Source organism: Rana temporaria, chromosome 1, assembly GCF_905171775.1.
Source record: "Rana temporaria chromosome 1, aRanTem1.1, whole genome shotgun sequence".
Taxonomy (NCBI): domain Eukaryota; kingdom Metazoa; phylum Chordata; class Amphibia; order Anura; family Ranidae; genus Rana; species Rana temporaria.
In genome coordinates this window covers 329,053,652-329,197,830 of record NC_053489.1, presented here as the reverse complement: position 1 = coordinate 329,197,830, position 144,179 = coordinate 329,053,652, and positions in this window count along the sequence as shown.

The following is a 144,179-nucleotide window of genomic DNA, read 5'->3' as shown; positions in this document are numbered from 1 at the left end:
GAGCCATTAACTCATTACAAAATAACAGAGACATTACTATCAAAATGACAGATAAGGGTGGTAATGTGGTGGTAATGGACACCTGCAAAAAAGACATCCAAAAATGAGCCACACGATGATAGAGGGCCCACCCACCATGGTGACAAGGGGCACCCCAAGTAACTAAGCCAAAGCCCCACAGGCGAAGATAACCAAGAACACACAAAATAATTAAATATAATCGATATATAGATAGATAATTTTGTAAAAAAAATTTACAACAAGATATCAATACTAAACAGACAATGAGTTTCCAAAAACAATTTTTGAGGTTTGAGCTCAAATAGTATGGACCAATACAGACTAGCTCAATAAACAGAGCCCATCTATATTCCAATAGAGGTTCAAATTATACATATGCTTGATATTCAAAGAGCAAGAAAAAGGGGGAAGGGGGGTGGGAAAGGGATATAAAGGACAAGGGGGAACAAAGAAGGGAAATAGCGGGGGGGAAGCAGAACCTAAATTCAAAATGAAATTCACAAAATGCATAGATCCGTGGAGCCACAACTGTGTACACTGTATACAAGAATACTTATGTAAATATCCTATCATAGGTCACGCAAGGAAAACCAAACCAGATCTAGAAGAATAACATAACAGCATATTAACACTAATAGTCTAATAAATAGGCCATTGGGGTAGTTAGACACAGCAAGAAATGGAAAAACTAGTGACTTTTGTAATCAGTTACTGATGGCAATTCGTCATAATGATATAGTAACTGAGACATTATAAAAATGGTTTGTATGATTGAGCTTCATTCAGGCCTGGGGTATGGCGGGCATTAAGTCTCTCTATCCAGAGAGTTTCTTTTTGAAGGACCTGTTTATCCCAGTCACCACCTCGTGTGTCCATAGGAATGACAGCGAGAGCGATGAAGGAGATAATTGATCTGTGTTTGTCGCGGATGAAGCTTTCGGGCTGGGACCACACCCGATGAGGTCGTTTCCTCAGAGGACCCTCACCTCGGAGAGGAGGGTTTTTAATTACCGGCTGGCCAGAGTCTGGAGGGTTGTCGAGAATGCATTCGGGAAAATGGCCAGCCGGTTCCGCCTGTTCCTGACAGCCATCCACATGGCGGAATATAAACCATAGTATTTTGCTGCTGCATACTGCACAATTTTCTGCGCAGACATTCAGTTTCCTACCTTTCAAACCTTGGGCCTGAGGCCGGACATTCTGAAACCATGACTGGCCTGGACACTGGCCGTTCTGGCATGCCCCCCAGAACTGCTCGAAATGTACGTCAAAAATATTACAAGTAAACAGTACTTCACGGGTAGGGAGGCCATCGCTATGCCAGTGCATATTAAATTTTTTACAGACCAAAAAAATAAACACCAAATTTGATCTTTGAAAAAACAGTTCTGTCATTCTTGCTTGTGTTTCTTTTATCTGTCTCCCTGGTTCTCCTAATGCACTTGTAGTGTCAAATGTATTTCTCTATTTTAGTAAATAACCACAATAGTCACAGTAATCACTCACTTTTACTAAATGTACAAACTGGTATTGAGCATAGAAAGAAGAAGCTACACAAATGTTTATATTTTTTGGGGGTTTTATTCTGTGCACAACTTGTGCGTTGAACAGGCATGTTTAAAACAAGCAAATATCTACAAACAATGGAACTTACAAAGTTCAACCTTATTAGAAACACATGAGATGGGATGATGTCACCCCGGAACGAGCCAAAATTTGAAGATGCCACATTTTGTTGGGCAAAATGGGCATTTATATCCTGATCCCATGCCAAATGTCTACATGTGCTATCTGCCATCATGGGGGATCAATGGATGTGTTTTGGGGGTGCAAACCCTTCCTCTCACCTACTTGAGTAGCGAGGAAGGAGTTGCACCCACAAAGCACAGACATAGATATCCTGTGATGGCAGATAGCACATGTTGACACACTGTGTGCATCTTCAAATGTTGGCTTGTGGATTATCCAATGCAAATTTGGGCGCTGAACACAACATAGAAAAATGGTGGTGTGGTGGTGGTTGGGGGGGTGGGGTCAGTCTACTATTCACCCCATCATGTCAATGATGTTTTTATATTTTTGTTCAATAACATTCATCCTATTCCTCATAATGTCCATTTCACTACTGCATTCCATTATTTCTTGTATCACAATTTTTGCACTAGCACTGGAGAAAGGAGTAATAGTAGTTGCTGTGACACCACCATGTTCATCTTCTTAAATTAAACAAAAAGGGTTTATTAGAAATATGCAGGCCTACATCTCTTTACCTGAAGCTGTGGTGACAGACACTGACCTGTTGTGCTGATAATCTCCACCTCCCATTCTTCCACCTCTCCTTCTTCCACACCTCCTTCTTCCACACCTCCTTCTTCAACCTCTCCTTCTTCAACCTCTCCTTCTTCAACATGCTGAGGTTGGTGGTGTTTTGCATGTCTGTGCTTCCTTGCCTCTTCCGAATGATGTCCTTCCAGTCTTCTATCCCCTAATAAAATGAAACAAAAGGTATACTCAGCACACAGATATTGGAGGGCAGAAATAGAAAACATTGCTTGGAAGTGGGGTACAATTGTCTGTTTTGGATCATTCCTAAAATCATCACGTTTTTTTTTCGGAGTTTCCCCAAGCTGGAATACTGACATTTTTTAACAAAGTGACACACATGGAGGCACCCCAAAGTATCCTTTGTGTGAGACCCTAAAAAGGTTGTTTTGGTGGGCCACACAGGTGCTCCTGAGTACAGATGTGTAACCAGCTGCTTAGTATCCTCTCCTTTACACTGAATGAATCAGGTTTGCATTTCATATTCTAGTAAGTTCGAACAAACACATCATCTTGAGAACAATGTTTATAAACGTTGATTTACGCCAAATAGGCATGACCACGTGTGGTTGTCCTGAATCTGCTGAAAACTTTGGATTTTGGAGGAACGATGTTTACTACGAACGTAAAAATACTACACTTTGGCCACTAACCTGAAAGTTTCCATGTTCAAAAGTTCAACCAGGCCAACCAAGCACATGGAGAAAAACATGCCAAAATGTAATAAAGAAATTTACAATAAACACATGAAAAATACGTACTTTTGTCAATAATATTCCTGATCTTCCTATACTGCTCTGGCTCCTGAAATTTCAGGTCAGACCACCTTTTACGGAGCTGCTCCTTGGATCTCCTGACCCCAAATTTATGGTAAAGACTCTTCGCCACTTTGTCCATTATTTGGGCCTTCCTCAGATTAGGGGTGTGGTATGGCCCATGATCCCCATCGTAATCTTTTTTTTTAATTCAATACTTTTTTTTATTGTTTCCATACATATATAGCAGAGAAAGAAAAAATACAAATCCATATTCTATACTCAGTGCATTATATGTGCATACAAAAAATTAGTTGCATAGGTTAAAAATTTCCTTCAATCCCATTCCCAACCCTCCCTCCCTCCCTCCCTCCTATCTTACTTTTAAAGTGCATACACGTTTTTTGGTTCTGTTCTTTTCCTTAACTTATTCTTTACCTATCTTTCCCTAACTAAAGTGAGCGGCCTATTTTACATAACCAGTGCTCCCATATTGCATTAAATTTTTTGATGTTACCACGTCTGATCCATGTTCCCCTTTCCTTCCCAATTGTGCTGTTCATTACGTTAAACCATTCCTCTACTGTGGGTGGATTTTGTGCTTGCCATTTTAGTGCGATCAATTTCCTCGCCTGAAACAGGCATCTTATAACTGCTACTAATATATCCCTCTGCCCCATTCTCTCTTCGATGCATCCTAATAGACAAACCCTGGCTTCAAGTTCCAGAGTGGTTCCAAAGGTTGCATTTATAATGTCCAGAATCTTAGCCCAATATCTATGCAGTTTTGGGCATTTCCACATCATGTGGATGAGGTCCCCTGTATTTTGACATCTGGGACATTTGTCATCTGACTTCCATCCAAATCCATATAATTTCTTGGGGGTATAGTAGACCCTGTGGAGGAGAAACAAATGAGAAACCCGTTGTGAGGGGGCTAATGAAACCACTGTCCCTAGTTCCAGTATCCTGTCCCATTGGTCATTTGTTATGAGTCCAATATCCTCCTCCCACCTCTGTTTATTCTTGCTCAGCTTCTCTTTTCCTATTAACTGATCGCTGATCCGTTCGTACAATTCTGAGATAAGACCTTTCAAGACCCCCGTCTTGATTAGTCTTTGGAGATGCGTGAGCTTTTGCCATCTTACCGGCTGTAATTTAAATTGGGCTTGTAGTGCGTGTCTAACCTGCAAATAGGCAAAAAACATAGAATTTGGGATGCCATATTCCCGACTTAGCTCTGAGAAGGGTTTTAATGTGCAGTCTGTATAGAGTTGTGCCACTCTGGTTATCCCACGTTTATCCCATTCTTTTAATTTTCCCATGGCCAAAATTTCTTTTAAGTTATTATTTTCCCATAGTGGGGAGTATTCTGTTAATCCTTTATAGCCCAAGGCAAGTTTTCCCACTTGCCATATTCTTACCATCATCTTTACTGTTGGACTTTTTACCGAGAAAGAGTTGGCCTCTAAGGTCTCTATTACCGATCTATGAGGAGACCCTCTTAGTATCATTTTCCCACTTGCATTACCTCCCCCCTCTATGCTACACCCCCCCAAATGCTGCAACTGCGCCGCCAAAAAATAGCTATACGGATGCGGGACCGATAGCCCTCCTCTATCTGTTGGCAGTTGCAGTGTTCGGAGACTGATCCTTGCCTTTCCCTTTTTCCAGATTAGGGTCCTAAAGAGGATCTCTATCTTTTTAAACCATCGGTTATCAATCCACACTGGGGAGTTGTGAAGTATATACAGCAATTGTGGCATCCAGATCATTTTAATAAGGTTGCTACGTCCGGCCACCGACAGTGGCAAGTGTCCCCATACATCCGCTTTGCGTTTAAGTTTGCCCAAAAGTGGCACTAAATTATTATTTATAAATTGTTCTGGGTTACGTGTTACCACGATGCCCAAATACTCCATCTTCTCCCCAATTTTTAATTGCGGGATTCCTATCCCATCCATATTGCTTACCGGATCCACTGGTAAGAGTGTTGATTTTTCCCAGTTTATCACTAGGCCGGAGAATCGTCCAAACGCTTCTACTGTTTGAACTGCGGTTTTAAGGGAGGTTGTAGAGTTGCCCAAGAAAAGGAGGATATCGTCCGCATACAGCGCGACTTTTTCCTCCTCTGCTCCTCTCTGGAACCCCTGTATTTCCTGTCTAGCTCTAATAGCAGTCGCCAAGGGCTCAATTGCCAAGGCGAAAAGGAGAGGGGACAATGGACATCCCTGTCTCGTTCCCTTCTCCAATTCAAACGACTGTGAAACTTCATTATTTATTTTTATTTTAGCCTTTGGGGAATTATACAGTAGCTTTATCCATTTAATAAAGGATGGACCAAACCCAAACTTCTCCAGAGTGTACCAGAGATAGTCCCACTCCAGACTATCAAAGGCCTTGGTGGCATCTAATGATAGGATAGATCTATCTCCCGCATTCTCCGTAGGGGTCTGTAGGTTTAGGTACAGCCTTCTTATGTTTATACTTGTGGACCGATTTGGAATAAATCCAGACTGGTCTGGGTGTATTAATTTCTGAATGAATTTGTTTATTCTCGTTGCCAGTACCTTAGCCAAGATTTTTACATCTGAGCAAAGCAAAGATATCGGTCTATAAGATGATGTATCTAGTTGATCCTTTCCTTCCTTCTGGAGCACTATAATAATTGCTTCTAGCATTGAGGTGGGTAGCCTTCCTCCTTCTATCGCCCAGTTCAGCGTTTTTAGCAATTCCGGGAGCAGCACCTCACCATATTGTTTATAAATCTCTGCTGGTAGGCCATCCGGCCCTGGGGACTTTTGATTAGAAAGTCCTTTAACTGCCTGTTGTAATTCCAGTAATGTAATTGGGGATTCCATAACATTTCTATCCTCCTCTGATAGAACTGGGGTTCCTATTTCTCTAAAGAATTCTTCCATTTGCACTTTAGCTTCCCCCTTTTTTGATCTATATAGATCTTTATAATATACTGCAAACGTGTCCACTATTACCGATGTTTCAGATGATATCCCACCTCCTACCGTCCTAACTGCAGGAACGTTAGAGGGCGCCGTATTAGTTTTCGCTAGAAGGGCCAGAGTATGGCCCACACTTTCACCTTCAGAAAAAGCACTCTGCTCCTGGAATAGGCGCTTATTTTCAACTTTCTTGTTGATCACCAACTTATATTCCTGTTGCTTCTCCAACCATAACCGTTGTTTAGTCGGTGTTGGATTTTCCACATATTGCTTTTCTGCCTCTAGAACCTCTCCCCTGATTTTCTCCTCCCATTCCCTAGAGTTCCTCTTGATCTTAGTTACCTGCTGGATCAATATACCCCTAAGGAACTCCTTTAGGGCATCCCACACCACTCCCTCTGGTGCCGTCCCTGTGTTGAAATCCAGGAATTCCCTTAATTTGATACTAATTTCTTCTGGTTTCCCTATCACTTCTAGCCAGAAGGGACTTATTTTCCAATTGCTTGGAGGACATTTTTTCCCTGTACTCAGTGATAGCACCAGAGGAGAGTGATCAGAAACCCATCTTGGGTAGTAGGATATCTTACTAACTGCCTGTAGACTTGCACAGTTTCCCAGGGCCATGTCTATTCTTGATAATGTAGAATATGTACTTGAAAAGCAGGAGTACTGCCGCACATCTGGATATTTCACCCTCCAGATGTCCCACCACCCAACCTCTTTCAAAAATTGACTTAGATGCCCTTCTCCTTCCCCTGGGCTCCGTGTCCCCGGTGGAAATCTATCTATTGTTCTATTTAACACATTATTTAAATCTCCAACCACTAATACCGGAATATTTACCTTGTTTACCACAAATTCTGTTAATTTATACAAAACCTCCATCTTAAAGGGAGGAGGTATATAAATATTAGCCAATACATATGGTACCTTTTCTATCAAACAGTGCAAAAAAATATAGCGACCCAGTTCATCTATTCTAGACTCTATACAAGCAAATGATACGCCTGTTTTTACCATTATGCTCACTCCTCTAGAGTAAGAAGAGTGGACAGAATGGTACTGGCTTTGATATTTTTTTTTATTGACCAATTTTAACTTTGTTTCTTTAGTCAGATGGGTCTCTTGAATACATATTACCTCCACCCCATACCCCTCCAGAGTAGTGAAAATTGCGGCTTTTTTCACTGGGTCCCCCATCCCCCGCACATTCCAGGAGCCTATATTTATTATTTTAGGTCTCATACCCATCCAGGCATATCATACAGAAAAAAACCTTTAACATCATATATAAGAAAAAAAAAAAAGGAAGAAAGAAAAAAGAAAATTTGTATACAATTTTTGAATATACCTAGGGAAAAAAAGCATTTAAATGTACCTTCAAGTACCTTTCCTTCTCTTGTGCTTAATAAGTGATACGTGATACTTGTGCTTTGATATAATTTTGCCCCCCCCCTCCCCCCTTGCCTATCTAGGCCAACCCTTAGGGCTATACATGTGACCTCTTCCTTCCATCCTTCCCTTACATTACCCTTATCACCCATATCTGTCGTGGTCCCGCGCGAACACCTCCCCAACACTCGCTCCAAAAAAAAAAAAAATTGTGTATACATATATAAATATATATATATATATATATATATATATATATATATATATATATATATATATATATATATATATATATATATATACATATATATATAAGAAGAGAAAAATGTGTATATAAAAAAAAAAAAAAAAAAATAATTCCCCCCCTCACCCCCCGCAAGTAGTGGGTTTCTTATTTCTTATTTAATGTGCACACATATTAATGTGTGAATATAAATATATATTCATTTTCTTCCCCCCCAGCTTCCCCCTACCCCATTATATGTCTATCCATATCCTAACTTCTATTTTTAGTATTAATTTTTAATATGTGTTTAAAGTGCATTTGCTTTTCTATTCCTTTCCTCCTTGGTATTTCAAAAAATAATTCCTTCTTATTCCAAAACCCCCCCCAAAAAAAAAAAAAAAGACAAAAAAAAAAAAAAGAAAAAATCCCCAACCCCCCCCCCCCCCCAAAAAAAAAAAAAACCCGACCCCCCCCCCCTCCCCCTCATTGCATTCCCAGTTTATAACCCTTATTCAGTCTACTCCATGATATCCAGTCAATCAGCACATAGTTTCCTGTGCTTTATTCTGTTCCAGCCACTGTGCTGCTTTTCCTGGTGTATCGAAAAATTGGGGCCCTTCTACAGTCATTATTCTTAGACGTGCTGGATACAATAGCGCATATTTGATTTTGTTCTTTAACAGGTTACGTTTGATAGGCGTAAACTCCGCCCTACGTTTACTAAGTTCTGGAGAAAAATCTGGAAATAATGAAATCCTTGAACCATTGTAAAATATGTCTCCTTTTTCTCTTGCTTTTTGCAATGCTGCTGTTTTATCAGTAAAATTAAGAAACTTCAAAAGTAGGGGCCGAGGGTGTCCATCCCTGAGGTGTGCTCTGAACGGGACTCTATGGGCCCTTTCTATTGCAAAAAGTGGTGAAAAGGCATCTTCCCCAAAAATTTCTCCGAACCACTTCTCAAAGAACCCTATGGGGTCAGTACCCTCACTGTGTTCCGGGAGGCCCACCACCTGAATATTGTTTCTGCGTAGCCTGTTTTCGATTTCATCAAGTTTAGATGCCTGCCATCCATTTTGTTACTTTAATTCTTGCATCTGTTGTTTTAATGTATACACCTCATCCTCTACTTGGCTCACTCTCTCTTCCACTGATGTTATCCTTTGTACAGTCTTTTGCAGTTCCTGGCCCATTATTACTAATTCTCCCTTTATTTCTTTTATCTGATCAGTCAAGTTATTCAGTGACCCCCTACATGCGTTTATGGTGCTTAATATCTCCTTCAATGTTGGCTCTTCCTCCCGCCTGGGGTCATCTACTATATTTGCTGAGGAGACTTCTACAAAAGTTTTTGCTGATGCCATTGCACCCCCCCCCCTTGGGGCTCCACCACCAGGTTTTTTTTTATTTTGGGAACTGATGAACCTTGCCCACCACTTTTCCTATCTGTTGCTGTCCCTATTTGATTTTTAACCTGTATTTGTGGGTGCTGAGCCGCTTTTCCAGGTGACTTTACCAAAGTATGTGAAGACTGTTCCAATTTAGCTGCCGCCACCGCTGCAGCCACCTGCGCTGCTTTCTCCTTATCTTTAGCAGCACGTGTTATTTGAGGGCACCCACTCTCCTGGTTAGACTGTCCCTCTTTTGTGGTTGCTGCCATTCTTCAGAGAGATGGGGCCAAAAAAAAAAGGAAAAGAACGTTTTTTTTTTCTTTAATAGTGCACCTGGTATACCAATCTGCTCAAGAATAATCACCAACGGTCACCAGTCAATGCTCAGTATACCTTCAAACAAAATACTTTAGTAGCTCTTATTTTAGGCTGTTTCTGCTACTGCTACTGTGCTTACACAAATTCCCTCCAGTCCCGTGCACTGTTGCCTGCTACTTCATGTAGCTTTTTTGAGAGCCATCAACAGGAGAAAGAAAGTGAGAGAGGCACAAGTATCAGCTCAGCAATAGCATTAACACTCCATTGACATTTCAATTCCAGTTAGCATTTATTTTACAGTCCGTTACTCACGTGACCTGTCCAAAGAGAAGTGAAAGTCCCGGTGTCCTGGAATATTTATATTGGATCTGATAGGGACAGAGCAGAGCGGGGGAGAAATCTGGATTTTAATACCTTTGTGCTTTCAATAAAAAGTACTTTTACAAACTGAAGCCAAAAAAAAATAAGAAAGAAAGATCAGGCAAATATTTCAACAGCTGTGTTTTTTTTTTTCCCCTCCTCCACTCAGAGCACAGAGCACACTATCAGCGCTCAGCTGGTTCAGCAAAATACAGTGAGACAAGGGGACATGCACAGCTGCTCCCTGGCTGTACACTCACTCACTCACTCCTCCGTCCAGACACGCTATGCTGTGCAGTGTAGGATCACTGCTATTATTGGTGAGGAGAAAGAGTCTCTGTGCAGAGGGGGGGAGACTAGTGCGGAGCTGCTAGAGTCACTTGATATCCCAGCAGAGAATGCAGAGGATACAAACAGGATTCCCCTCAGACGCCGCACGAAGGAGGGGAGACCCAGCTGGGTTCCGACGGCTCCACGACTCCTCGGCTCCACAATGTCAGCAGCTGCTGCTGTAGGAAGGCATTGGAGTAGGTAAGATTTAGCCGTCCACTGTGCTATCCTGTGCGGTGTAGGATGCACGCTGCTCGGGCATTGAAAGGAGGACTCCCACGCAGAGGGGGAGGGGGGGGCTGGAGCGAGGCAGCTCGAGCTCACATGGACATCTCACTCCTCACACACTCACACCTTGCACATCCGGTCACGCCCCCCAAATTCTACCCACGTGCACCCACCACGTGGGTACCTACCCATCGTAATCTTTCCTCCGCAGTATGTCCACCATCTCCACCATCTCATCAAGTGACATATTCGTGGCTTTGTATCGTCTGGGCCTGGATCGGGACGTTCCCGCCTCCAGGCTTTCCTTGTCAGTACGGGATATACCACGCTCATGTGACACCGCCTTATTGTCGTTTCCCACTGAGAAGGGGCGTGGAATAGAGGAAAAAGTCTGTCATGGGCGGGCTAAGAGGGCAGCGTTTCACGCATTCGCTGGATATATAATGAGAACCACGTGACTACATTGGGTACGCGGAGTAAGGACGAGCGGAAGTGCCGAACGACTGAAACTAAGGTAAAATTGAAAATGGGCAGCAGTGGCCTATATATACTTGAGTCATGATATCAAGGCAGGGATGCCGGGTTTATGTTGATTGGACCCTTGACTAAATTAATCTTGGGGCCCCCCCATGCAATTTTGCTCTCCATCTGCTCTGAGACATATACAATATATATCTGCGAGACTCAAAAAACGATTATTTTGCTGTGTATCAGATTAGGCAATGATTGTGATTGTTGGACAGAGATGATTAAACAGTGTATCATCTCGTCAATGCAGAGGGGCATAACATACACATGAATGCTCTCATTACTTTTGCATATGAATGCCACAAATTTATTTAGATGTAAACACAGGGTCTGCAGGTAAATCATCATTACACAACAATGGTGCAGAGCTGGGCCGCGTTTAGTGGCAAGACTGTGATAAGATTAGGACAATTTAAGCTGACCTAGTGTTTATATGTCTTTTGTTTGATCTTCTAGCAATTATTATGGATAAATTGAGACAACCGGATAACATGATGAGGTTCATTGTCAAATACAGAGAAATGAGAAACCTTTCTGATATAAAGAACAAGCATTATCACAACAGCGTTGTAAGAAAGGCAACAATTGAGCAATTAGCCATTTATATGCAGACATGGATCCCAGAGGCAGATTCCACCATGATAAACAACAAAATAAATAACCTGAGGAATGCTTATAAGAAGCAATGTAAAGAGGTCCACGCTTCGCGGAGATCAGGAGCAGCAGCAGATAAAGTGGTACTACCAACAACTCAGTTTTCTGGACGATCAGATAGAAGCCAGAGAATCACTTTCCAGTCTTCCCTCCACCCTTCCCTCCACTGTTCCCTCCAGCGTTCCTTCCACCGTTCCACCCACCCCTGCAGAGGGTGCCGAGGAGCAGGCTGAGCTCAAAGAGCCAGATCTGAACATCTTCAGTCAGGTATAGTAGTTTACAACATATTTCTTGGCATGAAATTATTGTTGGTTTAACAAGATTTAAACGGTAAAAAAAGGCGTTGCTAGATATTAGTGTGACAGGGATGCCAACTGCAGGGGTCAGAAAGAGAGTCTGTTCAATTTTGATAATAACATTCTAATTGCAACAGTCATGAGCTTTAAAATGTGTGTGATTGATGAAGCAATTTTTATACACAGGAAGAGCTCAGCCAAGAGGAGGAGGCTCCGGAATGTGGCAGCCAGGAGGAGGAAGGGGTGATGGCAGCCATGAGGAGGCTGGGCCAAGTGGCAGTCAGCAGGTGCCCAGGCCCAGTGGGAGCACTGAATCACAGGTGCCTCCCCTCCAGATGAGACCAAAAAGACCAAAGCGCATGTCCCAGTTGGAGGAGGAGTCTCTGCAGGTTATCAGGGGCGCAGCTGCCATCATGAGGGCCCCCCTCAACCCTGTAGAGGGCTACAGCTGCTACCTGGCAGACCAACTGCAGAAAATGGAGGGGGGACAACGGGCCCTGGCTAAAGACATTTTTGCCACTGTGATTCAGAAGGGAAGAAGGGACCTGCTGACTGAGACCACACACCTCAGTGACCTGGTCCATCCTCCTCCTCCTGCTGCCACATTCCAACCACCAGCACCACAGCCTGCAAGGGGGCATGGAGGGAGCCGTGGAATGAACGCTGCAAGGAGCCGTGAAAGGAAGGCTTCAAGGAAGACCAGAAAGTGATTCCCTGGCTTCAAGCTGATCTGCCAGAAAACAGAGGTTGTTGTTGGAGTACCACAGCTTGGGGTCATGTATGACATCTGCTGCTGCTCCTGATTTCAGTGATTTGGGGACCAGATTGTGATCCCAATTAGAGGGACACCTCAGGTTATTTATTTTGTTGTTTATCATGGTGGAATCTGCCTTTGGGTTCCAAAGTCTGCATATATTTTCCTGATTGTTCAATTGTTGCCCTTCAACTTTATTTTTTTGGACCAGAATAAATGGAGATTTAATTTAAGTTAAATACTTGTCTATGTGTTTTTCTGGGGAATATCCATAAAACATTTCAGAAATACAATGTGTAATTAACAAAGGACTCAACCTCCTTGGGGGGGGGGAGAATGTTGTTGTAATAACTTGATAAAAAAAAAAAATATATCACCTGAAAAAAAAGAAAGTCAAAACCAAAAAAAATAAACATTATTCATGAGATAACAAGCAAAAATTAAAATAAGTCAGTATGTGAGAACTCTGTCTAAATAACATCAGCAAAACAACTTCTTTATTCTAGCATTAGAACAAAGAAAAAAATGTGCTGCATTAAATGATACAAGATTTTTAAAAAGAGCGCTCCCGTGTCCTAATTTAGTCTGAGCATGCATGGATTTTTAACCGATGGACGTGCCCACAGACGGTCGTTTTTTTCTATCGTTTTTTTAACCATCAGATAATTTTAAAACAAGTTCCTAGTTTTTTCACCGATGGATAACAAACCGATGGGTCCCACACACGATCAGTTTGTCTGATGAAAACGGTCCATCAGACTGTCAAGCAGTTGATGTGTCTGCGCATTTACGGCCAATGAGCCGTTGATCAGCCCCTTAGCCTCACCTGGCCTGCTAGTAGATCTCAACTAGCACACCTGCTATCTAATTAAGCAGGAAGCCATTTTTGGCGCCAAAATCATCTATTTAGCCAGTCCAAACAGGATGGCTTACTGAGCGATGCCATGCCTGTTAATGGGAGATTCTGGTAAGCACTTTAGAGATGATATGAATGGAGGGGAAATTCTATTCATGTGTTGCTTATTTATTTTATTGGACTTTCTATATGTTGCATAGATCATTCTGAACTAAACTACTGAGGACCATTTTGAGATGTTGCAATGAAATTTCAGCAAAATGGACTAGCTTGCTGGCTAATTTTTTCACTTTAATTTCCGGGGTGTCTTTGAATTCAGCCCTCTGTAGGTGGATAATTTTCATTTCCATCAAATGATGTGCCATCCTTTTATTCTTAACATATTACCCAGTCCATATCAGTATAGATATCCAGCATGAGATTTGTGCCCGTTGAGATCTGATATGTTTTCAAAGTGTTCCTTAAATTTTTTTGAGCAATATATATATATATATATATATATATATATATATATATATATATATATATATATATATATATATATATATACATAGGTGCATCTCATAAAGTTAGAGTATCTTCAAAAAGTTAATTTATTTTAGTAATTCAATTCAAAAAGTGAAACTTTATATTATATATTGATGGGTTTTATTATATACTGTATAGATGTATTACACACAGAACAATATATTTCAAGCGTTTCTTTCTTTTAATTTTGATGATTATAGCTTATAGCTAGTGATAACCCAAAATTCAGTATCTCAGAAAATTTGAATATTACATAAGATCAATAAAAGAAAATGATTTTTAATACAGAAATGTTCATGTACAGTATAGTATGCACTCAATACTTGGCCAGGGCTCCTTTTGCATCAATTACTGCATCAATGCGGTGTGGCATGGAGGCGATCAGCCTGTGGCACGGCTGAGGTGGTATGGAAGCCCATGTTGCTTTGATAGTGGCCTTCAGCTCGTCTGCACTGTTGGGTCTGGAGTGTCTCATCTTTCGCTTAACAATACCCCACAGATTCTCTATGAGGTTTAGATCAGGCAAGTTTGCTGGCCAATCAAGCACAGTGACACCATGATCATTAAACCAGGTATTAGTACTTTTGGCAGTGTGGGCAGGTACCAAGACCTGCTGGAAAATGAAAGCAGCATCTCCATAAAACTGATCATCAGAGGGAAGCATGAAGTGCTCTAGAATTTCCTGCTAGAGGTCTGCGCTGACTTTGGACTTGATAAAACACAGTGGCCAGGGGCGAACTGACAACTCATGGGGCCCCTGGGCAATAGAAGATTATGGGGCCCCTGGGCTTACAGATGGCCACCATGCCAGGAGGCAGTGCAGAGGCGGGGCAGCTAAAATCTCGGGATTTTCACATCAAAAGCATGTTGGTTTCGGACATATCAAGGACAGATGTAAAAAAAAACATAGATTTTTACATACTGTCCCCGGTTTTACTGAGCCTGGCATCCCTGATGGGGCCCCCTAGTGGCATGGGGCCCTCGGGCAGTGCCTGAGTGACTCAATGGTCAGTCCGCCCCTGACAGTGGCCCAACACCAGCAGATCACATGGCTTCCCAAATCATCACAGACTATTAAAAATGTTGCATTTCATTTGGAAATCAAGGTCCCAGCGTTTGGAGGGGAGTGGAGAGGCACCAAATCCAAGTTGCATGAGGTCTAGTGTGAAGTTTCCACAGTCAGTGATAATTTGGGGAGCCATGTCATCTGCTGGTGTTGATCCACTGTGCTTTATCAAGCCCAAAGTCAGTGCAGCCCTCTAGCTGGAAATTCTATAGCACTTCATGCTTCCCTCTGCTTTATGGATATGCTGTCCACACTGCCAAAAGTACCAATACCTGGTTTCAGAGGTGTAACTATAACCTTCTGTGCCCCAGTGCAAGAAACCATGAAGAGCCCCTGACCCATAGTATGATGGGGATATTGTGAAAGGATGGGGGGCAGTGTGGCGGGGCAGTATGATGGGGTATTTTGACATGAGGGGGGAAGCGTGACCAAAGAAGGGTATCTGGAAATTGTGACCAGAGGGGGGAGTGTGATCAGAGGGGCACTGTGAAAGAAGAAGGGCAGTGTAATAAGAAGGGGCAGTACGATGGGGGCAGTGTGGCAGGAGGGGGCAGTATGACAGGGGGGCATAATGACAGGGTCAATGTGACAGGAAAAGGATACCTGGAAAGTATGACAGGTGGAGGACAGTGTAATGAGGGAGCACAGTGAAACGAGGGGGGCTGTGTAACAAGAGGGGGGCAGTATGACTGGGGTAGTGTGACAGGAGGGGGGTAAATATGACAGATGGGGCAGTGTGACAAGGGGACAGAATAATGGTGGGGCAGTGTTTACAGGAGGGGGTAGTATGACAGGAGGGTATTGTGCCAAAGGGGCAGTGTGACAGGGGACAGTGTGACAGGTGGGGGGCCAGTGTGACAGGTGGGGGGCCAGTGTCACAGGTGACAGATGGGGGCCAGTGTCACAGGTGGCAGGTGGGGGGCCAGTGTCACAGGTGACAGGTGGGGGTCAGTGTCACAGGTGACAGGCGAGGGCCAGTGTCACAGATGACAGGTGGGGGGGCAGTGTCACTGTCTAAATGTCTAAATGCAAGAAGCAGCAGCCCTTGTACATGCTTCCTTGTGATATCTGCAGTATGTCCCTCCAGCCAGCACAGTTCACTTCCTGTGTGTCAGTGTATACAATGGAGAGGGGAGGGGCCTCTGACCTGAGTGGGTATCGGCAAGAGTGTACAAGCAGAGTGAAAAACTTGTGCACTGAAACTAGTGCCTGCTCGGGTCAGAGGCCCCTCACCTCTCCATTGTATACACTGACACTCGGGAAGTGAACTGTGCACGCTGGAAGGACATCCCCGTGGATATCACATAGCTGCTGATCACCCCCTTCCGGCCACTTCCCCTGTATAGTTAGATGCCAGCCGGATGTTCCCGAATGAGGTGCAGCATCTTGGGGCCCCCACACTGGCAGAATGCCAGGGCCCAGTCGACTGCTGCAACCATGGTAATTCTAAACCACTGTCTGGTTTAATGAGCATGGTACCACTGTGCTTGATTTGCCAGCAAACTCGCCTGACCTAAACCTCATAGAGAATCTGTGGGGTATTGTCAAGAGGAAGATGAGACACACCAGATCCAACCATTCAGACGAGCTGAAGGCCACTATTAAAGCAACCTGGGCTTCCATAACACCTCAGCAGTGCCACAGGCTGATCGCCTCAATGCCACGCCACATTAATGCAGAAATTCATGCATAAGGAGCCCAACCAAGTATTGAGTGCATACTATACTGTACGTGGACATACTTTTTACTAAGCCAACATTTCTGTATTAATTTTTTATTTTTATTGGTCTTATGTAATATTCACATTTTCTGAGATACTGAATTTTGAAATGTCGCTAGCTATAAGCTATAATCATCAAAATTAAAAGAAATAAATGCTTGAAATATATCACTCTGTGTAAAATATATGTGTTTCACTTTTTAAATTGAATTACACAATAAACTAAATGGGTTGTAAAGCTAGTGCATTGTTGGTTCACTTACCCTTTCCTTCGATTTCCCTTCTAATTTTTTTTTTCTTTGTCTGAATTTCTCACTTCCTGTTCCTCCTCAGTAAGCTGTGGATGATGGGGGCAAGCTTACTGAGGAGGAACAGGAAGTGAGAGATTCAGACAAAGAAAAAAAAAATTAGAAGGGAAATTGAAGGAAAAGGCTAGTTAATCAACAATGCACTCTCTTAAATGAACCTATTTAGAAAATAAAAAATAAACCTTTATAACCCCTTTAACTTTTTGATGATATTCAAATTTTATGAGATGCACCTGTATATTATAGTCCATGTCCACAGTACATCAGTCCATGTGAGATAACTCAACTTATGTTGGGGTTTTGGAGTAGTCAGACATATCAAGGGGTGTATTAGTGTGTGGAATGAGCCATAGCATTACAAAAGGGTCCATCCCTTCAGATAAAAACCCACTGGATTCATCTTTCAATTTAAAATCAATTGTCTAGACCAAAGCTTTGAAAACAAGAGGTACTTTTACAGCTTAGGCATTACTAACATTTCTAGATGTTCCTTTTAACATAGCAAATCTTCACTTTTTGAATTCAGGTCCCAATATGTTAATATGTCTATTTTAATGTGAATCCTAGGGAATGCATATGTAAAGTACATTGTCCATTAGTTCAAGTAACTGGTAATGTGCTCAAAGACAGCTATCACCAACAACCTCATGGTCTTTTAGGGTGACTAGAAAATGCATAGTTTCATATTATGGCATTACTATATCTACTGCTTCACATAGGCTTTTGTCACTGATAATGTAAAATGCCATAAAATCATTGGTTTTCCAAAATAATGGATAGATCACACTGCTGAAGTAGACTGTCCACAGCTTGTCACAGGTTAATCAACAGAAAATTAACAAGGTATTCCAAAACATTTGATTGCATTTATCCCATCCCATAAGCCTCAAGCGTTGATGTCTACATGTGTGGCCTAGATATTAGATTATTTCTCAAACATACCCGAAGATTGGCTGAATGGAAAACTGCCATCTAGTGTCTTAGGGCACCTTTAGATTACATATTATGTATATGGTATTTTACACCTAAACATGTAAGGATTATTTGAAATTTTTAATGATTTGTGTGGGCATATTTACAGTAAAAATAATTTTGAAAATGGCTCCCTGCAATAGATACACAGAAGGAAAATTTGAAGTTTAGTCTAAGTGCCGGTTCACACTACCGCGACTTGGGATCCGACTTGTGTCGCCCCAAGTCGCGCGACATGAGAAATTCAATTGAAGTGAATGAGAGTCGTCTTAATGTACACTACTGAAGTCGCATCCGACTTCAGAAAAGGTTCCTGTACTACTTCAAGGCGATTTCTAGGCAACTTGTAGGCAACTTGTACCAATGGAAGTTGCCTCCAAAGTTGAATCACTGTCTTAACTAAAGCAACTTTACAGGAAGAGAAAATAGTTTACACAGGCAAACCCCCCCCCCCCTCCTCCCACAGAGCTGATTATTCTGAAATTGGCCACAGCCAAAGTCGCCTGTCCTGGAGGCAACTTTAGTTCCTGTTGTAAGTTGCTCCAAGTCGCGCTGAAGTTGCCTGAAGTTGCCTTGCAAAGTCGCGCTCTAAGTCGGGTTGCCCCTGTGTGAACCGGCTTTAAGTCACTAGGAAGATATAAATGTAGCTTTTAATATTGCTGCACTGTAATGTTAGATAATAATACTCTGTGAAATATTCCTTACCAGATGTAAATAATACTGTAATTAGAAATATATTTACTTAAATGAGAATATATTTAAACCATTGAGTGTTTTTCAGCAACATACCATTGCTAGGTGCCCAATTGGGGTTACTGTAAATATTTTTGTCAGTTGAATAGGTCTGGCCATTGTTTTATCTTATCAAATCCCTCATGGGTTATAAACAGCAGCCTTATTTCAATCTTCCAATCAGGCTGCACTCAATATACATTTGATGGGTATGGTGACCAATTAGGGTATGCTTTATACTGTTGAGAAAAGAGAGGGGGATATAATGAATGCTTACTAAGCCGTGCTTTATCTGTCCTGGGACACACATGTACTCAGTATGACTAGACTTAAGCTGAGAGGTAAACTAACTAAATCCATACTTGTACTGCACATTTTTTTTGTAAATATGGTTTTGTGCGCAATTTGGAAATATTTGTAACCCACTGTACTTATACTGTAGATTGCGTAAATGCTGTTTAGTGTGTAATTTGTATATATTATGAAACCCTATCAATAAACATATTTTTCAGTTTGAACTACCTCTTTTGCAAAATAATCCTCCAATTTAGCTGTGTATATGTAAAAACGATTCCATAGTGATTGGAGTATATTCAAGCCTTGATCTAGCTATTTTTTATTTTATTTTTTATAAATTACACACAGTTGTTTTTTTTTTCTCTCTGCAAGGAGAGAGGGGAAGAATACAATGTATCTCTGCCCTCCATTCACAGAGAAGAAAACACAGGGGCTGTCTTCACAGTGACTGATCACTGTGATAGACAATCAGAGGAGTTCCAGGAATCAATCTTTAGTACAGGGCCTGGGCTCTCGCTGAGACCCCGGTCTCTGTGCTGAGAGTGCACTGTGCGGCGCGTTTCCAGCACAAAGACAGTTACACAAGTATGAGGCCCCATGGAAAAAAGCCTAGTCCAGTGAGGATGCATATGTGCGTACTGTCGATGTAAAGAGGTTATTATTAACCTAGTTATTAACCTAGTTATTATTTTATTAACCATTTTTCATTTAAGAGTTATACAAATAATTATAAAAATCTTTAACTCAATTAATTAAATGATGTTAAATTATCAGAAAAAAGCATGGTTCACCAAAAATATGTTTATTTTTAATATTATAGATGATGCTGAAATGATTTGATGGCAGGAAAATTGTGTAGGAGTTAATTTTCTATGATTAGACATAGTTGGACTCCTGAGATAACAAATCAGCTTAAACATGATTGCCTGATTATCAAAGATTTACTGTAGGAATGGAAGCTTATTCTGCATGTTTTCTCTGTATCTATTATCTATTAATCATGTTACCTATGCCCATTTAATATTTCTTTCTATCCTTTTTCTTTCAAATTAATTCAAAACATTCATATCCTTTAATATTAATTTTCTTGTAATACATACATTCAGTTCCTGCTTTAATATTTTATTATTTGGTTGCATAATTTCTTGTTTTTGTATTTATTTTTTTTATTTGTATTTTTTTATAAGAAAATGTACTTTGTTTCTTATGACACTCTATGTCCTCATTAATTTTTCTTTTGTTATATGACTGTAAAAAACACATTTTAAAATACCCCTAGATCCTTATTAACCATGTCTTCTCATCTCAAAATGTAATTTCTAAAAAAAAAAAAAACACTTAAGCCCTGTACACACGATCGGTCCATCCGATGAAAACGGTCTGATGGACCGTTTTCATCGGTTAACCGATGAAGCTGACTGATGGTCAGTCGTGCCTACACACCATCAGTTAAAAAAATGATCGTGTTAGAACGCAGTGACGTAAAACACAACGACGTGCTGAAAAAAACAAAGTTCAATGCTTCCAAGCATGCGTCGACTTGATTCTGAGCATGAGTGGATTTTTAACTGATGGACGTGCCTACCACCGATCGTTTTTTTTCTATCGGTTAGGTATCCATCGGTTAAATTTAAAACAAGATTGCTTTTTTTTAACCTATGGATAAATAACCGATGGGGCCCACACACGATCGGTTTGGTCCGATGAAAACGGTCCATCAGACCATTCTCATCAGTTTGACCGATTGTGTGTACGCGGCATAAGACGTTCCACGAGGGTAAGTGAAAGGTTTTGTGTTTTAGAACTTAATCACAGAATGTCCCCACTGCAGGTGACCATTAATAAAGAGTGGCCATTAATGGACAAAAGTTACTCATAGCCATCGCTTGGGCAAGGATCAAGACAATTTAGGGCTACCATATTATGTGAAAATCTGAAGACTACGTTAATATTCAAATACATTTTCCATTTTTTTTTTAATCTCTGTGCAACTTGGCTGATACTTCTGGCTGAAGGTGTTGCCTGAATATGATAGTCAGCTTGACAGGGTGCCCCCAGTGATATGGTATATTGTGGTTTTGCAGAGCCTTTGTTTCTGACAGTAGAGTCTTGCATTTCTGCATTGTGTACTGAGAAAGGTCTGCAAAAATTTGTATGGGAGCATATTGTATTATATAAACTGATCCTTGATATGGTAGAAATGCACCCGCATCAATACTTCCCTAGGGACCAGTAAGTGGTGGATCCTTTCTATCATTACTTCAGAGTCTGGAGCACACAGCAGGAAAGATGAGCTCACAGGTATACTGGTGTAGTTGAGCTGGCTGCACAGACTCTGGGACGCCACAGATTTTTACGTTATTTCTCTGTGAACAGTCCTCAAGGTCCACTATTTGGCCCTAAGCCAAGCCACTTCATCAAATTGTTCATTATGGGCATCAACCAGTGAGTTCTGGGAAGAAGAAAACTCCCCCATATTCTTCTCAAAGTGATCTCCCAGCTCCCCCAGATCAGTTTTAAAGGATTTAATACAGGTCATCACGTCAGAGTGTAGGGAGCCGAAAAAGGACACTAACATATCTTTCATGGTTGTGTCGATTATAGGCTGGTTAGTGGTAGGAAAAGTACTGATGGGGTCAATCAGCTCTCTGATGTCATCCAGATTAAGGTGCCCTTTAGCAGAATCTGCAGGGGGAGAGTCTGCCTCCAGCCATGGATTGGGCTTAGCAAGGCTGTTGGAGAGAGGAGTGGAGATGCTGGGTGATTTCCGTTGTGAGCCTGCATGTGATCCAGTGCTTTGTGAAGTTGTGGGAGAGCCGCTGGCTGCAGCCGGCACCATCTTGGGCCTGCCAAGGCTCTGTGTCCTGGAAGAAATGTGGCAGTTTTTTAGGCTGGTAAGCCTCCTTGCATTTCCTGGCTATACCTAGAGGTTGGGGGGTCCTCCAGGAGGGTGCTGGTGTCGGTGGTGGTAGACTCGCCTTGGGAGTTGCTAGTACCAGGTTTAGAGCAGAGCTCTTCTCCTAGGCTGCCAAGTTTTCAGTGCGGTAACCACGCCCCCCCCCCCCCCCAATATGACCTTTTTTAGCCTAACAGATATCTTGGTTGAAATGGATGAGGCATTGTGATTTATTATGAAAGCACTCATGGACAAATTATTCATCATCATAACCATGTATTGTCTATAGATAATAAAATAATACACATTTATAGATATACTTTTTTACATTTACTGCATTTAGGAAGTTTAACTATTAACATCATAACAAACTCATAAGAAAAATGCAAGCTATGTTTTCCATCTTCTCCTCCTTGTGGGAACTATTGTAAGTTATTTGTTTATTTATTTAACTTTTTTGAAATTGAGGGCTTCAATATAGAAGTGTTAACATCCAAATTTTTCTGGATCTGTAGAAATTCAAACACACAAAAAATTTAATTTCCCCTGAGTTGTATCAGCTTTTAGACAGATTGATTTGAGGTCACTTTGAAATTACTACAAATCTTGGCTGTCACACACACTGATGCTAAAGAAAAGGTTTATGTGGCAAACAGAAGCAGCCTATAAATTATTAACAATATATTGTCTCAGGTGGTAAACAGAATGAATGCAAAAAAAAATGTTCTGAGGAGAGCAGCTTCAAGTCTGTGCACCTTTAGTTATACATGTGCCAAGTTAGTAAAAATACATTTGAATTCACTTGTTAAGACAAATATATATATATATATATATATATATATATATATATATATATATATATTTCCTTTACCATATTCATATTATAATAACTACTAAAAAAAAAAAAAAAAAAAAAAACATTTCATTTTGTATTAGAATAACAATAGCTCGTGAATATTTCATGTTTTCTCTTGCACTTAGCAGATAGAGCTGTATGCAAGTGTTATGTTCTGTGAAGGTTTAGATAGCAGCTATTACGGCATTAAGAGATCTGAATGAAAAAAAGAAAAAAATATTTGAGACAGCGCCCTCCCTGTTAGGAATTGATTTACTAATTGAAATGTGACTGTTTACTTTGGAAAGGAAATTGCACCTTGCTTGGAAAATTTCCTTAGTAGTTAGTAAATGAGGTGAGGTTCTGCTGACTTCCATCATCCTATAACATGCAAGAAAAAAAAAGTTTTCTATTTTAATTGCACATGATTGTCAATTCAATGGAAAGTGAAATTTCACTGCATTCACCAACCTCTGGGGAAAATTCCCTTGCAGAGTGCAACTCCCTTGCAAAGTGAATAGCCTATTTAACTTTAGTAAATCAACCCCGGAATGTAGACAGTAACATCCTAATTAGTCATCTAAGAGAGACATCCACAATGAGAAAAAGCAGTACAGTACTGTTTTTTTGTATTGGGTTTGTAGGCTGAGAATCATTGATGCAGATTGAAAAATGTCCACAACTGGTTAAAAAATACTATACAAATTTTAGAAAATATTTAAAAGATCAGTTTATACATGTGTAATAGTTAAGAATGTAAAATGTAACTGACCAAGAACCACTACAATATTCCTTTAACCACTTAACCCCCGGACCATTTTGCTAGTCAAAGACCGGGCCACTTTTTGCAATTCGACACTGCATCGTTTTAACTGACAATTGCGCGGTGGTGCGACGTGGCTCCCAAACAAAATGTACGTCCTTTTTTCCCCACAAATAGAGATTTCTTTTGGTGGTATTTGATCACCTCTGCATTTTTTTTTTGCGCTATAAACAAAAATAGTGCGAGAATTTTGAAAAAAATTCTATATTTTTTACTTTTTGCTATAATTAATATCCCCCAAAAACATTTTTTTTTCCTCAGTTTAGGCCCATACATATTCTTCTACATATTTTTGGTAAAAAAAAATCGCAATAAGCTTTTATTGATCAGTATGCACAAAAGTTATAGCGTCTACAAAATAGGGGATAGTTTTATGGCATTTTTATTAATATTTTTTGTTTTACTAGTAATGGCGGCAATCATGACTGCGACATTATGGCAGACACATCGGACACTTTGGCACATTTTTGGGACCATTGTCATTTTTACAGCAATCAGTGCTATAAAAATGCACTGATTACTGTGTAAATGTGACTGGCAGTAAAGGGATTAACCACTAGGTGGCACTGTAGGGGTTAAGTGTACCCTAGGGATTGCTTCTTACTGTAGGGGGATGGGCTGTGTGTGACAAGACAGTGAAAAAATGGGCTGTTTTGTTCCCCTGTCTTCCCCTTAGAGAGCCGACTTTCTCTGAGGACAGCTGCCGCCTACCATCCTCCTATACCTCTCCTCCTTTAAAGGACTGGTTATTACCACATATTAGAATATGGACTAAAGAACTGTGACTGTTTTTTTAGATCTGTGCTCTTTCCATATCTATTTACATTTGTTATGCACTAGTCTTTTGCGCTGACAGTTTATCTTATTGTTTTTATTGTGACAAGACAGTGATCACCGCTTCCGATTACAGGAAGCTGTGATCACTGTCATTGTCACTAGGCAGAGCGGGGAGATGCTTGTTTACATCAGCATCTCCCCATTCTTCCTCACCGTGAGACGATCGTGGGTATCCCCGCGGCGATCAAGTCTGTGGGACTCGCGGTCGGGCTCACGGAGCTTGCGGCGCGCATGCGTCTACAATGCCGCTTCCTTAAAGGGGACGTACAGGTACGTCCTTTTGCCCAGGAGTGCCATTCTGTCGACATATAAGTGTGTGCGGCGGTCAGCAAGTGGTTAAAATACCTTCATATAAGGCTCCACTCACACCTAGGTGATCTGAATCTCAGGCGGATTCCACAATCGTGGCAAAACGTGGGACACATTTGCAATGCCATTATTCCTCAATGGCACCCCAAATGTGGAGCGATTTTGCTGCGATTGTCAGGAAGAAAATAATTATGTACCCACCTCTCTTGGGTAAAGACAATAGACATGGAAAGAAGGATCATCTGGGGAGTTTTTCAATAGTTGGTTGAAGTTATCAGATGCTTGGTGATGGAGCCAATAGGCCCATATGTGAGTGAATTTGAAAGGGGTACTGTGGGCTATAAAGAGCTCATTCATTTCTGTGACTTTATGAATACATAAGGCCATTAGGTGTATGCTCTTTATAAGTGGATGTTTTGTGCAGTCAGCCATGAAGTTGTGTGTAGGGGTATTGGAACAAAGGTATTTCAAAGCTTGACCCAGGCTTTTGTTCTGGTTAACTGGCAAACCCAGTAGTAGCGCAATACATCAGGGAGTCCAATCCTTTCCTTCAGTTTGGGTAGAGTTAAGAGTTCTTAGCTTATTCAGGGGCATTTGGATCCCCACAGGAAGATAGTGAAAGCTTTTCTGTAGGAGGAGAAAAACGCTTGGGGCAAATTGATTGTGACTGCCTCAGTAAGTAAAGCAGTCATAGTGGGATATTAATTTTTAATATGGCTACTCTGCCGAACCAGGAAAATAGACATTTATTCCAAGTCTCTAAGTCCCATTGTAAGTCTCTGAGAATAGGGTTTAATAGGCATGTGGGGAGCTGAATATCTAGGTACAGAATGGTATCAGATTTCCATACAAATTGAAAATTGGATTGACAGTAGTCCACGGTTTCTCGAGGTAGGGAAATGTTCAAAGCGTAAGATTTTGAGTAGTTGATCTGGAGGTAATAAATAGTGTTGAAATGAGCAAAGTCTCTAAGGAGGCCTGGGATTGTAATTTGAGGGTTGATGTAAATTTAGGGTCTTAATAATATTGTCCCTGGCTTCTCTGCCAGGGATAACCCAACCTGGCCCTTTGTTATAAGAGAGGAAATAAGTGGAAGCAAGTTGTTTGCTACATTCTTTGCAAAGAGTTTGAGGTCAGCATTATGGAGTGAGATGGGTCAATAGTTAACTACAAGTGATGGGTCCTTTCCCAGTTTCGGTATCACTGTAATGTACACATCTAAGAGACTATGTGAGTGAAGGTTATGGATGGTTAAGGAATTGTAAGCGGCATTATAGGTTTAGGGCAATACTGATGCAGAAAGTCCATCATGAGCCCTAGATCTGGGGGCTATTGTGTCTCCGATTGTGGAGATAAACTGTGGAGTGCCATGTAAGAATGGATAAACTGACTCACAATGTGTTCATTGGACACTAGTGAGCAGGCATTTCGGATATTGTGCACTGACATGGCTGCCCTTTTGTATTGCAGTGCCCTAGCTAGGAGTTTTCAACACTTATTTCCTTGTCAAAAGAACAGTTCCTGTTTTGAGCACAAATTTCCATTTCATGGCTTTACTGAGTTCTTCAAGGAGTAACAATCTGGTTTGGAGTAGCTCTTGGAGGGTTTGGGTGGCGTTAAACTTTGTATGCACTTAATCAGGGGTTTTTATTTGGGCAAGCCATTCTGTAAGGTGGGCTGGATACCCCTTCTTTTTTTTTGGCTGTCATGGTGATCAATATCTCCATTTGTGTGCATCCCATTGTAAGGCCCCATACACACGGGAGGATTTATCCGCGGATACGGTCCAGCGGACCGTTTCCGCTAGGCATGTGCAAAAGGGAAAATTTTGTTTCGTTTCGTTTTAATTCGTTATTTAATTAATTTCGTTAAGTTAGGTTCGTTACATGTGTTAAATTCGTTTTCGGAACTCGTTCGTTTTCGACCGAATTTCAAAAAATCCGGTCGAATTCGAAAATATTTCGACCGTTTTCGAAATTCGTTTTCGACCGAATTTCGAAAAATCAAATAGTCTCTTTTCGAATATAATTTCGAAATTCGATCGGAATTCGAAAAAAAAAAAAAAAAAATTTGAATTCCAAATCGAAAACCTGCGGACGAAATTCGATCGGAATGCAAAAAAAAATATATTTTTTTTTTTTTTTCGAATTCCAAATCGAAAACCCGCAGACGAAATTGGATCGGAATTCGAAAAAAAAAAAAAAATCGAATTCCGATCGAATTACGTCCGCGGTTTTCGTTCGTTCGTTCGGATTCGGTAAATTCATTTATATTGCAATTCGGGAATTCGTATGCATCCGAATGTCCGAATAATGAAAAATTCGTCCGAATTTCGATTCGGAACGAAACGAAATGCACATGCCTAGTTTCCGCGGATAAATCCTCTCGAGGATTTCAGCAGATTTTAATGCGATGGAGTGTACTCACCATCGCATTGAAATCCGCGCCGAAATCCTCTGGCGATGACGTGTCGCGCCGTCGCCGCGATTATAACGCGGCGACGTGCGCGACGCTGTCATATAAGGAATTCCACGCATGCCTCGAATCATTACGACGCATGCGGGGGATCCCTTCGGACGGATGGATCCGGTGAGTCTATACAGACCAGCGGATCCATCCGTTGGGATGGATTCCAGCAGATGGATTTGTTTGGCATGTCAGCAAATATTCGATCTGCTGGAATCCATCCCAGGGGAGAAATATCCGCGGAAACAGATCCGCTGAAGTGTACACACCATAGGATCTATCCGCTGAAACCCATTTGCTGGGATTTTTCAGCGGATGGATTCTATCGTGTGTACGGGGCCTAAGAGGGTGTGGATCTATGGGGTGTTATTTTTGAGAAAGTATATGTGGAGAAGTGTGCAAAGTTCAGCCACCCTAGTTTGATCGACTAGTCTAGGCGCCAAACATTAAAATGAGCTTGGCAGTCAGAAAATTACAGTGTTAGTGTGATTGGATGATGTATACCAGGCATGGGGTACTGAAAAAAATGTGTAGTCATGCTCACCCGGATGGAGGGTCTGCCAAGTATAATGGAGAAGGTTTTGAAGTTGAAGCTTATTGGTTCTCAGGACCTTGTAAGTAAGAAGAGGTTTCAGTTGAGGAGTCAAGCAGGGGATTAAGAGGCAGGTTAAAATCTCCTGAAATGAGGATGCCCATTTGAAAAGATGTTAGTAGATTCAACATTGTGTTAAAAAAGGCTACTTGCTTAACATTTGTGTTATATATGTTTGCTAAAGTGGTGGGTTTGTCTCCAAGGTTTCCTTGATTTTAAGTTTCCTGAGAAACTGATAACATCCTTCTTTGTCAACTAAGGAATCGGTTACTTGCATAGGGATATGTTTAGAAATAAGGATAGAAAACAAAAAGAGTACCCTCTAGTGCAGTGATTCTCAACCTTTCCAGTGCTGTGATCCCTTGATAACATTTCCCAAGTTGTGGGGACCTCTAACAGTAAAATTATTTTCATAGCGTGAGTTGTCAGCACCCAAGGCAAGACAAGTAATTTGCGCCCCTAACCCATTGACATTTAGCGCTCCCTGAGTCCCTTCCACTTGTACATTATTAAAACCCCTTATGGTACATTTTAGGATGTACCACTCTTTCTCTTTGTTCTCCTTTCTTTCCCTTGTATCTCTCTCTATCCTAATTTCTTGTTTCTCCCATCCCTCTCTCTAGCTGTCTTTCTTGTTCTTTCTCTAACTCAAATTCTTTATCTCCCTTTTTCTTTGTTCCTCCCCCTCTTTTCCTTTCCCTTCCATGTATTCTCTACATTTATTCCTTCTCTTACTCCTTGGTGGGGGGAGTTGGGATGAGTGTCAGTGCTGGGGGGATTTCTACTGATCAGCCAACTTAGGTGCTCTTGATCAAGGTCATCTGCTGATCTGAGAAATGTAGTGGCAACTATAATCACAGGCAGTGTTACTCACTGTGTCTCCGACTTTGTGGTGTCTCACAGCAGTGCCACCTATGCCGAAATCTCCTGCAGCCCCTCCCACTTCACATCCTCACCAGTCAGCTGACCTCTAGTCTCTCCCCCCACCCATGCCGTGAACTGAATGGGTGGCTGCGAAGAGGAGTGGGCGGCCGCAGGCTCCAGGAACAGCCCTGCTGGGCGGCTGTGGAAAGGCTGTGAGAGCAATGCAGGCTTCAGGAACATCCCAGGATTCGGTGACCCCTGGCAAATTGTAATTTGACCCCCGAGGGGGTCCCGACCCTAGGTTGAGAACCACTGCTCTAGTGGGACTTTAACCACTTCAACCCTGGAGGATTTGGCATGCCTAATGACTGGGCCATTTTTTGCAATTCGGCACTGCGTCGCTTTAACTGACAATTGCGTGGTCGTGCGACATTGCACCCACACAAATTTATTTTTATTTTTTTTAAAACAAAGGCAATATTTTTTACTTTTTGCTATAATAAATATCTTCAAAAAATATATAAAAATATATGAAAAAAACATGTCTTTCTCAGTTTAGGCTGATATATATTCTTCTACATATTTTTGGTAAAAAAAAATCGCAACAAACGTATATGGATTGCTTGCACAGAAGTTATAGCATCTACAAAATAGGGGATAGATTTATGGAATTTTTATTAATATTTTTTTTTTTACTAGTAATGGTGGTTAACCTGCGATTTTTGTTGTGACTGTGACATTATGGTGGAAACATTGCACACTTTTGATGCTATTTAGGGACCATTGTCATTTATACAGTGATCAGTGCTATAAAAATGCACGATTACTGTGTAAATGACACTGGCAGTGAAGGGGTCAACCACTAGGGGGCAAGGAAGGGGTTAAGTGTGTCCTAGGGAGTGATTCTAACTTTGGGGGGCTGGGCTACGAGTGACATGACAATGATCACTGCTCCCGATGACAGGGAGCAGTAGATCACTGTCCTGTCACTAGGCAGAACAGGGAAATGCCTTGTTTACATATGCATCTCCCTGCTCTGCAGCTCCGTGACACGATCGCGGGACACTGGCAGACATCGAGTCCGCGGATCCCGCAGGCACGGTCAAGGAGCTCGCAGCAGGGGCATGCACACGCTTGGCGGCAATTTCAAAGCAACTTACAGGTACGTTGCTTTGCGCAGCCATGCAATTCTGCCGACGTATATCTACTGGAGGCGGTCGGCAAGTGGTTAAAGGGCAATGACTCTGAAAGAAAGTATACAAATGAATTAAAAAAGTATTATTTTTTATTTATACAAACATCTAAAAGACACAGCGTAATTTGTATCAAAAAAAGATACACAACTAGATAGAAGATATATAGCATATTGCTCATCATGAACTCAGAACCACTAATGTAAATCACTTCTGTACTAGTGTATAGAGTGATACCCAAGGGTATAAGGTATAAGGGTATCACTCTACACTAGTACAGAAGTGTTTTAAATTTGTGATTTTGGTTTCATGATGAACAAGATTCTATATATCTTCTATCTAGTTGTGTATCTTTTTTTACACAACTTACGCTTTGTATTTTAGGAAGCCCTACTAGAGGGTACTCTTTTTGTTTTGTGTTCTACATTAGGGATTTTGGCAATTTCTCCCATACCCCATTATAATTTAACTATCTCCTTTCAGAAATAAGGATAGAAGGTAGTGTTGGTACTATCTAGTGATTTTCTACTGTACAGAGAAGAGTAAGGCCTCGTACACACGGCCGGTTTTCTCGGCAGAATCCATCAAGAAACTTGGTGGGAGAGATTTTTTGCAGAGGAAACCTGTCGTGTGTACATTTTTCATTGAGGAAACTGTCGAGGAACTCGACGAGCCAAAAAAAAAGCAAGTTCTCTATTTGCTCGACGGGAGTCTCAAATTGGCTCGACAAATTCCTTGTCGGGCTGGTTTCCGACGAGAAACTCGAGCGTGTGTATGCTAAGAAACCCGCGCATGCTCAGAATAAAGTATGAGACGAGAGCGCAACTTCAGTAAAAGTATCGTTCGTCATGGAGATAGCACATTCGTCATGCTGCCAACATTATTGCATTGTTTAAATGCTGCGCATTTCAAACATCTTTAGAATGGGACAACAATGAACAATAATTTTCTTCTTTTGCTGCTGATATTCACACAGATTAGTGACAAGTTTTTTTAACCTTTTTCATGCTGATCTCATGAATATTTTTGAATATTTTCTCTCTGCCGTTTTTGTTTGCTTTATTTCAAATCCAGTTCTTCATTTAAGATTATTATTTCATTATTATTTATAGTCATATCCATGTTTTTTTTCTGTCAAGTTACCACCATTCTAACCTTCTTGTTTGGTCTTATCTGATCTGTCCCTTTATAATTAGACCTTTTGTATTCTTTGTAAAGGTAACCTGCCTTCTCACAAGCGACATTTTTGTTTGGAGGAAAAACACATAGACAAGTATGAACTGTAAACCAAAAAAGACCATTTATTTAGGTCAAGAATAAAAAGAAATAAATCAATATAATAAATTAAAGGCAGCACTCAATAACCTGCTGCCATTTGTGCACTTGACTGTGGAGACTAAAATTGGGACATTGAGAGGATCATACAGGAAGGAGCAGGTCAGTCAGATGTGCCAAGGTTGTGATCCTACAGCAGACTGCCTTCTGTCACACCACCTGGAAGCAAGGGAATCACTTCCTGCTCTTCCTGACAGCCTTCCTTGCAGCCTACACCGCAGCCTGCTCTGCAGCCTTCTCTGCAGCCTTCTCTGCCTGGCTGGAGGCGGTGCCACTGGAGTTGTATTTGTGTCAGGAGGAGGAGAATAAGGTGGAGGAGGAGGAGGAGGAGAATAAGGTGGAGGAGGAGGAGGAGGAGAATAAGGTGGAGGAGGAGGAGAATAAGGTGGAGGAGGAGGAGAAGGAGGAGAATAAGGTGGAGGAGGAGGAGGAGAATAAGGTGGAGGAGGAGGAGAATAAGGAGGAGAAGAAGTATGAGAAGAAGAAGTAGGAGGAGGAGGACGAGGAAGAGGAGGAGAAGTATGAGAAGAAGTATGAGAAGAAGTATGAGAAGAAGAAGTAGGAGGAGGAGGATGGGGAGCTTGGTAATTAGCTGGTGGGGGAGGATGGCCATGGGAACAAATGACTGTGTCCTCAGTTAGTAGGCCCCTCACCCCCTTATTCAGCAGACTGATAAGCAGGGGCTCAAATAAGAGGCGCTGCTCCTCGCTCATTTGGCCCATTTTGGCCATCACAAGGCTGCCATAGCTCTCCTCTGTGGTGGTAGGCTGCTGGAGGGAGGTGTGGCCTGTGCTGCCTCACCCACCCTCATATCCCTCCTGGCCCTTCTAGTTTGGAGGCGGATGGGAGGCACCTGGCACCTTGTGCTGCTACTGGGCCCTGCCACCTCCTCAAAGACACTTGGCCCTGCCACCTCCTCTGTGCCACTCACCCTGGCCTCCTCTTGCCTGGCACTTTCCTGACCCTCCTCCTGGGTGATGTCCACCTGTGTATAAAAAAGGGACAGTTTGAATGTTGTGTTTAAAATTCACACACAATTTCCAGCTCAAAATGTTTTTCAAGAAATTGAAAAGCCAATCATTCTGACCCCAGCATTTTGCATTATTTTCTCCCAAACTTTTGTGGCCACTACTGACTAATGATATGGAAAACACATTTAGCTAAAACCTTCTTCTTTTTTAACATATTAACATCTATTTTGCAGCATTTAAACCCCACAAATTGGCACATTTAAAGTACTATACCGGGCTCCAGGCAGGCAAATCCGGCTGTTGCTCCAGGATGGAAGGCTCCTCTTGATCCTGAGAGGGCTCACCTTCAGAAGGAGGATCAGGTTGGCTGGAGGGAAGGCTAGAGGGAAGGCTGGACCTTCTTCTTGTTGTCTGTCTCCTGGGTTGTCTGGGGGGAAGGCTGGAAAGTGACTCCCTTGCTTCCAGGTGGTCATCCAGAGAGGACAGTCTGCTGTAGTACCACAACGATGGTACATATACCTGCCCTGCTCCTGCTCCAGACCTCATAGAATCCAGGACCTTGTTGCATTCCTTCCTGTATGAGCCTCTCAATGTCCCAATTCTAGTTTGCAGCTGCTCAGCTGTAACCTGGGACCCCACCTGTCTGCGCACAAATGGGAGCAGGCTATTGAGTGCTGCCTTTCTTTGTTCTTTGTTTCTGGACCTAGGGTCTTTTGTGGCCCAAAGAACAGGCAGCTCTCTCCATTTGTCTATGACGACTTCCAGGGAATCCCTTTTGTTGAAACGATTCATGTTTTCTGCCAGACAAAAACAAAGAAAATAACAATAATGTCAATCACAGTCTAGAAACATGATTAAGTACTCGATGTTTCCCCGCCCCTTCTCTTTCGTCGCGCAAACGACAAGGAGGAATTAGCTGACCAGGTGTTGGATAATCGGTCAAGTGCATGAGGAAACGATGACCAGGTGTGTGTAATGAGGCCTAGATCATCATTTTGGGGTGAAACGTTCTAGAAGCACTACGATCGTGTTTTGTCATGAATTCAAACAATGATTTTCATCATGCAAAAAAACGACGTGTTTCCAAACTTCATCCTAAAAAACGACATTGCCCACACACCATATTTTTATCAAAATGCTTTAGCAAAGCGTGGTTACATACAACACGTACGACGGCACTATAAAGGGCCATTTCCATGCCAGATCTTGGCTGAATAAAATCTAAGTTCTGTTTATTGTAGCTTTCTCCTAGGTTATCACCATATCTAGCCCACAAACTCATCCACTGATCACTAATACCGTTAAAAAGGTAGTTACGTACCGTCATATGATACGATCGTTACTTCCGCGTTCTTCCACAGACTGTGAACGCTGCTTTCACTCACGTGGTATCCCTTTATACACACACATGCATGACGCTCCGCATGTTTCCCCACCCCTGACATTCTGTTTATTCCTTTCCCCACCCCTTCTCTCTCGTTTGCTGATCATGGAGGACATGCAGACTCTGCCATCGCCACAGGAGCCAGGCCAGGCAGAAGCTGACATCTCAAGACCCACCAGGAGAAGAAGGAGATATAAGACCTCCAACATGTCACTTCACGAGATGGTTGAGATGGTCACCATCTTAAAGGCTGAAGACTATGACGGGAAGCATGGCCCGTACAGATTCCCAAACAAGATGAAGGCTGAAATAATGGAGAAGGTAGTGAGGAGTCTCCACAGAAATTTTTATGGTCAGAGGATCAAAAGAACAGATCAGAAAAAGATGGTCGGACCTTAAATTACGTGAGCCGGACCAAATGAGGAGGATCAAAAGAGTGATTAGAAAAAGTAAGTAATTTTCATGTGTAATAATTTTTTGTCTTTGTTTTTTGCGCCATGTGCTTTTTATTTCAGGTTGTACTGTATGTATTTTATGTTTGTGGGCCCAATAATTGGTCTTAAAAGTCGTCGTTCATTCGGAACGACGACTCCTATGACCAAATATTGTGCCCACAAACATGAAAGTTGCGACATTTTTTTTTTTATGTGAGATCAATTGTGGAATTAATGTAGATGTGTTCTTAACTAGATTTTAATACTCAAAAATAAGACACTATACAGTAAAAGGAGAGTCTGCTCAGCAGTTGGTGACACATGTGGACTCAGTTGCACAATTGTTGGCCACAAGAACAACCTATTTAGGGGTTCACACAGAGGTGAGGTGATCCAGTGGATACTTGGTTTGCTTCCATGTAAAAAACTAGACCAAAGGTACAACTAATTTTAGTGATCTTTGGGAATGCCTACAATCCTGTGTTCTGCTTAGAGGGGTTGTTAAAACCAACAATAGTCCCACAAATTGTTAAAATAATGATTCATATTCCTCTTTCAGGCCTCTAATCTTTTTAAATCATGTTTACCTTTTCTTCAATTTCGTAGGGCGTAATGAAGCTACAACATAGGAGCAGCAAGACAACACCCAAGCCACACCCCTGCGGGATGTTGATGAAGATGAGCCTTCCACAACATCCGGTAAAGTATCATATACCACAGCTTCAGGTAATCTAGATGTAGGTCTGCATAATTTTAATACATGGTTGTGTCCCACATTTCAGGAGCTGTTTGACACTTACAGTGCCCAGCTGATGAGTGCTGATGTGCTGATGTGTTGTTCTGCAGGTCAGAGATAGAAGAAATTCATCTTGCTACCAGGGAAATTAGAGAGAGAACCAGAAGGGTGGAACAAAAGTTGAAAAATATGATTGATGTTCTGGGGAGGGATTGATTTTTTTTGTTTTAAATGTTTTTTTTTTTATTTGGTTTGCATGTTTTTCATTTCAACATTTATGTCTCCCAAAAATTACAAACATGATTTTATTTGTAAATGAAACAAAAAAAAACAGATTTTGTGTTATTTTAATAAAAAAAAACACAAAAACAGATTTGATTTGTAAATGAAAAAAACAAAAGAAAACAGATTTGGTGTTATTTTAATAAAAAAAAACACAAAACCAGATTTGATTTGTAAATGAAAAAAAAAGGATTTTGTGTTATTTTAATAACAAACAAACCAAAAAAACACAAAACCAGATTTAATTTGTAAATGAAAAACAAACAAACAAAAAAAAAAAGATTTTGTGTTATTTTAATAAAAAAAAAAAAAAAAAACAGATGTTATGTGAAAATGTAGAAATACAAAAAAAATGTATAACCTTCTTGTATATATGTTACAAAATAAAAATATTTGGATACTCAAAAAAGTGTGTCGTGTTTTTCTGAGGCCGGGTACTCACGACCAAACATGTATGGTGAAAGCGGTCCGTCGGACCGTTTTCACCATACATGTCTGCCAGAGGGCTTCTGTACGATGGTTGTACACACCATCGTACAGAAGTCCGCGCGTAAACAATACGCGGGGCGTGTCCGCGGTGTCGCCGCGTCGATGACGCGGTGTCGCCGCGACAATGACGCGGCGACGTGGGCGGCCCGCCTTTAAAATGCTTCCACGCATGCGTCGAAGTCATTCGACGCATGCGAGGGACGGCGGGCGCCTGGACATGTACGGTAGGTCTGTACTGACGACCGTACATGTCCGAGCGGGCAGAATTCCAGCGGACTGTTTTAAAACAAGTCCAGGAATATTTGTCTGCTGGGAAAAGGCCCGGCGGGCAAATGTTTGCTGGAATTCGGCCCGCTCGCGCCCACACACGAGCAAACATGTCTGCTGAAACTGGCCTGCGGGCCAGTTTCAGCAGACATGTTTGCTCGTGAGTATGGGGCCTTAAAGAACCTATAACTTTACATGTGTTTACTTTTGGTGTTACCTGGGAAATGGTTGATAGTTGACAATGAAAATACACTTGACACTACATGTAGTACACTAGGAAAAATGAGGAGGCAGCTAAAATAAACACAAGCGAGACATTTAAATTTTTGGGTACACAGATTTTTACTTGGTTTTGTTCAAAAATTAAGCCAAATTGGCTTGCTAGGGAATGGCCCCCCTACCCATAAAGTAGTCCAGATATTGATCCCGGACTACACGGGCACTTTGGGGAGGCAAGCCAGTACGGGCAGGTTCGAGGCTTGGCAAGGATAGATCCGGATTGTTAAGTCCAGCCCCGGGCCCAACCGTGGCCATATAGGTCGGAGATTGTGTCCGCAAAAAATTATGCAAAATGCAGCATGCAAAGATTAGATAGTTCCACTTGTACTCCGCCATATGGATGGATGTCAGAAAAAGGCGGAACCGGCTGGCCATTATCCCGAAGGCGTTCTCCACCACCCTTCGGGCTCTGGCAAGCCGGTAATTGAACACCCTCCTCTCACACCCTCTGGGGTGAGGGTGCACTGGGGGAATGGCCTCATAAGATGGGGTCCCAGGCCAAAGGCTTCATCAGCCAAAAAGACGAAGGGGAGTCCTTCCACATTCTCAGCATCCGGTGGCAATGCTAGATCATCGTCTTGGAGTCGATCCGCGAACTCCGTCTGCCTGAAGGCTCCCCCATCCGACATCCAGCCGTTCTTACCCACATCAACAGGGCCGGATTTCCCACAAGGCCACCCGAGGCCAGGCCTCGGGGCGGCAGTGGTGAAGGGGCGGCGCCGCTTCTGCGGCGACTTTTTGGCTTTCGCGCCCCCCCCCCGCCGCCGAGTACTTTCCCCCCTCTCTTTACAGTAACATTTCACAGCGCCGCTCCGGGACTCCTTTGCTCCAGCCTGTCCCTCTGGAGCGGCGCTGTGTCTGTGTGTGAGTGCAGGGGGGGGCGGGGGATGGGAGCATCGAGAGGTCAGCTGACCTCCTGGTCGGCGGGGACACCAAGCACCCAGCGCTGAGGAGATCCCAGATGTCTGAGATGGTCAAAGATGCAGAGGTAAGGAGGAGAATGGATCCTCCCTCTCTACATCGAGCTGTGTGTGGGGGGGGGGGTTGAGGTGTGTTCTACATCGAGCTGTGTGTGGGGGGGAAGGTTGAGGTGTATTCTACATCGAGCTGTGTGTGGAGGGGGGGGTGGGGATTGAGGTGAGTTCTACATCGAGCTGTGTGTGGGGGGGGGGGGGGTGAGGTGAGTTCTACATCGAGCTGTGGGGGGGGGAGGTGAGTTCTACATCGAGCTGTGTGGGGGGGGGGGGGGAGGTAAGTTCTACATCGAGCTGTGTGTGGGGGTGAGGTGAGTAGTGCTGGAAATCATAGGAGTCAGGTAGGTCAGTGTGTGTGTGTAAGGAAGCACTCCGCTGGCTGGGGACAGTGACACCTGAGATGTAAGGAAGCACTCCGCTGGGGACATTGACAACTGAGATGTAAGGAAGCACTCCGCTGGGGACAGTGACACCTGAGATGTAAGGAAGCACTCCGCTGGGGACAGTGACACCTGAGGTGTAAGGAAGCACTCCGCTGGGGACAGGGACACCTGAGATGTAAGGAAGCACTCCGCTGGGGACAGTGACACCTGAGATGTAAGGAAGCACTCCGCTGGGGACATTGACACCTGAGATGTAAGGAAACACTCCGCTGGGGACAGGGACACCTGAGATGTAAGGAAGCACTCCGCTGGGGACAGTGACACCTGAGATGTAAGGAAGCACTCCGCTGGGGACAGTGACACCTGAGATGTAAGGAGGCACTCCGCTGGGGACAGTGACACCTGAGATGTAAGGAAGCACTCCACTGGGGACAGTGACACCTGAGATGTAAGGAAACACTCCGCTGGGGACAGTGACACCTGAGATGTAAGGAAGCACTCCGCTGGGGACAGGGACACATGAGATGTAAGGAAGCACTCCGCTGGGGACAGTGACACCTGAGATGTAAGGAAACACTCCGCTGGAGACAGGGACACCTGAAATGTAAGGAAGCACTCCGCTGGGGACAGGGACACCTGAGATGTAAGGAAACACTCTGCTGGGGACATTGACACCTGAGATGTAAGGAAGCACTCCGCTGGGGACAGTGACACCTGAGATGTAAGGAAGCACTCCGCTGGGGACAGTGACACCTGAGATGTAAGGAAGCACTCCGCTGGGGACAGTGACACCTGAGATGTAAGGAGGCACTCCGCTGGGGACAGGGACACCTGAGATGTAAGGAAGCACTCCGCTGGGGACAGTGACACCTGAGCTGTAAGGAGGCACTCTGCTGGCTGGGGACAGGGACACCTGAGATGTAAGGAAACACTCCGCTGGGGACAGGGACACCTGAGATGTAAGGAAACACTCTGCTGGGGACAGTGACACCTGAGATGTAAGGAAACACTCCGCTGGGGACAGTGACACCTGAGATGTAAGGAAGCACTCCGCTGGGGACAGTGACACCTGAGATGTAAGGAAGCACTCCGCTGGGGACAGGGACACCTGAGATGTAAGGAAGCACTGCGCTGGGGACAGGGACACCTGAGATGTAAGGAAGCACTCCGCTGGGGACAGTGACACCTGAGCTGTAACGAGGCACTCCGCTGGCTGGGGACAGGGACACCTGAGATGTAAGGAAGCACTCCGCTGGGGACAGTGACACCTGAGATGTAAGGAAGCACTCCGCTGGGGACAGTGACACCTGAGATGTAAGGAAGCACTCCGCTGGGGACAGGGACACCTGAGATGTAAGGAAGCACTCCGCTGGGGACAGTGGCACTTGAGATGTAAGGAGGCACTCCGCTGGCTGGGGACAGGGACACCTGAGATGTAAGGAAGCACTCCGCTGGGGACAGTGACACCTGAGATGTAAGGAAGCACTCCGCTGGGGACAGGGACACCTGAGATGTAAGGAAGCACTCCGCTGGGGACAGAGACACCTGAGATGTAAGGAAGCACTCCGCTGGGGACAGTGACACCTGAGGTGTAAGGAAACACTCCGCTGGGAACAGTGACACCTGAGATGTAAGGAGGCACTCCGCTGGGGACAGTGACACCTGAGATGTAAGGAAGCACTCCGCTGGGGACAGTGACACCTGAGATGTAAGGAGGCACTCCGCTGGGGACAGGGACACCTGAGATGTAAGGAAGCACTCCGCTGGGGACAGTGACACCTGAGATGTAAGGAAGCACTCCGCTGGGGACAGTGACACCTGAGGTGTAAGGAAACACTCTGCTGGGGACAGTGACACCTGAGATGTAAGGAGGCACTCCGCTGGGGACAGGGACACCTGAGATGTAAGGAAACACTCTGCTGGGGAAATTGACACCTGAGATGTAAGGAAGCACTCCGCTGGGGACAGTGACACCTGAGATGTAAGGAAGCACTCCGCTGGGGACAGTGACACCGGAGCTGTAAGGAGGCACTCCGCTGGGGACAGGGACACATGAGATGTAAGGAAGCACTCCGCTGGGGACAGTGACACCTGAGCTGTAAGGAAGCACTCCGCTGGGGACAGTGACACCTGAGATGTAAGGAAGCACTCCGCTGGGGACAGGGACACCTGAGATGTAAGGAAGCACTCCGCTGGGGACAGTGACACCTGAGATGTAAGGAGGCACTCCGCTGGCTGGGGACAGGGACACCTGAGCTGTAAGGAGGCACTCCGCTGGCTGGGGACAGGGACACCTGAGATGTAAGGAAGCACTCCGCTGGGGACAGGGACACCTGAGATGTAAGGAAACACTCTGCTGGGGACAGTGACACCTGAGGTGTAAGGAAGCACTCCGCTGGGGACAGTGACACCTGAGATGTAAGGAAGCACTCCGCTGGGGACAGTGACACCTGAGATGTAAGGAAACACTCCGCTGGGGACAGTGACACCTGAGATGTAAGGAAGCACTCCGCTGGGGACAGGGACACCTGAGATGTAAGGAAGCACTGCGCTGGGGACAGGGACACCTGAGATGTAAGGAAGCACTCCGCTGGGGACAGTGACACCTGAGCTGTAACGAGGCACTCCGCTGGCTGGGGACAGGGACACCTGAGATGTAAGGAAGCACTCCGCTGGGGACAGTGACACCTGAGATGTAAGGAAGCACTCCGCTGGGGACAGAGACACCTGAGATGTAAGGAAGCACTCCGCTGGGGACAGTGACACCTGAGGTGTAAGGAAACACTCCGCTGGGAACAGTGACACCTGAGATGTAAGGAGGCACTCCGCTGGGGACAGTGACACCTGAGATGTAAGGAAGCACTCCGCTGGGGACAGTGACACCTGAGGTGTAAGGAAACACCCTGCTGGGGACAGTGACACCTGAGATGTAAGGAGGCACTCCGCTGGGGACAGGGACACCTGAGATGTAAGGAAGCACTCCGCTGGGGACAGTGACACCTGAGATGTAAGGAAGCACTCCGCTGGGGACAGTGACACCTGAGGTGTAAGGAAACACTCTGCTGGGGACAGTGACACCTGAGATGTAAGGAGGCACTCCGCTGGGGACAGGGACACCTGAGATGTAAGGAAACACTCTGCTGGGGAAATTGACACCTGAGATGTAAGGAAGCACTCCGCTGGGGACAGTGACACCTGAGATGTAAGGAAGCACTCCGCTGGGGACAGAGACACCTGAGATGTAAGGAAGCACTCCGCTGGGGACAGTGACACCTGAGGTGTAAGGAAACACTCCGCTGGGAACAGTGACACCTGAGATGTAAGGAGGCACTCCGCTGGGGACAGTGACACCTGAGATGTAAGGAAGCACTCCGCTGGGGACAGTGACACTTGAGGTGTAAGGAAACACCCTGCTGGGGACAGTGACACCTGAGATGTAAGGAGGCACTCCGCTGGGGACAGGGACACCTGAGATGTAAGGAAGCACTCCGCTGGGGACAGTGACACCTGAGATGTAAGGAAGCACTCCGCTGGGGACAGTGACACCTGAGGTGTAAGGAAACACTCTGCTGGGGACAGTGACACCTGAGATGTAAGGAGGCACTCCGCTGGGGACAGGGACACCTGAGATGTAAGGAAACACTCTGCTGGGGAAATTGACACCTGAGATGTAAGGAAGCACTCCGCTGGGGACAGTGACACCTGAGATGTAAGGAAGCACTCCGCTGGGGACAGTGACACCGGAGCTGTAAGGAGGCACTCCGCTGGGGACAGGGACACATGAGATGTAAGGAAGCACTCCGCTGGGGACAGTGACACCTGAGCTGTAAGGAAGCACTCCGCTGGGGACAGTGACACCTGAGATGTAAGGAGGCACTCCGCTGGCTGGGGACAGGGACACCTGAGCTGTAAGGAGGCACTCCGCTGGCTGGGGACAGGGACACCTGAGATGTAAGGAAGCACTCCGCTGGGGACAGGGACACCTGAGATGTAAGGAAACACTCTGCTGGGGACAGTGACACCTGAGATGTAAGGAAACACTCCGCTGGGGACAGGGACACCTGAGATGTAAGGAGGCACTCCGCTGGCTGGGGACAGTGACACCTGAGATGTAAGGAAACACTCCGCTGGGGACAGTGACACCTGAGATGTAAGGAAGCACTCCGCTGGGGACAGTGACACCTGAGATGTAAGGAAGCACTCCGCTGGGGACAGGGACACCTGAGATGTAAGGAAGCACTGCGCTGGGGACAGGGACACCTGAGATGTAAGGAAGCACTCCGCTGGGGACAGTGACACCTGAGCTGTAACGAGGCACTCCGCTGGCTGGGGACAGGGACACCTGAGATGTAAGGAAGCACTCCGCTGGGGACAGTGACACCTGAGATGTAAGGAAGCACTCCGCTGGGGACAGTGACACCTGAGATGTAAGGAAGCACTCCGCTGGGGACAGGGACACCTGAGATGTAAGGAAGCACTCCGCTGGGGACAGTGGCACTTGAGATGTAAGGAGGCACTCCGCTGGCTGGGGACAGGGACACCTGAGATGTAAGGAAGCACTCCGCTGGGGACAGTGACACCTGAGATGTAAGGGAGCACTCCGCTGGGGACAGAGACACCTGAGATGTAAGGAAGCACTCCGCTGGGGACAGGGACACCTGAGATGTAAGGAGGCACTCCGCTGGGGACAGGGACACCTGAGATGTAAGGAAGCACTCCGCTGGGGACAGTGACACCTGAGATGTAAGGAAGCACTCCGCTGGGGACAGTGACACCTGAGGTGTAAGGAAACACTCTGCTGGGGACAGTGACACCTGAGATGTAAGGAGGCACTCCGCTGGGGACAGGGACACCTGAGATGTAAGGAAACACTCTGCTGGGGAAATTGACACCTGAGATGTAAGGAAGCACTCCGCTGGGGACAGTGACACCGGAGCTGTAAGGAGGCACTCCGCTGGGGACAGGGACACATGAGATGTAAGGAAGCACTCCGCTGGGGACAGTGACACCTGAGCTGTAAGGAAGCACTCCGCTGGGGACAGTGACACCTGAGATGTAAGGAGGCACTCCGCTGGCTGGGGACAGGGACACCTGAGATGTAAGGAAGCACTCCGCTGGGGACAGTGACACCTGAGATGTAAGGAAGCACTCCGCTGGGGACAGTGACACCTGAGATGTAAGGAAGCACTCTGCTGGGGACAGGGACACCTGAGATGTAAGGAAGCACTCCGCTGGGGACAGTGACACCTGAGGTGTAAGGAAACACTCCGCTGGGGACAGCAACACCTGAGATGTAAGGAGGCACTCCGCTGGGGACAGTGACACCTGAGATGTAAGGAAGCACTCCGCTGGGGACAGTGACACCTGAGATGTAAGGAGGCACTCCGCTGGGGACAGTGACACCTGAGATGTAAGGAAGCACTCCGCTGGGGACAGTGACACCTGAGGTGTAAGGAAACACTCCGCTGGGGACAGTGACACTTGAGATGTAAGGAGGCACTCCGCTGGGGACAGTGACACCTGAGATGTAAGGAAGCACTCCGCTGGGGACAGTGACACCTGAGGTGTAAGGAAACACTCCGCTGGGGACAGTGACACTTGAGATGTAAGGAAGCACTCCGCTGGGGACAGTGACACCTGAGATGTAAGGAGGCACTCCGCTGGCTGGGGACAGGGACACCTGAGATGTAAGGAAGCACTCCGCTGGGGACAGGGACACCTGAGATGTAAGGAAGCACTCCGCTGGCTGGGGACAGTGACACCTGAGATGTAAGGAAGCACTCCGCTGGGGACAGGTACACCTGAGATGTAAGGAAGCACTCCGCTGGGGACAGGGACACCTGAGATGTAAGGAAGCACTCCGCTGGGGACAGTGACACCTGAGATGTAAGGAGGCACTCCGCTGGCTGGGGACAGGGACACCTGAGATGTAAGGAAGCACTCCGCTGGGGACAGTGACACCTGAGATGTAAGGAAGCACTCCGCTGGGGACAGTGACACCTGAGATGTAAGGAGGCACTCCGCTGGGGACAGGGACACCTGAGATGTAAGGAGGCACTCCGCTGGGGACAGTGACACCTGAGATGTAAGGAAGCACTCCGCTGGGGACAGTGACACCTGAGATGTAAGGAAATACTCCGCTGGGGACAGGGACACCTGAGATGTAAGGAAGCACTCCGCTGGGGACAGTGACACCTGAGGTGTAAGGAAACACTCCGCTGGGGACAGTGACACCTGAGATGTAAGGAGGCACTCCGCTGGGGACAGGGACACCTGAGATGTAAGGAGGCACTCCGCTGGGGACAGGGACACCTGAGATGTAAGGAAGCACTCCGCTGGGGACAGTGACACCTGAGATGTAAGGAAGCACTCCGCTGGGGACAGTGACACCTGAGGTGTAAGGAAACACTCCGCTGGGGACAGTGACACCTGAGATGTAAGGAGGCACTCCGCTGGGGACAGTGACACCTGAGATGTAAGGAAGCACTCCGCTGGGGACAGGGACACCTGAGATGTAAGGAAGCACTCTGCTGGCTGGGGACAGTGACACCTGAGATGTAAGGAAGCACTCTGCTGGCTGGGGACAGTGACACCTGAGATGTAAGGAAGCACTCCGCTGGCTGGGGACAGTGACATCAGGGCTCCCACTCATTCTGCATTATGGTGAGTTGAACTATTAATTTTATATTACATTGTAATAATAGATGAGTCTGTGATGGGGGATCTTTTATGGGGGGCTTTGTGATGGATGACCTTAAATTCTCCACATAACATTGCAAGCAGGTTATACAAAGACATAATAATCATTCTAACATTAATTTTAAAGAGAATTTTACACCAAAAAAACTAAGCCACAATTAGCACATTCATCACCCCCTCTGATGGACCATTTACCAATTTTTTTTGGGGGGGGGCTAGATGAGTTTGGGAGTACAAGAAAAAAAATATATTGGTGAACCTAGACTTTAATACACATTTTGGAGGGGGGGCTAGATGAGTTTGGGAGTTCAAGAAAAAAATATATATATATTGGTGAACCTAGACTTTAATACACATTTTGGAGGGGGGGTAGATGAGTTTGGGAGTACAAGAAAAAAATATATATTGGTAAACCTAGACTTTAAAACACATTTTGGAGGGGGGGCTAGATGAGTTTGGGAGTTCAATAAAAAAAAATATATTGGCGAACCTAGACTTTACTACACATTTTTTTTTGGGGGGGGGGAAGCATTACAATGGATATAACACAAAACATTGGGAAGTAACTAGGCTAGGTGTGTTTCTGCCCAGGATAGCATGCTGGGGAGGTAAGTGAAGGGAAATATGCATGTAGGCCAAAAAAGGAACATCAATAAGAGCTTATAGCATGCATGGGGGCAAAGGGGACATTCACAGCACATTATAATAATGGTAATTAGGGAAGGAGGAAATAATTAAAATACATTAGCATACATTAAATACATAAAATGTGATATTAAAGGAGAAAACTTACCCTCATATAGTCATCCTGCAGAACCTGGATAATGGCAGAGCAGGTATCAAGAATGATGAGGCCCAGAGCCTGGGGGGAGATGCCCGTCGTGAACTTTAAGTCCTGAAGGCTTCTCCCAGTTGCCAGATAACGTAAGGTGGCAACTACCCTCTGCTCAGCACTGATGGCTTCCCGCATAACGGTGTCCTGCCTGGTGATATATGGCGACACCAAAGCCAACAGGTGCTGAAATACGGGATCAGACATCCTCAGAAAATTCCTGTAGTCATCAGGATTATTTTCCTGGATCTCCCGCAGCAGAGGCATGTGAGAAAATTGGTTCTTACGGAGCAACCAATTCTTGGTCCATGAACGCCTCCTCACCCTGTTCATGGACTGGTCTAGGTCTAAAACAAGCAGACCTACACCAAACTTTTGCATAGCACGAAGTCGCGTACGACGAGAAGGTGCCTGCAACATGGCTAGAAACGAACGGCAAATCAGAACGCACTAAACAGACCGCACTGAAGAACAGCAAGTCCTATGAAGAACGACCTGAAAATCAGAGACAAGCGGACAGAAACGCAATGTAAAACAAATACGACCTGACCGCAAGTCCTGATAGACAAGATACAAACCCACAAGCACAAACTGAACGACAGAAATCGATCTGAAAGCACGAAGACTGAAAAGCGCGAATCGCCACTCACCAAATTTTAACTAACACGCGGAAACATGAGATTAGCAAAAGCAGCCCCAAGGGTGGCGCCAAAGGATTCAAACTTCCCCTTTATAGTGCCGTCGTACGTGGTGAACGTCACCGCATTTGAGAACGAGGAGATTTTGTCTGTTACGTGTGTACGCAAAGCAAGCTTGTCTAGTTCCTCGACAAGCCTAACAAGGAACTCGACGAGGAAAACTATGTGTTTCGCCCGACGAGTAACTCGGTCGTGTATACGCGGCCTAAGATACATGTGAGGCAAAAATATCCAAAAGTTGTGTCACAGAATGATATTTTGATTGTTACAAGTTCAAGAGTAGGGATGAGTAGAGTGATTTGGGGAAAATTACCAGTTTTCCCTTTACCAAAAATTGTGCTTCAATTTAACCACAGCACTGCTGAAACTTGTATGTAATACAAAACCTGAAAAAATGCAAAACTTTTTGACTTATACCAACATAAAATAATATCAAAGTCAAATCCTCTTGACCAAACATGGGGGAACCAAATTGTTATGTAGGGTTATATTTATGAAGCAAGGAATGTGATATTTACTAGACATGTCCGGTATTTTCGTTATCGTTTTCACAAACAAAAACAAACGTGCAGAATCCAAAATCAGAAAGATCCAACATAAAAAAATGCTTTATTTTCGTTGCTACAACAGTTCGATATAGATAGGAGATTCGACATCCTGCTGACAATAGCAATCTGTGTCTATCGAACCTGTGGTGGAATGTGCCTAACCTTAACTCTATTAGTCCAAGATTATTCTACATAGACAGGAAAGATTTGACATAGAGAGAAAAGATTCAACATTATAGAGACAGTGTTGGGGTAGACCATTTGACATGAACAACGAAGATTCAACGAAGCAGTGAAAAACATACAAACGTTGAATCTGTCATTGAAGGCGTCTGTCAAAAGTCCTAAGAAGATTCGACGGAGCAGCTAAACTGTACGACGACGCAATCATACATTTCCGGTCAAATGCTCGGCCCATAAGCTATAGAAGAATTTGAATGTTGGTTGACTAGTAATAATAATTTATAAATATAATTACTACTGGTCATACAACATTAGAATTCTTCTATAACTTGTAGGCGGAACATTCGACCCGAAATGTACGATTGCAGAGTCGTATAGTTTAGCTGCTCCGTCGAATCTTCTTAGAACATTCGACAGACACCATAAGCCTTCAATGACAGATTCAACCTTCATTAATTCGGATTTTCGGACTAATGCATTTTTTAATGAAACAAGATAAATAAAAACTAATTTAGGGAGTATATAAATAAATGTATTTTTCGGACGAAAATGAAATTCTGAAACAAAATATTTCAGTGTGCACATGTAAATATTACCAAACATTCATTACAGTTGTGACCTTCTGTTGCATATGTTTTACATTTTAGTGAAAGTTTGATAAGTGATGTCACATAAATTGCTTTATAAATATTACTCTTAATATTTTAAAAATATATATGTTTTTCTCAGGGATAGAAGCAGAGTGTGTTCTTTTATTTTCTGATATTTCTGTACGGCTGTTTAAAAACAGATACAACTGAGTTATGTGCAGAGGCTGAATAAATTGTTGCCATAAAACAAATTCCCAGAGGTGCAAACATAGATTTGTGGCAGATACTCAACTGACATTTTCAAGCTGAAAATAAGATATGAATTAATATTTGTTCCCCTGATTCTGATTATTGAAATAAATGAGAGAAATGGCAGCACTAAATGCCAATGTTCTACAGGTGTTCTTGTACGTGAGTGATCAAAATAATAAATGTCATGCCTCTGTCTTGCCTTAGCATCAAATATATAAGAACACTAAAACCAAATGCCTTACGATATAAACATTATTTCCTATCTAGGATAAAAATAACAAGAACAAATAGAATTGAGATTATAAAATCTGCTAAACAAGGGCATTTTCAAAGCTATAGCAAGTGTTTATGATTGTAATAGGAAAACTGGGCTTTGAATCAAATAGAAGTCTTTTAGCTGTGTCAGTTTCCTTTACCTGCTTCTTAGGAAAAACAATTAGTTTATATGGCTGTGGATATAGTGATTTTCTCCAGGCCAAGGCTTAGACTGCATCACATGGGTTAGTTCTGAAAAATGTCACGTACCAAGACAAAGTTTAATAGGATGAAATCATTGAGACTGAACAGGAACAGGAGAAAAATATACAAAAGTAAACAATAATGCAGGGTATTTTATAATTAAAGATGGTTTCTAGACATACTGTATATCTTTTGTTACTTTTCTTTTGCTAAACTCTTCTTACTTCTTTTAGAGTTTAATATTTTATCTGATACAATACTAACATTGTTTGTATTGTATTGTTTTGATTGCACATATATTTAATAGATATAGATATCATCATCTATATACCGTAGCTTAGTATGCTTAAAGGGGTTGTAAAGGTACATTTTTTTTCCTAAATAGCTTCCTTTACCTTAGTGCAGTCCTCCTCATCCTTCAATTTTGCTTTTAAATGTCCTTATTTCTTCTGAGAAATCCTCACTTCCTGTTCTCCTGTCTGCAACTCCACACAGTAATGCAAGGCTTTCTCCCTGGTGTTTAGTGTTGTGCTCGCCCCCTCCCCTGGACTACAGGAGAGTCAGGACACTCTCTACGTTGCAGATAGAGAAAGGAGCTGTGTGTTAGTGGGTGTCCTGACTCTCCTGTAGTCCAAGGGAGGGGCGAGCATGACACTCCACACCAGGGAGAAAGCCTTGCATTACTGTGTGGAGTTACAAACAGAAGAACAGGAAGTGAGGATTTCTCAGTAGAAATAAGGACATTTAAAAGCAAAATCGAAGGATGAAGTAATTGAAGGAGGACTGCACTAAGGTAAAGGAAACTATTTAGGAAAGAAATTGTACCTTTACAACCCCTTTAAAGCCCAACTCCAGCCAAAACTTTTTTTTTTGCTGGACTGTGGAACGGTTAGGTTATATAATGAGTTTATATGGCTGCCTTTAATTTCATTGTAGAGATTTCCCCTAACTTTGTGTCTTATAGGCTTCTCTCTGTGACTCCAGTCAAGAAAACAGGGATCAAAGGTCACTGGAACAGGGATGTACATGCAGTGATAAAAGTCTTACAGAAGTTGTAATAATTTCCTAATATACCAGAAAATGTGTTGTTGTTGCTGCTGTCTCTGACCCCACTGGAGAGATCAAAGTCCCCTGAAGATGTCCGGTATGACAAAACTAGTCTGACAGGACTTTGACTGTGACATTATTTTGTTAATGCACTTTAACTCCTCCCATTTCCGGTATGTCATTTGGGACCAATTTATTATTGTGATCGATGGGGGCCCTGGCAACATTATTCGAAAAGGATTCAGTGCTTGATTAAATTGCATCAGCTGTCTAATGCCTGAGTGAAATGATGACATCTATACTTATGGCTGCCTGGTGACCTTTTTGTGTGGTTTTATCCACAAGCACTACTTGACCACAGCATTGCACGGTCAAACTATCTGGCAAAGAGATAGTGTTTGCTTGTGGTGCTAGAGCACGTCTGTCACATACCTTGTGGCAGAGATTGAGGGAGGCCTGGGTGTAGAGGGAGGTCTCTCATACAGCCCTAGCTCTAATACCACTGATGTTATAACAGTGGCCATGAGAGCGAGGTATGAGTGCCTGTAAGATGTTCCGTCAGCTGTGGCAGTGGGTAGCAGATACGTCACCAGATACGGGTCACATCGCTGGCGCTTCAGATGGCAGCAGAGACAGCAGACCCCAGATTGGCAGACAACAGGTGCGGAAGAACTGGCAGCACTCAGCAGGAACCAGGTAGCATGCAGAGAGGGACATGGGGATAACTGGTGTAAGGGCAGACGAGCCAGGTCAGCAACAGATGGTCAGATACAGGCATAAACAGCCAGCAGAGAACGGTCAAGATACAGGCAAAGTCAGCGATGTAGAATAAGTCAGATGAACAGATACAGGGACACAGGTAATAGCTGTAGATCAGACATCAATAGCTAATAGAACTGCTGTAGTTTGAATAGTCCCATTGGCACCAACAGTAGCGACAGGTGTACTTATCTGCGTATGGTTATGCACAGGAAAAACGTCATCTGTACTTTGGCTAGTGCCTTCCTGACAACTGCACTCTGCCTAGTGGATTGTTAGCACTTGATTTTGGCTGAACACATGGACTATGCATTTTTTTCACTATTTTTTCACCATCGCATTTTTTATATAAAGTATTTTGTCTTTATTATCACTAAAATATCACTACTGTTAAATGAGATAGTGCAAATGTTTTTTTACGTCAGACTTTTTCAACCAGGGTACCTTGAGATTTATTCTGAGGTGCCATAACAAAGTGCCTAAAAATTCCCCAAGCATCGTATACAAGCCGGCGTGTGGATAAAACCTGCCATTTAGTTACACAAAGCCATAGGTTTTCATTCTGCACCATTACAACCTTCTAGCTTCCGGCATCATATTGACCAATGACATCATTAGTTAATATGGAGGATGTCAGTTGCCTGCCCCTCTCCATCAGTTTTAGGGTCACATTAGCTGAGTGATGGAGAAAGATTGAGGGAGAAGAGAAACATTGGAATACTAGTCAGTACCAGATTGCAAAAGTGTATTTGCTTTGGAAGAATTAACCACCTCTAATGTCTTATTTGGAATTGTGGATGTTGCTGCATTAAAGCGGTTGTAAACCTGCAAGGAAAAAGCCATAATGAGCTAGTATGCACCGCATATTAGCTCATTATGAAATACTTACCTGGGAACGAGGTAGGGAACTTACCTGGTCCACGCCGAGCCGAGCGTGTCTTCCGGGTATCGCCGCTCCAACACTGTGATTGGCTGGAGCGGCGATTTCCTTTGCGGCATGTGCCGCTGCAATCAGCGGCGCATTGTGAGGGGAATATCTCCTAAACCGTACAGGTTTACTAGATATTCTTTATACCTACAGGTAAGCCTTATTATAGGCTTACCTGTAGGCAAAAGTCAAAAAAGTGGGTTTACAACCACTTTAACTAAAACTATTAGAATAGTTTTTACATTATAGAATGGGGTGCCTTGAGACTGTCCATAATTTTTAAAGAGTGCCGTGAGATTGTCCAAAATCTTTAAAGGGTGCTTTGACTGAAAAAAGCTTAAGAAGCACTTTTTTATTGTTCAAATTTGTTATTGAATATATTTCAAAGTAAACAAGCAATACACATGACAAGGTCAGATCAGGAAAACAAACCAAATAACAGGTTATTATGAGAAGCACTGTTTTATTTTTATTTATTTTTAATAATACATATACATATATATTGTTCATTTTATGTAACATGGAATTTATATATGGTGGAGCAATTATTGCACAACATTGCATTTTTACATATTTTTGCATTTTGATTAATATGGTGGTTTAATCATTCACAATCTTTTTTGGTTGACTTTTAACCGCTTGTCAACCGCACGCCGTCAAATGACGGCGGGCGGAAGACTCCATTGTTCTGACAGGATGTCATATGACGTCCTGTCATTTAAAGCCACTAGGGGGCGCGCACGCACCGCTGGCGGGGGGGGCGCGCGCACATCACGGGCGGTGCGCACACCTGTCGCGTTACTGGGAACACAATGCGCGTGCCCAGTAATTGAGCAGGACTGTGGATCTCTGTGTGTAAATACAGAGATCCACGTCCTGTCAGGGAGAGGAGACCGATGCTGTGTCCCTTGTACATAGGGACACAGATCGGTCACCTCCCCCAGTCAGCCCCCTCCCCCTACAGTTAGAACACTCACTAGGCTACACATTTAACCCCTTCCCCGCCCCCTAGTGTTTAACCCCTTCCCTGCCAGTCACATTTATACAGTAATCAATGCATATTTATAGCACTGTTCACTGTATAAATGTGAATGGTCCCAAAAATGTGTCAAAAGTGTCCGATGTGTCCGCTAGAATGTCGCAGTCCTGAAAAAAATCGCAGATCGCCGCCATTCCTAGTAAAAAAAAAACAACATAATTATGTCCCCTATTTTGTAGGCAATATAACTTTTGCGCAAACCAGTCACTGTACGGTTATTGCGATTTTTTTTTTTTTTTACCAAAAATATGTAGAAGAATACGTATCAGCCTAAACTGAGATAAAAAGTTTTTTTTTTTTTAAATGGGATATTTATTATAGCAAAAAGTAAAAAAATATTAGTACATCATCCGTGTACATACTTCTTTTAAATTCATCTTCTCCTTTTTAGTTCAATAATTGTTATTGAAAGTTGTCAATGGTACATTAAAAAAGATGTGTATTGACTGTCATATATCCAAACATAGTCATATACGATACTTCAAGTAATTAAAAATATACAAATATAAACATAACCAATGTATATAGGCCTTAGACCAAATCATGTATACTAAATGTTGGGTGAATGGAATTACCAGAGTTCCCAAGGCGCCCTATCTAGGAACAAACTGCGCCCTGAGGGAGGGGCATCCTACTCCCCCTTAACTTTTATTGTTAGCCTTTGCTGTTGAAATAATCTAACATTGTGTCATCTTACTATTATTTAGAGTATACAAAGCCCAGTGTTGAGGACAGCAATTCACCAAGAGCGTTCCATTTTTATAGCATATAAACTCAATAGGTAGGGGGAGTAACATATAACTGTAAACAGGGAAAGGAAATAAAAGGGGGTAGAAGAGCCTATAAGGGGGCTCATTTACTCAGGATGGTTGTCAAAGTCTTTGTACATAACTGCTTTAGTTTGCATTTGTATCGCTATACAAGTTACTCACTCACTCACTCACTCACACACTTTAGCTCAGGATTCAAGATTAATCGCCTCAAATCATTTGGTTGGTTCGATAATATTTTATATTGACTTGTGGGATTTATACCAATCTAACCAAGGTTGCCAATTGTGGAGAAATTTTACATGTTTCCCAGATACAAAAGCCAGCATGCTCTTGTACGTATGTATAATGAGTAGAAAGGGTGTGTATAACATCATTTACCTCTGGTGGCTTTGGTGATTTCCATACTCTGAGAAGGGTTAATTTGGCCTCCAGGAATAAATGAGTGGTGTAATGTCTCAATGGTGGTGGTACATCTTCTATACCTACATTGAGTAAGGCTAAGGATGGAGAAAGCTGTATTGCTAACCCTGTTACTTGGCGGAAGATTGCAAAAATCTTGGTCCAGAATTTAGCTAGCTTACTACATGACCATAATATGTGGTAGATATTACCCACTTATGAACAATTCCTCCTGCATAGTGGAGAATAGATGCTAAGGAGCTAAACTTATCAATTCTGTACGGTGTCAGATACCATCTTTGAGTGATTTTGTGTGAGAGTTCCCAAAGGTTTGTGCATTTTGTGGTGGAGTACTTATATTGAAGGGCTTTGCACCATTGATTATTTGAAAAGGTAGCGGAAAGATTCCTCTTCCAGTCCAGCATAGATTTAGTTTTCTCAAGATTAGATTTATCATGGAGGAAACTATAGAATAAGGAAATGCCTCCTTTTCGGCACTCAGGTGAAGTAAAATAGGTTTTGATTTTCCAGTATAGTTCATATGTTGTGCCATGTTTGCCTTTTAAATATGATTGAATGCGGGCATAATTAAAGTATTCTGAGGGAGGCAACCCATATACCTCTCAGAGGGACATAAATAGCTTCATATTGGAGCCCATATATATGTCCTGTATCCATTTTATTCCCTTTTTTTGCCATTGATCCATGTTTAATTCAGGGATCAGTAAAGGTAACACGGACAGAGGTATTGGTAGGGGAGATCTAGGTGACGAGAGAGTTTGGTGAGTTACTAAAGATTTCCAAGATTGCAGAGTTGCTAACACTGGAAGAGGGAGATCTTTGGGTAGAGATTTAAGATGTGGGAAGGCTAATGCATATTCAAGTATATTGCCACCCGGGACGAGTGTTTGTTCAATTTCCCCCAAAGTGAGGTAGGTGGGTCAGGAATCCAGCCCCTGAATTGTGCCAGAATGGCTGCCATGTGGTAGTCTGCTAGCACTGTTAATCCTAGTCTCCCAGCTTTCCTTGTTTTACTTAGCTTCACAAATGCACTCCTTGCTTTTTTACCCTCCCATAGGAACCTAGATAGCATTAATTGCATATTTATAAAAAAAATATTGTGTACTGGTAGAGCAATTGAGGCAAAAGTTGCATTTTGAATACTGCTAAACAGATTCCTGACCATGACAGAATATGTTTACTTAGGGTATAAAGTCCTGTTCATATCTTATTTTTAAAGGCAAATAGTTAGCTTTAAAGAGTTGCTCAGGGTAGGGGGGGGGGGGGTAAGGGTTATCCCTAGGTACGAGATTCCAGAATCATTCCAAGCATATGGGTATCTATTTTGTAAATAGCTTTTCTCCTGCAGAGAGATTCCTAGGTCAAGGATGTAGGACTTGGTATTGTTTACCTTGTAGTATGATGCTATACCATAACTGTTCAACAGACATGAGACATGTTCCAGGGAAGACACCATCCATGAATATTTGGATTTTGTCTAAATCTAGTGGCAAGGGGTTCTATTAACAAGTTGAATATCAGCGGCTACAGTGGACATCCTTGATGAGTGATGTTTGTGATTTCGAAAGGTTTGGATAGCATACCTGCTGTATATACTCGGGCCGATGGAGAGGTATAAATGGCTAATATTTCAGAAACCATATGCCCTGTAAAGCCGAACCTTTCCAGCACTTTGGTTAAGTATTGCCAGTGTACCTTGTCGAACGTCTTCTCTGCATCCAAAGCCATGAGCAGAGAAGGCGTCTGCATTTTCCTTGCAAAGTGGATTATATTGATAAGTCGCCTAGTGGCATCTGATGTTTGCCTACCTTTCGTAAATCCGGACTGGTCAAGGTCTATTGATGTAGGTAATATTTCCACCATTCATAATGCTAGCATTTTAGCATATATTTTCAAATCATTATTCAATAATGAGAAAGGCCCAAAAATGTTGAGGTACATCCGGTGTCTTACCTGGTTTATGCAATGTCACTATTAGTGCTTCCAACATTTCAGCAGGGAAGGAAGCAGAGGCAGCCGCAGTATCATATACCTTGTGGAGATGTGGCCTTAATATTAGTTTGAAATTTGTATAATATCCTCCTGTTAATCCATCAGGACCAGGAGATTTGTTTTTAGGTAATGTATTTATGACCTTTAGAATTTCTGGTAACGTAAAAGGTGGAATTAGCTCAGAGAGCTGTGTTGGGGAAAGTTGAGGTAGTTTGATCTCTGCTAGAAAATGTTCTATGTTGTGGTGGATAATTGAGGGGTCGCGTTGTCATGTTTTAAATTATAGAGAGATGCAGAATCAGCAATTTTTGGTGGGTCAATTTCTTTCCTATTGGTTGTGGGATTGATCAAATGTGGGATTCTGGTTTTGAAGCGTTGCCCTTGTAATTTAAGCGCTAATGCTTTCCCTGCCTTGTTGCCAGTGGAGTAAAATGACAATTTCAATCTTCCCTCTTTTTGTTCATAGTTTTGTAGAAGGATGAGTCTAAGTTTGTGCCTCAAGTTTAGCAATTGTGCATGGAGGAGAGGTGTAGAATTTGCCTTGTTTTGGGTCTTTTGTAAACTAATTTCTGATAGTAGGACATTAGTCTGCCCCTGCCTCAGCTTTTTAAGTCTAACACCTTGTTGAATGAATATACCGCATATGTATGCCTTATGGGCATTCCACAACATAAATGGGTTTACTGTAGAAGACTTGATCTGAAAGTATTTAGTGAGATGTTCCTCCAAATACATTTTGGTAGTCAGGTTTTGTATGATTTGAGCGTTAGATCGCCACACATAGGCATTATTGGCTGGGTACTTGTCCCCAATCTCAATAAGGACAGAAGCATGGTCAGACCATGTTATGGTATTGATTTTGAGTTTCAACATTTTTGAAGGAGACACCTGTCCATTAAGTACAGATCAATTCTGCTATATGTACAATGTCTATGGGAATAAAAGGAGTAATCTCTCTCGTTTGCGTGCATACAACAGCAGGCATAAAACAGATTATGTGCTCATAGGAAGGATGTCAAGGACAAAGGTCTTTTGGAAGACGTAGAGTCCATTTTTGGGTCGGGGGTAATGTTGAAGTCCCTGCATATCAATAATGATCCTTGTTGCATCTTTCGTATCTTTTTCATTAGTCCATTTAAGAAATTAACCTGACGTGTATTGGGGACATAAACATTAACCAGCGTTTATCTAGTGGCATTAATGTCACATAGTAAGATGATAAAGTGTCCATTGGGGTCAGACAGCTCTTGGTGTAGTTGGAGGGAAATTTAGTCTTTATATTAGAGGTAAAGTAGTGCTGGAACCCCTTGTATGAGCATTTAGGGGGTGTTTATTTGTTAAAGTGCGTCTCTTAGGCCTCGTACACACGACCGAACATGTCTGCTGAAACTGGTCTGCGGACCAGTTTCCGCGGACATGTTCGGTCGTCTATACGGCCGACCGGACCGGATTCCCGGCCTAGCGGACAGGTTTCCAGCGGACAAATGTTTCTTAGCATGCTAAGAAACATGTCCGCTGGAACCATGTCTGTCGGACATGTCCGATGGTTAGTACAACTCATCGGACATGTCCGCTAGGCCGAAAGCCCTCGAATGCGTCGAAGTGATTCGACGCATGCATGGAAGCATTGACCTTCCAGGGTCGCGCACGTCGCCGCGTCATCGTCTCGGCCACGTCGCGACCACGTCACTGCATTTGCTGTCCGCGGGGATTTTGGTCTGATGGTGTGTACACACATCAGACCAAAATCCGGCAGCGGACATGTCCAATGAAAACGGTCCGGCGGACCGTTTTCATCGGACCGTCCGACCGTGTGTACAAGGCCTTAGACACATAGAATGTCAGAGAGACATTTCAGCTTCTTTCCAGAGGGAAGATCGTTTTGGCTGGATGGTTTAATCTGTGTGCATTTATGGAGAGTATTCTAAACGGCACTGGCAAAATTCAATATGGTGCTTAATATCAAACAGTGAGTGTACTTACATGTTATCAGGATAGAAAGCATACAGATCGAGGTATGTTCATGAGGTCCCGAAGCGATGATATCCACTGCAGCAATTCGTCTTGGAAGTTTGCATGTTGAGTTATAGGTTATAATTCCTGAGTAGGGGGTGTAACAATAACAGTTTCTGAAAAGTTAACAAGTAAAGAGAAAATAAACAATGACAAGTTAAAATAGGGGTATTCATAACCCAAGTGCAGATCATGTCTGCTCAGGTAAATGGGGATTGTTTCCCAGGTAAAGCTCCATTTGACGGGGCCTATGGAGAAGGTTGCCTGTTTGGGCGACATAGCAGTTAGGGTACAAAATCATGGGGACTATTAGGTATCACTCACTTGCTGCCACTCCAGTGGGATCCTGCTAGAGCTGCTGGCAGATGGGGATGAAGGTGGTTCGTTAGGAAGAATCTTTCAGGCTTTGAGAAGCCGGAACCCTTTGTTGGGAGAGGTAGTTACATGCGTAGCACCTACCTTGGTTACGATCAATTTGGTTGGGAAACCCCATTTATAGCCAATGTTATGGTTTCTCAATACTTTGGTGATACTTTCAGGTTTTTGCGGAGTTGTAATGTATAAGTCTACATAAAACTGGAGATCAGAGTATTCAGTAGTGCGGTGCCCCCTTTACCTGTAATTTTCATCAGGCAATCTTTTGATTGGTAAAAATGTATGCAGAGAAGAACATCCCTAGAGACACGTTCTGGTTTGAAGGTGGGCTTCCGGATGCAATGAATTCTATCAATAGAGATTTCCATAGGGGGAGGTCTGGCATAAGGGTGGACAGTAGTGTGGTGACATAAGGCCGCAATTCCGCAAAAACCTGGAATACCTCTTATTTTTATATTATTTCTTCTTGATCTATCTTCTAAATCTGCCAGTTTTGCATTAATCCAATCTTGTTCTTCTTCTACAGTGTCATGGGCATCAATCAAATCATTGATTGTTGTTGCATATTCCCCCATTTTTACTTATATATGGTCCACACTATCTCCCACAGCCGTGAGTTCAGAGCTGAATTGCCTCATGCATGCCATCATGTCTGTATGAATGGTACTTCTCAGAGAAATGAGCATGTCTTTGAGTGTTGTGTCAAGGACAGGCTGATTCACTGTGGGGAAAGCTGTACTGGAGTGAGGGATCTCTCTGGTGTCTTCCTGTGTATCTGTGTGTGATCTCACCCCATGCTGCTGCAACACTGATTCCTCCATTCTGCTCCTTGCCTTAGCTGGGCTAATTTGTAGTCAACTCTTTAGGGTGTGCAGTGGTCTGTTTCTTTTTTTCTTTTTTCTTTTTGGTTATTAGCTGGGCTTCTGCCAAGAGGGGTAGAGGCTTGTGAATCCCCTAGAGATCGCTGGGCATTATGATAAGCACTGTCATTGTGCTTTACTGGCAATCTGGAGGCTGAGATGGGGTAGATGAAGAGCCGGCGCCACTTTGCCCATGCGGCCGCGGCGGCTGTGTAAAGTACGCCATCAGTTTCCTGGTCCTGTGCTCGTCTCTCCTTCTCCTGGACATACTGCCAGGTGTTAGGGGAGCTGGATCACCTGTGTGGAGTAATGCTCTGCCACCCTGTGTCTCTGTGTGCCACTGTGTTATCCCGTTAGGTGCAGGAGTTCCGAGACTACACTGCCATCTAGCTCGAGGTCACACCAGGCCCCCTAATCTTCTCCTTTTTGATATCCCTTAATTTTGGAATTAGGCAAAAAGGCAAAAATGTATAATGACAGAGGGCAACCCTGTATTGTACATTTACCTAGTGGAAAATAATCAGAAGAGCACCCAAGAAGCTTGATGCGGGTATGGGGATTATGGTAGAGGGTCTTGAATCCGTGTACAAACTTGCAACTCAAACCAAATTTAGCTAGAATGCTATCCATATATGGCCACATTACACTGTCAAACGCCTTATGTATGTCCAGGCCTAAGATCAGAACTCTGCCAGAAAAAAAGGTTGGTGTCTTGGATAATGTTGGAGGCTAGGCAGATATTGACCATTATCTGTCTGGACTGGATAAAGTCTGTTTTTTTCGAGGCTATTGGTGATGAATTAAAAGGTGTAACATGGTCTGCTAAAAGCCAACCTAAACAATTTAAGTCTTTTATTAAGGACTGATATCGACCTGTAATTTTGTGGGAGATTATGATCTTTATTTGGTTTTGGAATAAGTGTCATATTAGCATCTCATCAGGGAGTTTGTTGCCTTGGAGGATATCATTAAAAAAGACTAGACAGCTTATAGGCAAGAATTCAGGCAATTTTTTTTATCAGCTGACAAATAAAATACCATTAGTTCAACAATCATCAACATATATGAAACCAGCAAACATAATAGAAGAATAGTACAGGTGAAGGGCTAAATGTGGCGAGGCGATAACAACCTTGGCCCATAAAACTGAGAGTCTGCTTCCTAGGGCAGAGAAAACTAACCAGAGGGGAAGAAGAATTTAGACTTGCGCCTGTCACCACTGGGTGACCTGTAAACAAACGGTAAACAGACATGTAGAACCCACAGACCTGTGGGTCTGACTAGAACCAATTAAAAGGTTGAAAAATAATGATGTGAACAGTCCAATGGAGAAGCACTGAAAACCAAAGGCCTTCCAGGAGGGAAGAAAGAGATCAAGTAAGTTCATGTGGAGCTCCTATACGGGTGACAGACGATGGTGTGAGCGTGTGAGCTTGTGACGTGGTGGGGGGGCTCCCCATTTGAATGTTTCCAGTGGCGCGAGACGCCAAGCTTAGCTGAACCATCAGATCCTGGTCTGGGCAGGGAACCAAGTATTGTACCGCACCTGTACCGCACGTAATCATCGGCAGCCGGTTAGCCTGCTGTGCGGTGTCCCGGCTACCGGGTTCTGGCTCCCGGTCCCCCGTTCTTCCCGACGGTCCGGTAGTGTATGGTTCGGGATCGTGTGCGGCTGCAGACGAAGGGACTGTGGTTGTCTTGGCCGGCTGTACCGCATGTCCTCCTGCTTGGATCTTCGGATCGATAGCTGCTGTCCCATATTCTGAGAAGAGCGGTGATCCATCCCTGTGTGCTCTGTGCTGCTGAGGGGCTGCAGGGCTGTGACCAGATACGGGGCTATCCTGATTATTGCCGCAAACAACAGGCATGCGAGCAGAGTGCAGTGGATTCTGGTGAGACCAGTAGTATATGTACACTGCGGGGATTGTTATATGCACCCCCTCCAAGTTATTGAGCCAAGAAGCAGTGAGTGAGCAGTGGATTTTCGCCTCCTGAGTTGTAGCCACTTTCAGTTATTATCACCCTCTGATTTTTGACTTTCTGGTTACTGGCTACTGGGGATAGACTGTTGGCTATTAGTGTTGTGGAAGTGGATACTGGAGGAAGAGGTGAAGAAACTTTTTTAAGGGAAGACAGCACAGTCTATACGGTGGAAACAACAGGCTGCAAATATATATGTGTTTTTTTTCTTTCACCCTGTGAAGAAGGGTTACTGTATGGCAGAGATGGCCCCTAGCAAGACCCGTACTAAACCACAAACTGTTCTTCCCCTATAGCAATAGCGGGGAAAACAACAGGGAAAACAACAATAAAATCCCCACAAGTAGGGATTTCAACAGAAAAACAGAATGTGGCAAAGAAGTTGGAGGTAGAGGTAATGCCATCCCGTAAGGATATCCTAGAAGCTATTCGAGTAAGGAGTGAATCTCTGACAAAGAAAATTTATGCTCTGGCTACAGACGTCGGTGTAATAAAACATGAATTTGATAAAATTCAGCAAAAATTTACAGAAATGGAGTCTCGTATCTCAAGAGTAGAAGATGAGTTAAAAGCAGAAAACAGAGAATGGCATATGTTAAAAAAACAAATCAGTATATTACAGGACAGAGCAATTGACGCAGAAAGCCGGGTAAGAATAAATAATATAAAGATTATAGGGTGGAAAGAGTCAATGCAGTTGAATTCAACTCTGGGTCTGAAAAAAGCATCGGCAACTTTTGTAATAGAGAGAGCGCATAGGATTTCCCCCCGCTCCCCTAAACCCGGAGCACCCCCCGTCCATTTTTGATGCGTATATTAAATTGTAGAGATCGAGATCGTATCCTATCGGAAGTTAGGATAAGGGGGGACATACAATTTGAAAGCGCTAGGCTACTATTCTTTCCGGACTACCCCCCAGAGATACAGCAGCAAAGAAGATCTTATACGGAGGTTCGCAAAGGACTAAGAGAGAAGGGGCTTAAATTTAGTCTGTTATACCCTAGTAAATTAAGGGTGATTGATGGGACACACACAAGGTTTTTCGAAACTGCAATAGCGGCTGCAGAGTGGTTAGAAACTAGATAAATTATTGCTTACTGGATAATATGTGTTCTCCCCCCTTTTTTTTTTGTATTTGCGATTCCTCTCTTTTCCGTTTTTTTTCCTCCCCTCCCTTTTTTTGTCTTGGGGGGTGGGGGTGATGCGTGTTTTTTTTTCTTTCCTCCCCTTTTTTTTGGGGGGGTGGGAGTAAAGTTTATTTTTTCTTTTTCCTCCCTGTGATGGGGAGGAAGGGAATAATTTGGAGATGATAGTATATAACATCATTGGAATCATTTCTATGTGAGTGTGTACACTGTATAGGAGTATGGTAATATGAAGTAATATGGTGGAGATAGGGGAAGTAATGAAGTAATGATAATATATAATTAGAATATTTTCACGTTGTGGGGATTGCATAAGGTATACCAAATTAAGCACGGAACTACAGTATTATTTGTATACATAGTAAGCACTAAATTATTATTTTTTGAATAATGGGATAATATCACATTGTTGGGGCCATATAAGGTCTAAAACACATATAGCGTTGAATTGAATTAATTGTTGCCTCTTCAGACGTAATTTAAGATAAAGGTGTTCTTTTTTTTTTTTTATGAAGAGGAAAGAGACGAGAGGAGTGTGGCTATATTTCGGCTATGTCACTATGAGTATTAGGTGGGAGTGTGGTGTTATAAGTAATTATATAATTAGAATATCATGAATTTGTATCATCATGGTGTTGGAATGGTAGAAAGGGTATGATACACAAAATATTTAGTTATTATGCTGAATCTGGTATTTAAATATTTTTATTTTATTTTATATTTATAAGGGTGGGAAAAATCTATTCTCCTCTCCTCCAGGACTCCACAAGGAGCAATGTATGATATATTGTACTAGGTAAACTCCTGCGCTGTATGGGATATAGGTGAGGGGGAGTGGGCCAAGGAAGGGGCAGTGGGGTGGGTGGGCGTGAATACTGCAGCAAACAACAGGAATGTTGTCCTCTTAAGACAAAAAATGGTAATGTGTAAAATGTGAAAGTGTCTGCGCTGTGAAAAACCTGGGATGGGGGAGGGAAGGGAAGGGATGAGTGGACAAAAAAATCCGTGGACCAGTGGGATAGTAGGTGTATTGACACAATGGAAGTGACCCACAATGGAAAATAAAATAGGTGTGGTCTAGCCTAAACTGTGTAACAGAAAACACATAAAAAAGTCTTCAAAATATCAATGGTGTGTGAACAGTTCAAACAAGAAACCTCTTAAGGTGAATGATGGAAATAAGCATATATAAAATTGGTAAGACTTGAAGAAAAGGTGGAATCTTGTAGACAATATTGAAGTGCAATCCAAAAAACAAACAAATAAAAAGTGACTGGTAGGTAAATGAGTGATTGAGTATAGGAAATGCCAAACTCAGGTGAATGAAGGTGTGTGATCAGGTAAGTCCACACACCGTGCACCCTTCACCGATAGTGAATCAAATGGCTTACCTCTCTACTCACATACAGACCCAAATCGGTCACTGTACCAGCTGGCTGTTAAATGGATATCTGCTTGTCTCAATCGTGGTGCATACATGTAAAGACAGCGATATAGATGTTGTAGCTTTATCTTCTTACAGGCAACAAGGAGACAAAGTACCCAAAGTAAGGGGTGGCTGATTGTCCACTTACACAACTTACAGGAGTGTATAAGGAACGTGTGCCTATCTCCACGAGCGCCGAACTCGTATCCCAATCCTCTTCCTGCTGCCAATTTCTCCTTAGCATCAATAGAGCCGTCCGCTCATAACGAGATGTATAGGCAGTGATGGAAGGAGAGAGGGGGGGCACATAGCATAAACCGTGCAGCAAATAAATTTATTAAAACAAAAATGGGTAGGTAAAAGACTCACATGGGGCAGTCTAAAAGCGGTCCCGTAGCCACGAACACCGCGCTCGTCCACCGTCCGTCAGATGCTGCTCCTGGTGTGTACTCTGTGTTCCCGACGCGTATTCGTCACATCACGTGACTTCATCAGGGGATGGTTAACTAGAGTACTGGGTCCTGTTTAAATAACGTCTCAATAATAGGACATAGCAGCGGACATTTTATTGAAGTCCACGCCGTGTATTGGCGAATGCCGCGCCGGCGCCATTTTCCCTGAGTCTCTTCTCTTGTGTCAGTCTCCGCTGGATGAAACAAACGGGATGGAGAGGGAACAATCAGGGGAGCTGGACCTGAGTAGGCAACGGCTGGCCTGTGCTATGAGCAAATGTCCACAGGGGAGAATTAAAAAAACATTCGGTTTAAATACAGTGAAAAAGAAGAAACTTAAAAAATTATTAATGTATGATATATTGTATATGTATATGTATGATATATGTATGATGTATCAATTACTAAACTATTCTATTATAGGAAAACCTAAGGGTGCAACTCAAAAATGGAGGTATTTACTCTTCCCATACATTAGGTATAATGTTAGGTAAAAATAACGGTAACTGCTATACCGTGTTCTCCTGGAATGTACGGGGACTGAACTCAAAGTTTAAACGAGCATTAATGTTTCAATATATAAGAAAATATACTCCACAATTGATTATATTGCAAGAGACACATTTAATAGGGGAAAAATTGATTACGTTAAAAAAGGCTTGGATACAGAAAACATATCACTCTACTTATTCATCCTATTCTAGGGGGGGTATCGGTCCTGGTAAATAAATCCTTTCCTGGAGTAATAGAAAAGGCATACATAGATATAAACGGAAAATACGTTATTCTGCTATATACGATAGGACAACAGAGGTATATTACAGTAGCAATATATATCCCACCTCCGTTTTCGGTAGGAATTTTGAACGAGATAATGGAAAAAATTATTAAATATCTCCCAGCGAAGTTATTGTTTATTGGAGATTTTAACTCAATTCTGTCACAAGAGTTGGATAGACCTAAACCTCCTAAACAATACTCGCCAGAATTACATAATTGGGCACAAGTGATGGGGGTAACAGAGATCTGGAGATGGAATAACCCTGGAAAAAGAGTGTACTCTTGTTTTTCTACTTCATATAAAACAGCGTCTAGGATAGACCTAGCATTTGCAGACCCTGCGATGTTGGCAGACATTGCGGATGACATATACTTACCAAATGGCCTTTCGGACCATTCCCCTTTATATCTGACAGTATGTATATCTATACCGAGAAATGCATCCATGTGGAGATTGAATCCGCAATGGGTAGTATGCCCAGAGATAGAGGGAAAAATGACATCTATAATAATGGAATACTGGGAGAATAATGTAGGATCAACTTCGGTGGATATTGTATGGGATGCATTTAAAGCATATTTGCGGGGACAGTACATTTCAAATATTTCGGCGGTCAAAAAAAAAACAGAAGGTTAAAATACAGGAGTTACAGAGGCAGATAGAACTCCAGAAACAAGAGTATGGTCAAGATTCTAGTGACACCAATTTTGATCTAATGATGGCGGCACAAAGGGATTTACATCTGCATATGGAGGAAATAACAAGGCTGGAATTGTACAAAAGTAGACAGAATATTTTTGAGCAAGGAGATAAAAGTGGGAGATTTCTGGCGAGGTTAGCACAACAAGAATATCAAACCACGATTATATCAGAAATAGAGACAGTAAACGGACAGAAAGTAAAAGAACCTGAGGAGATACTGGAGGCTTTTAGAGAATACTATAGTTTATTGTATACCTCCTCTCTCCCCTCTGACTTCTGCCCGGATGCTATGACGGGTCTTTTAGACCGGGTAGCTCTTGGGTGGTTATCAGATGAGGAGAGGAGGACATTGGTATGTCCCATCACTACTGAGGAAATTATGGAGGTTATACATACACTTCCGGGGGAAAAGGCACAAGGCCCCGATGGAATCCCAGGGGAAGTTTATAAAAAATATGGAACTATAATAGCCCCTAAATTAGCAGAAGTATTTACGAAAGGGGCCCTTCCAGATTCCATGAGAGAAGCACATATAACATTAATATATAAAGAAACGAAAGATCCAAAACTATGCTCTTCATATAGGCCAATTGCGCTATTAAATATAGATCTTAAAATACTAACAAAGATATTAACATTAAGAATACAACCCCTGCTCAGAAATATTATATACTCAGATCAGACAGGATTTATGCCTCAGAGAACAACAGATATTAACCTACATAGGTTATATACTAATATACATACTCATCATATACAGGAAGGATCCAGGACGGTGGCTTCTCTAGACATAGAGAAGGCCTTTGATACAATAGAATGGCCCTTTTTATGGGAAATACTTAGGAGGATGGGATTCCCATTGGTGTTTATTAGGTGGATTCAAACAATATATGGGAGACCCATGTCAGCTGTTAAATGGGGAGGAAATCTGTCATCTTTCTTTCAGTTGTATAGAGGTACGAGGCAGGGCTGCCCTCTCTCTCCGACACTCTTTGCAATATCAATAGAACCAGTGGCAGAGGCTCTTAGGACCTCTCCAAATATTCAAGGACTTCGAGTAGGAGGGTTGGAGGAGAGGGTAGCCCTGTATGCCGATGATATGCTATTATTTCTAAGAGATGGGGGTCCATCTTTGGAGGGGGCCTTAGAACTATTGAATATTTTTTCATTGTTTACAGGGCTTAAAGTTAATTGGGGAAAGTCTCTGTTATTCCCTATTGATCAGGGAGCACAGGATACTGCGGCCCCAAATATACCATTGAAATGGGTGAGAGAATTTAAATACCTTGGTATAATAATATCTAGACAAGTTAAGGACTTTCGAACATTAAACTTGGATCCTGTGATACAGGAACTCGAGAGGAAATTAAAGATATGGGTATCGTTACCACTGTCTTTATTAGGGCGTATAAATCTAGTGAAGATGACGATTCTCCCTAAGTTCCTGTATATATTCAGGAACTCCCCACAATGGCTACCCAAAAGTTTTTTTGTACAATTACAGGGAATGCTCTCCTCATTTATATGGGCAAATAAATCAGTTAGAATTAAACTAAGTACACTTTTGAGACCGGCAGAACAGGGGGGGTTAGACTTTCCAGATTCTCACAAGTATTATTTAGCCACACAGTTGGGGACGGTGGGGAGATGGTTGAACCCGGACGGGTTCGACTCTGCTACTATGTTAGAGGCAGCAGTGGTTCAATCGGTAGAAGCACTGCAAGGTTTGTTGTATAGGGGGCTAAAAGCTAGGCGTGAGTTGACCCCTCTAATGATAACAACAGTTAAAATATGGAAAGCTACTATAGAAAGAGAAGGATGGTCGGAAACGAATCTATCCCCAAACACCCCATTATGGAGAAACCCTGAACTGCCACATCTGGATTCTATTCAGGACCCAGGGGCATGGACTAAATATGGAGTGAAAAGGCTATCGAAAATAATACAGGGAGAAAGATTCTCCTCATTTGTAGAAATGAGGAAGTCCTAGAATATCCCCGAGAGTTATATGTTTAGATATAGGCAACTTACCCATGCACTGTTGGCTCAATTCCCAGGGGGAACTCCGCAAATAACGGAAATAGGTCTCTAAAAAATTGTGAAAAGTGAAAAAAGGTCAACTTCAATCCTATATAAGTATTTATTAAGAGCCATACCATTCGATACAAGTAAATTAAGTGAACAGACTTGGCAGGGGAGAATTGGGAGGAAGTGTGGAAGTCCCCTTTGCAGATATTGTTATCACTCCGAGATAAATTAATACAATACAAGATAATACATAGGAGCCACTATACACCATATAAGTTATATACGATCTATCCATCAAACCCTCAGAATTGCTGGAGATGTGCAGACATCCCAGGAAATGTTATTGCCTGGTCAAGCCCAAAGATAGTGGTATTTTGGAGGGAAGTCTTGAGAATAATTACCATAATAACATCAATAGTCTTGGAACAGGAGGCAGAGATCTGCCTACTGGGATTGGTAGGGAAGATTGTCCCGATGGGACGGAGAACACAGGTGGGATTACTATTATTCTATGCTAGAAAGACGATAGTCCTAAACTGGAAAAAGGTAGAGGCCCCTTCGGTAACACATTGGAAAAATCTAGTAAATAATAATTTGCCACTATATAGGGAGACATACTGCAATAGAGGACAGGGGGAGAAAAACGAGAGAGTATGGGCAAGCTGGATAGAAAATCCTATGACAGCTTCAGGATAAATAGGGCATAGGGGGAGGTTAAATACACCATTAAAAAAAGGGGAGAGAAAGGAATGTAAGATGATGACTGGGTCAGATGAAAGGAATGTTAGGGGGAAATTTTAGAATGTTGTTGTAAAAGGTGAAATGTATTTGTATATGTATTGTTTTTTTATATTTATGAATGTAAATTGGCAAAATTAATAAAGAGATTTATAAAAAAAAAAAAGGAGGGAGACCGTCCTTAGATTTCTTGGTCTTGGACTTTTGCCACATCAGCGTCAAAGGACTAGAAGGAAGCTGATCCAGGAGGGGGGGGGGGGTCCTGCGAGATAAGTTTCAATTTCAGCATTAGGCATTCACCTGTAAATGTGGCAAAAGGATAAGCTTTATGTCTGTATTCAGATTTCAGACTAAATGGAAAAAGCCACCAATATTTCATGTCCTTCTGTGTGAGTATTGTAAGCAAGGGTTTGAGGGGCCTCCGTCTCTGAATCTTGGAGGATGAGAGGTCATCGAAAACCTGCATAGGCTGTCCTTGAAATGAAAGCTAGGGCATTGAGCGGGCTCCCTGCATCACTTCCTCCTCAACAGCGTAAAAGTGTGGTTCAACAACCATATCCCTTGGGAGGCCACCCGAGCGTGGAGGTTTGAGAGACTCCAGTCTATGTGGCTGTATGTTAGAGATAAGGGGCCAAATCCTCAAAAGAGATACGACGGAGTAACTGCTGTTACTCCGTCGTATCCCTGGTCCTAACTATGGAACTGATCCACAGAATCAGTTTCCCATTGTTAGGACGAAGATCCGACATGTGTAATTGAATTACACTGTCGGATCTTAGGATGCAGTACCGCATCCGCCGCTGGGGGCATTTTGCATCGAAATGCCGCCTCGGGTATGCAAATTAGGACTTACGGAGATCCACGAAGCTTTTCAGCTTCGTTTTTTCTCCGTAAGTTTTATTTTGCAAACGCAAAATTAGGGCTGCTTTTACAAAGTGTAAACTGTTTACACCTTGTAAAAACAGACCTTTCTTGCTCGCGACGCGATTTTTTTTAAATTTAAAAAAAATTTTTTGGCGCCGTATCTTTTTTTTTACCCGACGCAACTTTATTGTCCCGTCGCAATCCACAAAGCCCGACGTAACGTAATTTCGCGCTATGCACGTTGGGAAAATGACGTCACGAGCATGCGCAGTACGGCCGGCGCAGGAGCACGCCTCATTTAAATGGGAATCGCCCCCTGGAGAAGAGGAACGCCTTGCGCCGGCCGGATTTAAGTTACACCGCTCAAAATTTCTAGGTAAGTGCTTTGTGGATCGGACACTTAGTTAGAGATTTTGCGGCGGTGTAACTTAAATGGAAAAAGTTACGTTGCGACGGGTTTTTGAGGATTAGGTCCAAGGTCCTTAAAAAAGGAGCAAACAGCTTCCAGATCATCTTTAATCGATTCAGATAGGCCCCTGATACTAAAATTGTATCTCCTGTTTATGTTTTCAATACTGTCAATTTGTGAAAAGGCCGTCTGCAGTTGGTTTTGAAGGTCTTGTATGCGATCAGAGTTTTTGTTGGTTCTAGCAACTGTAGTATCTAGTTTATGCTCAATAGCTTCCATGCGGGACCTCAAGTTTTGTAAATCAGCATTAATGTTGCCAGTAATCTTAGAAGCAGTATTAGTGAGTTTGCGGTCACGTAAGTCAGTAGATTTGGAGAACATGGTCGAGACTTTGCAGCCAGAGAGAAGCCATTGCTGCCAGCTGCCCAGAGCGCTGCCTGTAAGATGGTGTAATTGAAGAGCCCCAACCTACTGAATGGCCGACCCGGGGGGGGGGGGGGGGGGGCGTGACCCGGGCAGCCGACCAACTGACCGGTGTGGATGCCATCCATGACCCGACCAACTGGGGGGTGTGAGTGAATCATTTTCCGCCCCTTCCCCAAAAAGAAACAACAGCTTATACTGATTAAAGGTAATATAGGGACGTAAGGGGTAGAGATACTGCAACAGAACCATGAGTAATTAGACACCCCCAGAAGAGAAGAAGGCTATAACATACAAGCAGGGAGAAATTTTTTTTTGCCTGAATTTGCACCTGAATCAGAACCAAAGACGCACAGGACTCTAAATGCAGACTGTGGCTGCCCCTGAGCTGTGTGAACCAGCTTCATTGAGAGCCGGTCGCACTCTCCTGTCATGAGAATTGGATGCTGATATTAACATTTGACTAAGTTCTAACTGAACATTTACTTAAAATATACACTTAGTAGAAAAAAGGGGTGGAGATAAGGGCCGTCTAATGTGAGCCACCCTCACTGCGCGTAGCTGGAGAATAAATGTGAACACTAGTGATATTTATAAAATAAATGAAAAAATTAATAAAAATGCAAGAGCTGCTGCTTTAAAAATTATAGAATCCAAAATAGTTAATATGCAAATACAGTGATACCTATTATAAATAAGGTGCCAAATGTGATATTAAACAGCGCTCAAAAAAATAGGTGAAAATGTAAATCAACAAATATAATATTGGTACAGTGACATAGTGAAAAATAAATAAATAATCCACCCTCTAAGTGAGTCAATATATAAGTGTCCAAAAATCCGTGCAAAAATCGCATCAAAAAATACCAGGTTGGCAAATAAAGTCCATGAACTGTCTAAGTGAACAAAAAAATATATATATAAATAGTTCATAAATGGAGAGCAAAGGAAAAGAAAAAATCCTTCCCGATCTTCAATAAGTGCTTTCACCACACCACAGTGACTGCGTGCTTCCACCACCCATCAGAAATGCAAACTCACCGCAACAAATGGCCTGACACTTTCGTGTTTAGGCACACAGGCTTGTTAACTGACCCCCTCAGTTTAGTTGATAGAACTCCTTCTTTTCATATAGAGTGGAGCATTCAGTTAAACAGATGGAGATCCGAAGCAAAAAGAAAACTCCAAGATAACAGCCATATGCAAATAAGAAAAAGAGAGCACAATAGTGTGATACTGTAACACAACTTTTAATAACACACTACAAATCTCCCAAAGAATGCACTCACAAAGGTAACTCTTGTTACAAGCAGTGTATAAATCCAAAAACTGACACGGTGTAAAACAAAAAATAAAGATATCCTCCAGGTGAACTAGTGGTCACAGCGGACCAACGAATAGCCCAAGTGTTACTCACAGCCCTTGTGCAGGTGTACTGGAGCTGCTGCTTAGGTAATTGAGCTGGTGGCAGATTAGACCATTCCACGTTCAAGCTTAGAAAGTTAGGTGTGCGGTTGTGACTTCAGTAATCACTCCCCTCCCTGTGGTGTGGTGAAAGCACTTATTGAAGATCGGGAAGGATTTTTTCTTTTCCTTTGCTCTCCATTTATGAACTATTTATATATATATTTTTTTGTTCACTTAGACAGTTCATGGACTTTATTTGCCAACCTGGTATTTTTTGATGCGATTTTTGCACGGATTTTTGGACACTTATATATTGACTCACTTAGAGGGTGGATTATTTATTTATTTTTCACTATGTCACTGTACCAATATTATATTTGTTGATTTACATTTTCACCTATTTTTTTGAGCGCTGTTTAATATCACATTTGGCACCTTATTTATAATAGGTATCACTGTATTTGCATATTAACTATTTTGGATTAAAATATACACTGCTCAAAAAAATGAAAGGAACACTTTGAAAACATATCAGATCTCAACGGGCAAAAATCTCACGCTGGACATCTATACAGATATGGGTAATGTGTTAGTGTAACGGGCGCTCTCGGTGCAGAATTGCGTTCCACACTGGAATGCATACGCGACTGCACAATTACGTAATCGCCCGGCGCCGCATGCGTTCCACCGTGCGCCTGTTATTAGTGCTTATGCACTACACCTGTCTGGGGCCTATAAACAGAACAGTGTGCAGACTGCACACTGTTCTATTATTGTTGGCCGTAGCCGGCTTGGCTACCAAACTACAGCTGCCATCCTTCACTAAACTGGAAACTATCCCACTCCTGAATCTATGCTGCCCAGCTTACAAGACCTGCTGCGGAAACCGAAAGATATCCCCCACCAGGAGACCCTGCACTAAATAAACGCTTGCTTTTTAAGAAACTACAACAGAGTTCCTCTGCAAAACGGATAAGTAACAACTACTCCTTTAGAATTACTTGCTTCACTTATTGCCGTTACCAATTACTGTATTTAAATCTAGCTTATTGAATACTAATCTACTGCTTGGGATTACTTAAAGTGTCTCTTCAGCTGTCCGCTGTAAAATATCTTAAAGGGACATACACTCTCAACTCAGCTCGGCTATACTTGTCTCTCCTACGCAAATAGTAATTGCATACAGTATTCTTAATTGCTACGTGCCTGACATGCGTTCTTAAATGTATATTGTCCCTAAAATGCTGAACATGTTCGCTCTAACATTTTCATGCTGAGGCTCGAAGGTATTTCATACCTGCTCCCTTAGTAGCCCAATGCATACCTTTATGTTAAAGTGATATGATGTAGAGAACCCCCAAACTCCTGTTCTCTGATTGGAGTGATGCCTGGGGTCCCGTACTGATAATCACTTGCATAAGAAAAGTGCATTGGAATCTTTAATACAGTTGTGCTTGTTGACTTTTATTGTAATCTTTCTATGCTAGAGGTTGGAGGCATGTTGTAATTCCTCCGCCCTTAGTAGCTCAACGCATTCCTATATGTGAGAGAAATGATGTAGTGACCCCCCAAACTCCTGTTCTCTGATTGGAGTGACGCCTGGGGCCTAGTACTGAAATCTCACATAACATAGGAAGATGCATTGAATTCTTTCCCTATCCGCAGTTATGGTTCACTCTCGTTCACCATAGCTTGTGACAGTTAGGAATGAAAGGATGGCACATCATTTGATGGAAATGAAAATTATCCACCTACAGACGGCTGAATTCAAAGACACCCCAAAAATCAAAGTGAAAAAATTAGCCAGCAAGCTAGTCCATTTTGCTGAAATTTCATTGCAACAACTCAAAATGGTTCTCAGTAGTTTGTATGGCCCCCAAGTGCTTGTATGCATGCCTGACAATGACAATGAGATGACAGATGGTGTCCTGGGGTGTTTCCTCCCAGATCTGGACCAGAGCATTACTGAGCTCCTGAACAGGCTGAGGTGCAACCTGACGGCACCGGATGGACCGAAACATAATGTCCCAGAGGTGTTCTTTTGGATTTAGATCAGGTGAGTGTGGGGGCCATTCAATGGTATCAATTTCTTCATCCTCCAGGAACTGGCTGCATGCTCTCGCCACATGAGGCAGGGCATTGTCGTGCACCAGGAGGAACCCAGGACCCACTGCACCAGCGTAGGGTCTGACAATGGGTCCTAGGATTTCATCCCGATACCTAATGGCAGTCAGGGTGCCATTGTGTAGCCTGTAGAGGTCTGTGCGTCCCTCCATGGATATGCCTCCCCAGACCATCACTGACCCACCACCAAACCGGTCATGCTGAAAGATGTTACAGGCAGCATAAAGTTTGCTGCGGCTTCTCCAGACCCTTTCACGTACAGTATGTCACATATGCTCAGAGTGAACCTGCTCTCATCTGTGAAAAGCATGGGACACCAGTGACAGACCTGCAAATGCTGGTGTTCAATGGAAAATGCCAATCGAGTTCCACAGTGTCCTGCAGTGAGCACACAGCACACTAGAGGACATCGGGCCCTCAGACCACCTCCGTGAAGTATGTTTCTGATTGTTTGGTCAGAGACATTCACACCAGTCGCCTGCTGGAGGTCATTTTGTAGGGCTCTGGCAGTGCTCATCCTGTTTCTCTTTGCACAAAGGAGCAGATTCCGGTCCTGCTGATGGCTTAAGGACCTTCTACGGCTCTGTCCAGCTCTCCTAGAGTAACTGCCTGTCTCCTGGAATCTCCTCCATGCTCTTGAGACTGTGATGGGAGACACAGCAAACCTTCTGGCAAGGACACATATTGATGTGCCATCCTGGAGGAGTTGAACTGCCTGTGTAACCTTTATAGGGTCCAAGTATCGCCTCGTGCTACCAGTAGTGACACTGACCCTAGCCAAATGCACCTCTCCTTCTTCCACCTCTCTTTCATCCACACCTCCTTCTTCCACACCTCCTTCTTCCACATCCACCTTCTCCAAATGCTGAGGTTGGTGGTGTTTTGCATGTGTATGCTTCCTTGCCTCCTCCGGATGATGTCCTCTTCTTTCCCCTAAGAAATAGAAAACATTGCTTGGAAGTGGGATACAATTGTCTGTTTTGTCTCCTTTCTAAAATCATTACCTTTGTTTTTCTGAGTTTACCCAAGCTGGAATACTGAAGCTTTTTGTCAAAGTGACACACATGGAGGCACCCCAAAAGTATCCTTTGTGTGAGACCCGAATAAAAAGGTTATTTATGGGGGACACCCAGGTGCTGTAAACAGCTGCTTATTATCCTCTCCTTTACACTGTGGAAATGAATCCGGTTTGCATTTCACATTCTAGTAAGGTCGAGCAAACACATCATCTTGACAACAATGTTTATAAACGCTGGTTTACGCCAAATAGGCATGACCAGGTGTGCTTTTGCTGGATCTGCGGTAAACATCGGATTTTGGAGGAACGATGTTTACTACGAACGGAAAATACTACACTTTGCCCACTTTTAACCTGAAACTTGCCATGTTCAAAAGTACAACCAGGCCAAACAAGCACATGGAGAAAAACATGCAACGATATAATAAAGATAATTGCTCAAAACACATGAAAAATACCTACTTTTGTCAATAATTTTCCTGATCTTCCTATACTGCTCTGGCTCCCGCAATTTTAGGTCAGACCACCTTTTAGGGAGCTGTTCCTTGGACCTCCTGACCCCAAATTTATTGTACAGATTCCTCGTCACCTTGTCCATTATTTGGGCCTTCCTCCGATTAGGGGTGTTGTATGGGCCATGATCGCCATCGTAATCTTTCCTCCACAGTATGTCCATTATCTCCACCATCTCTTCAAGTGACATATTCGTGGCTTTGTAGCGTCTGGGCTTGGATCGGGACGTTCCCGCCTCCGGGCTTTCCTCGTCGGGGCGGGATCTACCACGCACCTGTGACTCTGCCATATTGTCGTTTCACAATGATTAGGGGCGTGGAATAGAGGAAAAGGTCTGTCATGGGCGGGCGAAGAGGGCGGCATTTCACGCATGCATGGGGTATATAAGGAGAATGGCGTGACTACGTTGGTTACGCGGTGTCTGGACAAGTGGAAGTGACGACCAACTTAAACGAAGGTAAAAATGGAAATGGGGCCAGCAGAGGCCTATATAGACTTGAGTCATAGGATGGGTGGTTTATGTTGATTGGACCCTTGACCAATTTAATCTTGGGGCCCCCCATGCAATTTTGCTCTCCATCTGCTCGGAGACATCTCCAATATATATATATGTGAGACTCCAAAACCTCTTTATTTTACTGTGTATCAGGAAATGATTGTGATTGTTGGACAGAAGTAATTAAGCAGTGTATCATCTCATCAATGCTGAGGGGCATGAGATCTACACATGAATGGTGCCTGGATGAATGCTCTCATTACTTTTGCCTATTTTAATGCCACTTATTTATTTAAATGTATACACAGGGTGTGCAGTTAAATCATCATTACACAACAATGGGGCAGAGCTGGACAGCATTTTAGTGGCAGCAGTAGACACTGTATTTAAAGGTCAAAAGATTGTGATAAGATTCTGTCAATGTAAGCAGACCTAGTGTTTATATGTTTGTTTTTTTTATATGTTTTTGGTTTTCTATTCTAGAAATTGTTACAACATGCAAAAACGTAATGACCCAGAAAATATGATGCGCTTCATTGAGAAGTATAGGGAGCTCAAATGCCTGTGGGAGGTCAGAAACCCAAATTATCACAACAACAACGTCCGAAGGGCATCAACTGCCCAATTGGCCACTTATATGCAGACCTGGATACCAGAGGTCACTTCCACCATGATGACCAAAAAAATCAATAACATCAGGAATGCTTACAAGAAGCGTTTTAAACAAGTCCGTGCTTCTCGGAGGTCAGGAGCAGCAACAGATGAAGTACAGGAGCCCAAGCTGTGGCACTATAAATACCTCACTTTTCTGGATGATCAGATCAAAACCCGGGAATCACTATCCAGTCTTCCTTCCACCCTTCCCTCCAGTGTTCCCTCCAGCATTCCTTCCACTGTTCCCCCCACCCCTGCAGAGTCTGCCGAGGAGCTGGCTGACATTGAGGAGACAGATCTGCACATCGTATAGTAGTTTACACAATGAAATATATACACAATAGTATATACAATCACCGCATTACCTCAAATTAATATATAAATGGCAGCCAACACCACAAAATTAGATCAATTTTGCAGACAAACTAAACAAAAAACATAGGTGTAGCGCTAAAAATATATATGTGCAGAAATAAGAAAGACTGAATGAGTCTTATAATCATATAGAAAAAACACAGAAAGTGCTCAAATAGTCCATAAATAGTAACACAAATGAATAAAGTCTGTGAAAAAAATCAAAAAATATCCACTAAAAGTGTCCTAGTGTTGAAAGTTTGCTAGTAGATCCACCACCAGATAATGTAGATGAGAGGCTTACCGGAGGGATCAGACCCAAGTAAGCATATACTTATTAGGTCAAACAGGCTTATGGGATACCGGTGTCCTGATTCCAAGGCAACTCAAATGTTGGACAGATAAATGGAATCCTTAGAAACTCTAATGCATAGGCAATATGGAACCAATCGATGGAAAACCAGCCAATGATGACAGTAGGCACTTCCAATGACAAATGATCCAAATGGCTCAGAATGTATGGAGCAAAAAAAGAGAAACGAGGGTGCACATAGTGTTAATCTGTATAAAACTTTTACTTGGCAGTAAAGAATACAAATTTACACTCACATTTCAGTTCAGGTATAGTAGTTTACAACATATTTCCTGGCCGCAAATTATTGTTGGTTTAATGAGATGATTTTTGTAACAAAATGAAAGCTTGAAAACACAAACAAAAGTCGTGGGCAGAAAAAATTGTGTCAGGGATGCGAACTGCAGGGGTCAGAATGAGAGTCTGTTCAATTTACAAAAAAAAAACAGTTATGAGCTTGAAAATGTGTGTGATTGATGAAGCAGAAAATAAAACCATGTCCCTTTTTTATACACAGGGAGAGAACAGCCAAGAGGAGGAGGAGGCCCCCGAAATATGTCAGCCAGGAGGAGGAAGGGGTGAGTGGCAGACAGGAGGAGGCTGGGCCGAGTGGCAGTCAGCAGGGGCCCAGGCCCAGGGGCAGCACTGTATCACAGGTGCCTCCCCTCCAGATGCACCCAACAAAAAACGCATGACCCAGCTGGAGAAGGAGTCTCTGCGCATTATTAGGGAGGCAGCTGAAATAATAAGGGCGCCCCTTAACCCTGTTGAGGGCTACAGCACATACATTGCACACAAGCCCCAAGAAATGGAGCAGCGACAAAGGGGCCTGGCCCAGGATCTGATAGCATCTGTGATACAGAGGGGAAAAAGGGGCCTGCTGACTGAGACCTCCTGCTGCCACATTCCCACCACCTGCAAGGGGCAGTGGAGGGAGCCATGGAAGGAACGCTGCAGGGAAGCATGGAGGGAAGGTTGCAAGGAAGACCAGAAAGTGATTCTCTGGCTTCAAGCTGATTTGCCAGAAAAGTGAGGTTGTTGTAGTACCACAGCTTGGGGTCATGTATGACATCTGCTTCTGCTTCTGATTTCTGGGATTTGGGGAGTACATTGTGAACCAAATTAGAGGGACTCCTGATGTTATTGATTTTTTTGCTTATCATGGTGGAATGTGCCTTTGGTGTCCAAAGTCGGCATATATTTGGCTGATCGGTCAATTGTTGCCCTTCATGTTGATTTTTTTTTATCCAGAATGAATGGAGATTTAATTTAAGTTAAATACTTGTCTAGTGTGTTTTTCTGGTGAATAGCCATCAAACATTTCCTAAATACAATGTGTAATTAACAAAGGACACAACCTCCTTGGGGGGGGGGGGGATGTTGTGATAACTTGATAACAAAAAATAAATAAAACATTTCTACAAAAAAAAAAAAAAAACATTGTTGTGATAACTTGATAACAAAAAAATTGAAATTTCTCCAGAAAAAAAAAAACATTGTTGTGATAACTTAAAAAAAAAAAAAAGTGGAGTACAAAAAAATATTTTGGAGATCTGGCTTTTTAAAAAAAAAATATATATATATATATATATATATATATATATATATATATACACATGAGATCACAAGCAACAAATAAAATAAGTCAGTATGGGAGAACTCTAAATACCATCAGCAAAAGAAAGTCTTTATTCTAGCAATAGAACAAAGAAAAAAATGCACTGCAATAAACGAGGCACTAATTTTTAAAATGTAGAATGTGCCATCTCCAAAACGAATGCCAGAACGAGCGCTCCCGTTCCCTAATTTAGTCTGATCATGCGTGAATTTTTAACCGATGGTTAAATAACCAATGGTGCCCACACACGATCGGCTTTGACCGATGAAAAAGGTCCATCAGACCATTCTCATCAGTTTAACCGATCGTGTGTACGCGGCATTAGAGGACCGGAGACATTGAAAATACTAGAAAGTTGGGAATTAGAATTAAATCAAACAATTACAGAGGAAAAGAAGAGACACGTCTTAGAATATGTCCACTCTACATCAATGGAGGCAAAAGTAAAAGAGATGAACTATAAACTCCTAAATAAATGGTATTATGTACCAATGAAATTCCATAGAATAAGGAGACATCACACCTGTGCTGGAGAGGATGTGGGATGGTTGGGCCACATGCACATATATGGTGGCAATGCCCATTGATTCAGGTATATTGGAGGGAGGTATTAAGGTTGATAAAGAAGATCAGTGGAATAGAAGTGAAACAAGACCCCTGGTATTGCTTGTTTCATAATACAGGGCTAACAAGGCCCACATCTATTGAATGGCGCGAAATTGTTAATTCCAAGGAATTGGAAAGAAATTAAATTTTCAGCAATAGGAGAATGGCTATTAGAGATTGACAGATTTAGATTGATGGAGGAGTTGCTATCAAATCATAATGAGTGTAGGCCAAAATGTAATAAGATCTGAAGAGGATGGAGGGAGTTTAGGGAATCAGAGGTATTTATGGAGGGGATGGGGAATCCGGGATAGAGGGTGGGGAGGGACCTAATGTTTGGGAATCCCTTCCAGCCCTTGTGCCCCCCCCCCTCCCCCATCCCTCTCCTTTTCATTGTTTTATTTTATATATATATATATATATATATATATATATATATATATATATATATATATATATATATATATATATGTTAGGTGTGTGGGATAAGGGGGGTCACTTGGTTTAAGTAATACACAACACTTATTGCCAGAAATATGGCCTAAAATATGTCCACTATATGAGGTTAAAGTACTATGAACATTTAGGGGATGGGAAGTAGGGGAGGGTCTCTTCTTTAATGAGGAGGTGGGGAGGGAGGGGGAGGGAAGGGAAGTTGTTTTTTATTTATTTTTTTTGTTGGGTATATGTATTTAGGCTTGCAAAAGGAGCCTTCTTTTTTTCCTCTCTGGGTTTATATTCTTAACACTGGATATTGATTGATTTTACTTTGGTGAAAGCACTTGCACATGGTAATTTTAAATCCTGTGTCACTTATAGGGGGAGGAGGGAGAGGACCCCCCCTTTTTTTGTTTAATATCCTCACACCAATAGGCTTGGATTAGGAGCCTTCTTAAATTAATATAGGTGAATTGTGTAATCACTAGATATTAATTGTGTTAGTTAATATCACTTGCACTTAAAGGAAGGAAAGGAAGGGGAGGAAAAGTTTTTGTTCTCTGTTTCCTTTCCCTCTTTTTTTTTCTCTCTTATATGGGTATATGTATGTAGGCATTAGGCTTGGAAAAGGAGCCCTCTTAAATTTCCTTGGGTTTATATTTTTAACACTGGACATTGAGTGTTTTGGTGAAAGCACCTGCACATGATATTTTTAAATTCTGTGTTGCTTATAGGGGGAGGAGGGCGAGGACCCCCCCCCCTTCTTTTTGTTTTTTGTTTTCCAGTAAGTAAGTTTTAAGTAACTATGCACAGGCACTTTTGGGAGGACTGATCTTTAACCACACTAGAGGTTGAAGGTGGTAGAGGGGGATCTCTCCATCTTACCCCCCCTTTTTTTTTCCTTCATCTTGTCCCTTCTCTCCCCCCCCCCTCTCCCTGGACCTACTCAGCATCTGTCTCCCTGGCTCTCTTCTTACCTTTCCTTCCCATCCCGTTGAATCCTTAAATTAGCTGATATAGACCAGGGGAATGTCTTTGAAAAAAGAAGAGTAGTTTTTATAGGAAGAGCTCTACCAACATTGCATGTATATTTTAATGCTTGGGGTATATCGAGACCATTTTTTTTGTGTTTTTAGTGTTGTACGTAGGTGTGTCTTAAGTATTTATGAACTGTAATGTTGAAAATATCTAATAAAGAAACAATTGAAAAAAAAGGAAGTGCAGTCGCTGTAGATCTGAGGGGGACATGCAAGAAAAACAAAAACACAGCATTTTTTGCTTGTACATGATTGGATGAAAAAATCAGCAGAGCTTCCCCTCATAGCAGATCTTCCTGTCAGATCTACAGCCACTGCACACCAAGTTGTAGTGCAAAGTGTATTTACCTTTTAAATCAACCCCAATGTCAAATATGAATATATGAAATTAAAGTGGAGCTCCACCCAACAGGGAAAGCTCCACTTGTCTGCCTCCCCCCATCCACTGTCACATTTGGCACCTTTTGGGGGGAGTGGGTACCTGTTCCCACTTCCGGCTGAGTTTGCAACAGCAAACTCAGCCAGAAGTTCAGCTCCCCTCTTCATTCCCCCACAGCTGGCTCATTCACAGAGCACAGTGTGCTTTAATGCATGCACAGTAGATGACGTTTGTAGCACCCTATAGCCCAGGGGTGCCCAACCGTTTGAAGAGCGAGGGCCACTTAAGCGACTTGGTACCCGGTTTGCGGGCCATCATGAGTGCAGAGGGCGGATGGCAGGTCTGTGTCTGCTCAGGTAATAATAGAAGTCTATGGCTCAGTGCATGTAACCCGCAAGTGCACTACTCTGCACCTGTGGATCAGTTTGAGAGCAGCCCAGTAACCACTACAGAACAGATATGCCCACTTATACACTGTAATTTTAGTAATATAACTGACTTTAATAACAGTATTCTATTCTATTCCATCCCAGAGCAGGAGGTCGCGGGCCACATCAGAGGGCTCCGCAGGCCACATTTGGCCCCCGTGCTAAGGGTTGGGCACCCCTGCTATAGCCAATTGAAAAATTGGCTCGGGTGAGAACATCGCTGGTTTTCTGTACAGGTAAGTGTCCTAGTATTAAATATCAGCAGCTACAGTATTTGTAACTGCTGACTTTAATTTTTTTCTGAAGGAGCCTGGAGCTCCAGGTGGCCTTCTCGTGAAATGGAGTTCTCTTGTTTTTCAGCTTGTTTTTCATGAAGATACATGAAAAAAATGTTAGGATATTTTCTCATACCTATTTTGATCATATGTGTTTTTTATGGATGCATAAATGAAGGACACTTTAGGTCTGTTTAGGGTGGATGAGCAGAGCAACTGTGATAAGATGACATGTTGAAGATTACGTATAAATCCGTTTGTTCCTATATGCAGTTTAGTCACATATTAGCAGTGATCCAATGCATCATATTATCACAATAAATCATACACATACTATTGAAACTATCATAATGGACTTCCTTTAGTTAAATGTTCAACTTTAAAAAACTCTATTATATCTGTTATATAACCCTTTCTCTCCCAGCTCTCTGCTGTGCCCATCTTTGATACCTGTTATATAACTTATTCTCCCTTAGCTCTTCTGAATTTTTATTTTATTTCCATTTCTGCCATTTTCTATGTTTCTAAAACATCATACAGGACACACTTCTTTGTGAAATTTCTTTGTTTATTAAAAAAAAATGTATCTTTTACAATTGTCTCATGTCTAACAACCTGTAAGGATGCCATGTTTTTTCTTACGCCTAATGAAAATTGGATTTTATTAAAAGTAAGTTGGCAAATTCAATAAAAAATACTAGACATACCGCACAAATTACATAGGGGTTATTTACGAAAGACAAATCCACTTTGTACTACAAGTGCAAAGTGCACTGCAGTCGCTGTAAATCTGAGGGGTAGATCTGAAATGAGGGGAAGCTCTGCTGATTTTATCATCCAATCATGTGCAAGCTAAAATGCTGTTTTTTTTTTTCTTACATGTCCCCCTCGGATCTACAGTGACTGCACTTTCAAGTGCACTTTCAGTGCAATTTCAAGTGCATTTTGCACTGATCTGGTCGTCTGTACAGACTCACCAGATCAGTCCGTCCGCTCCCATCCCTCGCATGCGTCGTAATGATTCGACGCATCCGTGGAAGTATTTACCTTCCAGGGTCGCGCACGTCGCCACAGATGGATTTCGATCTGATGGTGTGTACAGCCATCAGATCCAAATCCGCCAGAGGATTTATCTGCTGGAAACGGTCCGGCAGACCGTTTCCAGCGGATATCCTCTCGTCTGTACGAGGCCTTAGAGGGACTAACTTGGCAGGTATTCGTGAAAATTATAAACTAAAAGGTATTACACAGAATAAAAAAAAATATATATATATATATATTGTAAAGACTTGATTCAGACAATGTAAACACCTTTGATAGACGATATTTTTAAGAGAGAGTTACCTGGGATATTTTGAGCAATACATCAAAACTAAAGTGTATTATTTCACAGAAGCAAGGCATACATATTTTAGTGACTCGTAATAGCTACTAATGGTGATGATCTGCAATTTTTAGCGGTACTGCGACATTGCGATGGACAGATCAGAGGTTTTTTTACACTTTTTTGGGACAATTGGCATTTATACAGCGATCAGTGCTATAAAAATGCACTGATTACTGTAAAAATGTCACTGGCAGGGAAGGGGTTAACACTAGGGGGCGATCAAGGGGTTAATTGTGTGTTCCCCCAGTGTGCTCTAACTGTATGGGGATAGGATTGACTAGGAGATGAGACATATTATTTTTCCTACTTAGTAGGAACAAATGATATGGCTCCTCTTCCCTGACAGCACAGGGATTTGTGTTTATACACACAAATCCCCGTGCTGACGCTCATGCACGTGATTGCACATGGCTGGCAGCGATCGTGCCCACCGGCCACGCGCATTGTGTCCTCCGCTATGCAGCTGGCGTAACCTCTGGTGGCCACTAAAGGGAAGGACGTACCCTTACAGGATTTCACCCAGGGGAGCCATTCTGCCACAGTATATCTAAGTGAGCAGGTCAGGAACCGGTTAAAGAGGAGGTCCGGTTTAAAAAAATTAAATAAAATCAGCAGCTACTAACACTGTAGCTGCTGACTTTTAATAAGGACACTTACCTGTCCAGGGTGCCCGCGATGACGGCAGCCGAAGCCGAGCAATCACTCGGGTCTCGGCTGCCTCCCCGCCTTGCGGCTTCACCGCCCGATTCCCTACGGCGCATGCGCGAGCCGCGTGGCGCAACATGAATGGGCGATGTCTCCTGGGACACACACAATGTCCCAGAAGACACAGCTCCCCCATTCCCCAGGAGGCAGCGAGAGGAGGAGAAGAAAGAAGATGGACCACAGATCAGGAAGTGGCAGATTATGACGATCTGCCTTGCAACAGGCACTTCAGGTATGTATAAAGAAACATTTTTTGCAGCATTTTTGATTAGTTTTTTTCTTGGTGGAGCTCCGCTTTAAGCACTTTTATTATGTCACGTTTTTATCCAGAGAGAGACACCAGCACAATTTGTATTAAAAAAATACACAGCAAAATGTATTTATTTACAGTAAAGAACAATAAACTGTTGTTTTGACTCTATGCACAACATTTAGGCACTTTGATAAGGTTACATTTTAAACAGGACACACACCAAAAAAGCTTTTAATCAAACATCAACATTGAAATATGTGTGAACATCTCACACTAATTATAAGTATAAGTGTAGACTGCTGCACTGTTACAGCTCCATGGATACAAGGAGATACTGGGAAAAAAATAAAAATATGAAAGGTTGCACTGTCTCATAAACAAAGAAAATTTGCATCAAATTTTTGTTTACAACCGCAGTGTCAGGAAGGCTCTGGTAGAAGACAGAATAATAGCTGCAGAAGAATCCCTGTTGTTAGAATGCCTGGAAGAAGAGGAGCATTAGCGCATGCTAACGCATATGCGAAAATGTGAATGGATATGCGCATGTGCGGCACATGCGCGTGACAGATAATAGTGGATAATGGGCTTTTTAAGCTGGATAAGCACCCAGGATCAGTGCTTTCTCATCTCGTACAGCGTTCTGTGGGTATCTGTTTCCTGTTACCTGCATCTGCTCTTGAAGTATTGACCCGGCTTGTTCCTAATTATTCCTGTTTTCCACTGACATCGACCCCGGCTTGTCCTTTGACCATTCTCCTGCCTCTGCATCTGTACTTGATCTGATTTTGTGTAGGACCCAGCTTGTCTAAATCTGCTTACGTTCCAGCCCTTCCAGAGCTACCAAGTTGCTAGCACCTATCCATCAACCATCTGGACCTGATCTTCGGCTAACTACCAGCCTGATCCTGCCCATGGAGACCCGCTGCCATCTGGTGGACTACTGGATCAGATCCCCCTTGCCTTTTTTGACATTACCTTGCTCATTGGGTTTGAAATTGGCCAGAATTTAGCAAAAGGATTCAGACCCATAGATGCTTGCGGATGCTATTTCCTTAACTATCACATGCATGGACAATTACTTATTTACCTAATTTATTTATTTTCTTTTGTGAATTTACTTTAACTCTGTTTTAAGCAGTATTTACTGAGCATTTTATTTGTATTTATTTTTTACGGTAAATACTGCATAAAGCATATGTGAATTGACATTTTCAGGATTGGATGCAGTATTTGGGAAAATACCTAAATACTGCATGCAATCTGCTTTTGTGGATAGAACCCACTATATTTTATTCACTCTAGGATCTATCATTCAACTTATATAAACATTCAAAGGACTTTTGTTACTTTGAGAGAGTACACCACTATTCTGACATGATCATTACATCCATGCTGTTTATACTCAATATTTGTATTATGAGTGAATATGTGTGTGTGTATGTATATACAATATATATATATATATATATATATATATATATATATATATATATATATATTGTAATAAAGGGCCAGATTCTCGTAGAACTCCGGCGGCATAACGTATCGTGTTTACGTTACACCGCCGCAAGTTTTCAACGTAAGTGCCTGATTCACAAAACACTTACCTGTAAACTTGCGGCAGTGTATCGTAAAGACGTCCGGCGCAAGCCCGCCTAATTCAAATGGGGCGTGTACCATTTAAATTAGGCGCGCTCCCGCGCCGAACATTCTGCGCATGCTCCGTTCGCAATTTTCCAAAAGTGCTTTGCGCAAAATTACGGCGCCCCGACGTGTTTGTGAATGGCGACGTGCGTAAGGTACTTACGCCGTACTTACGCCAAAAAAAAAAAAAAAATTAAAATTCGAAGCGGGAACGACGGACATACTTTAACATGGCTGGTGTAAAGTTAAGCAATGAAAAAGATTGCTTAACTTTGCGACGGGAAAAAACAACGTTACGCACGTGAGTAGGTTCGTGGATCGCCGTAAATGCTAATTTGCATACTCGACGCTGGAAAACGACGCAAACTCCACCCAGAGGTGGCCGAAGTATTGCAGCCTAAGATCCGAAGGCGTACGAAGCCGTAAGCCTGTCGGATCTTAGCCAAAAGCCGTCGTATCTTGTTTGTGAATAGGGATGAGCTTCGAGTTCGAGTCCTTGTCCCCATCAACATGGGGACATCCTCCCCATGTTGAGGTCAATTTTGGGGTGGAGTTCCCCTTAAAATCCACACCAGACCTGAAGGGCCTGGTATGGATATTTGCGGGGAACCGCACGTCATTTTTTTTTTACGGCGGGGTTCCCCTTAATATCCATTCCAGACCTGAAGGGCCTGGTAATTTAATTTGGGGGACCACCACACATTTTTTTTTTCTTTATGAATGAATCATCTCTGTAATTGAAAGAGCCGACAATTCATTAGAGCCGCAAAGCCGGTATTAAATGGCTTTTTTTCTTTCAGAAATGACACTTTGTGCAGGGACAGTTCTATGTACGGGAAACATGCGCTTTTTCACATGCTGACTTTACACCCCCCCCCCCCCTAGGTACAAAATTTAAAGTAATATTACACTTTTATTGTTTCACTTTTAGCATTATTAAATTCACTGCTCCTGAAAAAACGGCCGTTTTAAAAAAAAAAAAATTGCATTGATACATGTTTCCTGGGACAGGACCCAGGTCCCCAAACACTTTTTAGGACAATAACTTGCATATTAGCCTTTAAAATGAACACTTTAGATTTCAAATGGTCGAGTCCCATAGACTTTAACAGGGTTCTAATGTTCACACGAACATTTGGTGTGTTCGCAAGTTCTGATGCGAACCGAACAGGGGGGTGTTCGGCTCATCCTTATTTGTGAATCACAAACTAAGATACAACGCGGCAAATTTGAAAATACGCCGGAGTATCAGTATATACTCCGGCGTATTTGTTCTGTGAATCTGGCCCAAAGTTTGTGAGTTAAGAAAATGAGTTAAGAAAATGATTGCATAAGAGTTACAGTATATAACGTATATCTTTTTTTCTTTCTTTTTCATATTTTTTTTACTTCTGTTGCAGCCCTACAAAGTACATATTTTTATAGTGGTTTCTGGTAGTAGTTTTCTGTTGGGAGCTCCAAAAGTGTTATATAGTTTTTTTTTTATTTATTCCCTAATGCCTCGTACACACGATCAGAATTTCCGATGAAAAAAGTCTGATGGAATTTTCTTAAAAAGAGAACATGTTTCTATTGGAAATTCCATTCGTCTGTATGGAACTCTGACAGGGAAAAAAACATGCATGCTCAGAATCAAGTTGACGCATGCTCGGAAGCATTGAACTTAATTTTTCTCAGCTCATCATACGTGTTGTAAGTCACCACGTTTTTGACGGTCGGGATTTGGTGTGACCGTGTCTATGCAAGACTCCATCTGAAAAACCCGTTAGGGTTTATTCCGACGGAAAAACAGATTGTGTATTACGGGTAAAGGGGGTAGATATAATTAGTATACAACAGGTATAAAATTTCAGGCAGGAGACCGATAGTTAACCCCTAATCTGTGTAAATTCTGTAAGAACCGGGAAGAGGTGACCCTGAATTCGGGGGATAGAGTAAAGGGGGGAGGTGGGGGGGTGGGGGGGGGAGGATGGACATTGGGACACGGAGAGTGTGAGTTGGTAACACGAAACACTAAAGCGATATTAAATGAGCACATTAAAAGAGCACACAGACAAGGGCACAGAAAGGGGGGGGATTCTTCTTTCCTCCCCCCTTTTTTTTTTAGTAAGGGGCAGAGGTCCCTAGCCCCAAGTCATAGGTAGATAGGATGTAGACACCACGGAATAGTATTGTTTGGGTACTATCCGGAGATGAGGGGAGGGGAGGGGGGAGGGGGAGGGTTGGGGACAGGGGACAGGGTACATTCTAGATGTGGATTTATTTTTTATTTTTTTTATTATCTTTTTTTTTTTTTTTATTCCTAAGCATGTCAGGAGGTTTAATTAGGGGGGCAGGATCTTTGGTGGAGGGGGTGAAGGGAGGGGAGAAGGAGGGGTACACCGGACTCGAACTCTAGGTCGATAGTAGGGGAGGAGGGGAGGAGGGAGGGAGGAGGAGGGGAGGGTGGGGGGAGAGGTGGATGGCTTGGGAGGGGGGGGAGGGGAGAGAGGGAGAGCACTCTCATCGACCCAATCAATTTGTATAAGATCCATATAAGGTGGAAGTGTGATTATGGGTGGAGAGTAATCTACGAAGAATATGAGAGGGATATCATAGAATATAATAAACAGAAACAATAGGCCTGGCAAGGAAGAAGACAAGGACGGACAGGGAAGTTATTGGCGCTATAGGGCAAGGTACCTATGAACTCACATTACATGTGACTATTGTATAGCAGGCTCTCTCTCCTTTATTGTTGATTGGTTTTGTTTTTTTTGTTTTTTTGCTTTTTTGTTTTTTTTTGGGGTTAGGAAGGAGTGGTTTTGTGCATAAAAGTTGTGTAATAAACTGTTTTTTTTCTGTTTTTTTGGGAGTAGGCAGAGAACAAAGTTTAGTGGACAGTTCAGAGGGGGCTTAAGGTTCTTATAATTATAGGGTTAAGGTGGCGAAATATAAGGGGGGGAACAGGCCCTTAAAACAAAATAAAGAAGTTGAGTGCCGGACTGGGAACAGGGCGGGACTCGCCGCGGTGCTTTCACACTTTCCCCATTAAGCGTCTCTCCTCCATTTGGAGGGAAGTCGGAGACGCAGGGGATAAATTTTTTTTTTTTTTTTTTTTTTGTGTTCTCTCGGATATCTGGACAGAGGACTTGAATCCGGGTGTGTTTTTTTTTTTTTTTTTTTTTTTTTTTTTCGCTCTCCAGTTTGTTGTCGCCATTGCCTCTTACAAGCCTCCACTCTTTGAGATAGGTTCACGGGGCCGAGGGAGAGAGTGGTGAAAGCCGGGAAGTCGTATACTTAATGCTGACAAATAAGGTGCCTCAAAATGAACAGATTAAATATAATATCGTATAATGTGAAAGGGTTAAATATACCAGAAAAAAGAACCAAACTACTGCTGGAACTAGGGAGAGCAAAACCACAAATTGTTTTCTTACAGGAGACACACCTTAGAAAAGATAAGATCCCAAAATGGAAGAGCCAGAGATTCCCTGTGGTTTACATGGGGGCATCTCAATCGTCAAAAGCTAACGGGGTAGCAATTTTACTAGCCAAAAATATAAAATGGAAAGAATCTAAGGTGCTGACAGACGAAGAAGGAAGGTTCCTGATGATAAAGGGGACATTAAACGATCAACAGGTTACGTTGGTAAATATCTATCTCCCTAATATTGACCCAGTAACCACTTTGAGTAAATTTGCAGAATTGATAAAAGAAAACAAAGAAGGCGCCTTGATACTAGGAGGAGACATGAACATGCTATTGGACCCTACACTGGATTCGTCCAGGGGAGCCTATGGCATATCCAACTCTAAATTGAGGCAAGCAAGAAATACGCTGTTTGACCTGCAATTAGTAGATAGTTGGAGATCCCAACACCCCCATGAAAGGGACTATAGTTTTTTCTCCCATAAACATAAAACTTATACACGAATTGATTACATTTTTTTAGATCGAGCAGTTTGGATGAATTTAAGAGAAACCTCAATCGGTTCAATCACAATCTCAGACCATGCCCCAGTCAGTTGTAGCATCGACTGGGGAGTTTTAGGACCTAGGGTTTGGAACTGGAGGATTAATGAATCCGTAATTAAAGACCCAGACTATGAGGAGAAGATACGTCAGGAAATAGTCGCATTCTTTGAAAGGAACAATGACGATGAAACATCCCCACTCTGTAAGTGGGAAGCCCATAAGTGTTACCTGAGGGGAATACTTATTTCAATGGGTGCCCATAGGAAGAGAAAACTAGGAGCAAAATTGGACACCTTGTTGGGGGAAATTAAGACAGCGGAAAATGAACATAAAAAAGAGCAAAAAATAACAAATGAGGATAGACTGTCGTCCCTTAGAGAGAAGCTTAATCTATTATTGATGGACAAGGCGAAAGCCAAGCTGAATAGATGCAGAAGGGCGTACTATGAGTTTGGCAACAAACCCACCAGGATGCTAGCTAACGCGCTGAGAGACTCAAGAGCCAAAAAACACATAGATAAAATAAAAACACAGGGAGACAATTTAGTGAACTCCTCACAATCAATTGCGAAAGCATTCAGAGAATATTACAAAGGATTGTACCAATTAAATAACCAACCAACAGCGAAGGAAAGACAGAAGAGAGAAGAGAAAATGAAAGAATACCTAGAGAAGTCAGGGATGCCCAAAATTTCAAATGAAAGCATAGGGAATATGGAGACCCCGATTACATTAGAAGAATGCCAAGAGGCAATAAAGGAAATGAAACCAGGTAAATCACCAGGGCCGGATGGCTACACGCTATTATACTACAAAACATTTCAAGATAAATTAATACCGAAATTCCTAGACGCTTTCAACTCATTGAAAGAAGGAACCCCGATGAGACGAGAAACAGTAGAAGCTCACATAGCGGTTATCCCTAAAGAGGGAAAAGATCCGTCAATATGTGCGAGCTACCGACCGATATCTTTGCTGAATATAGATTTAAAATTATTCTCAAAGATAATCGCTAACAGACTAGTAAGATATATCCCCTCTCTCATACACCCAGACCAGGTAGGGTTTGTCCCTGGAAGGGAAGGGAGAGAGAACACGCACAGAGTGTTAAGTACCATCTACATGGCCCAATTTTATCATATGCCAGTAGCATTTATTTCAACAGACGCGGAGAAAGCCTTCGATAGGGTGGACTGGATTTTTCTGAACGCAACATTGAAATTTATAGGTTTAGGGGTGGGCATGCAGAATTGGATTGCCGCCCTCTACTCGTGCCCCTCTGCTAGAGTGAAGGTGAATGAGGCTCTTTCGGACCCATTCCCAATTTGGAACGGGACTAGACAAGGGTGCCCGCTTTCTCCGATCATTTTTATCCTAACACTGGAGCCTCTACTGAGGACAATCCGATCAAATCCAGATATAAGAGGCTTTCGGATCAAAGGAAATGAGTATAAAGTAGCGGCTTTCGCAGATGATCTGTTGTTCTCAGTGGTGGCTCCAGAATTATCATTGCCCCCCTTGATGAAGGAGATAGGGGAATTTGGAGACCTCTCCAATTTCAAGGTCAATTACGGCAAATCAGAGGCGATGGGGATAGAAGTAAACAAACAAATAAAAGATCAACTAACAGAGAATTTCCCGTTTAAATGGTCGGATTCCCACATACTGTACTTAGGGACAAAAATATCAAAAAACCTAAACAGAATTTTTGAACTAAATTTCGCGCCGTTAGCAAGGCAAATTAAATCAGATTTCACGAGATGGGAAAAGGAGACCTACTCTTGGTTTGGGCGGATTAGCATCCTAAAAATGAATGTGTTACCAAGACTATTGTACCTATTCCAGACCCTGCCAGTAAAGATCCCTTCGAGCTTTCTTAAGGATCTAAGATCTAGGTTCGCGAAGTTCATATGGGCAGGAAAAACGGCGAGATTACGCAGGGAAATTTTAACATTACCCAAGGAGAGGGGAGGAGTGGGCTTCCCAGATCCAGTGGGATATTACGAGGCATCACATATGTTCAGGGTGGTCGAATGGTGTAACCGGGAAAACCACAGACCATCGATGTCTCTAGAGCAAAAAATCACAAATATCCCCCTTGAAGGCATGGTCTGGATACAAGAAATAGAAATTCCTGGGGTTGTTAAGAAACATCCTACAGTAGGTGCAACCCTACGTGTCATGAAAAACTTTTTCAAGAAAAATAAGCTAGCGACACACCCAAGCCCAATGACCCCGGTACTAGGAAACCCTAAATTTCAAATAGGACTTTTAGACCCTTACTTTAAGATAGTAAAAAGCCTAGGCTGGAGTAGAGTAATACACTTTGAGGGAGATATTTCAAGGGCAAGAAGAGAGGAAAGGGACGAGGTATTAAAAAAAGAACTAGATGTAATGAGACAAAATCAACTAAAGACGGCTATCAAAGCATTAAAACTAGGACCGCTCAGAGATCTCACAAGATTCGAGGAAGTATGTCTGAAGGGTGAGGAGTTGAGACATGGTCTTTCAGTGACGTATAGCATCTGGGTGGAGATGGGAGCACCAAAGGACTTACCGTTCATACGTACCTGGGAAAGAGAGTTGGAGGTTGAGTTTTCAGAGAATCAGATAAAAAAGATTTTTGACTTTACACATAAAGCCTCATTGGCGACCAGATACCAAGAGGGAGGATATAAAATCCTTACCAGATGGTATAAAACGCCTGTAGCATTGAACCGGATATTTCCAGAAGTCTCAAATAGATGTTGGCGATGTGGTAAGGAAGAGGGTACAATGCTACATGTTTTCTGGTCGTGTGTAAAGCTAAAAGATTTTTGGAAAACGGTTAGGGATACAGTTAAAGATATCTTGGAGGTGGATTTGGGAGATAGCCCGGCCACATATCTTTTATTGGATATACCAATCTCGTTGGCCAGGTTCAAAGGGTCTCTGATCAGACACCTATTGGTGGTAGCAAGGGCTTGTATCCCAATTCTATGGAAAAGTGTAAACACCCCAAATAAACAACAATGGTTAGGTAGAATATCGGAAATCCAACAGATGGAGAAACTTACCATGGGCATAAGAGAACAGGAAGACAAGTACAGAATGACATGGACTCCCTATATAAGATATAGAGAGAGAGACCTGTGAAGGAAGGAGGGGGGGGGGGGGGAGAGGGGGCACTGGCGACAATAACCTGGAGAGAATCGTCTTTTTTTTTTTTTTTTTTTTGGGGGGAGGGAGAAGGGGGGATGGGGGTATATGTATGGGTTATTCGGGAACTATAGTTACTACTATAAACACTTGCAGAAAGAATGTAAGAATAAGAGAAGTGGAATGTTTTTAGTTATGTTGTAACATATAGAAAGCATAGTTGTGTGTAAATGAATTAACATGATGTGGATAACCTTGAAAAAAACTAATAAAATAAAGAATAAAAAAAAAAAAAAAACAGATTGTGTGTACAGGGCATAAGGGTGTGTGTTTTGAGGTCTATCTACAACCTTGGTTGCTAGACTGATCATTAAGTAAATGGATTGTTCACTCAGGTTAGTTTCAGTCTTGAAAAAGCAAAAGTCCTGTGGTTTTTTTTTTTTATTACCTTAACACGTGATTCAATCTACACAGATTTACTAAGTGAACATTGTTATTGCTAAGCAAAATATTGCTATTTCACTAATAAATCAACATTAATAATTTAAAGTAGTCTACCTTACACTGATAAAACATAATATTGGAGCTGCATATGACCTGAAGCTACTCTGGTCAGGAAACATTTTTGAGGGAACATTGTCATGGATTAAGAAAGCTAAGCAAAATGTAATTATAAATACCTAATGAGATATTTAGAGTTATGTTATAATATAAATATATATATATATATATATATATATATATATATATATATATATATATATATATATATATAATGAAATTATAAAGATAAATATGTAATGTCTATGTTGTAATTAAAGTAATACCATATTCAGGGTTTAGAATAATTGTTTAATTATCCTTGTACTGACAAAGAAGTTATGAAAGGGATTTTCTGTGCTTTACTAATTAATTACAGGTAAGCATAATGATTTTTTTTAATCGACTATTCATCCATCAATGTTCAGCTTGCGTCAACATACCTTGATGTTCACTTTGGTTGTGTCAATAGCTGTCTGCAATTTTCCAGTAGCCATGAGATATTTTTCAATGCATTAATCGCATTAAACCAAGCTTTTTCCAGGACCTTCATGTTAAGAAGACCAAAAAAAGGACAATTCAGCACTTTCCGTTAACCATCTGCATTTTAGATTTGTAGGCAAAATTCCACTTTCATTAAGGTGGTTGTAAACTCTCCCCCATAGGTTTTTCTCATATCAATCATCAATACAAACAATTCATATAATATACTTCCCTTTTATTAATGCTAGCAGTATAGGGATTACAAATAGTCAATGTTGATAGAGAGAGCGAAGTTGCACTTTAATATACAGTCTGACCTAGCCCGACCTCACACTTCTCTTCTATTAATTATGTAAGAATTTTAAAAAACCTGCACATTCAGGCCCAGATTCACAAAGCACTTACGCCGACGTATAACAAGTTACGCCGACGTAAGTGCAAATGTGCGCCGTCGTATCTGTGCACCAGACCCACGAACAGATATGCGCCTAAAAACAGGCTACACCCTGCCGACGTAACTTGCTTACGCCGGCGTAGGGTGGGGGCACATTTAGGCTGGGCGCATAGTGCCGCTCCCATTGATTAGCCATTCAAACATGCAAATGAGGGAAATACAGCGATTCACGAACCTGCGTGCGCCCGACGCAGGCTACAAGAGGTGCACGTAAGTTGTACGTCCGGCGTAAACTTATGCCCTATAAAGGAAGTGCAACCCAGCAGCAGACATGCGAAGGTCTGCACCAGGGAACACAAGCCGGCATATTTTACGTTGGACGTGTGTCTGGCTGGGCGTAGGTTACGTTCACGCAGTACACAGTGATCCGGCGTAGTTTAGGCAGTGGTTCCGACGTGATTTTGCGCAGGCACAGGGAGATGCGTCCACGTAACAGCGCATGTGCAGTTCGTGATACGTATCTGTCTGGCGCTCGGCCCATCATTTGCATGGGGTCACGCCTCATTTGTATGGGTCACGCCCACTTCCACCTACACCGGCATACGCCTTCGAATCCCACGCCACGCTGGCGCAGCATTGGGAGCACTGGCTTACTGAATTCAATGCTTGCCTCTCTGCGCTACACCGACGTGGCGTACGGCGTTTGTGCTATGGCGGCGTAATGTGCGCCCACACTCTGTGAATCTGGGCCCCAGTTATTAAGTCAACTATACTAAATCTGCAATTGTATATGTATTCATATCTCCCTCTCATCTGCAACAACTGAAGAACACCTTTCCATTTAAAATCTGCTCCAAGTCCGTACGATGTCTGAGAATCCACCTCCCACCAAACTGCTCTCACTTATTCTCCCTAAACGTTCTCCCACTTTTGTTCCAAAATACAAACTGACCTTGACACTTACTTATCGAGACACCTCTCTTGGCTGAGATTAACATTCTCAAAATGGACCTCATCCCCCATTTTTGATATCTATTCCAGACACTTCAACCTTCTATACATTTGTGTGTACTTTTAGAAGCTACACCACATAAGTTTATCTGGCACTCCTCATGTCCCTGCTTCTGCTATAAATCTTTTGCCCTATCAAAATCACATGGTGGGATGGGGGTCCTAGATGGATCTCTCTACCATAAAGCAGTGGTGCTAACCTGGATTCTTGACTGATTCTACCACCCTTTTTGGTTGGGAAACCAGATGTCTTCAATAGACCTTTTAGAAGTACCCTGCATACTTCCCATGGCGCACAGGGTCTTTCCTCTCTCCCAAAACCTACAAAATGCCATTTATCTCTTTGCGACCGCACTCTTGCTATCCTACAGTTATTGCAATATATGGGTTTTATAACCTCCTTTTTGGCAATCCTGCCTTTCCTTCAGCTCTGTATGGCTTTTTTCCACCTTTGGAGCATTGCAGACCACAGCAGACTGCCTCAGTTGATACAATCAGACCCATCATTATTATTCACAAAAGGTGATCATGGTAACACACACTTCATTGGTCTTTGTCCTTTATATGCTCCATCTTGGGCCTCCCAGGTATCTGTCCCCAACTTATTGCATTTGAATTGCTACTCCTTCAAACTTCTCTTCTAACCCACACTATTTCCCACTAATACTTAATTTTCTCCTGACTAGCACCTCAAAACCTTACATCATATATGCAAACTTGTTAACATTGTCTGGACAAGGTCATTTGGTGCCCAGGGCGAAGATGGCAAACTGCGCCCCCCCCCCAATTATCATCATTGTTCATCGTCATTGTTGTGACTATCTGTGCCTATCAGGAGATTTCTGTCGGTATTCTTTCACACTCAGAACCCTTCCCTTTTGCTAAAAGGTACTTCTCCCTATAAAGGGCTTTTGCAAGAAGGGGACATTTTCTCCCCTGCTACCCCTGTATTTTACTTGGGAGGGGGGGGTCTTTTTCTTACACTACTTTGAAACAAAGTACCCTAGAAGCCTGGAAGCCAGTCCCTGGCTTCCCTGGGGATTTTCCTATCACCTTTTATAAGAATGTCCTTATTATTCCCCCCTGTCCTGCCCCGAATACGTGTCAAGTTCTTTCCACATGTCTTATGGATGGGGTCGGTGCTGTCATGCATGACTACCTGCCATGTATTATCTTGTTTGACTCCTCTGTCACTTAATCTATGCTGAGCACTGCTACTGGTCACTGATGCATTAGTAATTGACAAGTAGCAGTAAATTAACCCCTTTGTGCTGCATTAGTGGCACCAGTGTCAGGGTTAATTAATGTCAATGACCTCCTCTCAGGTGCACCAGAACGCAGCCTTACTGTGCTCACCACGGTGCCTGTGCATGCAGCCTCACTGTGCCCATGAATGCAGCCTCACTGTGCCCACTATTGCAGCCTTACTGTGCCCACTATTGCAGCCTTACTGTACCCATGAATGCAGCCTCACTGTGCCTGTGAATGCAGCCTCACTGTGCCCATGAATGCAGCCTCACTGTTCCTGTGAATGCAGCCTCACTGTGCCCATGAATGCAGCCTTACTGTGCCCATTAGTGGCACCAGTGTCAGGGTTAATTAATGTCAATGACCTCCTCTCAGGTGCAGCAGAATACAGCCTTACTGTGCTCACCATTGCAGCCTCACTGTGCCCACCATTTCAGCCTCACTGTGCCCGTGAATGCAGCCTTACTGTGCCCATGAATGCAGCCTCACTGTGCCCACTATTTCAGCCTCACTGTTTCCACTATTGCAGCCTCACTGTGCCCATGAATGCAGCCTAATTGTGCCTGTGAATGCAACCTCACTGTGCCCATGAATGCAGCCTTACTGTGCCCACCATTACAGCCTCACTGTGCCCGCCAATACAGCCTCACTGTGCCCATGAATGCAACCTCACTGGGCCCACCATTACAGCCTTACTGTGCCGTGAATGCAGCCTTACTGTGCCCACCATTACAGTCTCACTGTGCCCACCATTACAGTCTCACACTGTGCCTACCATTACAGCCTCACTGCGCCCATGAATGCAGTCTCGCTGTGCCCACCAATACAGTCTCACTGTGCCCATCAAATGCAGCTTCGACTAGCCCAACCATTAGTCTCACTGTGCCGACTAATTCCCACTCACTGTCATCTGGTTATTAACACACACAGCCGCCATCTCCCACTGTGTATCACAGAGCTGGCTGGGTCTGTGTTCGGACTTTGGCAGGCGCGCTATAACAAAGTACCGGCCCTCTTGACTGGCTCATGTGATAGGCGAAAAACTACTATCACGTGACCGGTCTAGTAGGGTGGGACTTTGTTACAGCGCGCCTGCCAAACACAGACACAGCCAGCTGTGTGATATACACAGGAGGGGGAGAGGGGAGCGCTGCAGTCGCAGGAGGGGGAGCCAGCTAATGTGTACTGTGAGCAGCTGAGATCCTCCTCTTCTCAGGTCCCTCTTCAGTGCATATGGCCCCTCCCTCCTGTTGAATGCCCCCACAGCAAGCAGCTTGCTATGGGGGCACCTAATCCGAGCCAAAGCTTCCTGTGTCGTTTCAGACACAGAGCCGTGGCCCCACCCATTCCCTTTCTCTCCTCATTTGCTGACTGACTTTTATCTCAGCCAATGAGCAGGGGAGCTGATGCACACAGAAGGCTTTTTATCTTAATGATAAAAAAAGCTCCTGCCTTTACAACCACTTTAAACTCATTACAAGATGGTACAGAATCCCTGCCTCTCTTCAATTTGACACCTCAATTCTGGACACATATTGGAAATGCCACAATTCTGTTGGGATCATGCTCCACATATTGTAGGACTGTCCTCCAAGCAAATCATTTTAGACAAAACAATTAATCTATACTGTGAAATCATGGTGATGATTCCTTCTCTCTTGGGATTATCCCATTAGTTCCCTGTTCTATTAAACTTGCCAAGAAAGATGTCCTTAGACATTTTCTTGGCTTAGACCAGAATGACCACACTCCACCACTGGAAATATATGACCATACTTGTACTAATGGAGTGGACAGTGGAGTTAAACTTTCAGTGATCTAGAATGTTTGTTGTCCCAGGAAAGAGATAGAGAAGAACAGTTCAAAGAAAATGGGACCTCTTGGTCTGTGTTCAGAATATTGTCTACTGTATTTAACAGCTGGGCTTCAGATGATGCCCATACGGGATCATCTTATCCATCATAAAATACCCCATGCTCCTTTCCCTCTACCCTGTTATTTCCCCCACCTTCCTTTAACTAGTAGGCCAGTCCCTTTCTCTCCCCCCCCCCCCTTGTTTGTCTTTTTCTTTCTCACTGTTAAAAAACAGAAGCTTGAAAAATTGACGTTTTGGGGGGTTTTACGTGGTTTCCGCTTCCGGGGGGAGTGGTCTGAGTATGGAGGAGTGAGGAGGAATGTGAGGAGCCCCTAGCGCGATCCTTGCGTGCACCCAACAGCTGACCGACTGACAGTGGACTGAAGCGTCCACCGCAGAGCAACCCAGCGAGAGCGGCCAGTATATGCTTAGAGCGCGCTGTGGCTAAGCAGACCGTGTGTCCCAGGGAGGGCAGCCTGCAGCGGCACATGTCACGTCGCGGAAGACGACCCGGAAGGACTACTCGAGCACCCAGCACTCAAGCTCACTCATACATTACCCGCTATCTCAGGGCGAAGACGGACGCTGCGTTGCAGTCAGCGGCGGTCGCCGGGAACACCACCAGCACGAGAGACTTGCAGGAGATGGCAGCTGCTGGAAATACGATGGCGTGTGGAGGAGATTCTCTATCAGAGGTATCGTCTCCAGCGGCGGCGGTGACACCCACACAGAACAGAGGTATGTCCAGGGGGAGAGATTGCTCCACGGAAGCAGAGACTAACAAGCTGCTGGTGACAGAGGTATGTCTGGGTTATAATAATATGCCCCCACAACTACATGAGATACAGGAGGAGAAGGGACAAGAGTCCAGAACTGACATGGAGCAGCTAAGAGCACTTATTAAGGCTCTCCCCACAAAGGAGGACATACAGTCTCTGATCAAAGGCATTATGGGGGCACTGAGAGAGGAAATTGAGGAGGTACGTGCTGGGGTAGCAAAGGCTGAGCTTAAAGCTACATACTTAGAAGAGCTAAATTGTAGACTGGAGCAGAGAATGGGGAATATGGAAGAGGAGCATGCGAGACAGCACCAACAGTTGGCTATGATACAGCTACATTCTGAGGAGGCTGAGGACAGAAGTAGGCGGAACAACATCAGAATTAAGGGGGTCCCTGAAAATTTGGAGGGTCCCGCTCTGAGAGAGGCGGCCATGTCCATATTTAACCAAATTCTGAATAACCCTGTTGATACACCAATTGAACTGGACCGGGTCCACAAAGTCCCTACTTTTCGTTCCCCAGCCCAAGGAGGCCCTAGAGATGTGGTGTGCAGAGTACATTTTTTCAGGGTGAAGGAAGATATAATGCGAGCTGCATGGAATGAGGGAGTGATAAAGTGGGAGGGTGTCGACATACAGGTCTATCCGGATCTATGTAGGCTCACAAAATGGAGAAGACGAATGTTAAAACCCTTGCTGGAATACATACGCCTTAAAGAAGCTACATACCGATGGGGGTACCCCCTGGCAGTGATCGTTAAAAAAGCAGGGCAGAACTTCAATCTAAGGTCCCCCGCACAACTAACAGAACTTTTTCAGTTTCTGGGAACAGATCCTATTGAAGTTCCAAATTGGTTAGAATCACCCATACTGTTGGATCGATACTAGCTCTAAAAAGACAAAGGGAGACTGGGGATCGTAACAATGGGCCTATGTGAAGACAAGAGGAGAAATCCCTCTGGAAAGGGTGAAGAGAAATGGAGGGCATTTGGACATCTTACCCCCATATGTTTTTTTTTTTTTCAGGGGGTCTGAACTAGAATGTCGGGACTCTGCCTGTGTTTTTTTTTTTTTTTTTTTCTTTTTAGTGTTTTTTTTTTTTTTTTTTTTGGAGGGGGGGAGGGGGGGGGGGGGGGAGGGGGGGAGGGACCCAGAATACTGTTGTATACCGGTTAAATACAAATTGATACAAGTGAAAGTGAAAATGAAAAGTGATAATGACAGTGAAAATGGAATGAGGGATTAAGGTCCAAACAAAGTGTCTGGGAGAGATAGGTGGGGGTCGTTCCCCCCCCCTCCCTCCCTCCCTTTCCCTTTTTTTTTTTTTTTGGAGGGAAGCGTGGTGGGAGCGAAAAAGTAGAGGAAAATGCTAGAATGACCCCCCATTAAGGGGCGCTCTGGTGCCATAAAAATTAGTAGAAGATCAGATGCCCCGCCTGAGGCCTAAGAGGGGGGGGGGTAATAGGAATGTATACTTTTTTTTTTTTTTTTTTCTAGGGGAGGGGGGGATGTGTGTGGTCTGGGGGGTATCTTAGGGTGGGTAATAAGGGGGGGGGTTAAAGGCTTGTGGAGAGGGGGGGGGGGGGGGGGGAGGAGAGAGGGGGGGTGGGGGTAGGTTAAATAGCACTATAGGGGTATAAAGGGTTTATAAAAAAAAAGTGTTATACAAAAGGGATATTAAAACTAAATTAAATATAATCACAAGGATAAATGGGGCCTTTTTGTGCTCCCCTTCTATGTGTGTATTGTGTTTTTTTTTTTTTTTTTTTTTGGAGATAAGGCAGGTTTTTAAGCCTCCACTAAAAACACATCGGAGTGAAGCATGGACACGGGGATAGAAGTGATAGGGAATAGATAGGATATAAGGGTTAAAGGGGCTTGGGCCGAAGTGGGGCTAGGAAGGGGTAGGTAGGGGGGAAATTAAAAGGTCTGAAGGTTTGAAGGCCAAGCTCTCAGACGGTAGTAAAATATCTGGGTTTTTTTTTTTTTTTTTTTTTTTTTTACGTTGTCTTTTTTTTATGATGTTGTATAGCAATGCACCATGGAACTATACCTCTTAATGAGGACTAAGAATAAGATAGAATAAGGTAGAAACAGGGTTGTAAGCTATGTTGCATGATACTGATGAGGAAATGCTTATAGAAATTTATATATGCCAGAAGAAGCTAATATGGCAGAAGGATGAGATGCAAAATGTATATTTTCCCTCAATAGTATATAGGAATTTTCTTATATTTTTTTTTATGGGGGGGGGGTGGGGAGTGGACCCAGGGGGGGGGAGGAGGGGAGGAAAGGCACATGTGCCATTTTTTTTTTTTTTGGTTCTATAGGTTCGCCTTTTTCTCTCTTCCTCCCCCTCCCTCGTCCCTCTATGTTTCCCCCCTCTTTTTTTTTTTTTTTTTGGGGGGGGGCATGCTTTGGGAAATCTAGGAGCGGAGATTGTCAGAGGGGGGTCTTCGGAATAAAGGGGTATCCTTAAAGCTGGGGTGAAGAGATACATGGTTAACATAAAGTCAATGTGAAACGTATGAAGGGGTGCGCGCGGGCAAACGCGGGGGAGCTCCCGACGCGTTGTCCTCGCTCTTTTCTGCACATACACTCTCCCCACCAAAAACGCCTCTCCTCCAGTTGGAGGTAGACCGGAGGCGTTAAATAAAGGGAAAGGGGATTTTCCCCTCTCCCTGGGGTTTTTTTTTTTTTCTCTCGTTCCCCGTCCCGTCTAGGTCCAACAGCGATCCGCCTCCAGAGTAGCGAGGGGACGCGGGTTGGAGCCGCGGGGGAGGGGAAAGGAAGTGAAATTACTCGGGCATTGGGGCGTGTGACCAGTCCTCGAGATACGGGGAATAGGGGTAGGGGGGGGGGTTTTTTTCTTTTCTTTTTTTTTTTTTTTTTTTTTCTCTGTATGTCTGTCTAAAATTGGGGTCGCGGCCTTTCTCTCTCCCCCTTCTCCCCTCCCATCCTCCTTGGTATCTTCGGGCCCCCTCGTGAGGTTAAAGGGTAATCCCCTACACTAGAGTAGAAAGATGACAAAAACGGATATAATTAATTTTACTTCATATAATGTCAAAGGCTTAAATAGCCCAGAAAAACGTACTAAATTATTGGCAGAACTTAGCAGGATTAAGGCACAAGTAACCTTTTTACAAGAGACCCATTTTCGAAAAGATAAAATACCCAGATTGGGAAATCAAAGTTTTCCGACTGTATACCATGGTGCCTCGCAGACATCGAAGGCGAATGGAGTGGCAATCTTGCTCTCAAAACAAATGATTTGGAAGGAATCAAATGTAATTACGGACGATGTAGGCCGGATGCTAATCGTAAAAGGGGAGTTAGGGAATCAAAAAGTTACTCTGGTGAACTTATATTTACCCAATGAAGACCCTACAGTCGCATTGGAAAAATATCTGGAAATGGTACAACAACATAAAGAGGGGTTCCTTATCATGGGGGGTGATCTAAATATAGCATTAGACCCAGTGATAGATGTATCAAGGGGAGTGTCTCATATCTCCAACACAAAACTACGGAAAGCAAGGTGTCTATTGAAAGAAACTCAGGTAATAGATAGCTGGAGGATGACCCATCCGCATGACAAGGATTATAGTTTTTTTTCTGCGAAACACAAAACATACACAAGGATAGATTATGTCTTTATAGATCAGAACATTCTTTCAAGATTACGAGGAGCAGCAATAGGATCTTTTACGATATCCGATCATGCGCCAACCAATTGCAGTATAGAATGGGGAGAAAGGGGGCCACGAGAATGGAATTGGAGAGTTAATGAGACACTCTTAAAAGATCCGGATTATGAGAAGCAGATAGCTAGGGAATTAGACAATTTCTTCTCTATTAACGACTCAGATGAAACACTGCCTATGAATATCTGGGAAACACATAAATGCTACCTAAGAGGGGTACTAATCTCATTGGGGGCACATAGAAAACGTAATCTGAGTGCTAAACTGGATAGTCTGCTGGGGGAAATCCAACTTCTGGAAACAGCACATAAGAAATTACAGACACATCAGATAGGGGAGAAGTTGGCGGGCTTGCGGGAAAAATTAAATCTTATGCTAACGGACAAAGCAAAAGCCAAATTGAGTAGGTGTAAAAGAACTTTTTACGAATTCGGGAATAAACCCAGCAGGTTACTGGCGAACGCACTCAGAGATACGAGATCCCGCAACCAGATCGAAAAAATTAGAACGCAGGGGAATGTACTGGTGAGCTCAACACAGCAAATAGCTGAAGCATTTAGAGTCTATTATTTAAACCTATATAATTTGGAGAGGCAGGGTGGAAGAATTAATACTGCAGAAAGGGAGGAAAGGGCCAAGGAATATCTATTGTCTTCAAAGATGCCAAAGATACCTACAGAAGAAGCAGAAAAGATAGATGGCCCGATTACAGTTGAAGAATTTCTGGGAGCCTTAGGAGCATTAAAAGCGGGAAAGGCGCCGGGCCCTGATGGTTATACCTTGCGGTATTACAAAATTTTTGCGGAAAAACTGGCACCTAGGTTCGTTGCGGCTTTTAATTCGATCCGCGAAGGACAGAGGATGCCAGCGGAAACCTTAATGGCCGAGATTGTGGTGATTCCCAAGGATGGGAAAGATCCCGCCGAGTGTTCAAGTTATCGGCCAATATCCTTGCTAGATGTCGATTTAAAAATCCTGGCGAAGATACTGGCAGATAGACTGTTGCCGTATATCCCCGCTCTGATACACCCAGATCAAGTGGGTTTCACCCCGGGCAGAGAAGGTAGAGAGAATACCCAAAGGATAATAAGCACAATATATTTAGCACAACAACGTCACCAGTCCGTAGTTTTGATATCCGCTGATGCGGAAAAAGCCTTTGACAGGGTGGAATGGGGATATCTAAAAGTCATGCTATCACATATTGGTTTGGGGAAGGGCTTACTGAACTGGATCACAAGCCTATACTCCTGCCCATCGGCAAGAGTGAGGATTAATGAGAAAAAATCAGATCCCTTCCCTATCCATAATGGAACCCGACAGGGATGCCCCCTATCCCCAATTATATTTATTCTTTCCCTGGAGCCCTTTTTAAGAACTATTAGAGCAAACAGTGATATAAGAGGTATACGGGTTGGGGATGACGACTATAAGGTGGCAGCGTATGCTGATGATCTACTGTTCACATTAACGTCCCCGATAACATCGCTCCCCTGCTTATTAGCAGAGATAAAAAGATATGGAAAAATTTCCAATTTTAAAGTCAACTACAACAAATCGGAAGCAATGGGAATTGAGGTGAACAGTGGATTACGGCATCAGTTGGCCGGTAGTTTCTCTTTCAGATGGACAGATTCCCATGTGGAATATTTAGGGACGAAGATACCGAGGAAATTGGGCAGGATCTTTGAATTAAACTTTATACCCCTGATAAAACAAATAAAGCTAGATTTACAAAAATGGGATAAAGAAACATTCTCATGGTTTGGCCGAATAAATATAATAAAAATGAACACGATGCCAAGGCTAATCTATCTTTTGCAGACCCTTCCCATAACATTGCCGATGGGATTCCTGAGAGACATACGAGCAAAGTTTATGAAGTTCATTTGGGCTGGAAAACCGGCCAGAGTCCGGAGAAATATACTGACTCTACCCAAAGATAAAGGAGGAGTGGGCCTCCCAGATCCAATGGGGTACTATGATGCCTCTCATCTAGCACGAGTAGTGGATTGGTGCACACAACAGGCTGACAAACCCTGGGTCAATCTGGAACAAGAAGCCAGTAGTATCCCTATAGAAGGTCTGGCGTGGTTGGGGGAGAATAAGATACCTCAGAGCGCAAAGAAACACCCAATGATAAAGGCTACACTTAGAGTTACCAGGCGGGCGTGTAAGAATACGAATCTGGTGAAATGTATCGGCCCTATGACACCTATCCTAGGAAACCCGAGCTTTGGGCCAGGGTTAAAAGACCGCTATTTCAATAACTTGAGACGGAAGGGAGCCTGCAGGCTGATACATTTCATGAGAGAGAACCACGTAATGCAGAACGAAGATTTAGAACTGGTATATGGGGAAGACTTAGACATATGGAGACGTAATCAGTTGAGAACGTTTTTAGGATCTCTGAAGACCCACGAGGCAGAAATAGGGACTCCGTCCAAATTTGAGGAAATCTGTTTAAAAAAAGAACCATCGAGACATATGCTATCATATATGTATACCTTATTGATCGAATCAAAGGCGCCACGAGAGCTTGTCTTCATACAGGCATGGGAAAGGGATCTGGGCGTTAAGTTTTCAGATACTCAGAAAAATAAGATCTTTGCATTTATACATAAAGCCTCAATCGCATCTAGGTACCAGGAGGGGGGATATAAAGTTATGACAAGGTGGTACAGGACACCAACAATACTAAATCGTTTTTTTCCCACTACGTCAAAAATTTGCTGGAGATGTCAGAAAGAGGAGGGCACCATGGTACACATATTCTGGGAATGTCTGGTGATAAGAGAATTCTGGAGGATGGTCTCGGAGACAATCCGGGAAATTACCGGGATAAACTTAGGAGACAGACCTGCGGCGTTCTTGTTACTCGACATTCCCATATCAATGGAAAACTATAAACAATCTCTAATCCGTCACTTGATAACAGCCGCAAAGGCGTGTATACCTATCCTATGGAAGAGTACCACCTCCCCAACAAAACTGCAATGGCTTAGCAGAATAAATGAGATACAGATGATGGAAAACCTCACAATGGGAATACAGGAACGAGAGGAGACCTATTGGAGGACCTGGACTCCATTCATTGAATATAGGGAGCGGAGCTTATAGGGGGGGGGGAGGGGGGAGAGACGGGGGAGAGACCGGGGACAGATGCATTTCTTCTTTTTTTTTCTTGTTTTTTTTTTTTTTTTGGGTGGGGAGGGAGGGAGGATTTTTGGGTGGACGATTAACATATCCTCGGGCTTAGAACACCCCTTTGAGGATAGCAGACGAAAATAGCGGGTTCACCAAGGATAGGGGACCTGGGCCAGTATAGAGGAGATTAGAAATGTAATAGGAGGCGGAAATATAGAGTATATGAGATGCTAAGGTGAAGATTACAAGGAATGTTATAAGGCTGTAAAATAGAGTTTATGAGATGTTAAGGTGAAGATCTCAATGAATGTTATAATGATGTAGAGATTGTAAAAGCTGTACCTATTGTTTCATGTCTGTGGAAGGAACAGAGGAAAAGAGAAAAAAAGATATACAAAATAAAGAATTATAAAAAAAAAAAAAAAAAACAGAAGCTTAAAATCATAAAGAAACATTAAAATTATTACCAGAAAATAAAAAAATAAGTAAAAAAAAACTAAAGAAAATGAAAAGAGAGAAGAATGGAATGGAAGGGGTCCGCGAGGTCAGGCCGAGAGCCTCCACCACAACTAGAGAGAGATGTATTTGTTCTTATTGTTCTAGTCACCATGGCAAGAGTACCGTATTATCAAAAGATTATGGCATAGCATATGCGATCCAGGGTTTCCACATTTTCTCAAACTGAGGGATCATGTCCGTATCTATTGCTAGCATCTTGGCATGGGTCATTGTGTTGTTCATTTTAGTCACCACTTCATTTACCCCTAACTTTGAAGATCTCCATGCTTTTGCCAAAGTCTGTTTAGCTGCTGTGAAAAGCTGCAATAGCAATTTAAATTGAGAATGTGAAATACCTTCTGGTTTCAAGTTGAGAAGTGCCATGGCAGGATCTAAAGGAATATTCATTCCACTTAGTATTGATGCAATCTTGAATATCCCTATCCAAAATATCTGAGCTCCACCAAATATGGAAATGTGTACCTATGTCAGAACAACCCCTAAAACATTGTGCCGAGTAATTCTTTGCGTATTTAGCTATCCTAGCAGGTACCAAGTACCATCTCATTCTTTCTCACCCTTATTGCTATTCTGTCCTCTATCTCCTTCTTATTTAGGCACTCCTCTGCATTACCCGATGCTCAATTATATTTCTTGGGTAAGAGGAATTGCTACTGCTGTAACCTACTCACTTCCACTTACTTTGATGCATTTCCATTCAGATTACCCTCTACATAATGATTTATTCGATTAATACTGGATAAAGTTTAAAGTATTTCCATTCTGTACTTAACAACTGACCATTCTAACCTACTCTGGATTTTTTGCATCTGTTGTTAGGCTTTATAGCAAACTTGTCTTGAGACTAACAAAAGTCTTTTGATGCCATGACTGTCAAAAACAAAGAATATACTTTTGTTTTCTGATACCCAAACCCCACTGAAGATACTTCTGGGGAAGGGGGAGGGCTCTTCTGGTTCCCTGCTGTGTTCAGTGGTTCCTCCCGTTATCCTTCAGATTTCTATGCAACACAATGATGAAGAGGCCAGCAGGAGGAACCAGTAGGTCAACCCTCCTGCAAGTGCCAGTTCCTTTACAAGACTTCAGTGGTGGATATCTCAGAATTTGAGTGGCATTTAATGGCACAGGTGGCAAGTATTTACTGAAAAAAATAATATCTATTTAATCTGGTTAACAAAATAAAGAGGAAGGCAATGCAGGAGAAACTGCTGACATTTTCAAAAGCCTTTGGACCACAGGGCAGACATCAAGTATTTGAAAAAGAAAATTGGGAGCTTGAGAAGTACATACAAGAGGGAGCGCAATCTGGTCCAGAACTCCCAGAGATCAGGAACAGCAGCAGGTGACATATATGTTCCCAGTCTGTGGTACTACAACAGCCTGCGTCTTCTGTCAGACCAGACTGAACCCAGGCCATCACCTTCTTGTCTTCCTTGCAGCCTTCCCTGCACCCTTCCCTGCAGTGTTCCCTCCATGCTTCACTGCACGCTTCATTGTAGGCTGTGGCTCTGAAGGTGGACTTGTGGCAGGAGGAGAAGGAGGAGGAGGAGGTGGAGGAGGAGGATGGGCAAACTTATAAAGGTCAGTATTTTGTGTTAATTGGCCCATCAAACCCTTATTTAGGGCCTTTAAAATCAGAGACTCACAGAGGAGGCATTAGCCCTTCTCTATTTCCTGTATTTTGGTAGCTGCTAGGCAGGCATAGCCCTCTTGAACGCTGGGGGGGTTTTCTGAGGGTCGCATGTGCATCCCGAATGAGGAAATGTGCTGCCTCATCCATGTTCCTACCCCTCTTGGGCCTTTTTGTTTAAAGGTGGAGTGGAGGCACCTGGGATTGGGTGAGACCACTGGGCCAGCCCACCTCCTGGCTGCCACATCCCCCTGCCTCCTCCTGCCTGCCACTTTCCAGACCCTCATCCCGGCTGAGCTCTTCCTGTGTATAAAAAAGGGACATCAATCACACACAATTTTCAGCTCATGACTGTGGCAAATTAAATGTTAATAAATAGAAAAGACTATCATTCTGACCCCAGCATTTTTCATTTTTGTCTTATTCTTTTTTGGCCCCTACTGTCTATTGATATGTCAGACACTTTTTGTTCAAACATTAATTTGTTATCAATATTAACATCTATTTTACATCATTAATTTTAGGACAATACATATTTGGAAAAATACTATACCTGTCTCAAGCTGGGCTCTTCCAGTTCATCCAGGATGGAAGGCCCAGGTTGGTCCTCGGAAGCCTAAGCTGGGATCGAGAGAAGGGTAGAAAGTGATGGCCTCACTTCAGTCTGGTCGCCTAGAAAGCGCAATTTGTTATAGTACCACAGACTGGGTACATACACATCCTCTGCTGCTCCTGACTTCTTTGATTCCAGGACTTTATTGTGCTCCGTCCTGTATGTGCCCCTCAAGTTCCCAATTTTCTTGTCCACAAACTCGATGTCTGCCTTCGGGGACCTGCGTCTTTACAAATTGCAGCAGTTTCTCCAGCACTGCCCTCCTTGCTGTTTTAATTTTATGGAGGGGGCCTGGAATTGCAGTCTAAGATCCGACGGTGTAAGTCACTTACACCTGTCGGATCTTAGGGATATCTATGCGTAACTGATTCTATGAATCAGTCGCATAGATACGACCGGCCGGCCTTGGAGATACGATGGCGTATCAGGAGATACGCCGTCGTTTCTCCTATCTGAATCTGGGCCAAAGTTGTCAATTTATAAGATATTTCTAACACATAGCATGTACATGGCAAAAATGATACCCCAAAATATATTCTTCTACTCCTCCTAAGTATGGCAATACCACATTTGTGAGACTTTTACACAGCCTGGCCACATACAGAAGTCCAACATCCAAGTAGCACCTCCAGGCATTCTAGGATCATAAATTACACACACAAATTCCTGCCAACCTATGACATTGCGCTCCCCTGGTGGTTTGTCAATTGCCACCACCGTCTGGGCAATATTTTTAATTATTAACCCCAATACATATTGTTTCCGTTGACAATACAACTAATATGTATAAATGTGTACAAATGTCTGCCAAAAATGCTTATATACATCTATTCTTCTCCGAATTTTTAAAAAAAAACATATATATATGTGCTGTACACGTTTTAAATAGTGCTCTTATGGAGCATAGATTCCCCTATATCAGATTCAAAGAATCACTACCATAGAAACAAACAACCATTGTGATAACCAAAAAGAAATTTGAAATATATATATAAGAAAAATATACACATGTGACAATTAGAGGATTTTTAGATTGGTCCTCTTCTCATTAAAGTCCCAATATGCTAGCCAAGTGCTTATAAAACGATCAATGCTTCTCCCGTGAGATGTTAAAACACAACGTAATTTCACCACTTCAGCGATATTCCCGTCATCGGCCACTCACCAGATCTCATTTAATAAATGCCTTTGGTTCATTCCCAGGATAACCACTCCTTTTATACGTATTTCCACCAACTTCCAGATGTCTTGAATGTGCTAGTGGGGTCTCTATTTTCCTACAAAGGCTCACAAGAAAATAGGAGTGCCCCTCATGGTGTAGTACATAAAAAAAAATAGTAATTTCTTAAATAAAAATAGGTATTGCGCTCACATTTAGTTGTGCCTGTATGCCGGCACCAAGCTTCTCCAGCCGTGTATGCAAAAACAGGTGAAGGATAAAAGCCCTTCCTCTCGTGTTCCCCCTACGCCTATCTCACGATCAGCACGTGGTTCTGTAGGTGTTAGCAGCCTCTACGCGTTTCGCAAGATATATTGCGTCCTCAGGAAGCTCAGGAATTCTTAACGGTCACGGGAATATCACTGAAGTAGTGAAATTACATTGTGTTTTAACATCTCACGGGAGAAGTATTGATCGTTTTATAAGCACTTGGCTAGCATATTGGGACTTTAATGAGAAGAGGACCAATCTAAAAATCCTCTAATTGTCACATGTGTATATTTTTCTTATATATATATATTTCAAATTTCTTTTTGGTTATCACAATGGTTGTTTGTTTCTATGGTAGTGATTATTTGAATCTGATATAGGGGAATCTATGCTCCATAAGAGCACTATTTAATACGTGTACAGCACATATATATATATATGTTTTTTAAAAAAAATTCTGAGAAGAATAGATGTATATAAGCATTTTTGGCATACATTTGTACACATTTATACATATTCGGTGTATTGTCAACGAAGATGATATGTATTGGGGTTAATAATTAAAAATATTGCCCAGAAGAAGGTGGCGATAGACAAACTACCAGGGGAGCGCAATTCACATATCACATTCATTTTTTAAGGACAGGACACAATTGGGTGTCTTGCCCCCTTTCTTTCTGATTGCAGCACACCCACTATTATAAAATATTTTTAGTTTCCACTTGCGCCAGCACCACATTTGTATCGCATATAACCTATGACATTGTTGAAGGTCCTTCATATTTCTAACCCATAGCATGTACTGTACATACGAATTACAAACCAAAATACATTCTTCTGAGCAAAGAGTAAAGAAAAGATTACCTGCGGTATTAGTAGTGCAGTGGTCCACAGAGGAGAGCATCGGTCCAGGTAGCAGGCAGATGTGGTCAGCAGCAGTGAAAGGATCGTCCATGCAGCAGGCAGGAATACTGTCTATAGTAAAGGCAGCAGGCAGAGATATGGTTAGTGAAGCCAAAGTATTGGTCCAGGCAGCAGGCAGGACCATCAAGTTTAGGGCCTCGGTCAGGAAAGAATGGGGACAGGGGTAGAGGCTTCTCCCACTCAAATCGCTTTGAAGCCTCCGGGCAACCAGACCCTGTTCTGGGAACACAGAAAACCAAAAACTGGTTTTCTGAAGTCCCAACACTATTCTTGAGCCCCTCACATATGTGAGACCCCTGTGTAGCAGGGTGCAAGATCAGTCCAAGGGGCAGGCAAAAACATGGTCAACAAGCCAAGGTCAGTGCAGGTAAAAGGCAGAAATAGACGGTAGGCAGAGGCATAGTCGATATAGTCCAGGGTCAGTTCACGTGAAAGGCAGAAACATGGCGGATAAACAATGCAGACGGCAGGCAGAGGCATAGTCGATAAACAGGCCAGGGTCAGTTGAGTTGAGGCACTAGGTTGGTTGGTTGAGGCAGCAGGGAAATCAGCACAGAAATTGAAAACGGGGAAGTCGCAGTCTATTAGAAATTTTGGTTAGGAATTTTGAAAAGAGTGATATCGCTTGAAGCATGGTGCGATACATAGGCCAGGTTGGGAGGGACAGTTGGGGCAATGGTAGCTGGTGTCTTTCCTAATTCCACTTTTTCTGCACACCGACATTTTTTTTGGCATCTTCTTCTGGTTGCTGATGATGGAATATGGTCAGGAAAATGGCGCTTGTGCAGTCTGCTGACACAATCGGAGCAAATTATTTGTGGGGCGGAGACTTGCTGATAGATCAGGGCAGTGACGATATTTTTGATAAATCTGATAAAGGGGACGGGCATTTCCGTTGATTTTTGATAAGTGACGAATGAATTATAAAGAGCCATATGGAAGAAGTATATTGCAACTTTTTTATACCAGAAAATAGACTTTCGTGTTGACAGATAGGGCTGCATCATTTGATCGTTTAAATCCACCCCCCCATGAACTTATTGTATTCATTGATACAGCAAGGCTGTTGAACGGCACCGCGTCTCCTGTGAAGTTCCACTAAGGTGTCATTGTGGATAGTGGACATGATGTAAACGTCTTTCTTATCCCTCCACTTCACGGCCAAAACGTCTTTGTTCCTCAGGCTTGCCGATTAGCCCCTTTGTAGCCTTGTGGTGACTAAACTCTGTGTGAAGCCTTTCGTGTTTTTACGTGCAGTACCACAGGCCAAAGTGTCCTTCAGGAATAGGTGGAGAAAAAGGGGCAGACTGGTGTAGTAATTGTCCATGTATATGTGATACCCCTTTTTGAGGAGTGGGAATGCCATTTCCCATACAATTTTCCCGCTTATTCCCATATACGATGGACACTCAGGGGGCTGGAGCTGGGAGTATTTGCCTTCGTACACACAAAAGGCATTCACATAGCCGGAGGAGCTTTCAGAGAGCTTGTTTAGCTTCAAGCCGTATCTCGCCCTCTTACTGGGAATATACTGTTTGATTCCCAGCCGGCCTGTGAAATGGACCAGGGATTTGTCCAAGTTTGGCAAACTTCTTATTAAAAAAATCTATTAGGGGGCAAATTTTATACAATCTATCAAAATCCGTATGATTTCGGGGGGCACTGCGAGTTGTTACTGAAATGGAGGAACCGTATGATCATGTCATAGCGGGACCTGGGCATCATAGCTGAAAAAATTGGCATTTGGAGGATGGGCTTTTTAGACCAATATGAATGAAGTAACATTTTTTTGTAAGCCCCATGTTCAGCGTAAAAGGCCTAAAAACAGTCTTAGACCCTCCATTGTTAGGGGTCTCTATTCAAAAGGGCTGGCATAGCATGAGTTGGGGTTGTTTTGTATGTAGTGACATGCAAAAAGATTTGTTTAGTCTATGATGCTTTGAATGAACTCATCAGGGAAAAAAAAAATCGATTTCAGAGAAACCTTTGGTGTTGGCCTGCACACCTGGATGTGCTGTGAAAGGGGGAATTGTGGCTGACCCTGTGCTAGAAGGCAGCCACAACGGGTTGGCCAAGCCATCCAGAAGATAGGTTTGGGCCATACTTCCTTGGCGTGGAATTCCAGAGCTTGTACTGGGACTTTCCTCCTGGGGTTTAGCGCCAATAGCATTTGCTGATTGGCCACTGGGGTGTACGGTGCTGTTGGTTGCTGCCTGGAGTTCAGACCGTCGTCTTTTTGGACGGACTACTTCCTCCTCCGATTCGGATATACTGATTTCGGGGGGCTTGTATTGCGAACCAGAATCAAAACTGGAATCAGAATTGTACTGGGACAGTGAGAGCTCCCCGCTGCTCTCATCGGTCTGGGTTAGCATTTGGTATGCCTCTTCTGGGGTGTATAATCTTCGGACATGGTAGCTTATTGACAGGGCTGCACGATAGGGACTAATTGGCTGTATATCAGCTAGAAATTGGCTGCTGGGCTCACAGGAAAGGTACCCCTGATGGAGGTGACAGGTACTCCTGATGGAGGTGACAGGTACTCCTGATGGAGGTTACAGGTACTCCTGATGGGGGTGACAGGTACTCCTGATGGGGGTGACGGGTACTCAGGTACTCCTGATGGAGGTGACAGGTACTCCTGATGGGGGTGACAGGTACTCCTGATGGGGGTGATGGTACTCCTTTTTTATGGGGGTGATGGGTACTCAGGTACTCCTGATTGAAGTGAAAATTACTCTTGATGGGGGTGACAGGTACTCAGGTACTCCTGATGGAGGTGACGGGTACTCAGGTACTCCTGATGGAGGCGACAAGTACTCCTGATGGGGACGACAGGTACTCAGGTACTCCTGATGGGGGTGACGGGTACTCAGGTACTCTTGATGGGGGGTGACGGGTACTCAGGTACTCTTGATGGGGGATGACAGGTACTCAGGTACTTTTGATGGGGGGGTGACAGGTACTTTTGATGTGGGGGACAGGTACTCTTGATGTGGGGTGACAGGTACTCTTGATGGGGGGTGACAGGTACTCTTGATGGGGGTGACAGGTACTCAGGTACTTTTAATGGGGGGGTTACAGGTACTCTTTATTTGGGGGGGGGGCAATCTGGACACAGTACTATTCAAACTAACTGTAACTCACTGTTCTGATTTCTCCTTCTCACACAGGATCGGTGTGTGAGGAGGAGAGCCCAGAGACAGCCGTTACAGTGCTGTTTGTTTACAATTGTGATTGGCTGTGATTGGACACAGCCGGTCACGTGGTAAAGAGCCAAATTTCATTGGTTCCTTACCCTGTTCGGGGCTGGGCTTTGTCCAGGCGACGAGCCTCGTGCCCAATTGCCGCACTGCACGCTCCCGGGGGCGCGATCGAGTGGAGTGCACGCCGACTGCATGGAAAGTAACCGGCTGTGATTGGAAACAGCCAGTCACGTGGTAAAGTTTACCGTGATTGGGAATGGGATGTGTCCGAGGGACACACCGTGACACAGATCGCCATGCTGCGGGCTGCCAGGAGCCTGCAGTAGCGCCGAGAAGGGCTGGACGTCATATGACATCCATCCGGATCGAGGAGGGGTTCCTGCCGGCGTCATTTCACAATGGTCCGGTATGGAAGGGGTTAATACTTGAAAATACACTTGACACTACAAGTGCACTAGGAGAACCTAGGAGGCAGCTAAAAGAAACACAAGCAATTAATCAAATTCAAGATGATTTCAGATACAAAATATTTTTTTATTAAATACAAGATTCACAAATTGTCTAGTATAGCAATGGCCCCCCTACCCAAAAAATATTCTACACATTTTTGGCGCACATCACAGGCACTTTAGGGGGGGGCAAGCCAGGGCGGCCAGCTTCCAGGGCCGGCATAGGTTTTTCCTGAAGTCCGGCCTCAGGCCCAACTGTGGCAACATAATTCGGTGCATTTCTTCCTAAAAAGTTATGTAGTATACAACAATGTTAAAATGATGTGATTACGTTTGTACATATTGATAGCTGTAAGGAACAGGCGGAACTGGCTGGCCATTATTCTTTATTCTTGACCACTCTTCTGGCCAGCCAGTAATTAAAAACCTTCTTCTATGGGGTGAGGGTCCTGTGGGGGATTGCCCTCATCAGGTGATCACCCAGACCGAATGATTCATCTGCGATGAACACAAATGGGAGTCCTTCCACGTTGTCTTCATCAGTTGGCAATGCCAGGCCACCCCTCTGGATACGTCGGGAAAACTCTGTCTGGGCGAAGACTCCACCATCCGACATCCGGCCATTCTTCCCCCCGTCCCCATAGAGAAACTCATATTGTGCCGACACCACCACCATCAACACGATACTATTGAACACCTTATAGTTGTAATAGTATGACCCCGAATGGGGTGGTGGCATGATGTGGATGTGCTTCCCATCTATTGCCCCTCTGCAGTTAGGAACGTCCCACTACTGGGAAAAATGGGATGCCACAGTCTGCCATTCCTGTGGCGTTGAAGGAAACTGTGAAGTCAAACCAGCAACAATAATATTAGTACTCTTGCACATAACATTGCAAGCAGATTATACAAAAACATTCTTGCCCAACATCAGTATAACATTTATTTGAAGGAGTATTTAAAGAACTAAATATCAGGCCCACTTATCAGATTCCTCACCCCCTGTGATGGCCCATTGTAAAACATTTAGGGGGGGTTCTAGATGAGTTTGGGACCCCCAAAAAACCCTTTGCCACTCTGCCGGAAATAATGAGATCAAAAACATTTGTACACATTTTTAGGGGGTGTTTAAGGTAAAGCACTACAATGGAGCTGACAAAATATATTGTTAAGTGACTAGGCTAGGTGTGTATGGGCCAATGATAGCATGCTGAAGAGGTTAGTGAAGGGAAATATGCATGTAGGCCAAAAAAGGAGCATTAAAAGCTTACAGCATGCATGAGGACAAAGGGGACATTCACAGCATATTACAGTCATGGTAATTAGGGAATGATGAAAGAAATACAATACATTAGCATACATTAAATACATAGGCCCGGATTCACAAAGCACTTACACCGACGTATCTCCAGATACGCCGCGTAAGTGCAAATATGCGCCGTCGTATCTATGCGCCAGACTCAGAAACTAATATACGACTGAAAATAGGCTTCATCCGACCAACGTAACTTGCCTACGCCCTGCGTAGAGTGGGCGCATATTTGCGCTGGACGTATTTGGCGCTCCCATTGATTTTCTATTCACATATGCAAATAAGGGAGATATGCCGATTCACGAACGTACGTCCGTCCGACGCAGTGCGCGTAGTCATATGTCCGGCGTAAAGTTATGCCCCATAAAGGAGGTGTAACTCAGCAGCATCCATGCAAAGGGAACACAAGCCAACATATTTTACGTAGTTTACGTAGAACGTGAAGATGACTAGGCATAGGTTACGTTCACGCCGTAGGCAGTGATCCGGCATATCTTAGGAAGTAGTTCCGATGTGATTCTGAGCATGCGCACTGGGATGCGTCCACGAGACAGCGTATGCGCAGTTCGTTATACGTATCTGTCTGGCGCTCGGCCCATCATTTGCATGGGGTCACGCCTCATTTGCATGGCTCATGCCCACTTCCACATACGCCGGCTTACGCCTAGGAAACCCAGCGCAGTTTTGGCAGCACTGGTTTTGTGAATCCAGTGCTTGCCTCTTGGTGCTGCGTCGGCGTAGCGTAAAGGAGATACGCTACGGCGGCATAAATGTGTGCCAATGTCTGTGAATCCGGGCCATAGAATGTTCACACTGTTCTATCATTTTATGTTTGTCACAGTTTTGCGCAATATTTTAGTTATATATCATAGAATGTGATGTTTAAGGAGAAAACGTACCTTAATATAGTCTTTCTGTAGGACTTGAATGATGGCAGAACAGGTCTCTGGAATAATGATCCCCAGAGCCTGGGGGGAGATGCCTGTCGAGAACTGGAGGTCCTGCAGACTTTTTCCAGTCGCCAAGTACCGCAACATGGCCACTAGTCTCTGCCCAGGAGTGATGGCTTGCCGCATGCAGGTGTCCTGCTTGGTAATATAAGGGGACAGCAAAGTCAACAGACTGTAAGAGAACTACTAGTTTCTGCTCGATGCGCACGCACATGTGCCACAGTTGCGGTACACCGTGCACACGTGCAATCGCTTTCCTAGCGCTAATTGGCACCAGATGGCCTATTTAAGAAAGTGCCCTAACCCCAGACTCTTTCTGACTGGTCTTCAGTTGCGTCCTGATCATCTGTACCCTGCTTGTTACCTGCTTGATACCCGTTACTGATCCCGGCTTCCTCTGACTCTGTTTCTGGATTCGATACTTGATTACTACTACCTGACTCTGGTCTTCACCTAACCTTGCTCCTGCTTATGCCTTGTACTCTGAAGCCCACCTGTTACCAAACCCGCCTATCTCCACGACTCTGCTTCCATCATCTGCCCGGCTCCAACACCTCTGGGAACCTGTGCTGGCTCTCTATTATCTCAGTTCTCCTGGGTCCAGTGCTCTCCTGTCTCCAGACCACAGGAAGTACTGACAAGCCACCAAGCCTGAACCTGCAAGTTCATCCCAGTTCTTCACCTGCTGTCCTGCTGGAGCCTACAACTCCACCCGCAAGTTCTACAAGCAACATTCCCAGGCACTCGTGTTCTTCCTGTCCCTAGCCACCTTCTGTTCCACCTTCAGTGGGGCTTGCGTAGGAGATACAAGGGAGGCCAACCTTGTCATATTATACTCCTACTAGGTACATGACACAGACGGTGAAAAACGGGGGTTCGTCATCCAGAGATAATTCCTGAAGTCATCAGGATTATTCTCCTGGATCTCCCGCAGTAAAGACATATGACAGAATTGGTCACACTGAAGCAACCAATTCATCATCCATGAACACATCCTCACTCTGTTCATGGACTGAGCTTGGGTCAAAGCAAGAACCCCAACCCTATGCATAGCAGAAACTCAACGACGAGTACGTACCCACAACATAGCTAGAAAATGGTCGGCTGGTCAGAACAAACTAAAAGAACACACTGAAGAACAGCAAGGCCTATAAAGAACAACCTGAAAATCAGAAACAAGCAGACAAGAATGCACCAACTGAACCTTTAAAAAACGATCTGAAAAGCACAAAGACTGAAAAGCGCGAATCGTCTCTCACCAAACTGTTAGGCCCCGTACACACGGCCGAGGAACTCGACGTGCCAAACACATCGAGTTCCTCGGCCAGTTCAGTCCTGGAGCCGCCGAGGACCTCGGCGGGCCGAGTTCTCCCATAGAACAACGAGGAAATAGAGGTCCTCGTCGGCTTCCTCGGCCAAAAGTGTACACACGGCCGGGTTTCTCGGCAGAATTCAGCCAGAAACTCGGTCGGAAGCTGAATTCTGCAGAGGAAACTGGTCGTGTGTACAGGGCCTCACTAAGACGAGATTAGCAAAAGCAGCCCAAAGGGTGGCGTTGGAATGGAATTTGGTGTGACCGTGTGTACGCAAGACAAGCTTGAGCGGAATTCCGTCGGGAACACCGCTCATGTGTACGGGGCATTACATTTTTGTTCTTGGGTTTAGTTATCCTTTAATTATGTTTCTATTTAATAAATTAAAATTCTGATCATTGAGAGGAATAACACAAAAATGTTTTTCTATACTCGTGTTTAACTTTCATCAAGCTAATGATGGCAGACTGTGTTTTAGCCCTGCTTCAGATATCACTACTTGTATTCTGATCCACAGTGATTAACATTACAATTAATCAATTCCAATAGGCCCAGGTAATGAATTGGAAAAGAGATATTGATATGTGTAAAAATAAAACTCATTATCTTGTAAATGTGTAGCCAGGATGATGCATACTTGCCGGTCATGCTAATAAAGAGAAATAGGATAGGGGCTAATTTGCACTACACAACAATACATTTTGTGATTTTCATCATTCTTGACATCACAGTCACTATTTCTACAGCATTTGGTTAATCTTTTGTGTTGATTCCAGAATATTTTTTACAAGAAAATCTTTTTTTTTTTTTTTTCAGACAAACAAAACATCTAATTTAAATGCATTTGACTAAACTTTTTCACCACATCAGTGAAGCAGTGATAATATTCTGAAGTGTAAAATGAACAAATACAACATGAATTCTAAGGTAAACAGAACTTGGCGTACAACAAAAATGTAAATTGTTTTTCTTTTGAATGATTCTCCTCTGTGTGATTCATAGCCTATTGTAAAAAAAGGATGTTTTAGGTAGTTAGTAGAAAATGACAGCACTTAAAGTGTGTTTTTTTTTATTATATATATTTCTTTAAATATAACAGCGCTTTCACTAAAAACTATTAGGTAGATTCAGTAAGAGTTAGGCCGGCTTATCAGTAGATAAGCCGACCTAACTCAGAATCTACGCCGACTTATGTTTAAGTGTATGCTCAAACAGAGATACGCTTAAACATATCTAAGATATGACCGCTTGCGCTGTCCTATCTTAGATTGCAATATTTCGATGGCCGCTAGGTGGCATTTCCATTGCGGTCGGCATAGAATATGTAAATGAGTAGATACGCCTATTCACGAAAACGTACGCCCGGTCGACGCAGTACTTTTACGCCGTTTACGTTAGAGATAGGCCGCCTAAAGTTAGAGCTTAGCCCTACATGGAATAGTAATGTTAAGTATGGCCACCGTTCCCGCGTCGAAATTCAAAATTTTTACGTCGTTTGCGTAAGTCGTCCGTGAATCGGGATTTACGTTGTTTACATCCACGTCAAAATCAATAGGCCCGTGCGTCGTACTTAGCCGCAATGCACACTGGGAAATGTAGGCGCCCGGCGCATGCGCAGTAAGAAAAAACATCAAAAACGTAAGGTCAAGCCTTTTTAACATAAAACACGCCCCCCTTACACACATTTGAATTTGGCGCCCTTACGCCCGCCCGCTTTAGGCTACGCCGTAGTAACATAGCAGGCAAGTACATTGTGAATAATGTACTTGCCTCGCTAACTTACGGCGGCGTAGCTTAAATGCCTTAAGCTACGCCGCCGCAAAGTTGCGGCAACGTACGTGAATCTAGGCAAAAATATTTGTACTTGTCTCAGCAGTTTCTGAAAAAATGTCAATAAAATGTATTACCTGTTTCCAGACATACTGTTCTGTCTGCAGCTACCTGACTCTTATGCCGCGTACACACGGTCGTTTTTTGTGATGAAAAAAACAACATTTTTAAAAACGTCATTTAAAATGACCGTGTGTGGGGAAAACTTTGTTTTATGTCGTCTGAAAAACGACAATTTTTTTTTCAAACATGCTTCAATTTTTTATGTCGTTTTTCAAAACGTCGTTTTTGGTGTCATAAAAAAATGATCGTGTGTAGGCTAAAACAACATTTTTAAACCCGCGCATGCTCAGAAGCAAGTTATGACGCAAGATTGAATGGAACAGAGTGCCGCCGTACGTGCTGACGTGCTAACCACGCTTTGCTAGAGCATTTTGAATAAACGATGGTGTGTAGGCAATGTCGTTTTTTAAAATAAAGTTTGAAAAACGTTGTTTTTTTTCATGAGAAAAAAACTAAGTTTTTTTTACAAGACAAAAAACGACCGTGTGTACGCGGCATTAGGATCATATTTTTCAGAGAAAAATAGTATGTGCTCAAAGACAGGTTGTTCATTGAGCAGAGAAGTCCTACTGTCTCCAAACTTCTAATGGTGCTTTGAGCAAAGATACATAAAAGCATATAGCCAGACAATGATGTGAAAGCAGGATTTATCTTCAGAAAGAGTATCATTTTGCAAATTTTGGTGTATTCAGACATAAGTGAAAATGCAAAATGCAATTCTACTTAAAATTATGTTTAATCTACTTTTATAGGTTTTTGGCATAACAAGGAGATATAAACTGAACATATCTAGTACAACATAAATTTGAGTTGGAGGACCACATGTCGTGTTTTGAAGTGATGATGTAGTTGGGAATATTCAAGCCATGCTGCAGATGTATTATAACTATATGGCATGAGCCTGCAAAGAGGTGGTAAGGTATCCTGAAACATGGTATGGGAAAGGAATGTGCCTGCATTTTTAGTAGATGACAAACAGTAGGAAAGACGAAGGGCTGGGGGAAAGCAATATCACCAAACAATGGAGTCAGGGGGCTAGGACTGGTAAACATTAAGAGTAAGTAAGTGTAGAGGGTATATGCCACCAAGAGGAGTAGAAATTCTATGGCGGGTCTTTGACGGGGGGGTCCATGGGAGTGACTTAAGGTCAAGGATAATAAGGTTGTCTTTGAGTTTAGTCCAACATTTGGTTTATTTAGTATGGAACCAGTCCACAAGACAAATCAGATTGGATGCTTGGAGAAATAAAGTCACATGAGGGAGTGCCACGTCTCTCAATGCTACAAAGAGATACCGGGGGGGGGGGGGGCAGTGGAGGGACACACAGGGACCATTTGAAATAAATATAGTAATTTGGATAGGATGTCCATTTTCATGATATTGATGTGCCCAAACCAGGAAAAATATGACCTATTATATGATTGTAGGCAGGTGCAAACTGTACATAGGAGAGGTTTATAGTTTAATTTTTCTGGGGTTAGATAGAGAGGTATATAGGAATGTAGATTTCCCAAGTATTTAATGGTACAGTATGTTGTTGCTACTTGAAGGGATAGTTAGACTAAAGGTGAGTGACCTCATGAAGGGACAAAGGGCCAGATCCACAAATAACCTGCGTAACTTAAATCTTCCGATTTAAGTTACACCGCCGCAAAATTTCTACCTAAGTGCCCGATCCACAAAGCACTTACCTTGAAATTTGCGGCGGTGTAACTTAAATGTGTCCGGCGCAAGGCGTGCCGAATCTAATGGGGCGAGTCCCATTTAAATTAGGCGCGCTCCCATGCCGGACGTACTGCGCATGCTCCGTCGGGTAACTTACCCGACGTGCATTGCGCTAACAGACGTCGCTCCGACGTCATTTGCTTAGACGTTAACGTAAATGGCGTCCAGCGCCATTCACGGACGTCTTACGCAAACGACGTAGAGTTTAAAATTTCAACGCCTGAACGACGGCCATACTTAATAGGGCTTAGTCAAATAGGACTTAGCCCTATTTTTACACGGCGTAACTCGACGTAAACGATGTAGATTTAGCGCGACGGGCCCGTCGGAACGTTCGTGGATCGCCGTAAGTGTTCATTTGCATATTCTAGGCCGGCCGCAATGGCCTCGCCACCTAGCGGCCGGCCTAGAATTGCATCCTTAAGATCCGACAGTGTAATTCAATTACACATGTCGGATCTTCTGCCTATCTATGGTAAACTGATTCTGTGGATCAGTTCCATAGATAGAAACAGGGATACAATGGCGTATCAGTAGATACGCCGGCGTATCCCTTTTGTGGATAACCCCCAATGAGATGCTGAGGGCCTCCATTTTATCACAGTTCCTGACCTGTCCAAATTCCTCAAATTCTCAAACTATAGAAGGAACAGAGGTTTGTGGGGTCATGACCTATAGGAGAATGTTGTCCCACAAATTTATACTGATGAGACCCCTCCTCTATCCCCCCAATTGCAGGGTTGAGTTGCAATCGCAAGATGTTCCATTGTCAGAATATATTATAGGGGGGATAGTGGACAACCCCGCCAGTTCCATTATGGCTCCATATAGGGTGAGAGAGTAAGCAATTGAATCTTACTCAAGCCAATGGGCTTGTTAGCGAGTAAAGATATTTTGTAAAATGTTGGGACCTAACCCTAGTTGCTGAATTTCATATGACCATCGGAGCGTTTGAGTTTGGTGATTGAGGTCTTACCATTTTAGCATGAAGATCTCTAGCCAGTAACCTACTCATTTTATCCCCTTCCTTGTACAGATTATAATAGTCTCTAATGGGGAGAGCTTTCTGGTTTAACAAGTCTAAGGCCTAGTACACACGAGAGGATTTATCCGCGGAAACGGTCCGGGGGACCGTTTCCGCGGATAAATCCTCTGGCGGATTTTGATCTCATGGTTGTACTAACCATGAGATCAAAATCCCCGCGGAATTCCGTCCGCGGTGACGTGTCGCGCCGTTGCCACGATGATGATGACGCGGCGACGCTGTGATATAAGGACTTCCACGCATGCGTCGAATCATTACGACGCATGCGGGGGATGGATTCGGATGGATTGATCCGGTGAGTCTGTACAGACCAGCGGATCAATCCGTTGGACTGGATTCCAGTGGATAGATTTCTTAGCATGTCAAGAAATTTTGATTCGATGATTGCTGGAAATTCCTCAAGGTTGAATTGATGCAATGCTGTTTACCAATAGAATTTGGTGAGTGCATGTTTGTGAAGAAAAGCACTGGAGTCACTTTATACAGAGAAGCACTGAAGTCACTTTATATGATTTCTTTTGTCACACGGGAACATACCATTATTGGATGATTCTTATTTACCTTTCTCTACATTTTTGAGATGTATGAGTTTGTGTGATGAAATATTTGTATATGTTGATTCCATAGCAGCCTGAGGTTCCTAAAAAATAAAAATAAAAGACAAGAGAGAGAAATGGGGAGAAAGAGGAGGAGAGGAAGAGGACCAGGTCCCCTATGGGGTGCTACACAGTGGGGCTGAATATACTGTGCCAATGTATATATTAAAGCAGATCTTCTGACACTTATTTGGGGGAAGGGTTTCAGGGGATTGATGGAAACAAATACAAAAGTTTAAAAAGTAACAATCTTTTATTGCAGAATAGAAGACTTGTATGCCAGGAGACAGTGTATCAATAAAGCAAACGGTTTAAACGGAGGAAAAATAAATGTGCCCGGTAAGCACTGTGAATCACAGCTTCTGTGGTAACCTCCGTAGAGCCAGAATGGATGGATGGCTGTCTCAAGCCCTAAAGTTACTGGAGAGGGACAGTATGACGGAGAGCCCAGTGTGTGCAGGCTCTGCTTCCAGGTCTCAGCCAGAGTCAGGTGGAGGATGGCTGTATCCAGTCCTGGAGCTCCTGGAGGGGGACAGGGAACCCAGGATGAGCATGCTCTGCTCCCATGTCTCTGGAAGGCAGTCCAGGCTGGTCAGTCCCAATCGGAGGAGACAACAGGAGCAGGCAGAAGAGCTTGGCTGCCTAGTCCGTACATGAGTAGGCAGCAGTAACCGTTAGACAACCTTTGACCGATCATCTGTCAACAGGGTGATGGGAGAAGGAGTGGAGGGTGGAGAAGGATGCTGAAGCTCAGTCAAGAACGGAGTACATGTTTCAGGGATTAACCCATTGTCAGGTGACATGATCAGAGCCGGAAAAACAGGAATATAAATACAAGTACTAGGGGTGTGAGGGCAGCTATCAGAAATTTTTAGACCCCTTACTTAGCTTTAGGACTGGGCCCCCCCGGGCCTGACCACCAACATTTCCCAGGGTACACCCACTGGCCATCCCACCGAATCGGTTGTAAATGGAGAGCTATAGAGAGAGGGCAGGGAGAGAGAAGGGGAGAGAAGGGGGAGAGAGAAAGGTCAGGGATTAGAGAAAAAGAGGGGGAGAGAAGGAGAAGGGAGAAGGAGGGGGAGAGAGAGAGGTAAGGGATTATAGAGAGAGGGAGGAGGGGGAGGGAGAGAGAAGGGTGGGTAGAGAGCGAGAGGGGAGAGAAGGAGGGGGGAAATGGAGGGGGTGGGAGAGATAGGGGGCAGGAAGAAAGTGAGAGGGGAAAGAAGGGGGCCCAGCGAATGACGTGGCTGAAGCGGTGACATTTCTTATATAGGGGAGGCGGGGCAACTCGTCACGTGACCCCGCCCTCTCTGACGCAAGGGGGAAGACTGGGCTTCCCCAGTGACGTAGCAGAGGGTGCGTCAGAGGGGGCGAGGTCACGTGACGTATCCCCTATATAAGAAATGTCACAGCTTCAGCCACGTCATTCGCTGGGCTGTGTCCAGTGGAGAGAGGAGGTACGGGAAACATATGATATTTCACATGCTAACTTTACACCCCCCCCCAGGTATGAAATTTAAAGGAATATTTCACTTTTATTGTTTCACTTTTAGCATTATTAAATTCACTGCTCCTGAGAACTTTTTTTTGCATTGATACATGTCCCCTGGGACAGGACCCAGGTCCCCAAACACTTTTTAGAACAATAACTTGCATATTAGCCTTCAAATTCGCACTTTAGATTTCAAATGTTCGAGTCCCATAGACTTTAATAGGGTCTAAAGTTCACACGAACATTTGGTGTGTTCGCAAGTCCTGGTGCGAACCGAACAGGGGGGTGTTCGGCTCATCCCTTCTAACGGTATGAACGCCTGTTTCTTATAAATGTCCTTCTCAAACCTGCATTAATTATATATTTTGATACCCACTTCTTGCTTGACTGGCAACCTCATTGACAGAACCTAGCGTGCTGTTTATATCTTCAATGCTTTTAAAAAATCGCATTCAATTAAATATTCACCATCCTTCTATTACATGTATAATATGTAAGTGATTGATTACATGTATATACAAAGGGCCAGATTCACGTAGATCGGCGCATCTTTATACCGGCGTAGCGCATCTCATATGCGCTACGCCGACGGCTCACCGGCTTACTCCGAATGCATAAATATGCCTAGACATGCGCCCGTTTTGCAGAGTGATGGCGGCTGCTGGAAATACAGGCAAGGAGAGGAGGAAGAAAAACTTTTCCAAGGAGGAGAAGGCTATCATTATTGCAGGGATAGCCAAACATGATAAATACCTTCATGGTGCCCTCAGTTCCCAGACCAGCAAGGCACGGAAGAAGGAGATCCTGGGGGAGCTCAGCCTGCAGGTCAGTGCCGTGGGGAATACGATCAAGACCCCCGAGGATGTTCAAAAGAAAATAAATGACCCGAGACGTCAGGTCCTTGAGAAGCTGGCCCTTATAAGGAAGCATGCCAGGGGCACGGGAGGAGGTCCAGCCTCATCGCTGCGGTTGACACCTGAGGAGGAGATCATTGCTGAATGTTTGCAGCGTGAGCAGGTGGAGGGCATGGAGGGATTCGACTCTGGTGACCAGTCCTTGAGGTCAGGTAAGTGTGTTTTAGCTCCTATACGGTGTGTAGCATGTGAGGGGGTGGAAGGGAATATGTGACAAGTGGTGGGTCCACCAACATGTGAATGTTTTGTGTCATCCACAGATGTGCTGGAGGGAGCTGGGCCGTCGTCGGCTGCTGGTCGACCCACGCCATCCAGGGATGAGAGTGCCCACACCTCACCTCTTGAGGAAGTAGAGGAGGAGCACGGGAACCTGGAGGAAGTAGTCTACCTCATTGAGGAGGCTCCCATCATCCCTGGACCCTCCTAACCCTCCTTCCCCATCATGGGAAGACCCTCACCCTCCTCCCCCATCATGGGAAGACCCTCACCCTCCTCCCCCATCAGGGAAAGACCCTCACCATCCTCCACCATCAGAGGAAGCCCCTCACCCTCCTCCACCATCAGGGGAAGCTCCTCAAGGGCCTCCCCATATACACAGCCCTAAGCCTCTCCTGCCCCCAGGAAGGCCACCCGCAAACCAGGGGTGTTCCTGAAGCGATACAGGAAAATCTGGCCAGGGATCAGGCCCGCCAGACCCGACATATGGGTGCTGTTGCCCAGGATGTGTGGCGTGTCACAGACAGCCTGGCATCCGCAGCACAGATTCCCGACAGTCTGCAGGATATCAGTGGGAACTGTGCAGCTGTGGTGACCTACGTTGCTGAGCTGCAGGCCACTCACATCAGAGGTGAAGAGCCTGACAGTGGCTGTAAAGGCCAATAGTGCTGCCATTGCGGCGGATGGGGATGTATAGGAGGCGCCACCAGCAGCAAACCACCACCCACCAGCTGCTCACCCGCATTGCCCTGGCATTGGAGGGCAGGCAGCCAGCACCTTGGAGACCTGAGGATGAGCCTGCTCCTGATGCCCCACCGCCCCACCCCCCCACCTGAGGCTCCCCCCAGGCAACTGAGGAGCCGGAGCACCAGGCGTAGCCCACACCAGGGCAATTGATTGCCTTTTTTGTTTCTTTATGCTCTGGTGAAGAGCCTTTTATTTTATTTATGCTCTGGTGAAGAGCCTTTTATTTTATTTATGCTCTGGTGAAGAGCCTTTTATTTTATTTATGCTCTGGTGAAGAGCCTTTTATTTTATAATGACTGCACACGGTCAGTAGTGCAGGCTACATACCTGCCAGTAAGGTGTGTCACCCTGGGTCATCAGGGAGAAGTTATCCCCTCGACCGTGTGAATGTGGTATGAATGGACAGCGACACCATTGGGGCCTTGGCGCGGCGTTGCTGCTCCCAAGTCCTGTATGGTGGACTTGGGCTAATCCAATGTGAAGTGTATGTGTTGTGTGTGAGCTAGGGACCACAGTGGTGTGCATGCGTGCATTCTCCGTGTGCCATGATAAATGTGTGTGTTTAACGTGCAAAGATGCCTACCACCAGGCATCTCCTGACTGCTCTTCCCTCAGAAGACGGGGTAGCCTCCGTTAGGGGGGACTGTCTGGTTCGGGGGTCAGGTCATCACGTATGTCAATCTCCAGACCCTTTCTCATGGCGTAGTTGTGCAGCACGCAACATGCACCGATGATCTGGCACACAAAGTTTGGGGAATACAACAGGGCCCCCCCGGACATATCCAGGCATCGAAAACGGGACTTCAGGAGGCCAAATGTGCGTTCCACCACTGCACGGGTACGTATGTGTGCAGCATTGTATTTTCTCTCTCCTCTGGTTTCGGGATTCCGGAATGAAGTCAGGAGATGGGGCCCAAGTGCATTTGCCAAGTCACCTGGAAGGGAAAAGACAGGAGGATGTTAGTCGTGCATGTGCCCCTCGTGATGTCTGCATCATGGGGTCGGATAGTCATGCCTGACACCCATGTCACTCACCAACCAGCCAGCTGTTCCTGTACACGTTCTGTTCGAATTCTGTTGGGATGTTGCTTTGACGGAATATGTAGCTGTCGTGGCTGGCCCCTGGGTGTTTGGCACGTGCCATATGAGGCATTGGGCATCGGCTATCACCTGTACGTTGATGGAATGCCACTGCTTACAATTGTGGTACATGTGCTCTGTGGCACGGGGGGGGCCGTAGTGCCACATGTGTGCAATCAATGGCCCCCACGGTGCGTGGGAATCCTGCAATTCTGTAGAAATCCTGCATTGCCTTCTGCCGCAGATGCTCATGGGTGGGTTTGATGAAGTGGTGGGACATGCATGTGAGGATTGTGGGGACAACCTGGTGCACGCATCTGCTCATGGTGGATTGTGACATCCCAGCCACTACTCCACTTGTACACTGAAAAGATCCACTTGCAAGGAATTGGAGTGTTGCCAGTACCTTGACCAGTGGCTGCACTGCATGTGAGTGTTGTGTCTGGCTGGTGATGTCATCATGCAGGGTTGTGGTAAATTCCAGGATGGCATCAGAGCTGAATCTGAAGATGCGATACACCTCCGAATCCCCCATGCCAAAGACGTTCATGCACGTGCGGTATATCCTCTCCCGTGCCCTCCTATGTGCCGGTGGACACATTAGTAGTGCTAGGACCACGGCTGCCCCTGGCATTTTGGCATACAGATGTGTTGTCCTGCAAGTGTGGTTGCTCAACTCGTCCGTAACGGGGCTCTGCAGCTACTCTCCATCTGACCTGTGCAAGTCTGGTGCAGAATTACCCCTGCTTTATGAGGGGTAACTTTAGGCCTGACGTACAACTTGCGCGCACCGCGCGTAGCCTGCGGCGTAGGAAAATTACGTTGGCCGGAAGAAGCCTATTTTCAGGCGTATCTAGTTCTGTGGGTGCGGCGCAAAGATATGATGGCGCACATTTAGACTTACCTGGCGTATCTCGAGATACGTCGGCGTAAGTCCTACATGAATCTGGCCCAAAATATATAAAGAAAACTTTTTGTATATATTTAATAATAATGTTGTAAATGCATGTAATTAACTTTATGTATTGTTATGCTTAGATGAACTAATTGTCCTTCTATACACACCCCTGAAGAAGTTGGGTGTAAAGATGGTTTTCATGTATTTACCTATATGGTGACAATCTTTGGAACTGTATATTTTAAATCAATATTTAATTTTTTTGATAAATATGTATAATTGTGAATAAAAACAAATTGTTTACTTCAATATCCCGTATATTTGAAATTAATACTATCAGTGCCTTAAAAGTCCACCCAGGGGAACCCCCTTTTTTCTTTTCTCATATATATTGGATGTGGCACAAGCATACATTTGCCATTCACCCCCCTTAGGTCCAATACATCTCGAAAGTGGAGTATTGGACCCAGAAATATCACCTTCACCTTCTCGTCTTCTTCTTTCTGTGTTCCTTCATGTTGGTGCTTCTTCTCATTCGGTCTCGGCATATCTGAATTCCGGAGCCGCTGGCAATTTCATGGACTGGGAAATCGCATCGTCCATGAGACTTACCCTTTGCCCCTCACCATGCCATTGGTGGTCTTGGCGATTGATGGCACTGTTCTCCCAGGGGGTCCGCTTCCAGAAACTCCCTGTTAAGATGTCCATAGGGACACTTCACCAGGAGTGGATATCCTTCCTTATCTTACCTAAGGCCTCAACTCCTATCATTCTGGGACTTCCTTGGTTACGGCTCCATTCTCCACACGTTGGGCCGAATTCAGATACATTGGCGTATCTGTCCGGCCCGGGTAACGTATCTCCGATCTCTGATACGTTACGCCGCTCTAACTTTGGGCGCAAGTTCTTTATTCACAAAGAACTTGCGCCCTTAGTTAGAGCGGCGTAGCGTATGTGTTGTGGCGTAAGGCCGGTAATTCAAATGGGGATGTAGGGGGCGTGTTTTATTTAAATTTTCCTTGACCCCGCATTTTTTACGTTTTACTTGAACGGCGCATGCGCCGTCCGTAAAATCTCCCAGTGTGCATTGCTCTAAATGACGTCGCAAGGACGTCATTGCTTTCGTCGTGAACGTAAATTGCGTCCATCCGTATTCGCGAACGACTTACGCAAACGACGTAAAAATGTCAAAACTCGGCGCGGGAACGACGGCCATACCTAACATTCCCTGCGCCTCATAGACCCAGGGGTAACTATACACCAGAAAAAGCCGAACGCAAACAACGTAAAAAAAAAGCGCTGGTCGGTCGTTTGTTTCTGAATCGGCGTAACTCCTCATTTGCATATTTGTTGCGTAATAATACGGAAGTGCCACCTAGCGGCCGGCCTGGAATTGCAGCCTAAGATCCGACTGTGTAAGACACTAGATCTTAGGGATATCTATTCACTCCAGTTTGCATAACCATTTACCTTTGTCTGTCCCTAAATACCCTTGGACTCACAGCCAGGCTAGCTTGTCTGCAAGTTCTGTTGTTGCTACGCCTTGCGATGCAATTCAGGTAGTCGCTACACCTGACCATGCTATTCACTCGGTCTCTGAACTAGTTATGCCACTCCAGCCCACGCCCAGTGAGGCTCCTACTTTTTCTTATTCAGGACCTCGCCTCACCCTAATACTGTTATGTCCTCTCAAACCTATCTAAGGGGTTCAATCCATCTTCATTCTGCTTGTCTTTCAGCAATCTAGCTTGACTCCTGTGACTTGTCACCTTCTAACCAACCTGATCTCAGGGTTCCACTGATCTCTGCCCAGTCTGATGGTCCTGTGCTAGCTGCCCAGCCCAGTTCATCTTTAAGGGTCTGGGGGACCCTCCTCAGATTCCTGTAGATCATCTTATGCCCTTGCTTATTTCTAAAAGGCCTTTGGTCCTCAATAAATCCTCTCGTTCTCTCCCTACCTCGGTTCCGGTCTCTGAAGATAATCTAAAGTAAGAGTTAGTCAAGTTCTGGATTCTCGGATCGCTGCATCTGAGGACTTTGCACCTCGTCCGTTGAGGAGGTTTCATCTGAGGTTTCCCTTTAAGCCTGGGCCCAGGCGGGGGAGGGAGGGGAATAAGAGGTGGGGTACTGTCATGGATATGCAGTAATGTTTGTCTGTCAGCTTACCTCCTCCATGTGTTCACCTCAGAGGCCAGCCACTCTCACCTGGCTGCTTCAGTAATCTCTCCTCTAGCATGGCCCTATCAGGGAACTTTATATTAACCTGTGTACTGCAAGCCAGCTGTGCTGATCAACAGTGTTTGGTAAACTATTGTGTGTTTGAGTTCCTACTTGCCGTGTGCTACGTCTGTCTCTGTTTTACCGATCTTGGCTTGCTCTCGATTATCCCTGTCTGCTTGTGACCTTGACCTTTGGCGTGTCCTTTGTTTATCCTTGTCTGCTAGTCGCCCTGACCTTTGGCTTATCCCCTCACTATCTCTTGTATCCTGAGCTGCTGCTTCCACTCTATCCTTTATAGCAGGGGTGGCAAACACAAGGCCCGCGGGCCGAATCCGGCCCGCCAGACCTTGCCATGTGGCCCGCGCAATGGGCCGTCCGTTGCCACCTTGTCCGGTTTTTGAGTCATGCAGGGGCGTCGGGAGTGTGTGGCTAGGGGGGCTGGAGCTCCGAATGGGTCCCTGAAAAGCTCAGAGTGTCAGGAAGGCTGCATCTAATTCACAGCCCCGAGCACCAGCGAAGTCCCACCTTCTGGAGCCTGCAGCTCCTATGATGGACGCCCCACAGATCCAATCCTGGGACCGCGGGACATGTAACGTCCATCATAGGCGCCGCAGACTCCAAAATGCGGCAATTACAAGCCTCCTCCACACCATGCACTGTAAAGGTCCCGGCTCGGGCTGGTGGCTCTCCACTCCTCCTCCTCTCCTCCCCTCCTTGCTGGCTGGCTGCCGTGACACATGATGGGTGTATGTCAGGTAGGTGAAGTCATTGTGTATGTCAGGTAGGTCCATGTTACATGTATGTCAGGTAGGTGAAGTCATTGTGTATGTCAGGTAGGTCCATGTATGTCAGGTAGGTCCATGTATGTCAGGTAGGTCTATGTATGTCAGGTAGGTGAGGTCAGTGTATGTCAGGTAGGTGAAGTCATTGTGTATGTCTGGTAGGTCCATGTATGTCAGGTAGCCCATCCCATCCTATCCTACCCCACTCCCATCCCATCCTATACTACTCCACCCCATCCCATCTCATCCCATCCTATCCCACCCCATCCACCCCCATCCCATCCTACCCCACCCCATCCACCTCCATATCATCCCCATTCCATCCTACCTCATCCCATCCTTCCCCACTCCATACCATCTCATCCCATCCTACCCCACCTCCACCCCCATCCCATCCAACCCCACCCCATCCCATCCAACCCCACCCCATCCCATCCACCCCCATCCCATCCCCATCCCATCCTACCCCACTCCATCTCACCCCACTCCACCCCCATCCTACCCCACCCCATCCACCTCCATACCATCCCCATTCCATCCTACCTCATCCCATCCTTCCCCACTCCATACCATCTCACCCCACTCCACCCCACCCCATCTCATCCCATCCTACCCCACCGCATTCCGATCCTATACCACCCCATCCCATCTCCATCCCATCCTACGACACCCCCCACCCCATCCACCCCCATCCCGACCCCATCCTACCCCACTCCATCCCATCTCATCCCACCCCATCCCATCTTATCCTATCCCACCCCACCCCATCCCATCCCAGGGTGGATGGGAGGATGGAAGGAGAGTGAAGGGTGCAGAGGTCAGATATTGCACACGGTCCATAGCATACTCCTGTATCCTGCATTTCATACGCAGCAAACTCCTGAACCCTGCGCTCCATAAAACCCTTTGAGGGCAACCATACTGCTAATGTGGCCCCCAATGAATTTGAGTTTGCCACCCCTGCTCTATAGCTTACTGTGAGCGTGAGCTGGGGGACTCTGGGGGCTGCGACCTGGATCCAGTTGCAGCCAAGTCCATCCTCATCACTAGAGGCTCTGGTGAACATGTAACGTCCATCATAGGCGCCACAGACTCCAAAAGGCGGCAATTACAAGCCTCCTCCACACCATGCACTGTAAAGGTCCCGGCTCGGGCGGGTGGCTCTCCACTCCTCCTCCTCTCCTCCCCTCCTTGCTGGCTGGCTGCCGTGACACATGATGGGTGTATGTCAGGTAGGTGAAGTCATTGTGTATGTCAGGTAGGTCCATGTTACATGTATGTCAGGTAGGTGAAGTCATTGTGTATGTCAGGTAGGTCCATGTATGTCAGGTAGGTCCATGTATGTCAGGTAGGTCTATGTATGTCAGGTAGGTGAGGTCAGTGTATGTCAGGTAGGTGAAGTCATTGTGTATGTCTGGTAGGTCCATGTATGTCAGGTAGCCCATCCCATCCTATCCTACCCCACTCGCATCCCATCCCATCCTATACTACTCTACCCCATCCCATCTCATCCCATCCTATCCCACCCCATCCACCCCCATCGCATCCTACCCCACCCCATCCACCTCCATACCATCCCCATTCCATCCTACCTCATCCCATCCTTCCCCACTCCATACCATCTCATCCCATCCTACCCCACCTCCACCGCCCACCCATCCAACCCCACCCCATCCCATCCTACCCCACTCCATCTCACCCCACTCCACCCCCATCCCATCCTACCCCACCCCATCCACCTCCATACCATCCCCATTCCATCCTACCTCATCCCATCCTTCCCCACTCCATACCATCTCACCCCACTCCACCCCACCCCATCTCATCCCATCCTACCCCACCGCATTCCGATCCTATACCACCCCATCCCATCTCCATCCCATCCTACGACACCCCCCACCCCATCCACCCCCATCCCGACCCCATCCTACCCCACTCCATCCCATCTCATCCCACCCCATCCCATCTTATCCTATCCCACCCCACCCCATCCCATCCCAGGGTGGATGGGAGGATGGAAGGAGAGTGAAGGGTGCAGAGGTCAGATATTGCACACGGTCCATAGCATACTCCTGTATCCTGCATTTCATACGCAGCAAACTCCTGAACCCTGCGCTCCATAAAACCAGTAATAAACAAATGCAGTGACAATTATTTATGATAATAAATAGTGGACACATAGTCTTACAGATACAACCGGCCCTTTGAGGGCAACCATACTGCTAATGTGGCCCCCAATGAATTTGAGTTTGCCACCCCTGCTCTATAGCTTACTGTGAGCGTGAGCTGGGGGACTCTGGGGGCTGCGACCTGGATCCAGTTGCAGCCAAGTCCATCCTCACCACTAGAGGCTCTGGTGAACACCTGATGGATCTTAGACTCCACGCCCTGGGGAATCTTAGGCTCTAGCTCCCTGTGGGATTGCTGTTAGTGCTCCAGTTGACCTGCCTTCCTTAGCCACCAAGTTTTCCATCCGCAGTAGTCAGCCGTAGGGTCTACTACCTTAGTGGTGCACTCCTGACCCCAACGGTGTGCATCTGTCACCTGACCCAGGTGACCTGACACTTGTTTATTTTGACTTATTTACATTCCTGCTGGAGAGCATGTGGGTCCCTCCTCCTGAGTTAGTCTAAAGCTTTTTCTCTGGCCTTCTGTCTTTCTAATAATGTTTTTATTTATTTTTTTTATCTTTTTTAGGTTCATGTTTGATTACATGCATACTGTTCTGTTATCTCTGTAGGTTTTTGCCCTTTATCTGTGATCCTGGGGTCTGTATGTTCATGCGACTGTTTTGTTATATATTTTTTTTCCTTTCTTCTACATTTATGATTGCTCTCAAGATGTCATGTTGGTATGGCTTTATGACTCTTTTCCTAAAATGTGAAGGATTGAAATGTTGGCTGGCCCCCAAAGAATTCAAATCTTCTGGGGTGGATGTGGTCATGGTCCAGGCGATGCATTTTCATACAGGAGGTTCATTGAAATTTGCCTCTAAATACTTCCCCACTTCATTCCTCACTTCTGACCCTACTGGGAAGGCTGGAGTGGCAATTGTCATTGCACATTGACTCCCATGGAAGGTTTATCATCCTGCTCTGTGACTACATCTTCCTCTTTTACTTTAGTAAATTTATATGTTCCAAATTCTGCTCAAATAGATTTCCTTAATGAGATTCTTGGGGCCACCCAGCATTATTTTTAACCTTTTATGATCATTGGTGGCGGTTTCAATATGGTTATACCCCCCACTAGGGATAGGCAGTCTTTATTTCAGGATACCCCATCTCAAAGAGTCATCTCCCAAGCAGACTCTTTTAGCAAATGTATTAGATCCCATTGTTTATTTGACTCTTGGAGGATTAAACACCCATCCAATGAGCAATACTCTTTTTACGCTACAGCCCATAAAATGTACTCCAGGTTAGATCACTTTTTTATTTTGCCCCCCCTTATCCAACACACAGTGAAATCTGATATTTCTTGGTATTACTGTGGATGCAGGCCTTCCTATTCCGACTCTGGTACACCATGCTACTCATAGTTTGCACACTTTTGAAGTGTTACGGGAAAAATTTGATATCCCTAAAAATATGTTAGACATATTTATCATAGACATCTACAAGTTAGACATCTTTTCCATTTTATATCCACAACCCTAACTCTGGACATACTCCCCTCTTTTGAATATTTTTGTGCTCAGGGCCCCTGCCAACTAAACCTAGTGTCCTTCATTTACCTTATTTTTCACAAAGCTACTCCTTTCACTGAAGACACCCACTCCTATATGCGTAAGTGGGCTCACATATTACAACAGCCTATTTCTCTACAGATGTGGGACAAGATATGGATTTTAGCTTTTAAATCTTCAAAATGTGTAGTGCAGAGAGAGACCACTCTAAAAATGTTGATGTTTGGTACAGGACACCTAAGCTCATACATAGACAGGGTACCTAATGCTCAGACAGGTGCTGGAGCTGTGGCCTTGAATTAGACTCATTGTTTGATATTTTTTGGCTCTGCCCTCAGATTCAGCCTTTCTGGACTGAGGTGATGATGTTAATCCAGACGGTGATAGGCTTGTCCCTACCGCTTGACCCTGTTCATTATCTATTGTGTCTTCCTTTTTCCGGTGTTGCCAAGTCGGTTAAATGACTGATCTCTTACCTCCTGTTGGCTGTCAAAAGCACCCCGATTTGGTCTTGATTTCTTCAGCTCATAGCTGAAATCTGGAGAATGGAATACCTAACTGATATTGTTAATGATGTTATTCCACAATCTAATAAAATGTGGTAGAGCTGGGACCTGTCTGAGTTTGGAACCCCATTACCTTGACTTATGGCTCATCTAAAGGTACTCTCTATTGTCTCCATTTGCCTCATCATACTCTACCCGTGCATGTTTTTCCATGACCCTTTTCCTTATAGTGAATTGGCTAAAAAGAGCTTTGTTTGTTAGCAGCTTGTGTTTGATCTCCCTGTTGTAATGTTTCAACTTTCTGTATTTTCACTATCTGCATAGATTTTCTATACAGTACATATGTTGCTTTTACTCTGTACTTTGTAAAAAAATGTATTGTCAATGCTTCATTATGGCTATTTTCCTTTTGAGTTTTTTCATAAAATCCAAATAAAAAAAAAATTACACCACCAAACAGATTTTATTTTTATCATTGAGCCCAGACCTGCATGCCTTGTTCTTGAGATTTCCTTGCTTATTAGCCTTAAAAATGACCAAACTGATTTTAAATGCTGCTCATGCTGTCACTCGCCTGCTCTGTCACCTGCCCACTCTATCACCTGCCTGTGGTGCCACGTGCTCAGACTCTCAGCAACTAATTTCTCGGGGGTGGCAATTGCCCTGTTGTCCCCCCTGGATCCGCCTCTGCTGCACGGTCATAGAGAATGAGGTGAGCTGTTTACTGACAGCTTAAATCCCATATGACAGGTTTCATATTTATATATGGAAAATTGACACATTCTCTTTGTGGTGGTTTTGATGGCACAGATAGGCCTGTTTCAGGTCTATCTGCTTAGTTCATCTGGTGCACACCACTTGTGACAGTTTCATGCACTATTACAAAAGTTCACATTTTTATTCTGCTGTATTCTGGCAAACATGTCAACATGAAAATGGCAACTTTAATGATGACATGTTTGCAGCAGAATAAAAACATGTTGACTAACATAATAAAACATTTATTTTTTTATTAAAAAATAAAAATAACAAGAACAAAAATGTGTTTCAAACTCACTTTTACATTTCACCAATTCTCTTAAAAAGTTGAAATACAATTGTATAAGATGAAATGCTATTATTTCTCTAAAGTTGATGTGAACAGTGAAAAGCATACTTTTGCTTTTATCCGGTCAGTTGATTTTGTTTATGAAAACTGCTTACTAAGATATTCATGCAGCATATTTGCTTCAGTAAGGACTAATTTTGAATAACACTATTGCCAGTTCAGTAACTTTGAAATCTAATATTAAATTGGTCAGCTGTGAAGCTATTTTTAAATGTGTTTTTAGGCTTGTTACAAATATTTGTTTTGTTGAACTTAAACACTCTGATTAATACCTGCAGTCCTGGGAAAGATAGAACATTCTCAACATGTCTTCAGTAGATTTACTATTCAGAGGTATTATGTAAAAATACACACACACACACACACACACACACACACACACACACACACACACACACACATATATTATACATATATATATATGTATATATATATATATATATATATATATATATATATACACACAAAAGCAAGTTAACAAACTATACCAATGTTAGAGTTATTGTAGATAAAATGTACATATTTTATGCTGTGATTTGTCCTGTTTAAAATTACACTAAAATTATGATTCTGGTAGAAAGCATTGCAAAACTATGTACAAATTAAATACAATGTTTTTAGGGCTTTTTTTTTTTTTAAATGTGACACACAATAATAAAACAAAAAAACAAAAACAAACAGTAGTTGAAAAGTTGAAGGGAGAAAGAGAAGAAGCAGCTGACTGAGGTAAACAAAAGGTTAACAATGGGTTAAACAAAGACCACTTTTATTTAAAAAAAAATGTTCTTGCTTCAACTGCCATCATCTGCAGATTGAAAGTTCATCCACTTGCTGCTAGAAGTACCCATCCACTTTCAGTTTTTAGGGCTGAACTCCAGACATACAGCTAAATGCACAGATGAAAAAAATGAATTGGAGATATTACACCTTTTTTGGTTTTCCACCTCCTGCTGCAGTTCCTTTGACAGTGAAATGAGAAGCAGTAGACTGATAAACTCCAATCTCTGCTACTCTGGTCTGTTCTCCATTCAGCATGGTTCTTGTTTTTTTTTTTTTTTATCAAAAGGTTTTTATTGCAATGGAAAAACAAAACATACATCCCATTGCACTTCAATTTGTCAGTGAAAAAGCAGTGACATAACCATTAGACATTCCCTTCAACAACCAAATAGCAATGAGTAGCCATTGTGTCAGAGGCGTAACTAGAAACTTCAGGGCCCCAGTGCAAGAAATCATGAAGGGCCCCCCCATCAGTGTCAGCGGTGGTGTTGAAGGGGTGGCAGCGGTGGTGTTGAAGGGGTGGCAACGGTGGTGTTGGGGGAGCTAGAAGCGGTGGTGTTGAGGGGGGGGGTGACAGAGGTAGTGTTGGGGGGTGACAGCGGTGGTATTGAGGGGGGTGGCAACGGTAGTGTTGGGGGGATGGCAGCGGTGGTGTTGGGGGGGTGGCAGCAATAGTGTTGTGGGGGGTGGCAGTGGTGGTATTGACGGGGGTGGCAGCGGTGGTGTTGAGGGGGTGGCAGCGGTAGTTTTGTGGGGGGTGGCAGCGGTGGTGTTGAGGGGGGTGGCAGCGGTGGTGTTGAGGGGGGTGGCAGCGGTGGTGTTGAGGGGGGTGGCAGCGGTGGTATTGAGGGGAGTGGCAGTGGTAGTGTTGGGGGGTGGCAGCGGTAGTGTTGGGGGGTGGCAGCGGTAGTGTTGAGGGGGGGTGGCAGCAGTGGTGTTGATGGGGGGTGGTAGCAGTAGTGTTGTGGGGGGTGGCAGCGGTGGTATTCAGGGTGGGTTGCAGCGGTAGTGTTGGGGGGGATGGCATCGGTGGTGTTGAGAGGGGGTGGCAGCAGTAGTGTTGTGGGGGTGGTATTGAGGGGGTGGCAGCAGTGGTGTTGAGGGGGGTGGCAGCGGTGTTGTTGAGGGGGGTAACAGCGGTGGTGTTGAGGGGGGTAACAGCGGTGGTGTTGAGGGGGGGTGGCAGCAGTGGTGTTGAGGGGGGGTGGCAGCAGTGGTGTTGAGGGGGGTGGCAGCGGCGGTGTTGAGGGGGGGTGACAGCGGTGGCAATGATGGGGGGTGGCAGCAGTGGTGTTGAAGGGGGGTGGCAGCAGTGTTATTAAGGGGGGGTGACAGCGGTGGTGTTGAGGGGTGGCAGCGGTGGTGTTGTAGGGGGTTGGCAGCGGTGGTGTTGCAGTCGCAGAGGGGAGAGCTCCTCCCCCGCCTTCACTCAATAGGTGTTTTTCAGTGTCCGCCCCCTTTCTCTCTGTCTCTGGATAGGCGGGGACGGGCGGTACACAGTCTCGCAATGCTGTGCTGCCTCTGCCTTCTCTCTCTTCCCTCAGCGGGCGAAAGCCCCCCTCCCCGCAGCGGAACAAACCACACAGTCAGGCGGGCACCTCACGTGGGCGGCAGGCGGGCACCTCACGTGGGCGGCAGGCGGGCACCTCACGTGGGCAAACAGCCGGACGGCGGGCCCCCCTGAAGTGGCGGAACTACAGGGCCCAGTCGCAAGTGCGACTGTTGCGACCCTGATAATTCCGCCACTGCATTGTGTGGTACATAATGGGCCAGATCCACAAAAGGGATACGCAGGCGTATCTACTGATATGCCGTTGTATCCCGGCTTCTATCTATGCGACTGATTCACAGAACGCATAGATATTCCTAAGATCCGGCAGGTGTAATAGTTTTACACTGTCGGATCTTAGGATGCAGTACCTCGGCCGCCGCTGGGGGCATTTCTCGTCGAAATTCCGCGTCGGGTATGCAAATTAGCACTTACGGAGATCCACAAAGCTTTTTCCCTTTGTTTTTTTCCCGTAAGTGTTAGTTTGCCGTCGCAAAATTAGGGCTGCTTTTACAAAGTGTAAACTTAGTACACCATGTAAAAGTAGACCCTTCTTTCCCGCGTCGCTGTCAAATTTTTTTTTATTTTTATTTTTCCCGCCGCAACTCTTTTCTCTTTTTTTTTCTTTTACACCCGTTGCGATTCTCAAAACTCGCAACGTAAAACCGCGCAAAGCACGTCGGGAAAATCGCGTCGGGAGCATGCGCAGTACGTCCGGCGCGGGTAGCGCGCCTAATTTAAATGGGACTCGCCCCATTAGATTGGGCACGCCTTTCGCCTGACAGATTTAAGTTACAAAGCTGCAAATTTCTAGGTAAGTGCTTTGTGGATCGGCCACTAACTTGGACAATACAGATACACCATCGTATCTCTGACGTAAACTGGTCCTATCTATGCGCCTGATTCATAGAATCAGTTACGCATAGATAGGGCTAGATCCAACAGTGTTACAATGTGTTACACTGTCGGATCTTTTTTTCAATTTAAAAATGGCGCCGGGGGCGTTCCCGCTGATTTACGATAAATAATATGTAAATCAGCGAGATACGCAAATTCACGAACGTACGCGGACCCCGTCGCAGTGTTCTTACGTTGTTTCCGTAGCGGTTTTCCGTCGTATACTTACCACTTCTTTTATCAGGCGCAGCCAATGTTAAGTATAGCCGGCGTTCCCGCGTCAAATTTGAATTTTCCTACGTCGTTTGCGTACGCCGATTCACGAACACGCGCGTCGCAAGTCCCGCTCACGTCGCAACCACTGACGTCCTCGTGACGTCAGTGGGAGCAATGCACGCCGGGAAATTCCCCGGACGGCGCCTGCGCATTTAAATCGGCGCGGGAACGCGCCTGATTTAAATAGTACACTCCCCTAGCCGCGGAATTTGAATTCCGCCGGGGGATTTAGGATCCGCCGTCGCAAGTTTGGAGGTAAGTTGTTTGTGAATTAGCCACTTGCCTCCTAAACTTACGGGAGCGGATCTTAATTCACGTAGAACGAGCGGATCTATAGATCCGCTGCGCTACGTGAATCTGGCCCATAATGTTTAATTCTATATGATGATACACTGTGATCCCCTGTCATTGTACTAACAGCCTCACTATCCCTGCTTTATTTTTCCCCTTACAATGTTACTGCAATTGTAAGCTAACAATTCCCCGGGAATCCATCATGTTTATGGTCATCTGAGCAGCCTCGTCTGTACCAGTTCCCTGGGACTAATACCGGGTGTATCAAGCCACGCAGCCCATAATCTGTCAAATTTCCCCCCTATGCTGATATACTGTATGTATTTTTCTATGATAAGGTTACTACCCATGTGCTGAATCCAGGATTTGACTGACGGCAAAGTGACAGATTTCCACCTCATAAGTGTAGTTTGCCATGGCCTTATTCCAAGCTAGGAAAAGGCCATCCTGGTCATTTCCTCTGGGATTGCCCCCTACAGTACTCCCAAAAAGCAGTATAGTGGATCAAGAGGGACATTTGTTTGGAAAACCGGGTTAAGCATGGCCAGGACCCCCTTACAATATCTATGGAGCTTGGGGCAATGCCAGAGGAGATGTATCAGGTCACTTGGAATTATCTTACAATTGCCACACATCTGGTCAGATAGTTTGCCCATTTTATGGATACTTTTTGCGATATGTTCAGTGAACAAGTGTTAACGCCTTGCAGGGCCTCTTCCCACTGCTCTCCTGTAATAGGCCCCAAGTCTGCCTCCCACTGTGTCGCTGCTTTCATGAAGAATCCCTCCAAAGCCACACAATCGGAAATTCCGACAGCAAAAGTCTGATGTGAGCTTTTGAATCGGACTTTTGCTGTTTGCAATTTCCGCCAACAAAAGATTGAGCGCTGGTTCTCAAGTTTTCATATGGAAAAAATTCCTATCTGAAAATCCGATCGTCTGTCGCAATTCCGACGTGCAAAATTTTGACGCATGCTCGGAAACAATTTGACGCATGCTCAGAAGCATTGAACTTCATTTTCTCGGCTCATCATAGTGTTGTACGTCACCGCATTTTTGACGAACGAAAGTTCAGAGAACTTTTGTGTGACTGTGTGTATGCAAGCCAAGCTTGCAAGGTTTTTCCGACAGAAAATCTGATTGTGTGTATGAGGCCTCGTACTCACGACCAAACATGTCTGCTGAAACTGGTCCGCGGACCAGTTTCAGCGGACATGTTCGTTCGTGTGTAGGCAGTAACGTACAGAATTCCAGCAAACAATCGTCGGCCAGACCGTTTTCCAACGAACAACTGTTTCCTGGTCTTGCTTTAAAACAGTCTGCTGGAATCGTGTCCGTCAGACATGTTCGGTCGTCTGTACACAAAAGCAGCGTACAAAAACCCCGCGCATGCTCAGTCCAAATGAGGAGACGGGAGCGCTCGTTCAGGTAAAACTCGCGTTTCTTTGGGATATGGCACATTCGTCATTAGAAACCTTTTATTCTAGCAAGAGAACAATGTCTTAAAAAGGCGCACTAAACCACATTTTAAAGCCTCGTTTGATTAATTCTTCTCTTGCTAGAATAACCCCGTTCTCTTGCTGATGCAATTTCAATAGAGTTGTCCCATACTGAAATGTCACATTTCTTGCTTGTGATGTAATCCTTTAATAATGTTTTCTATGCCAGACGTGTGTTTTGGTTGGTGGTCCTCCATAATTTAGAGTATTCATTTTTGTAAAGGAATGTGCATTTTTTTAATTTCTTTTTTTGTTTCTAGTTATGTCACCATTTAAACTATTTTTTTTTTACATGTATTTTTATTTTTTTATTTTTTTTTTTGGTGTTTCATTAGAGAATATTAAACCATGTTGGCACACCAAATGTCCCCCCCCCCCCCAAGGAGTGTGTCCTTTGTAAATTACCCATTGTATATTTATTAAAGGTTTGCTGCCTAATAATCCCCACAGTATATCAAACAATAGACATGTTTTCAAATGAAAGCAAAAGGCCTTTTATTCTGGCAAATGTCATCACAAAAAAATAAAAAGAACGGCAGCACTAGAATAGATAGCAAACTATATGCAAACTTGCATTTCCAACATGGTGAAGGATAAACTTCCAAGCCTCAGGAGCCAAACACAAAAATATTAAGCAGCAGCACACAAACAAAGGAACCCAAACTGTGGTAGTACAAACAAGATGTCCTTTATGTGGAAGGAAATGGAAGGCAGAAAATCAACGTTTCCTCCTCTTTCCAGCCTTCCCTCCAGGCAGCCTTCCAGCGGATCGAACACGGGGTCTTGCAGGTGGGGTTGATGTGGCAGCAGGAGGATGGTGTTCCGCAAGCCGGGCCGGGTCACATAGCCCAGTGTCTGGGGTCAGCAGGCCCCTCTGCATCCACCAAAGTACCTGGTTCATCAGGGCCTTTGCCAGTCTTCTCTGGTCCTCCTCCCCTTCATTTAAATCATGGGCCAATGAGGCACTGAAGGCCTCTGTGGGGTTGAGGGGGGCCCTCATGATGGCGCTTGCCTCCTGGATCATGCGGAGGCTTGCCTCCTCCACAGGCCTCAACTGCCTCCTTCGGCCTGATGGCCTCACCTGGGGGGGAGAAGACTGGCTGGTGGTGGTTCTCCTGGCCGGGTGGACCTGCTGCAGGCCACTGGGCCCAGCCTCCTCCTGGCTGCCACTGACCCCGGCCTCCTCCTGGCTGCCACTGACCCCGGCCTCCTCCTGGCTGCCACTGACCCCGGCCTCCTCCTGGCTGCCACTGACCCCGGCCTCCTCCTGGCTGCCACTGACCCCGGCCTCCTCCTGGCTGACAGACACCTGAGGATCTGCCACCTCCTGGCTGATCTCTTCTTCCTGTGTGTAAAAAAAAGGAATTTTTTTACAATTTCGCTAAATAAAACCACACTCATTTTCAAGTTTTTCGTTCAGTATTTTCTGTTCATTATTACTTGAATACACTCTACTTCTGACCCCTGCAGTTGTCATCCCTGACACCTATTTGTCTGTACACCTTTTTGTTTGTTTTTTTCCAGCTTGGTTTTTTTTTTTCAATATCTAATCATTAATCCACCAAGAATTATTTAGGCCATAAATATAGAGGAAACTACTATACCTCCTCATCGAAGGGTGGCAGATCTGCATCTCTGTCAGCCAGGCCCTCTTCCTCCGACTCTGCAGGGCTGTGGTCATCTGGGGAATGTCCGCTGGAAGGTAGCATGGAGGAAAGGTTGGAAGAAAGACTGGACATCGTTTTCCTGCCTTCCATTTCGTCCCGCAAAAAAGCCATCTGTTTATAATACCACAGTTTGGGTTCCTTTGCTTGTCTTGCTGCTGCTCCCGATTTTTTGATTTTATTAGCTTTGTATGCTCTCCTGTATGTGCTTCTGAGGTTGGCAAGTTTATCCTTCACCATGTTGGCAGTGCATCCTGGCACCCAAGTTTGCATATAATTTGCTAGCTCTTCTAGTGCTGCCGCTCGTACCTCTTTATTGCAATATAACGAGTGTTTTGAATTCCACAGGATGGGCGTGTCCTGGTATTTTTGAAGTAAGGCCTCTATAGATTCCTTGCTTTGTAGGAGGTCCATTTCAATTTTTGAAAAATTATATTTCTTTTTGAGTCTAGATTACAAAAACATAAACCACAGAAAAATAAATATTCCAAAGGATCAGCGTTGACCTTGATCTAATATGTGTCTTCAAATTTATTACCTATATCTAATTCCAAACACAGTCTCTCTTGTTTAAACAATGATTGGCAGCTCGGCCGCATTGCTTGTACCAAACATTGATTTGCTAGATGCAGAGCCATTGTTCACATTGCAGTAAATATTTTAAATATATTAAATTAAACAATGCTTACAAATGACAGTTTTCATCTAGGCACTCTTTCATGTGTAAATCTCATACCCCTGACAATGGATGACATAAAAGACACTTCCTAATGACCTCTGTACAACCAACACTTGAACAATACTTTGCCTGATCTGAATACACCATTCAAAAACTTGTCAATGAGGTACAGCATTGTTCACATCTCTATTTTGTGAGGTGTCCAAAAGCATTTGGATACCAAAATAACATTGTGGTACCCCATAGACAGAATAGCTTAAAAAGGGTGCAACCAACAGCCCAAACCCCCATCCCATGTGTCTACATTTTCAAGGCCTCTGCTGATCACATTTTTAAATTCCTTACCTTCCTGTCTCTCGCTCCTCGTTTCTCACGCTCGCCTAATTACCGCGTAAGATGCGTAATCACGGCGTAAACCTTTTTAACACTCCGCGTATTTATGAAACCCCGCCCTCGTCACCTTTGCGAGGCCCCTAATCAATGATTTTAGGAAATATGGCGTTAACTGTGTATGTTCTGGATGCGCTCGAAGATTCTCCGCGTAACGGACGTAAACACGTTGTT